This window comes from Acomys minous (assembly GCF_964271855.1).
Source record: "Acomys minous genome assembly, chromosome: 1".
Lineage (NCBI taxonomy): Eukaryota > Metazoa > Chordata > Mammalia > Rodentia > Muridae > Acomys > Acomys minous.
Window position 1 is genome coordinate 124,846,857 of NC_140483.1, and position 121,896 is coordinate 124,968,752.

Consider the following 121,896-nt stretch of genomic DNA (forward strand, 5'->3'; position numbering starts at 1 on the left):
GTGGATAGATCCATAGGATGTCTACCACTAAATAAATGTTAAAGGAGCAGTGGAGAACAATGGTAAAGCTGTTTTCTGATTAAATCCCATACAGTTTGGTTATTCAACGTCTCGGTTAATATATTGTTTGTAATGTCAACAATAGTGAAAATACGATGCCTTCATTTATTTAAGACTTTCTATATGTTTGTGGCACATACCTTACCTATTCTTCACTCTAATCCTATTAGCTTAGTAACATAATTTCCACTTAATGAGCAGTGTCCAGGGTTAAGCAATTAGCCTCTGCTCCTCAGGAAAATACAACAAATAACCCCTCCCCCAAGAACAAACAATGTATGTCCAGGAAGGGAATTTCAAAGTGATATATTTCATTTAATTATATCACAGTAGATTGATGACCAATTTCAGAATTTATTTCATCCAACAGGCACTAAGGTGAGAGTACAGATATAACAGAAAAAGAATGAGTAGAGAAAGATAGTGCCCTGAGCAGGACAGCCTTGGATTGTCACTCTCCAGCATACTCCACTGACAATCATGATGTAGCAACAGACAAGGAGTTGGTCGCTATTGATTCCTGGCCACACAGTGAGCTAGCTTTAGAAGAAACACCTCTGACTCTACTTAGAAAGTGCATACCATGAGCAGGAACATGGCAAAGTTCTCCCATCACTAGCTATCTTCATTTAGAAAACAAGCCTACAAGGCAGTCTACAGAAAGCCAAGACCAAATTTAAGGGCACTGGTCCCCATCTTTCCTCTTTTTTCTTCACTCTTTTTTCCTTTCAAATTCTTTTCAAGGACACCAGAACTGTATGCTAATGACAGCAATAACTACCTTTGCCAGTCATTTGAAGTAATGCAGGTATTCAAAATTTGATCTATGACTACTCAGGATCCAGTAACCATGCAAAGATTCAGAACCAGATATCAGCTATAAAGATTTTCAATATGTCCCTATTTACCAAGATTAGACATCTGCACCAAAATACAGAAAAAGTAGACATTTTAGGTTGAGATATTTTAACTATGATATATTTTAAATACATCACAGATCGTTAAAATAAATTTTCACTCTTTTAAAATTTTCCCAGTCCATTTTAAATCACTACTGGAAAAGTATGTAGCTAAGAGTTTTAGGTCCTATTTTATATTTCTCATATTGCTCACTCACAATGACCCCAATCAAAGGTTCATAATGCAAGTTCTACAGTGGTTACTGTTGCCCCTCACCAGAGACATGCCTGTGATAGTGACATTGTGGCAGTAAACTGGGTATCTGAAATGTTTCTTATTCAACAACCCTGTTACTAGACAAGTAGTCATAGGTATTTCAAGGACAATAAAAAAGAACTATGGGAGGGACAAGATAGCATCACACAGTATATACTGTGTCTAGAGAGCAGAGGAGCAGAGACAGAGAAACAGACTGAAAGGAACAACCCAGGAGTACCAGGCTTCTCACTCATTGCAGATGGACCACTTCCGGTTCAGAAGGCACAAACTTCATGCACCATGCATGCCACTGAATATGGAACCACAGAGGTTCAGTGGTAGTGGCAGTGTGGCACAGCAAAGCAGGTGAGTGAACAGACTACTAATCCAAAACACAGTCTTGGGGACTTCTTGGACTGAATACTTGGGAGGATAAGAAGAAGCCCTCACCTCCACTCCAATCCTCACCAAGGCTGGACTTCCCCCAAGGTTGGGAATCACAAGCTCCAAGTACCTGGCACACTTTGTTTAATTAATTAAACATCTTTTATTTTTCATATATACATTTATACTATTACACATATATACAATAAACTACCTATAGCAAGAGCAACCATGACACAGTCAGAAATTATATAAATGTTACATTCTTAGTGTTTTGCCTATTTGTATTTGACAGCCTCGAAGAAAACATCTTTCCTATCTTGGTGCATCTAAAGTTCTGAATGTAAATCAATCTCCATCACATCTTGTTACCATCAACTTAAAACATCTATCTAGACCTAAAAACATCTTAACCCCTAAACAACTAAGCTTCATTGTAAAACTAAGCTACCTGGTCTTCAACCCCATCAGAGACTTGAGAAGGACTAAATTACCTGAGTCTGCCAGGAGTACAGGTTAGTAGCTTTCCAAATGAGAAGATGACAGAGATAGTTTTCTATCTGAATAGTGACCCAAAACTCTCTATAACATTGGAGTATCATCTTCAGCCTTCTGTCCCAGTGTATCTGATAGACATATTTGTGAGGCAGGAACTGTTGAGGCTTGCTTATCCTGTGTTGGTAGAGTTTGGCTATCAACTCTGCCTACATCCAAGCTTGCCCTTTTTTTAGGCAGATTTCTGTCTATGGTAGAAACAAGGACGTTTTGCCCAGTGGTTTTTTTGTCACATTTGAAGTCATCTCCATAAGGAGGTTCTTTGATGCTCATCATCCTCATTGAGGTAGGCTGGGTATTGCCAGGAGTTAACCTGTCTCATTGTCTTTAAAATAATAAAAAACATTTTAAATGCTATATTCTGCATGTCTCTGAGATTTTTTGAAGACCTTATCTAACTATCCTACCTTATCTTTCTATAGAATCATATCTATCTGTTACACCTAAGATGTATATTCTTGTGATAAAAGTAGACTAGTAATTGATATTACCATGATTTGGTCAACTAACAATTAACTTGTGTAACTTATTTATCTTAAGCAGCCTGCAATAGCACTTTCAAAGTGTTGGAAGTAAACCTTGTACTATAATTGAGTTATATGGGTACAATACCTCATATTAGAGTAGAAATATAATGTGTGTGAAGAATAATCTTACATTTGAACTCTATACCACTGTATCTAGAATTAAATTTACTTTGCATCTATATACAAAGTTGTATACCATTGAATTAAAAATAACCTTGTGAGTAACAATTGAGGCATTAAGTTGAGGAGTAGATTAACTAATCTAATTTTTGTTCTCTCTTCCATATATATTTCTATATTCCCCTTTCTTTCTTTCAGCACCTATCTCCAAACCTAACAATGTAAGATAAAGGAAAAGAGAGACATCACTGTGTCTAACCTTGTTTTCTCTCTGAATAAGAAAAATAATAACTTATAGCCAACTCCCATTGAAAATAACCCTCTATAGCCCAAGAAAGCAACCAAAACCCCACTTGACTCCCTTAAAGAAATGGGGAAAACCACATGATTATATCTTTTTTTTTATTGATTTGTTCATATTACATCTTGATTGTTAGTCCTTCCCCTGTTTCCTCCCATTCTTTCCTCCCTCCCACTTCCCCCCTTCTCCCCTCCCCTATGTCTGTGATTGAGGGAGACCTCCTCCCCCTATATATGCTCTAAGATTATTGAGTCTCTTCTTGGGAACTTGCTATCCTTTCTCTGAGTGTCGCCAGGCCTCCCCATCCAGGGGACATGGTCAGAAAAGGGGCACCAGAGTTCGTGTGAGAGTCAGACCTCACTCTCCACTCAACAGTGGAGAATATCATGTTCGTCGGCTAAGTCTTGGTAGAAGTTCGAAGTTTACTGCCTATTTCTTCTTGGCTGGTGCCTTAGTTTGAGGAGGACCCCAGGACCCAGATCTGCCTGTCATAAAGTTCTTCTTGTAGGTTTCCAGGACCCTGTGGGTCCTACTATTTCCCCATTCTTCCATGCTACTCTCGCCTAAAGTCTCAATAGGATGTCCTCTCCTCTGACCCACTTTCTTGGTAAGTAAAGTTTTTCATGGGATGTATCCCTTGGACTAGTGTTTTGATATAAGTGAGTATATACCATTTGTCTCTTTTTGCTTCTGGGTGAACTCACTCATTATGATAATTTCTAGGTCAATCCATTTGTCCACAAATTTCGGGAATTCCTTGTTTTTTATAGCTGAGTAGTACTCCATAGTGTAAATGTACCACAGTTTCTTAGTCCATTCTTCTACTGAGGGACACTTAGGCTGTTTCCATGTTCTGGCTATTATGTGTAAAGCAGCTATGAACATGGTTGAGCATATGTCCCTGTTGTGTGTTAGGGCATTTTCTGGGTATATTCCAAGGAGTGGGATAGCTGGGTCTTGAGGAAGCCCTATTCCCATTTTTCTGAGAAAACACCAGATAGCTTTGATCCTCCGGAGGAATTTCCATACCTGATCTCAAGCTGTACTACAGAGCAACAGTAATTAAAACAGCATGGTACTGGCAAAGCAATAGGCTGGTGGATCAATGGAATCGAATTGAAGACCCAGAGATGAATCCACACACATTTGCTCACTTGATTTTTGACAAAGAAGCCAAATCTATTCAATGGAAAAAGGATAGCATCTTCAACAAATGGTGCTGGTCTAACTGGATGTCTACGTGTAGAAAAATGCAATTGGACCCTTATTTGTCACCATGCACAAAACTCAAGTCCAAGTGGATTAACAACCTCAACTTAAAACCAGAGACATTAATTCAGTTAGAGGAAAAAGTGGGGAAGAGCCTGGGACACATAGGCACAGGAAACAACTTCCTGAACAATACACCAACAGCCCAGGCCTTAATGTCAACAATTAATAAATGGGATCTCATGAAGCTGAGAAGCTTCTGTAAGGCAGGAGACACTGTCAAGAGAACAAAGCGACAGCCTACAGACTGGGAAAAGATCTTCACCAACCCTTTATCTGACAAAGGTTTAATATCCAAAATATATAAAGAACTCAAGAAATTAAACACCACCAAACCAAACAACCCAATTGTGAAATGGGGCTTGGAACTAAACAGAGAATTTTCAACAGAGGAATATCAAATGGCCGAGAAATACTTAAAGAAATGCTCATCCTCGTTAGTCATCAGAGAAATGCAAATCAAAACGACACTGAGATTCCACCTTACCACCATCAGAATAGCTAAGATCAAAAACTCAAATGACACCACATGTTGGCAAGGATGTGGAGAGAGAGGAACACTCCTTCATTGCTGGTGAGAATGCAAACTAGCACATGATTATATCTTTAAATATTGAGAAAGCATTTGACAAAATCCAACATCCATTCATGTTAAAAGTCTTAGATATATCAGGGATACAAGGCACATGCCTAAACATAGTAAAGGCCATACACAGCAAGCCTATATCCAACATCAAACTAAATGGCGAGAAACATAAATCAATTCCACTGAAATTGGGAACATGACAAGGCTGTTCAGTCTCTGGTCCTCTTCAATATAGTACTTGCAGTTCTAGTTAGAGCAACAAGACAGCTAGAGGAGATCAAGGGGATATAAATAAGAAAGGAAGAAGTTAAAATTTCACTGTTTGCAGATGTTATTATAGTATAAAAATGACCCCAAAAATTCTACTAAGGAACTTCTATAGCTGATAAACACATTCAGCAAAGTGGCTGGAAACAAAATCAAAGTCAGTAGCCCTCATGTGTACTAATGACAAACAGGCTGAGAAAGAATTTAGGGAAGCCACATCCTTCACAATAGTCACAAAAAATATACAGTATTTTGGTGTAACTCTAACCAAGCAAGTGAAAGACTTATATGAAAAAAGCTTCAAGTATCTGAAGAAGGAAATTGAAGAAGATATCAGAAAATGTAAAGATCTCATGCTCATGGATAAGGAGAATCAACATAGTAAAAATGACCATCTTACTAAAAGAAATATATAGATTCAAGGCAATGCCTATGAAAATACCTACATAATATTTTACAGAACTGGAAAAATCAGTTCTTAGCTTCATATGGAAAAAAACAGAATAGCTAAAAAACAGTCCTGTGCAATAAAAGGTCTTCTGGAGGAATCTCTGCTGCTGATTTTAAGTTGTAATATAGAGCAACAGTAATAAAAATGGTATGGTACTGGCATAGAAATAGGCCAGTTGATCAATGGAATCTAATTGAAGACCCAGAAATAAATCCACACAGCTATGGTCATTTGATTTTTGACAAAGACGCCAATAGAAATGGAAAAAAAGACATCATTTCAATAAATAGTGCTGGTCTAACTGGATATCTACTTTTTAAAAATGCAAATAGGTCCATGTTTATGACCCTGTACAAAACTAAAGTCCAAGTATAAATGAACCACAGTTTCTTTATCCATTCTTTGGTTGAGGGACATCTAGGTTGTTTCCAGATTCTGGCTATTACAAAGCTGCTATGAACATAGTTGAGCAAATGTCCTTGGTGGAGCATCTTTCAAGTATATGCCCAAGAGTGATATAGCTGGGTCTTGACTTAGAACTATTCCCACTTTTTCTGAGAAAGCGCCAGATTGATTTCCAAACTGATTGCACAAGTTTGCACTCCCACCAGCACATCCTCACCAGAGTGTACTGTCACTTGAGTTTTTGATCTTCACCATTTGGATAGGTATAAGATAGAATCTCAGAGTTGTTTTGAGTTGCATTTCCCTGTTAACTAAGGATGTTGAGCATTTTAAAAAGTGTTTCCCAGCTATTCAATATTCCTCTGCTGAGAATTTAGTTCTATACACCAATTTTAATTGAGTTATTTAGTTTGGTGGTATTTAATTTCTTGAGTTCTTTGTATATTTTAAATATTAGCCATTTGTTGTATGTAGGGTTGGTAAAGATCTTTACACAATCTGTAGGCTATCACTTTGTTCTGTTGACAGGGTCCTTTGCCTTACAGAAACTTTTCAGTTTCATGAGGTCCCATTTATTAATTGTTGATCTTAGAGCCTGAGCTGTTGGTATTTTGTTTAGGAACTTCTCTCCTGTGCCAATGAGCTTATATTGCTAATACCACTACATGGGAATAGCTCTGAGACTGGCTGAGACATGAATGTCAATGCATAAGCAATGCTTCTTGTTGGTTACAGTATCTCCATGTCTTATTATTAGATGCCATTCTTCCTATAGCATCAATGAAGATTTTCAGATGTCTTTCTTCTGCTCATACAAAGAGCAGAACTAGCCTTAATTGCTCTGGGCATCCCACACATTTCATATATTTATGATTTTATGACTGTATAATGCCTGTGAGAAATTATGTGATTTCAGAACAAAAAAACCAGACACTGATGCTGGATCAGATCTGACAGGATTCATTCCTCTCTGCATGCTGGACACTGACATCCTGCATCCTTCATGTTCCTGCACCATGTACTTCAATTGCTTCTCCTCATCAGAACAGGACAGCTCCCAGGAGAATTTGGAAGAATGCTTCCAATCCCAATTTTTTTCCAGCATTTCACTAGGCCTGGAATTTCTCAACATTTAGAAACAGGACAACAAACACTATTCCTAACTTGTTTAACCATTTTGCCCTATTTTATTTGGGCCCGTACAAATAGTATTCATCCTAAATCAGCCAGAAGAAACCTTAAGAGAACAAAGCTCCATTTCCCTTAAGGGGCATTGGGTAGGTTTTTTGGTTGCCTCCTTGAGCTATATATATATTTATTTTCATTGCAAGTTGGTTGTAAATTACTATTGGTCTTATTCAGAGAGAAAATGAGATTGGACTCAGGCATGTCTCTTTTCTACTTTATTGTTCTTTCTTAGCTTTAGAGATAAGGGCTGAAAAGAAAGAAGAGGGAATACAGAAATATATAGGGATGATAGGACACAAAGTAGATTATTGACTCCTTAACTTACGGCCTTAATTGTGCTCACAAGGTTATTTGTAATTCATTGCTATAGAAATTTGTACATCGATGCAAAACAAGTTTAATTTGATGCATTGGTATAAAATTCAAATTTAAGATTATCCTTCACACACATTATATATATATATATATTTCTACTCAAATATGAGGTATTGTACCCATACCACTCAAGTAGAATACAAGGTTTACATCCAATGCTTTGAAAGTATTGATTTGAAAGTCAATTGATTAAATCATGGTCAGGTCAATTAGTAGTCTATTTTTATCACAAGAATATACACCCTAGGGGTAACAGAGAGGTGTGGTTCTATAGAACAATAAATAGTTCTATAGAAAGTAAAATAGTTGACCATCTTCAAAACCCTCAGAGTCTTACAAAATATGGCATTTAATTGACAATAAGACAGGTTAACTCCTGACAACACCTAGCCTACCTCAAAGAAGATGCTGAACATCAAAGAACCTCCTAATGGAAATGGCTTCAAATGTAGCAAATCAGCCACTGAGCAAAATGCCCTTGTTTCAACCACTGACAAAATTCTGCCTAAAAATAGGCAAGGTTGTATACAGGTAGAGACAGCAATATTTTGCCAAGATAAATAAGTCCACAATAGTTCCTGCCTCACAAAAATGTATGTCAGATACACTGGGCCAGAAGGCTGAAGATAATGCCCCAACATTATAGAGGTTTTGGTGACTGCTCAGACAGCAAACCATCTCTGTCATTTTTTTTTTTCACTTCGAAAGCTGCTAACCTGCACTTCCTATTTACTCAGGTAATTAATTTTATTCCTTCTCAAGTCTCTGATGGGGTTGAAGACCAAATAAGTTAGTTTCACAATTAAGCTTAGTTGTTTAGGGGGTAAGATGTTTTTAAGTCTAGATAGATGTTTTAAGTTGATAGAGATGAGATATAATAGACAGTCAGAATTTTAGACTCTCCAAGATAGGAAAATGTTTTTTTCAAGGTTGCCAAATACAAATAGCCAAAACATTATGAGTGTAACATTTATATCAATCCTGATTGTTTCATGGTTCTTCTTGATGTATGTAATTTATTTTATATATGTATAATAATATAAATTTTATATGTAAAAAATATTAAAAATTACAGGCTAAACAAGTACAAGACAAATGGAAGTTTTGTGTTCGAGTTGAGACAAATCATGATCCCATAATGAACAGACATGGATCTGCAGGCAGAAGACACCCTGAGAGCCACAATTCCTGAGAAACAACTCAGGTTCAAAAGACAAGCCCACTTTGTCAAAAGCTATGGACCTCATGGACTCAAGCAGTTATCTTCCAGGAGTCCGAGCATGCTGTAACTCAGGGGAAAGGAACAAAACATGGACGGGGGTCTATCTCTGCATCTGGAAGGAGAAAGCAGGGAAATCCAGGAGGCAGGAGGGTCTGCTGAGCTGGAGGCTGGGGAAGGGCTGTGGCACCCTCCCTTCTGCCAGGAGCCCTTTGTGATGAGGAGGCCACAGCTGTGTGATGTGGCCTGAGCCCTCTCGACAAGTCTCACACTGCTCTCCCAGGACTCAGTGACCTGAGCGCTTCACTGCGATTAAAAAGATAGAGAATTCTCTCCTTCTGCTGAGAAGCATTAGTGACTCGTGGATGAGCCCCAGCTCCGTGTTCATAACAATGGACATGACCTTCGGCATTATGTGAGGAGTGGGGCCCTTCTTCCTACTTGTCCCATTCCTGAAGAAGTGCCCAGTGTCACCACTACCTGGGAGCAAAAAGGAACTTCCCAAAGGTGGTGAAGAGGGAGCCAGAGGAAGACCAGGAAGGTTGTAAAAGCTTGTCATAATGACAGAAAGAGACTGGAGGATACACAGAACACACCACCATCTGAGGAAATCCACACAGAACATCCTTTACTGGACTCCAGGCTACACCTCTTTCAGAATTCTAATGAGAAACTGGATCAGCTTCCCCACTCTCATCTGCTTACTGTAAAGTACTGCAGGATCTTTTTTTTTTATTCTTGTTACATCTCAATGGTTATCCCATCCCTTGTATCCTCCCCCTTCTTCTCTCCCTCCCATTTCCCCTTATTCCCCTCCCCTATGGCTGTTCCTGAGGGGGATTACCTCCCCCTGTATATGCTCATAGGGTATCAAGTCTCTTCTCGGTAACCTGCTGTCCTTCCTCTGAGTATTGCAGGATCTTAAACAGCAGAAACTTAGCTGACCTTTCTGGGGCAAGTCCTCTGTGCTCTCTGAGTCAGTGGTGACTACAGCCTGGCTTTTCAGGACACCTCCCTCTGCAGGACCTAAGATTGTGAGATTCAGTCATACACATGACCCTCCCTTGGCTCTTCCTCTGGCTCAGGGACCGCCACAGCTTTCCCAGGTCCAGCCATTGCCCCAACCACCTGCGACTTGGTAGGTGTGACAGAGGTCCAGAAACTAGACAGCCTCCCAAGTGCTACATCAAACTTAACACTTTCTTCATCCAAAAGTAGGACCTGTGGAATACCATGTCCCACCACTGACACAAGGATGCGGGCATCCCTCCCAGCTGAAAACCAGCCCTCGCAGCAGGGAGTAAATTGGAAAGAAACTACAGATTCTAGTATCCAAAGCCAGCAAGCAGCCATCAGTCAGCCCACTGACAATTTGCCCAGCTGCACCCATTTCCACTGAAGGTATCAGGTCAGCCTCTAACCTTCCTGAGGAGGGTCAGGTCCTCCAGCCCCAGGAAGAGACACGGGATGAAGACAAGGTGACTAAGATGGGAGAATGAGGAAATTCCATCAGACTCTTCCCATCCACTGAAATAGAGAAGCTGCAGAGTCTGGGGCAAGCACACAGTGCTTGACCACAGAAGAATAGGCCTGACCTCTCCCAACTTGCCCAACTCAACATCCTTGATTCCAAAAGCTGCAAGTTGAGTCAGATGATGTGGTCTGTGTCCTTGGGGATGCCCTTAAAGAAGGGCTCAGCAAATGTAACATATGTGACCCCATCAAGGAGGGCCTTGGTGTTGGGACCAAAGACCTGCCTTCTACTTCAAGCAATACCCCTGAGAAGGACCTGGAACCCAGAAACCCTGCAATGAGAACAGATCAGCTGACCTATGTGAACGCCACCCAACACCTTTCCTTCCTTGACCCAAAGACTCAGATGAAGCTGGAATCAAATATTAAGCAGCTTCCTGAGTCAATGAATTTCACCCCTCCCCGGCTTCCACCCACACCCCTTTACCCAGCCTGTGTTTCCCTCCTCACACACCTGTGCTTCCAAGGCTGAATACTACTCCAAGACTGCCATGATTCTGGAAATTTTACATCACAGAGATCCAGGAGGGACAAGGGTAGAAACTGTATCAGTGGCCAGGCTGTAGAACCCTCTGTCTGCACGTGTACATTCAGAGGTTCAGGAGACCTCTGGAGCTTCTCCACATGCTGCCAGCTATGGCCCCCTAAAGGCCCATCCAGCTGTATGGCAGAGATACCTGAGTGCTCAGACCCAGGCAAACTCACAGCAGAGTGGGACTATCTGAGGGACTGAAAGAGGCAGCCTGGAACCCACTACCAGCCCAAGAATTCTCAAGCATGCGTCATGGAAGTGGTTTGAGAATAGGACCTCAGGGCATCCCTACGGGAGTGGGACAGTGATTGCCCATCAAAAAAAGGGACCCACCTTCAGTAGCCAACCAAACTAGCAGATCAGATATGGAAGAAAAGCCACATCCTGTGTGGAAAGTGAGTCAGGATCCAGGGAGATTCCCAGTGACCATGCCATCAGTATCAATGTCAGAGAATTTGAGGATGTAGAGGCCAACACAAGTCCAGACCATTTCCAAGCACTTAGTCAATAGCACTCAAGAGGTGCAGCTCTAAAACCACAGGTGCTTACTGAGGGTGATTTCAAATCAAAGGCGCAGCCAAAGCCATGCCCTGCTGGGCTCCTTCTAGAGGATCAACATCCTATGCATCCTGCCACAGTCATCTTGCCTTTGCAGAACTCACTACCCAGATCCCAGAATAGATCCCAAAATTCCAAGACTTCCCAGGGCCTAGGTGATGTGCTCATGGGAAGAGATTACAACCACAAGACTTGGGAGCACAGTGTCCCCAACGACAAGATTAAGACTCCCAAGGTATTTCATCCATATGAAGACAGGAGAGAATTTATGAGCTCCAGAGCAAAAAGCCAGGGAGAAAGGCTTGGGGGAGTGCAGTCCTCCCCAGTCTGGGCCCTCAATACCTCCAGCCATCTCAAGGATTAAGCCAGCTCTGAGAGTCAGTCCTTCCTTGATAGGCCAGGAAAGGGACAGGCTCTGCCAAAAAGCTGTCTGAAAGAATTCACTAAGAATATTCTAAAATATCTAAGCCTCAGCACAAAAGACAAGGAGCGGGGGGATTCTCTGAAGAATGAAAGCCCACACACACACCATCGAATGTGCAGACACAGGAGGCAGTCACAAGAGAAAACCTCCTCTGCACTATGGTACCTGAATTACAATACCTCATGAATGTATGAATGTTGTGGTACAGACCCCGGTGAGATGGCGAGACCTTAATGTAGAGGACCCAGCAAAGGTACAACAGTGTAACGTGGAACCACTGGCATGCCAACTGCGTGACTCTTCCCACTCCTCTGAGGGTAGCTATGACCCAAAGGATAGCAGACCAGAAGAAAGAATGAGCTGTGATCCTACCAGCCCCCAGGGGTACAACCATCCATTCTTGTCCTGGGGAAATCAAAGACAAACATCAGTCAGGTGTTGGTGCCCAGACAGCCTGTGGTCAACACCAGAACAGAGTGCAGAGAGGGATAGTCTCTGACCAACCAAGCAAGTATAGGCGCCTGGGAGAGGCATGCTACTCAAACAGTCTGTGACCCAGAACTTAATAGAGTGAGGTATCCAGTGGACTGTGGTCCCCCTACCATCCCAAAGAGACACAATTATCCATTTATATACAAAGAGACTGGGGACAAACAGCAGTCAGGTGTTGCTGCCCAGAGAGGCAGGAACCCCAGATTGACTTATCAGCATAGGTCAAGGAGCAAGTGCCACCTGTGCCTTTGCCCACCAGGAATTTTTCCAAAAGATATCCAATCGAGCCAGAAATTGTTTCCTCTATGTTCCTGGTAATAAATGTTGACCTATTTTCCTAAAGAAAAAACTATGATTTGTTTTAAAAAGTTATTATATTTTGCCTCTTATAAGTCTCTTACAACCATGTGCATTGTCAAGGCAACCTCAAGAAAATTTAGTAAACTGAGCATTGTTCCCATGTAGTTTTCTAGAACAATCTAGCATCCCATAATTTAAAAAAAAAAAAAACAGCATTGTCTGCCTATAGACAACCAAGACAGCAGTGACCCTAGTTCACTGGAGAAATAATTTAGTCTTCAAGAGAAAGCTCCAGGAGCATCAAGCTCAAGGTGAAGATGAAACAACCGTGTCACATTGAAACTGAAGCCGCATTGATTGGTATCTGCCAACTTGCAGGTACGTGTTCCACTGAGGGCGAGGATCTGCCTCCTGGCTCGTTTTACCTCTTGGAAGCAGTATAAGAACATTGCACCCAAGTGTGCTTTAGTTTATTGGAAATCTGAGTAAACACAAAAGATGAACTCCTGAGAGTCTTATCTTTTACTACTAAAGAAGTATAATACATTTGAAAAATTCTTCATGGAATCTTGGGAAAAGGAAACCAAAAAAGCATAAATGCTTTCCTCTGTCTTCCTTATCGCATAAGTGGGATAAATTCTATGATGTACATTAGAAAATGGGGGGGGGGGTGAGAACATCACTTGTGGTCATCTTCTTGGAATTACTCAGCAAACAATAAAAGATAAAGTGTTCTTGCTGGCAACCAAAAATGGAGAAGAGAAAATAGCAATCAAGTAGATGCTGTAATTGCTGGGGGTTTGCACTGGCTGGTTTCTGCATATTGGTTAACTATCACAGCAACATAAAAGTCTAGTTTTTTTCATGCTCAATATTTGTATCAGGAGAACTATCAAACTTCTTCACTAGAAAACTATAATATTATTATGAAAGTAATTTCTGCCCATAATTAAATCTTTCTCACTTATACAATGAAAAGGGTAACTAATCTTGTGTAGATCAGGTGGATGTGATAAAGAGGATTCAAGTTTAATAATTCATAAGACTTTCTGGATAGATGATTTTTATAGGTGCAAACATGAGTGGAGAATACAAAAATAAACCATAAGTTATTTGACACCAAATTTGGTATTTGATTTGTCCCAACACCATTGCTTTAAACATATATGTAGTCTCAGAGTTTTTTCTGCGTCATCTTACCCATAGTCTGTGTTGTTTTCCCATTTCAGATCAATGAAATTCTCTTCCCACTCCAGAGTACACGGCAAATGTGATCATATCTACCTGACTTAGGAACTTTAAGAGACCAGATCATTGGAACATTGATCTCTTACTCAGTTATAAAATATCATTTCTAAGCAGCACCATGTTTTTGGTTTCTGATTATACAAGCCATGATCTAAGTTAAAAGTCTTTTCTAAGCAAATACATTTCCTGAGTAACAATAAGCTTGTTCCTCTATTGGTTGCCTAGACTCTCCAGTTTGCCTCCTAAACTATTATCTGCCATAATTTAGAAGGAAGGAGTGAATTACAAACCATGTAAATCAATATTTTTGCTTCACTTGTGGTTATATACTGCCTTAAATATGTATTAGGAACGTCTGTTATTTTAAGAAAATCAGTATTTCAGTATGTTTTCCATTTGCTTTAGATGCAAAGTGATAATTGATACAAATATTTTCTAAATGTCATAGTCACCAATAATGACACTGTAATACAAAGCCACTTTGTGAACCTAACAAATTTTGCTCCATAGTTTGAGCATATTGGATACCCAGGCAATGAATACACCATAGGCAGCTCTCATTTGGTGACATCACAGGAAAGGACAGCACAAGTTCAGGAAGCACTGGGGAGAGCAGCCTCCATCAAAACTTCCAAGCAGGAGACATGACTGTTAAGAAATGCCAGAAAACACCCTCAGTGGATAGACACCATTACACACACACACACACACACACACACACACACACACACACACACACACCAACTATACAATTCTGTTCTATTTGAACCAAGAAAGAGTCACATGAATATGAATAGGCTGGGAATAAACAACCAACCTTCCAGTTAGAGCAATTTTTCAAAATAATAACTTTTACTACAAATCAGCAGTGTTCATGAGTACAGCTAGAAAACTGTCGACATTTTCACTGTTTTTTCTGGCACTGAGCATACATAACAATGTTTGGTTTTGGGGGGATTTTTGTTTGTTTTGTTTTGCCAGGGGTGGGTGGGAGGGAGTTCTTGGTTTTTAGAGAAACGGTTTCTCTGTGTAGCCTTAGCTGTCCTGGACTAACGTTGTAGACAAGGCTGCAATCCGCCTGCCTCTGTCTCCCAAGTGTTGGGATTAAAGACGAGCACCACCACGCCCAGCTATAACAAAGCTTTTTTAATCTGTGTATGGATAGATAGTAGAAATAATATCATTAGAGAGAAAAGGAGCAATTAGGCCAGTCAAGTGGCTCAGTGGGTAAAACACTTGCTCAGCAAGTCTAATCAACTCAGTTCAATATTGGGGTTCATGGGGAAACAGGGAAACCTGAAAACTGCCTCCGTCTGCCAACACACAACCCATGACATGTATTCATCCACAGCCACGCATACTCACCATATGCACACATATCGTATGCACACAATAACAATAAAATAAAAATAATCATTTGTAAAATAATGAATAATCATTTGATTGTTACTGTTAGTTAGATAAAAGCAAGTCTCAAGTCATATAATTAAATCATGGTAAATTAATTCAGTAATGTCAACCCCCAATTGAGTGCAGAGAGCATAATTAAATGTTTTTAAATAATGACAACTCCTTAATAGTTAAATATTGTGTAGGGTATGTCATTGTGGAGATGACAAAAGCTCATTGCAAGCACCAGTTATTTAGACATGAGCATCTTGATTCACATGCAGTAGTCATTACTCTAATTGTTTGCCTATCTATGGCTGCTCAGCAAATTATATTGCCCATTAACTTAGTGGCTTAAAACATTACATTTCATCATTTAGCAAGCAAATTGCTTTGTAGGTTTCTTGTGTTGCTGCCATGAGATGTTTGCTGGGGATGGGGGGGTCAGTGGAAAAAGACTTCCACTAGAGCATCTATGTGCAGTTGACTGCCTGAAGGATGACACTTGTGTAACCAGCAGAGCATCTCTGCCGCCCCTCCCCCCTTCTCTACTCTCCCCACCCTCCTTCAACCACCTCTCTCTGCTGCTGTTTTCCTCCCTCATGTCCCCTTTCGTCCTTTCCTTCCTCCAGGTAACTTATGTACATGACAGCTGAGAATCATCCCAACGTCATGATCTTTGACTGGTAGATTTCTTAGGTAGTAGAAGGCTTTCCCTAAAACGTGAAAGATATACATGGATGATCTTGCTCATAAGCTGTGTAGTCACACTACCTTGGTCACATGGGCAGTATTTATGTACAAGGTAGAGGGCTTCAAATGATGTGAGTTCACTGAGAAGCCATCTGAAGGGACTAGTCACCACAATAACTAAAAGGAGACATTATATTGATGAAAATGTTTATTGTTTTTGCTATCAGTAGTAAATAGTGCAGTTATTAGTTATTATATATAATATAATTATTAATATATCCCTTAAAAATGGTCAAGTAGTATAGAAAACTAAAAGCTGGTTAAATGCTTTCCATTCCTGTAACAAAAAGCCAGAGGGAAAACTGGAAACAATGAGCTCTGAAGCTTGAATAAGCTGACTTCCCTACTAATTTTTATTGTCATTTTGGGTGACAAAGTTCATAACTCTTAAGGTATCATTGTCTAATGATGGCACTACCTTCAAATACAGAGAAATATCAACATCGCTTCCAAGAACGGTAGAGTCTAGTACACTATATTTAAACAGCATGAAATTTTGGAATACTTAGTGTTAGGGTTTTTTTTTTTTGAAGGAAGTATGAAAATCCTTTGTTCCAATTCCATTGGGAACAGTGTTTAAAGAAATTATGTTGAATTAATTAGATATTTGCATAGAAAAAAATGTTTTTTAAATCTCACAACATCACAAAAATCTTGAAAGTATAAGAAGGACAGCAGGTTACCAAGAAGAGACTTGATACCCTATGAGCATATACAGGGGGAGGTAATCACCCTCAAGAACAGTCATAGGGGAAGGGAATAAGGGGAAAATGGGAGGGAGGGAAGAATGGGAGGATACAAGGGATGGGATAACCACTGAGATGTAACAAGAATAAATTAATAAAAAAAGGGAAAAAAAAGAACAACACTCCAAAAGACAGACAAATCAAAAACATAAACAATACACACAGCAATAGGCACAGGTGTTATGTAATCTGTGTCTCATGCCGAGGATCAAAATGCTCACACTGGACTTGGGGAAAATGTAATAGCGCATTAAATCAAGTTTGAGAAGATCTGAACACTACATATCCAGATAAAAACTCTAAATTATCTAGTGAAAATATTTTGGTCAAGAGATGGCCATAATTGATGTTTAAATGCAGACCATCAACAAAGAATAGAAATTATTTTTTAAAGAGCCAAAGGTGAACACTCAGACTGAAAATGCAATACATTAAATTAGGCACATACTGGAAGGACACAGGATTGAACTGGGGACAGCAGAAAAGCTCATGAAACTTACACGTGAGTATAATTATCCAAGCTGGAAGAAATATGTGAAACAGAAGTTAGAAACTATGCTGTCTCTCATAGATATCAAGACAATTTTTTTCCCCTGGGAGACGAGGTTTCTCTATGTAGCCTTAGCTGTCCTGGACTTGCTTTGTAGATTAGGCTGGCCTTGAACCTACAGAGATCCACCTACCTTTGCCTCCCTGAGTGCTGGGATTACAGGAAGGCACCATTGTTCTTAGCTGAGATGATTCTTAAAATTCACATAGAAGCACAAAAACTTTAGAAAACCAAAGCAATACTTAGCAAGAATGATAGCAATGAAAGCTTTACCGTACTTACCTCAAATCATACTACAGAGCCACAGCAATAAAAATAGCACAGCAAGCCAGGTGTGGTGGCGGTGCACGCCTTTAATCCCGGAACTTGGGAGGCAGAAGCAGGCGAATCGCTGTGAGTTCGAGGCCAGCCTGGTCTACAAAGTGAGTCCAGGACAGCCAAGGCTACACAGAGACCCTGTCTTGAAAAACTAAAAAAATAAAAAATAAAAAGCACAACATTGAAACAGAAACAGACATGTAGATCAATGCAATAGAAGAAGCTATAATTTTCTCACTTTTTGTTGTTCCAGAAGAGATAACAAATCTCAACTTATTGCTCTGTTTTGACTAAAGTCATAAATGCTTTATTATATGTTAAGCTAATTAATGTCTGTGTGAAAAAATATTCATATGCAAACTTTTAAATGGAAAATTAGTGAACATGATTATAAAATTGATTTTAGAAGAACTGAAAAATTAACTTGAGTAATATTTGAAGAAAATATTATAATACAGAGATGGTTTGAAGACTTCCAAACTTTGACAGAATTTTCTTTTTTTTCTTTCTGTCTTTCTTCTCTCTCTCCCTCTCTCTCTCTCACTTTCTCTCTCTCATTCTCTCACTCTCCTTCTTCCTTTTCTCCTCCTATTCCTCACCCTTCTTTTTTGTTAGTTTTTTCACTTCTTTTCCTTTTTCCCCCTTTTATTGAAAATGGATTCTTTTCTCACACAATATATCCTAAGTACAGTTTCCCCTTTCCGTACTCCTCCCAGGGCCTCCCATCCAAATTCACTCCTTTTCTGTCTCTCATTAGAACAGACCTCTAAGAGATAATAACAAAACATAAATATAATAAGATAATACAAATAACAAAAAACAAAAGATTAGACAAAAACTATCACATTGCTCTGGACAAGGTAACTCAACAGAAAAGTCCCCAGTATAAGCCACAAGAATCAAAGGCCCACTTGTTCACATATTCAGGAATCCCAGAAATCTCTAACCTGAAAGTCATAATATATCCAGAGAGGATCTGATACAGACCCGTGTTGGGCCTTTGTGTGCTTCTTCAGTCTCCGTGAGTTTGCCTGAGCTTTGTTTAGTTGATTCAGAGCGCCTTGTTTTCCTGGTGTGCCCCATTCCCTCTGGCTCTTACACTGCTTTTTCCTCCTCTTCTGTGGGGTTCCATAATCTCTGAGGGGATGGATTTTATAAAGACATCCCATCTACAGCTGTGTTTCCAAGGCTTCATACTCTCCATGTAATGTATGGCTCTGGGTCTCTACATCTGTTCCACAGAAGCATTTTCCAAAAACATGCATCTCCCTACCTCAGAATTGCATCTCTAATTTACTCATCGAAGGAAACGAACTCATACTCAGAGATTTGTTCAGTGATAGACCTGGGCCTGGCAACCCTGAGGCCCTGGGTCCTCCCTTCAACATTGCAAGCTAGTGAAAAGAAAATCCCTCAGGAGAGCAGAGCATACGTTGTAAGCATGAGAAATGCCTTAATTGCTAACAGGCTATAAATATGTAGAGGTTAAAACTGGTAAGAATGTTTACCAATAGGAAAATGTATTCTTTCACCCCACTGGCTTGAATGCAGTGATTAGTTAGTTAAGAAGACTAATGTCCTTTTCTTGGAAGTGATTTTTTTTCCCTTCATTTCTATCTTGAGTTTACATGATATCTTGGATTTGTGTGAGTTTAACCTTCCTGCTAAGCGATGAACCAACACAAGACACTCACTGGGAGCCAAGATGTTAGCACTATGATCCAAGAACCATGAGCCAAAATAAGCCTGATACCTTTTATTCTTCCATTGTTCAAGGTGTGTGTGTGTATATACCCGCTTGTGTGTATATATGCATGTTTTTGCATGTGTGCAGGTACACATGTATGAAGTAGGCATGTACATGTGTATGTGCAGTAGTCTTGCTAGCCAGCATGCTCTGGGTGTTCCCCATCTCCACCTTCTGACACTGAAATTATGGTGGCCACCATGCCCACCCTGTATTGTGACCCTTGCTCTTTATAAATCACCCATTCTCAGGTACTCTTCCATGGCATTAGGAAAGAAAACATGATTTATCCCAAGAAACATGGCCTACAAAACACGTTTGTCACACTATTTGTCTAAAAGTTAATAGTTTCTTCTTTCCCTAAAGTATCTTCTCATGTTCACTTGTAAGACTCTGGTGATCATGTCTCATCTTTAGTGTGGTCACTTGCTTCCTCCTCAGCCTCCATGCTACCCCAGCCTTACTCAAATGTTCCACCTGCCCATCTTCCTGAAGCTCTACCTTCATTGCTCCCCTTTACTGTCACCACCAAAGTCCTGTCAGTTGTCCTCTGTCATGTGAGAAGTAAACTCTGTGGACCCACAGTTATAGAACAGTGCTTTAAGTGTTGGGGCCCGAGGAGGTCAGAGACATAAGCAAACAGTTGAGGCTAATTTCTATACTGCTGTAATTAACCCTCATGGAAAATGAATTACTTAAATTTTTAAAAGCCCTTCACTATGTTGCTTATCAAAGTCTGAAATGCAGCATCTTTATGTTTAAAAAAAATAGACACCTTCCAAATAAGAACTATGTAATTCTTAGAGTGACCATAAATAGCTATGTCAACAGCATGCATCATTAAACTGCCTTTTTTTTCTTGAATGTATAAAACTAAAGCAACTAAGGAGCTAAATCAATGATAAGAGTTCACATGTGGATAGGAAAATAGAAATACAACAAAAAACATGTGCCCCCCCACAGAAACTTCATATTACACAAATGCTATTATTTTCACATTTGAAATTTAACTTTTCAACGGCATAAAAGTATTCATTACTGAGGGAACCTAGCTAAAGTATACACTTTTTCAATATTTTATAGACAAAAAAATGTAATCACAAAAGCAGAAGAAGAGGGAAAAAAAGAACCCATCAAACTATTATAGTGGCCCATTCATGCCTATTCTTAGAAAATAAACTTTTAAGCATGATGAGTTAAAATTTTTTAAATGGGGAAAAACATGAAGTTTTATCGTGACACAAATAAAATTTAAAATATTCATAAGTAGCAAACTACACGGAGAACCGTCTGATAGTTATCATTCCATGGGAATGCAGTTTCTTCCCTCCCCGCCCGCCCCCCCCCCCCCCGCCACCCCACAGCCAAGGACTTGCTCCCTCATAAGAGCAACCGCCATGAGGGACCGACTTCTGTCTTACTTTTACCTCACTGGCAACTGCGTCCTCAGGAATCCGCAACTCAGCTTCCCAAGAACCTGACAGTGCATACACATTACTTAGGGGACTTAATTTCACTATCGGCCAACCTATCAAGCAGCTCTCGCAAGATAGCGATGCCCAAATTACAGAGAGTGGAAGGTGCACGTTTCTGAGTTATCACAAGCATCAGCTGCAGCTCCGGTTACAGGATCTGCTCCAGCTTGCTGATACAGTACAGGGCTGCAGTATACAATAGCTCCTGTACGGTCTCTGTGGGAGCCATAGGGCGGAAGCATTCTCCTAGGTAGGGCAGAGCCTTCTAGGTACAGAGCATGAGGCTCTGTGTGAGGGCTCTGAGTGTTACACTTGTATCCTTTAAAAGCAAACTCAGTGCGCCTCCAGAATTCAGTAAAACATTAACCCTTCATGAGACTTAGAAGAACTTGGGAACTGCCTGTCTGTAGTAGCAACTACATCACTGCAAGAAAAGTCTATTCGGAAACTCCCGTGTCAATTGACTATTTACACTTCAGGCAAGACGAAGAAAGAGACAACAGATGACACTTCCCAGCATGTTCATGTTTGCTGATGGGTTTAACACTACATGATGTCTCTCTCCCTCCCTCCCTCCTCTCTCTCTCTCTCTCTCTCTCTCTCTCTCTCTCTCTCTCTCTCTCTCTCTCTCTCTCTCTCTTTCATAAGCACTGGGATTGAGAGTCACGGTGAAATCAAGACCTAGGATTGGGTCTTGAGCTTCAATTTTTGTTTCAAGTCTGCCTCTCTCATTGAATTAGTCAGCTTCTCATTCATGTAAAGAGATTCCTAACACAGGCAATTTAGGAAGTGAAAAAAATTACTCAGCTTGTAGTTTTGTACGCCGAAGGCCAGACACCATAGCTCAGGCTTGGCAAGGGCTGCCTTTGGCTGCAGCAGCACATGACGCAGTCAGCACTGGCAGAGAGGATGAGATGAGCCAGACTGCCTCCTATATCAGTGATCTTCTCAAGCGAGCTCAGTTACATCAGGACTACATGTATTTCAGACCAATTTTTTTAAATAAATCTTTCTTATTTTCGACAACTGTCTACATGGATATAATGAAAAGTGATCATATCTACCCCCCCATTTCTCCCTCTAACTCCCCCCATGTCACCACCACCCCAAGTAAACCTCCCTCTCAACTTCACAGCCTTTTGTTGATAACCTAGGAAGTCTGACCTCTGCTGCCCGTATGTGTAAGCCATGTACTAGAGCAGGGTAACATACCAGTGTAGACCCCACTTCTTAATGTCCTGTGGCACATCCCAATCCCACCACCCTTGGTACGAAATTTTCAACCACATGAACCTTGATGCAATATACAAGTGAATTGGAGCCAACCAAAAATAGTTGCCTTATTTAACTTTTACTTTACAGGTGAACCAGGTGTTGCATTGCTGCACTCATGGCTACAAAACCTTTGAAGTGTTTGTTTTGTGCTATTTTTAAATGATCCCAAAACCTCTTATTTGATTTTGTCTCTATAAGGAATTCTCTAATAAAACAGTGTGTGGCTCCATTTCTCATCTTCTTGCTTTGAGCATGTGTATTTCTCATTTGCCCTAAATTTATCTCTGAGAAAAATCAAAACAGCAAGACTCTCTCAAAGCAAATAAGATGATGGGAGTGTGTTGTCATGGGCAACATGTTACTTGTAATTTTTTATTTATGACCCTGATTATATGAGAAGCAGAACTGAAGACTTGTCAGGAACATTAACACTTTTGATCAAAGGAAAAGGTTACTTGTTTAGTATGCAGACCGTTAAACAATTGTTAAGACAATAAATGATCGAAGAAGCAAAAAATATTTTTTAGTTTTGTAACACATGGAAAAGACCTTAGCAAAACTATAGCTATGGGGGAATGGCATTGTGTGGTCAGAACGATCAACTTCGCCTTCAACTAAGTCAGATATTATTATTATTGTGGATGATAATTAACTTTAATAACACTTTACTAACATAAAACTCTGCAGTTATGTGTTCTTTTTCAAGAATTTGAAGTTGTAATCTATACCTTGGACCATGTTTTATTGTGTGTCAAATTCATCCGGGAAGAAGCTTAAAGATTACTCATCATACAACTTATGTATCTTTGCTCATTTCCCTTTTGTTTGACTTCCCAAGGGAAGAGTGCATCACAGGGCTTTGCCAGCATCACTGTGACTCTCAGTATTCTGGTACTCATCACCTTTACAATGTCTTCTTCAACAGAGAGAACTGCCTGTATCCTGATGGGTATTTCCTCCTTCTAAAGAAGATAATATAAACTTATGGGCTCCGTTATGATATGTTTATGTGTCTTTATACTTTGTTCTTTTCATAATTATGTCCTTTTTGACATCTACCCTAACCCTGTTCTTCCAGGGTATTTTCTATCTCGATGGCATCACCACTTAACTATATGTCCAAGCTAGAGATCATAAAATTATTTTAATTCCTCTTTTTTTCTCTTCTTCCATAAATAGGACATTTCTCACATCGTATGTCCATTCAGTTTCTGGTGTATCTTCTAAGCAGAACCTTTCCTCTGAACTCCTCCTGCCTTAAAGCCAACCATTGTCATGTCTCATCTTCCTCACCAAGTGGTTGAAGAAATGAGGGACGATTAATTGAGTCTTGAGTACTTCTAATCACAACACTTGAGCACTTAGAAGTCTAAGGAATGAAGACTAAGAGTTTGAGGCCAGCATGGATTACATAGTAAATCCTTGGCCAGCCTAGGCAAAAGTGAGATGCTGACTTAAATTTTTAAAAGGCTGAGTCAATGTGTACTTCATGTCTTGTGCCTGTAATCCCAATGCTCAAAAGGCTGAGGCAAGAGGATAGTATGTTAAAGGTCAACTTGAACTGTATAGCAAATTTCAGACCAATCTAGGATGCGTAACAAAACCTTGCACTAAAATAAGCAAATCTAGCCATGTGTGGTGGCACATGCCTGTAATTCCAGCACTCAAGGAGGCAGAGACATGAGGATATCTATGAGTTTGAGACCAGCCTGTTCTACAAAGCGATTTCAGGACAGCCAAGGCTACATAGAGAAACTCTCTCCTGGAAAAAATAGAAAAAAGAAAACTTATAAAAAGAAATGAAGAAACATGCTTTAATTTCCTTGACTTTTGCACTGAGTGCCTAAGTTAACATTTAAAAAATACTTTCCTGTAAAATACAGGTAATCCCCTACGTCCTCCAGGATAAAGAGCTCATTTAGAGCGCTTATTACATGAATACATCCCAAGGTGTCCATATACAGATGTAAAAAGGTGGAATCTTTTACCCTCAAGGACATCTAATGGGGAAAAAGTAGTATACCACAGTGGTGTAAGAAGTGCTGTAATATCATAGTATGCAATAGGGCAGTGGTAGTGCAGTGTGCAAAAGGGAGAGTGGCTAATTCTACGTGGTGGCACTGAAAAAGAATAGACACTTTTTGACTATTTTTTGTGGACTTGATATGCTTTGTCCAGGTTAAAAAAGAAATGAGAGAAGACTTTCCAGGTCATTACAAATTGTGTAAAAATCAATGCTTGAGTAAAGTATTGCTTCTGTAGAAACGTTAACTTATTGAACACTCACTAGGGACATATAAAAGTATTAGATGATACATACATCAGTTATTCTCAAACTTAACACACCTTTACTTCTCAACAAACATTTGTTAGGCAAATGATTCTGTTCTTTATTTACATCCAAAGGGTTATAAATCGTATTGGAGAGTATGGAAATAGGTATGAAAAGCATTGTGTGTGTGTGTGTCTGTGTGTCTGTGTGTGTGTGTGTGTGTGTGTGTGTGTGTGTGTGTACAGTCACTGGAGAAAACACCACACTGTTACTATGGAAACAGACATGCTCTGCTCCTAAAAGCACATGTGCATGCACTCAAGAGATTCTCATTAGAAGTAGGATTCTCAGAACCTGCCATGCCATCATGTAAACATGCGAAGTTGGGACAGTGGCATTATCTCACTGGATGGCAGAAGCATCTCTTTAAGAAAGGAAAGCCCTCACTTACCAGGAGATTGGGATAGATGTGAGAACATCCTAATGCGACTCTACATGAGAGAAGTATGGGAGGATGAGGAAATAGAAGGATCCAGAGGGTCCTAGAACCCTACAAGAAGAACATCAGGATGGGTAGATCTGGGCCCAGGGATTCTGTTCAAACTACTGCACCAACCAAGGACAGTACATGCACTAAAGATCGAAGCCCTACCCTTCTACCCAATGGACAGGGCATTCTCCACAGTTGAGTGGAGAGCAGGAACTGACTCTGCCACGAACTCTGGTGCCCCATATTTGACCACTTTCCCTTGGCGGGGAGGCCTGGTGGCATTCAGAGAAAGGATAAGCAGGCTACCAAGATGAGCACATGATAGCCTATGAGCATAGGGTGGGGGAGGAAGTTCCCCGTAGTTACAGACATAGGGGAGGAGAAAAGGGTGAAAGCAGGATGGAGGGAGGAGTGGGAGGATACAAGGGATGGGATAACAACTGAGATGTAATCTGAATAAATTAACTAAATAAAAAAAGAAGAACAAGAAAGAAATATCATGTAATTGTCAGTGTCTTCTGTTTCTACAATATTTACAAATAAACACTTTTGGATTTCTATTACTTAAAAAAGGGGGAAAGCCCTAGGTAAGTCAATGCAAAACTATCTAAGTCTAGGAATATGTGACTCTACACTTTAAAAAGAGGGACCAAGGTCTCAAGACCATCACCATTGGGAAGCATAACACAGTTCTCCATGACAGAATAAGCAAAGTGATTAATAACTGGAAATACATTTGAGAGGCTCTAATTTATGAGTAGAAAATGGTCATCCCTGAAATGAAAACAGCAATAGCTACCAGAATTCCACCCTGGCCTGAGGTATGGCCATTCTGTAATAGGATCTACAACATTGTTTCAAAGCTCTTTTGCTCATGTGGTGCTGTCAGTCAATGGTGCTCAAAGCACACTTCAGGCTATAGACAAAGATAAATTGGTAGAGTGCTTACCACATAGGCATCAAGACCCAAGATCAATTCCTACAACCTACCCCTATCTTCTCAGTGCTGGGGAAGTAGAAATAGGCAAGTGGCTTAGGGCCCTTGACCAGTCAGCCTAGCCTATGCAGCAAGTTCCACTCAGAGGACCCTGTCTCAATAAATAAGATAGTTGGCTCCTATGGAAAATAACATTGAAGGCTGACCGTTGACTACTTTACATACATGCAGCGCATATATATATATATATATATATATATATATATATATATATGTGCCTACATACACACATGAACAGATGCACATGTGCACACACATGCATGCACATGCATGCATGCATGCATGATAAATATAAATTAAATAAAGAACATTTTATTACTTTGTGAATTTCTAGGGGATCCTAGCAGCCTACCTGTAGTAGTCCTAGAAAATAAGATTATTTTCATTTATAGTATCTAACAACTATTGTAGAATCTATATCAAAGAATTTTAGTTAACAGTTACTAGTTTACATATCACATTATGACAATGATACTTATATTCATCAAACATTATATTTGCTCATCCACACTACACACCTCTTTGCACCTAGGAAAAAACTAATTCTGGCTAGGAAAATGAATTCAGAAAATTCTATGAATGATCATCCAGTCTCTCTGACACTAAGTGTGAATGGGCACCCCCATTCTAGATAGTATGGCTATGAAATGTGAACCCTCCATCAACCCAGGTCATAGCCTTATTAATGCTGATCACATGAGGAAAGAGTAAGAAACAAACTGTGGGTTTAAGATCACTATGTTTTGCTGGGCCGTGGTGGTGCATGCCTTTAATCCCAGCACTTGGGAGGCAGAGGCAGGGAGATCACTGTAAATTCGAGGTGAACCTTGTCTACAAAGCAAATCCAGGACAGTCAAGGCTACACAGAGAAACCCTCTCATGAAAAAAAAAAGATGAATATGTTTTTCCAACAACACAACTACTCTAGCCTGATTACTACACATTACTCAATTATTGGGTTTTGTTTCAAGTTCTTCTTAAAATATTATCTGAAAAGACACTTATTGAGTAGCTACACTCCACTTAGTGTAGTGAATAACTCATTTATAGCAGATCCCCTAATGGAGTTCATAACAAAATTAAGAAAATCATAATAATTGTCAATAATAATGACCATGAAGTACAATCAACTTTGACAAATATAACAGAGATCACCATGACAATTTAAGAACATTGTTTCTTGTATACAAAGTTTTCTGAACAACAAGATTGAAATATGTTTACCTTAGTTAGGAATAAATGATTTATTTACATTTGACTCTTCTTGCTTCCAGTTACTTAAAATGTGCAGCATTGTGGAAAAGAACACCAACAGTTTTATCAGTTCTAAGGAAATATGAGTAAAGCAGTAAACAGTGACATCCCAGCCAATGGCCACTGTCATGGCAAATACAGTAATCAGGCCATGCCCATCCAGAGAAATCAGTCAGCATCAGCTTCTGGTCATTATTTTATAGGCATTTAGAGGGCAAAGCCAAATTGCTTCTTGTCATTTTCTCAGGCAAAACACTGAGGTAAGAGTTTCTAATTCAATTCATCATTCAGGAAGGCCATAAGAAAGTAAGAAAACTAGGTGCTGAAAAAAATCAACTGTTCAAGACACACAATAATGAAACTTAATTAGTTAAAAATACTTCCTTGTTTTGTAAGCTTCCAGAAGAGCCTAATGCATGACTTGGCAGCCTGCCTATGGTACTCCTGCAGAATAAGGTTGCTTTCATATATGAAAACTTGTATAAAAGATCCCACAACAAATTTTAATTCCTATTGTATATACCTCAAATAATCATGCAAACACATCTTACAGGGAAAAGCATAACTTAAAATGTACATTTAACATATATGCATTAATATGATGATTATATGTTAATATGATAAACATATTAAAATTAGAAGTCATTAATTATTACTCTTTTCTTTTATACCCAGATGTTCTTGTCTTACTGTATATTTTATCTTGATCATGCACTATAGAATTCAGTGTTATAGTCTTCATTGAAATTTGTATTAACTTTTATTCTTTCATAAACAAAAATATATTTCAAATATGTCTGAAATTTTTGCCCAATGTTTATTATACCATTAAGAACATAACTAGGTAGGATTCAGGATTCCCACAGCAGTTTTTATCAACATATGCCACCAGATCTTCCCTGCTCACATGATTTTAATTGGGGAGCTTAATTTTGTTAAAACAACATCAAGTCATTTTTACAAACTTTAAAAATCACAGAGCATTCTCTTAAATTGCCACAACTCCAGTTTTCATAGTGTACAGTGTAAGTTATAGCTGTCACTTCTAGAAGCCATTTCCAACAGAGGAATGCAAGAAAAACCTCTTTGTCAGATGAGTTTCTCAGAGTTATGTTTTTTGCCTGTAACGGTATATTCAATTACTTGTAACCATTTGTGCAAGTCTTTTCACAGTTTGTAGGTCAATTTTAACATCAACCAGAAAACTCAAGATTTATGATCCATTAGTCTCTCGGGAGCTAAAAGGCCTTTTCCTCCCTAAGGCAGCATAAAAGGGTTATTTTTTTACATACACACACACACACACACACACACACACACACACACACACACACATCCTCTAGCATCTATGTCACACAAACACTGAACTGCCCCTCCAGTGGTTCAGGCAAAACACTGATGTGCAAGTCACAGGATCACTTTCAGCTTGAAGCTTTACTTACACCAAGACAGAAACCATCTTTGTTAACTACTTGGTACAAATGAGTAGGTGACAAATGACAGTTTGTCCCTACAGATTTCACCACTTAAGATGTCACAAGCAGTTTGATGTTAACATGTACTTCCATGCCACATCCTAATATTGCCTGAAAGTATTCCTCCAGTACCTCAAGGCTCCTCAACACAGATAGTTTGTCTTCTGGTGTTGTACCTCCTACAAGCTCTATGCCCAAAACTTCTTCAATAATGTTGATATTACTTATATTGCACATAGATGTAGCTGGCCCTGTGGTATTTGTTATGTATGGGTTTTCATCATCTACAACAGATGCTGACCCAAATACTTTAAGTCCCTTATCAAATTATGCATGCAATCCTTAGCTACTTATTCAATATTCTTAACTAGTATGGCTGGTTGAAATTAAACTTGCCAATTTATTATTTCCTGATAGGACATACAGTTCTTTCTGTCTTTAATAAAAGTATTTTTACACATTCCTCATCTATTTGTTCTTAATGTTTCTAGAGCAAGATGTGATAGTTTATGCATTTGAGTGCTCCAGAGATCAAGGGAAGTGGATTGCACAATTCCTCCTTGGATACACAGTGAGACAGCCAAGGCCATTAAAAGGAATAACAAGAGGTCATCTCTCAAAAAAATGAACAAAAATCATTTCTAATACCAATGTAATATTTGCAGATATTACTTAACTGAATCTCACAGTGATATTACCCAGATTTTTTAATTCAAAGAGTAGGAATCAGTCTTCTCAAAGATGGATCTTTTTCTCAGATTCTTAAGTTTCTCATTGGACAAGTTTTCCAATTACTAATCATATTTATTAATATAATTGTTTATATAATGGTATTTTTAAGTTGCTGTCTGAGAGCAGAAGAATGTTTTACATATACATAAGAATAACCTTCAGGTTTAGGAAGAAACATGTTCTTTCCCATATGCTGTGCTCTCAGTTTATCACTGTTTTCTTTGTTTGATAAGATGTATCAGAAATTGTCCATCTTCATCTGTGTGAAAGAAAACAACAAGCACAATAATGTGTGCTGCTGAAATACAGATTGTTAAGGCCTAGAGATATGAGAATTCTAATTTCCCAAATGGGAAGCAAACTTCTGGATATTCTGTGGAACTCTTCAATTTTTTATATGCTTAAGAATTCAAGCTATATTTAAATGCCATTCCGTCAAAATAAAGCAAGTCAAGACAACATTTATCTCATGACTGACTTGCAATGACTTGGGTTTTCATCTCAAAGTTATTAAGATCATTGTTTAATTGTCCTAAATCTAACTAACTTCAGATTTGGCTACAGAACCTGACCTAATAAAGTTTCACATAAGTCAATTATGCATGACCATTATTCAACAATAACATTAGTTGTCATTCAAAGAAATAGTGAACCAATAATTCATCTAGTAGCACCAACAATACATTAATACACCATCATCAGTTGCCAGTGAAGTGTTTTAACATGTGTAGAGGAATTTTAATCCAGTAATATGTATGCTTTGATCACATTAAAAGACCTTCTAGTTCTGTGTTATCCAGCCAGAATACAGACAAGTGCTTAGTACACACCTTTAATCCCAAACAATAAAAGTAAAGATAGTTTGTAGATGGAAGCATCCATGTCTGAAAGTGATATATAATTGAGAGGCAGATAAAGTTACAAATCAGAGAAATATTTGACAAAACAAGATATGCCCAACTCTCACAAGAAGAGAGAAGAAAGAGAAATGACTGAAAATAGAGAGAGAAGGAAGAGGAAGCAGTTTTACTGGGACAGTTTTATAGAGACAGGTTGTAGAGAGAACAAGCCAAATACAGGTAAAGACAGATAAGCCAGAGAACAAGGAGTCAGAAGATTAGAATAGATTGCTAGAGTTAGTTTGAGGCCAAGTAGAACAATCCAGTCGGAAGGTATGAGAAGCCAGTTTGAATTAGTGAGCTTGGAAAAAGAATTTTGAGTCTGAACAGCTGAGTTGAATCAGCCAGACAGAGCTCAGAAAAAAAAACTAGAAAGGGTGAGCTTTTTAGTAGTTAAGTCTCAGAGGCTGAAAACATTCTAGGCCTTGATTAGGTGGTATGGGGGCTAGAAGGTTCTAGGACTAGGCCTAAGTTAGCAGACAAAGGCAGTAAGTCTCAGTGATGATAATTATATCAGGTGAATAAAGATACCTTTACAAATGCACTAAAGAACTTTTAATAAGAAATTTTAACATTTCAATTGTGTTCTTTATAACATGCTTCATCACTGGATACAGTAATGATCAACATGTTCTTCTTCCATTTATTTTTCATCACATCTTATGATGAACATCGGCTTCAAGAATGCTAAATTATAGGTCCCATCCAATAGATTTTATGAACTCAGATCTATAGGCAAAGAAAGTTGACATTTCTGGTCCATAAAAATTAGTGTATAAAGACGTATCCCTTTGAAATTATTCTCTAGTCACTCAAATTAACAAATTATTGAGTCATAATGAGCTATATGTGAAGCCATCAAACTCATTTGAATTTAACATAGAAGTATATTGAGATAGTATGACTCAGAGAATAAAACTCAAAATAAAGACCACATAATGAAGTCTATGGAGAATTAAGGAGAGAAAGCTACAGTGTATAAACTAGAATAACTATTTCAGAAAAACAGATCAGATTGCATGATACACACACACACACACACACACACACACACACACACACACACACATGCACTAACGCATCTTAGGAAGTCATATTTTCTCTTAGCTAACAAGAGCATCTCTTAAGTTCATCACACATCATACATCATTAAACTCAAGTCTCAAGCATAGGATTATGGAAAACTGATAGATCAAATGTCTTCTAATACAATGTTATCTTGAGTTCAACTGACAGGTATCAAAGAAAGACTTGGAGCCTCCTTAAATTAATACAAAAATTTTTGCAGTGTAACTTTTTCTAAGGTCAAACTCATAATTTCCACAATATCTGATTAGTTTAAAATTATTTCAGTGCTAAAAGATGGAATAAAAAGTGAACTTGGGGCTGGAGAGGTAGCTCAGTTGATAAAGTACTTTCCTTGTATGTGGGAATCCCCATGTTCCATCCCTAGCACCATATAAAACAAGTGTGGTGGAAGATATCTATAATCTCAGCATCTGAGAGGTTACAGCAGAAGAATAAGAATTTAAAGGTCATTGTGGGCTACATAATGAATTTGAAGTTAACCTCCACTAGATGTGAGAGATAGGAGAAAGAAGGGGAAGGGGGGGAAAGGAAGAAAGAGAAAGAGGAAGGAAGGAAGTAACAAATGAATCTGATTAGTATTTCTGACTGAAAATCAAAAATAACAAGACATTATTAAAAGTAATTATTTTCAAGAAAGCCCTTAGTAATTGTTTTGCTAGGTTCTCATCAAGTATGCAATAATAAATTACAGCTAATCAATGAAGTCATTACAAAAGTTACTGTAATATTGTAGGAAAACTCATGGATTTAGGAACCAGACAGATCTATGTTTTCTAAGTCCTGTGGTTAATTAAACACATAGAAAGAACAAAGTAAACTTTCTAGCTCTTTTCTCCTCGAGTGCCAGAGGTATTCAACAGTTCAGAGATCACAGTGCTGTCTTTTAAAGTTTCAGAGATCATCAGACAAGCCAGCCATGCCTGACACCTAGTACACACTCAGTGAGTTTCCTTCCTCCTTCTCTACTGAATAAACATTCCTCTAAGAGCCAAAAATGTCCATTCTGTTCCTTCCTGGGAACTTCAAAGACCAAAGGCAGGTTATCTATAAGAGGGCTTAGGGATATAAGAGATGTCTCACAAATAAATGATAAAATAAGAAGATCCCTGAGTTCTTCCAACTGTGCTTAAGACAAGTAAAAGGTCCCCCTTTATGTGGTCAATGTAAAATGTATTTTAAAAGGAAATAAACATCTAACTAAACCTCAGAAGTCAAATTGTTTTCTGAATAGACCTATAACCCTTAAGGAAATAGAAGGAAACAAATATAAGAAAATTGAAATAACCCCTATAATTTATCAGTCAACCATGGACAACAACAGAAATAACAGAAAATCTTTTAAAAATTAAAATCTCCATAAAAGGCACTAAAAATCTCTCAACTAGAAACAGGTCAGGGCCAGATGGTTTTAATGCGGAAGTCTATCAGACTTTCAAGAAGAGCTAATACCAATACTACTCAAACTATTCCACAAAACAGAAACAGAAGGAACATTATGAAACTCATTTTATGAAGCCACAGTCACCCTGATACCTAAACAACACAAAGAAAGAACTTCAGAACATTAAAATACTCAATAAAATACTTGTAACCTGAATCCAAGAACACATCAAAAATATCCATCAAGCATGCTTCCCATAAATTTAGGAATATGGTTCAACATATGAAAATCAGTCAGTGTAACCCACCATATAAACAAACTGAAAAAAAAAATCCATGACCATCTCATTAGATACTGAAAAGGCCCTTGACAAAATCCAACAGCACTTGTGACAAGTCTTGGAAAGATCAGGGATACAAGGCCCGTACCTAAATATAACAAAAACCAATATACAGCAAGTAGATAGCCAACATGAAATTAAATGGAGAGAAACCTAAAGCAATCCCACTAAAATCAGGGACAAGAGTCTATTCATTCTTTCTATATATATTTATTCAATATAGTACTTGAAGTTTTAGCTAGAGCAATAAGGTAACTAAAGTGGATCAAGAGAATACAAGTCAGAAAGGAAGAAGTAAAAGTACTGGTATTTGCAGATGATATGATGGTATACATAAGTGACCCAAAAATTCTACCAAGGAACTCATATAGCTGATAAATACCTTTAGCAAAGTGGCTGGATACAAAATTAACTCAAAAATATATATAAATGATAAATGGGCTGAGAAAGAAATCATGAAAACAACATCCTCACAATAGCCACAAATAATATAAAAATATCTTGGTGCTAACTCTAACCAAGCAAATGAAAGACTTGTATGACAAAAACTTCATGTCACCTCTACCTCTTGCTACTTATGGCAGGCAGAAGATCTGGCCCGAGGTCATGAGATGGGGATAACAAGTCCTGCCTTTCACCCCCTCACCAGATGCAGCACTCAGGAAACTGGCTTTGCACCTTGCCTGGGCCCTGGTTGAGGGGGGGTACAGGTGAGTCAGTTCTGAGGACATGAGCAGGAGAGAGCTGGCCCTGCCACTTGTCTGCCATGCTGTGAGGCAGAGATGTCCTCCCCCCACCTCACCCCTTACTACATGCAGTAGTACGTACTACATGTGGAAGAGCTGGCCCAGGGGTCATGAGAACTAGAGAACCGGTTCTGCCCCTCATCAGTTGCAGCACTAGGGAAGGCAGACCCTGCCACTTCACCTAAGCAGCACAATAGCCATGGCCCTCCTGCTGTGGGTGCCAGTGACAGTCCTGAAGTTATAAGAGCAGGAGAGGAGGCTCTGTCCCTTGTTGAATGAGGTTTTGGGTGTGCTAGCTAAGGCAGTACTAAACATGATAAAGAGTGCTCAACATAGTGGTGTGGGTGCTGGAGAGATGGAGAGCTGACCAGCTCAGATACCACCCAGGCTCAGATCCATGACTTTGAGTTCCCTCACCCCCAACATCTACCCCAACTATGAACTGCTGGAGCACATGAGAGGTCCAGTCCTACAGATCCACCACTGCAGATATCAGTGACACAAGGCAACAACAGGATATACAAGAGGAGTCCTGCTGAGGATCCAGTAACGACAGTGTAACAGAAGCAGAGGTCTTGAACCAGACCAATGCCTTCTTGCAATAAACACCTGCAAGTAGAAAAGTATGGAGAAAAGGGTATACTGTGGGACATACTGTGACACACTACAGCTTCCACGACAAGATTTTTTTTCTCTAGGGGGAACATTTACAAAGGCAGAGGGCAGGTAAAAAGAGACTGAGAGATGAGTGGGATTGAGGGGCATGGTGTGAAATTCACATCCTATTTTGAGAATGGGGTACAGAACTAAACAGAGATTTCTCAACTGAGGAATCTCTAACGGCCGAGAAGAACTTAAAGAAATGTTCAACATCCATAGCTATCAGGGAAATGCTAATCAAACTGACTCTGAGAGTCCATCTTACACCCGTCAAAATGGCTAAGAGCAAAGACACAGGTGACAGCTCATGCTGGTGAGGATGTAGAGTAAGGCAAACACTCTTCCATTGCTGGTGGGAGTGCAAACTTATATAGCCACAATGTAAATCTATATGGTGATTTCTCAGAAATTTGGGAACTGATCCACTTCAGCATCCAATTATACCACTCCTGAGCATATACCCGAAAGATGTTCCACCGTACAGGACATTTTTTTTTAACTACATTCATCGCAGCTTTATTCATAATAGCCAGAATCTGGAAAACAACCTAGATGTCCTTCAACCACAAAATGAATTTTTTAAGTGTAGTACATTTACACAATGGCGTATTACTTAGCTATTGAAAGCAATGACAGCATGAAATTTGCAGGCAAAGGGATGGAATTAGAATAGATCATCCCAAGTGAGGTAAACCAGACCCAGAAAGGCTAACATGGTATGTATTCACTTATAAGTGGATGTTAACTATAAAATAAAGGATGACCATGCTACATTCCAAAACCCCAAATAAGCTAAGTAAGGATAAGGGCTCACGGTGGTCTGGGGATAGGGAGATGGACGGGTAGGGAGAAGCATGACATGTGAATCTCACTGAGATGGGGAAACAGAATAGAAATGGCAGGTGGGAGGGGACAGGGGACTAAATGGGGTGGGAGATGGGTATGGAAACAGGAGGAACCAGGTGGAGTAGGATTGAGGGAGGGAGTACTTGGACAGACAACTGGAATAGGAAGCATCTCTGGAAAGAGCTAGAAACCTAGGGCAATAGAACCTCCCAGGAACTGATGAAGGTGACCCTAGCAAAGACTCCCAGTAATGTGGGATATGATGCCTGAACTGGCCATCACCTATAACCACACAAGACTTCCAGTGGAGGGACTGGGACACCAAGATAACCACAAACCCTTTGTCCTGCCATCACAGTGTTCTGGGACCAGAACCTAGCATAACCATCATCACAGAGACCACCGAAACTTTATCCAAGAAATGATGGGAGCAGATGCCACAGCCAAATATTAGGCAGAACTTGGGAATGTGGCAGAGAAGGAGAGAAAGAACGGGAGAAACCAGAGGGGTCAGGGATACCACAAGAACAGGGCCTGCAGAATCAACTGACTGACCATGACTCCTGGGGCCTCACAGACATAATGGAGCCTATAAGGGATCTGATGTAGGTCCTTGGCATATATGTTATGGCTGAGTAGCTTGGTGTTCCTGTGGGATTCCTAATGGGGGGGGAGGGCAGGAGCTATCTCTGACTCTTTTGCCTGCTTGTGGGACTCATTCATCCTACTGGGTTGCCTTGTCCAGCCTTGAAGTGATGATATGTGCCTGGTCTATTGTAGTTCAGTATGCTGTGTTAAGTGGATGTCCCTGGAAGGTGTGATGAGAAGGGGAGGTGGTAAAGAGGAGGTGGGAGGAGAAGAGACTAAAGGCTGGGAGAAAGAAGAAACTGCAGTTGAGATGTAGTACATAAGAGAAGAATGAAAAAAAAAACCCGAAATTCCAAGATCTAATGTACAGGATGGGATAGTTTTTGTAGAAGCTATAGTAATACAAATTCATTTTTCATGATAAACAAGTTGTATAAGCAAATTATTAGTTTATGCCCTTCCTCTGTTTAGTAAACTAATTTGGGGAAGTAACCCAAAGTTTTAATAAAGTTTTAAAGCAATATTTCAAACACCTACCTCTACAGCACAACCAAAGGGCCTATTTATCATTTTGATTTAATAGTGAAGCAGCAGCCAACTGGATGAAACTGGAGGTTAAACAGTTATTTGATTATAAAAGCAAAAGCAATCAAGCCCCTGAATGTATTTTCACTGTCCAGTCTCTTTCGCTTTGGTTAAGTGTCTAATTATTTCACAGGGCACAGTTGTATTGGGTGTGTTGAGTGGCGCGGCATAGGACTAGATTGCCCAGCAAATGGTAGGTTAGTCATTAATGACAAAGGTGACAGGAGGACCAGAAAAGACTGTCATCTGAAGCACATGCTCCTTCCAATTTAATTGACACCAGACTTGGTTTCTCATGAGAAAGAGTTGTGTGCAGTTTCTTCTTTCTCCCAGCCTTTAGTCTCTTCTCCTCCCACCTCCTCTTTACCACCTCCCCTTCTCATCACACCTCCCAGGGACATCAACTTAACACAGCATACTGAACTACAAGAAGACCAGCACGGGATAGTTTTTGTAGAAGCTATAGTAATACAAATTCATTTTTCATGGAAAAACAAGTTGTATAAGCAAATTATTAGTCACACCAAATAATCTTTTTCTCAATAGCTACTAAGCTCGGATTATTTTTTGCTCTAAGTTGTACCACAATATTGAAATAGCACCAAGTGTTGGTAAAACCTTCAAAATTTTGATCTTTTCTATGCACTAAGGTGAAGGCTTCAATTTTTGCAGTAGAAAAACAAATCTGTGTGTTTCTTCTCTCTAGTGGAGCAGGAACAGGCAGAAAGAAGCTTAGATTCTATTTACAAGGAAAACTTCAGCTTAAATGAATGTCATTATGTGCTAGAATAAGGATAAAGGTCAAAAAAAGAACAAAGCTGGGCTTCATGTAGAAAACAGAATTTCTGTCTCCTGGAAAGATTGAGTTAACATACAAGGACATAAACTCCTATACATCTGAAAGTTTTTAGTCTACATTAAGATGCTAAAACACAGGCCACTTCTCCCTACAAGCAAGGAAAACAAGATGGCAGAGTAAAATAACTGTTTTAGACCATACCATGAATTTGGGTGTCATGGAAATAAAAACTCAGGCATCAGATCTAAATTTTTCCGCCTCAGAAACAGTCTTCGCTAAAATGACTTACAAAAATGCAAGAGAAATGAGTAAGCAGATAAAACAACATGGTGCTTTTAGCTTAAGAGGCCTGAGTGGGAGAGGAAAGCTGATGCTGTTGAATTCTCACTGCAGTGCAATTCTAGAAAGCATCGAATCTGCATCTCTGTTTCACCCCCTCTCATATCTCCAATATCACTCCTCTGGCAGTGTTTTGTATTTATTTTTATTTTTACACATACATTTATATTATTACGAATATATAAAATAAACTACCTACGGTAAGAAGAACAATCAGGAATTATATAAATGTTACATTCATAGTGTTTTGGCTATTTGTATTTGGCAGCCTTGGAGAAAACATCTTTCCACCTTGGTGCGTCTAAAATTCTGAACGTAAATCAACATCTATCATAGCTCATCATTATCAACTTAAAGCATCTATCTAGACCTAAAAACATCTTAACTCCTAAACAACTAAGCCTCATTGTAAAACTAGACTATCTGGTCTTCAACCCTATCAGAGACTTGAGAAGGAATAAAATTAATTACCTGAGTTCACAGGGGGTGCAGGTTAGCAGCTTCCCAAATGAGAAGGTGACAGAGACAGTTCTCTGGCAGTGTTTTAAAACAAAGCCCCCTCTTCTCTGTGTGCTCTGATCACCCCCCTAGCTAGCAGCAGATCTTTCTCAGAATCCAGATCTGATACATGGAAGGAACTTAAGCTCAAGGTTTAAAGAAACACACGTATCAAATTTGTACACCAAGTTTACGCCAAAAGAGTTCATTTTGTCTCAGATTTCATACAAATCAAACCTGTGGGATGATCTACACTCTAACCTCCAGGAAGGTGTCTATAGGTTTAATCTTGTCTCATTAGCCAGCAGACTTCCCGACCACACTGACACAAGTCATTTCACTGTCGTCTGCATGAATTATCACTAGTAAAAACTACATGTCTCAACTTGAATGTAAATATTGAAAGGTCTAGTCTTTGGCCATTAAACCAGAAGCAAAACTCTGCTCAGGAATAATATGCTGCACGTCCTTGAAGGTGGAGAAATACTCCTGCTTCACAGGTCCCTCAGTTTGCGCTTTCTGGAACACTGCAAAGGAAAGTGACCTCCCCATCACTGTTTACAGCTCACGCCCACTAATGTTAATGAAAACAGTGCTTGGGAACAAACATTAAATTGGTCTTTGTTGTTGCTGGAACCCCCAGTGGGACTGGCCAAGAACATGAGTAGTAGATAAAGACGTAATGAATACATTTCATCTAAGCGATCCCCCACTGAGTAACAAGTTAATACCAGAAACTTCCAGTTATGCTCCCGCTGTTTCCTCATCAGTCACTCCCTGCAGCAAGTTCACGGAGATCACTGGATGAACCAGTTAACCTTCCCAGGCTGTGCCTTTTGGTACGATGTTCTCCACATAAAACTTTATTGAGATGAACCTCCTAAAATGTATTCGCTTTTGAGTCTAATGCCATTGGCCTATCTCTATAATAAAACCATGTAGAATTATACATTTTGTAATTTCCAGGACTCGCTTCAGAGCCGCTGCTGCTTATTAAGGCTCTCCCCAGCCCCAATGTGTTTCTAAAATGAATGTTTTTCTCAAGGAATAATTATGACTTCTCATTATATAGACAAGTGCACAGTGGAGTTAGATTAAATACATGTGGGAAATTTTTTGTTATTTCATTACTTGAGGTTCAAATTGTTCTTAACATTCTAAAAAAGAGAAGAGCATGTAAGCTTATGGCAAGAAAGGAGAAGAGGGAGCTATCTGCAGGGGAAAGGGGGAGTAGCCAGAGGAGTGGTGGGGAGGGCAGTGGGGGGAGGAAGAAGTAAGAACAGCAGATACTGGTGTATATTACAGGAAATGTCAAAACAAAACCCATTCCTTTCTATGCTAACCTGAAATTTAATTTTAAAAATTCTATTATAAATGCCTTATGTTATAATTTAGCAGGCCCACGAATCTTACCTAAATAAAGGCAATGCCTTCTTTCTCCTGAGAACTTTCCAAACTATACAAAAAATTGTTTGAGCAAAATATTCAAGCATTCTCATGTATAGCTGATGCTGGAGTTCCCACAACGCTGAGCCCAATATGGGGCCTAAGCTACTTCAGTATTATATGGTCTGTGTCTACAGTTAATGATCTCTTCATATGCTCTCCGACCTGCACACACACACACACACACACACACACACACACACACACACACACACTTATACACACACACACACACACACACTTATACACACACACACACAGACACACACAGAGACACACACTTATACACACACAGACACACAGACACATACACACACATACACACACTTACACACACACATACACACATACACACACACACACACACACACACACACACACACACCTCCTTTCTTAGGGGGGACTAGCAGACAGGAAGATAGCATGCAGCAGCAGAGCCCTAAGACTGATGCTGGAGCTTGCTGTGCTTCGGGCCCACAGTGCTCTTCCCTGGAGAAGGCATTCGGAGGCAGCTGGTTTCAGAATGTTCTAATAACTTCACAGTCTGAGGAGCAATGTACGTCTGTAACCCCAGCACTCAGCAGGCTGACGTAGGAGAACTGTAAGTGTGGCTGACGCCTGGCTCAGAACCCTCAGTGTTGGAGGAGGCCTTAAACCTGGGCCCTGTCCCCCTTCATGGGTCTTGAACTTTGTCAGCAGCAGTCAGTTGACAGGACAAGCTAACTACTAAGAATACACTTGTGGGCTGTTCTAACTACTGGTATTTTTTTCTCAAATTTTGAAATTGAAAACTGCATGTCCTACCTGTTGGCTTTCTAGGTAACCTTTCCATGAAAGGTTAAAAGAAATGTAGAGTGTGACATTTAAAGCACCAAGGCAACAAGAAAGTCCTATCTCTAGCCAAAGGCCCCTCCTCCCCTCCCCCAGTAGTTTCCTAACAAAAAAAAAAAAAGGCTCCAATCACACATAGCAGAGAAAACTATGGCTGCACACAAACCTCCCAGCAAAGGTGAAGAGGCAAATAGAATATGCTTTCACCAGGTCTGCCTTCGGCTGGAATATCAGAGCATATGGCACAGGAAGGTAGGATTCCCACCTCTACCTGACAGTAACAGCCATCCACAGTAGTGTCTGTGGAGCACACACGGGAGCAGAGAGATGCCCCTGCCCCCACCCTGAGTGGTATCAGAGCAGGGTAACGGGAAGTCTGAATTCCAGTGCACACACAGTAATAACAAGACCTTCTACCACTCTCCAGTTTCCATGGAGCTGAGTGAAGGCCCCTACTTCCCCTTCCCCTACTAGAACAATAATAAGGCTGTAGGCGCCTTTGTTCTCTGCCACTGTGCCATGGGAGTCCCGCTACATTACAGGATTTAAACAAAACCCGTAGTCTCATTAAGCTCCAGAGCCAGTTCATGGGTATCCAAAGGTTTTTAGCATGAAGTCAGACATTGTGGAGGATTTACAGCAGACAAATGAGAAAGCACTACAAAATAGAGCATTTCATTCATGCATGGAGCAATTTACAAAGTATCACCAAACACCAATTCCCCAAGTCATAGATTTATTCATGTTTTGACTTCTGCCACATATCTCACCATCGTCTCTTAATGGTGTGACATTTAAATCTTTAAGGAATGCTTAAAGTGTGCGGGTCTCTGAGTATACTATGTTCTTCTCATGCCTCTGTGCTTGTGTGTGTGTGTGTGTGTGTGTGTGTGTGTGTGTGTTGTCTCCTCGAAGGCCATGGACACCTCCAACTTCACTGCTTCCGCCATCATCCTTGAACTTCCCAGCATCTTCAGATCTGCTTTTATGTCTTTGCACACTCTTTAGTATTTACATTACCTTTTAATGGCACGTGTTGCATTGTTCTGAAATTCCTTGTCTACTGAGTCTGTAGCCGAGAATTCATAACCGAGAGTTCCTTAACCCTTCCCCATTAGAAATCCCTTTTCCCAGCTCGTAAAACAGATGCACAAATTAAGCACTAATCAGAAATCATAAATAAATTTATTTCCAAACATATCTTTGGTGTGTGTATAGTTTGCTCATTCATTAAAAGTAACAGAAATTCATATAGTAATGAGATAGATGTGCCTATTGATTTTTACATAAAGATTAGTTCTTGGCTAAATATTTAATACAAAGATATAGAACATCTTCATAGTTTCCCTGAGTGGGATGATACTTTAACTTTTGAACCATCAATGCTGAGGGTACTGCTTTGTACATATATATATATATATATATATATATATATATATGTATATATACACACATACACATGCACACACATAGTACAAATGGCAGAAGTGTGTTTAGGTCCATGTCAAAATTTGCCTAAAATTGTCATAATCCAAAGATAAACTCACTTAATGTTTTCTTTTTTATGAAACTCAATTCAGGCGTTCCAATAAATTTTAAAGTCAAACATCCTATTATGGTACCTACTGCTTTGATAGTCGTTTCTCCCATAATTAAACCATTTTGTTTCTTTAGGAACACAAAATGGTATACACAGTGAAACCAGACTATACCATGGTCTCAAGTCTGAGCTGAGTCACTTCGAGCAGTGCCTGTTAGCGTTGTGTAGCAAGACACATAGTGCAAAGGGCACACATTGTGTGCTCAGAACCAAGGCTGAGTTGAAGTCATGAGATGCCACTCAGGTACAGGCTGTCAGAAACTCTTCAGATTCATTACATAATTGGAATTAATTCTCTGTCATTACATATTCAGAAACTTTTTATAGTTGAAACTTCCTCATAACCTCCACGTTCAGTTATGTTGCCCCCAAAATGGGATCACAAGTCACAGTTTAGAAGATATGCCATGGGAAAAGACTGTATGAGGAATTGAAGACCAGGTAGCTTAGTTTTACAATGAAGCTTAGTTGTTTAGGGGTTATGATGTTTTTCGGTCCAGATAGATGTTTTAAGTTGATAATGGCAAGCTGTGATGGAGACTAATTTACATTCAGAATGTTAGATGCACCAAGATAGGAAAGATGTTTTCTTCAAGGCTGTCAAATACAAATAGACAAAACACTAAGAATGTAACATTTACATAATTCCTAATTGTCTCATGGTTCTTCTTGCTATAGGTACTTTATTATATATGTATGTGTGATAATATAAATGTATATGTAAAAATAAAAAAGTTTAATTAATTAAAAAACCAGAAAAAGAAAAAGAAGAAAAGAACTGTGTCCTTACTTTACATTCACTGAGTAGCACAAGGACCCTTGATCTTGTTGAGTAGAAACATGCCTAATTATTTAAGTGCAATAAGTCAGAAAATATGAGTCACAGCAAAGTCAGTTTATTTGCAACTTCATTAGTATAAATGTGTTTCATAAAGTAAAAATGACTCTGACTACATATATGTTTGTATACGTGCATATACTTTTAAAACATTAAGTAAATCTCAGCCTACTAAAGAGCAAATAATTGTTAAACAGTAATCATCATTATTAACATTATGACTATTATGTTTTTGTTGATTTAAATTCTTGTGGCACCTGATGTGTGGAATTCAGTACCGAATTATAATTGATTCACATTATCCCATGAGGTAGTTGCTTTGTGTTCACCTTTCATCTCCATAGGCACATTAGCTTAAAGAGAAAAGAAATTTAAAGAGTGCCATTTCCTTAGAATTAAAGGTATATTGTTAAATCTTTCACCCTGATTCACCTCTGAATATACAGAATCTTCATTATTCCAAAACAAAACAGAGAATAATCCAATATTCAAATCTTCCCTGATGGGCAGAAGATATTCTTTTCTATTATTATTATTAATTTTCTTGTTGTTCGTGAGTGAGAGTGTATGTGGGGAGAGAGAGAGAGAGAGAGAGAGAGAGAGAGAGAGAGAGATGTCTCTTGGAACTGAAGAGAGAGGTGGTTGTGAGCCATCCAAAATAGGTGCTGGGAACTGGACTCAGGTTCTCTGCAAGACAATACATGCTTTTCACCACACATCCATCTCTCTAGCCCAAGAGAACGCATTCTTAATGTTTCTGCAGCACTGTACTCATGTGCCCCAGGAAGATAACAGCCAACACCCTGCATATACACCAGTGGTCCCACTAGATGACATTGTCCAATGAAGTAGTAGCCATCTTAGTTCAGGCAAGCTCATTCCACAGTATTCAAACTAATGTAATTACCGAAGGGTGCTTCTCTCAGACACAATGAAGGGATACAGGACTGCGCCTCAAAGAAGTGGAAGGATCTTATCGTGATCAACAGATTGCACCTTACTATATTCTGGCGTTTTTGTGTGTGATGTAGATGCCAAAGGTGCATTCAGGTAAGTACTTCTGGTTAATGAATCATAAGAAACCATGAAGTTAATGAATCATAACAAACCGTGAATGAAAATTAACATTACATAATAACCAACACCAATAAAATCACCACGGAATTTTGCTATTATACCAAGCATGGGAATCATTTGGGCAGTCACTTTCAGTTCAGGCTTATATACATCATAAGATACTTACATCTAAATTTGAGCTGTAATATGTGAACCTTAATCGATGCTTATTATCACTAACCACTTGACCTGCCTACCATGCAGCCAAGCATGGTATGTCTGGTTAGCTCCCTCATTAACCCTTGTTAAGCTTTACTGTACTATGAGGTCGATGTCACCATTTTGCAGATGACAAAACTGTTCTTTGTCAGATTAGAAAGCAGCAAAATGAAGGTATTTTAAATCTGTCACTATAACCACCAAGCTCATGCTTTTCCTCAAGACAAGTACATAATCAGGGATATCTGTTGTAACTGAATGCATAACAGAGTAACATTAAAAGTTGCCAAATCTTTTATAATTCACCACTCAAAGAGAGAAAATAAGAGCATGAAATCAGGTGGGTAGGGAAGTAGGGAGGATCTGAGGGGAAAAAAAGAGAGAATATGACCAGAATACATTAAATAAAAAATTTTAAATAAAAATAATCACCACTCGAAAAAAATATGTCCTTTGAAATGTTCATGAATCTTATTCACTAATATTGTCTTAGCTTATTTCCTGTATGCTCAACCTCAAAACCTGCCTTCTTTACCACTATATAAAACACAACTAAATACATCCATAGTCTACTCTTTCTTTTGTCCCCATAAAGCACTAGACAAAAGTGAAACTAAGGGAATATACAAAACATCATTTAGATTTTGATCTCTTTACTTTCTTCCTTTATTTTTTTTTTCCACCACTACCGGCGATCTCTTTACTTTCTCATGTACCGGAAAGGCTCATGGCAGACCACTCTACCCTGAGTGAACATTAGCAGAAAATTAAAAAATAAATAAATAAAAATGAAGCAGATAGATTTCTGCTCATATAACATGAAGGCAACGTGCTTGTTCCTTTTTCTTCTATTGACATACACATGACCTCTTGTTTCTTACAGAGTTGCTTAGGAAGCTAGATGTGAACACCATTTAAGATGGAAGCCAAAAGCATGCCGGCATACGCCAGCAGCATTACATTGTTATGTAAGATTGTCTGCCGAAGGACCCTTGGTGAATTGGTCCTAAAGCCATTTCTGAATGACAAGAACAGTGCTTGGGAACAGCACAGTGCAGGTGGTTGGGATCCCCAACAGAATGCCCCCAAAAAGAGCGCCAATGCCCTCCTTTTCTGAAATCCTACTGGTGGTTGTCTAAAGAAGCTTTAAGATTGTCACTCTAACTTAACAGTAAGTAAAAGGTTAATTTGGCTGAAAAAAAAACCAGCGGTTCTTCTCGATTTGTACAGCAGGTATAGTCATAGGACAAACCACTCCCTGATGCTTGGAGAGACAGACAAATAAATGGAGACATCACAAAATTACCTGGGCAGAACCACAAGCAGAAGCCTCTGCGGGAAGCAGCAGCAGGGTAGAAATATTTGAATTGTAATTGACAGCTTCCTGGAGGCTCCATGCAAGTAAATCTGAGACTCCAGAACTACCCAACAGACAAAGGACAGTATGTGGAGGCATGGATGTGGAGAAAAGGAACCTTTCACGCTCTTGGTAGGAATGTAAATTAGTGGTAAGAAGAATAAGTGATAAAATAAAAGTGTCAAAATTATCTGAATAAAAAAAATCTAACTAGGACAGAAGTAAAATCATCCTCGTTTGTACACAGCAAGACTCTTTATATAGAAAATCCTAAAATCATTACAAACAAAAAACCATGTTAGAGCCAACAAATTTAGTAAAGTTGCAGGATGCATAATCAATATTTAAAAAAAAAAACACTTGAATTTCTTTCCAACAAAATGACCAAAGCAAAAAGGGAAAGAATACTACTCATAACATCCTCAAAACTAATAAAAATCCTTAAGAATAAATTAAATCAGAGAGATAAGGATTTGCACACTGAAAATTGTAAAGCATTGATGAAAGTCACAACAGAATGGAAAGGCATTCCAGGCTAGTGAATAGAAAGAAGTAGCATTGCTTAAATGTCAAAACCACCTAAAGAAAATTCAAGTATTATCAAATCCAATGGTATTTTTCACAGGTATAGAAAACACAACCTATACCTAACTTCTCACAGACCCACAGAAAATCCTAATTAGCCAAAGGCATTTTGATAAAAAAAACAGATGAAATCATCATATTTCCTGCTTTCAAATTATTCAAAGCTATAGAATTTAAACAGGGTAGTACTGGCATAAAATAGACACACAGACCACTAGAGTAGAATACACAGAGCTCAAAATAAACTCAAGTATATGTTATCAGCTAGTTTTCAGTAAGGAAAGAATGCTGATACATGCTACAATATGGACACACCTTAACAACAGATTACATGTTGCCTGACTCCACTTCTACAAAGTATCCAGAAAACTGAATTTGACAGAGACCAAAAGATGTCAATAGAGTCTGGGATGAGAAGAGTCCAGTCTGCTCTACACAGAAACTTCCAGGGCTTCCTAGTTAGACTGTGGTACAAACACACAAAGCTTAAATGAATGACAATCAAAATAGACAAAACAAAAACTAGTAAATTAGAAGTATTGTTCAACTTGGTTTACATATTTAAATCATCATGGTAAGCTTTTAAATATATTCCTGTCTGGGGAATGTTCTTTGAGATGCTGATTTAATTTTCTTAGTGTTGGGGCACCAAAGAATTCTTGGAGCTTTGTGATTAATTCTAATGTGCAGCTATGATGTCAGGGCCCTGTAGCAGCACATGCCCTTCTGCAAAGCCCTGCTGACATGGAGCACTAGGCTCACCACCCCAGCTCTACTCATCTATTAGGCAAGTAACAGAACACTCACTGCATCCCCAACACCATGAGAAGACAACATGTTAGAGATCTCATTTCTGTTCTCATGAACAGAGGAACAGGGAGAAGTGCAATCCGAGGATCGTAACCATGTATTTAATGGAAGCAAATACAAACTTGGTGTGAATACAAAAAAAAAAAAAAAAAAAGGACAGATCCATCAGAGCAAAAAAAGAAAGGTCAAGGAAAGCTTAAGACATGGTGGTTCTTAATCCTGCAAGAAATACTCAGAATTGAAAATGCTTGGGTAAAGCAAATAACCCAGTACAGCTGAAAAATTGGGTAAAAAAAATTAAAATAAAAATATTTTAAAAAGCATTGTGGGGCTGGGGAGTTGCCTGGGAGGCTAAGAGCACTGGCTACTGTTCTAGAGGATTCGAGTTAGACTCTCAGCTCCCAAAGGATAGATCATGATCACCGGAAACGCCGGTTCCCAAAACCCAACCATGTCTTCTGGCCTTTGTGGGCACCAGGCGCACATGTGGCTCACAGACATACATGCAGGCACAACACACCTACACACAAAATAAAATATTTTAAAAAATAAAGCAAAACAAAAACATTAGGAGATTGGAGGCTAGCTCAGTGGTAGAGCACTTGCCCAGAAGACAGAACTCCTGGGTTCAGTCCCCAACTCTAAGGGTGAAAAAATTGAGGAAACGTGACTGCAAAAGTAAACTTGCAAAGAACTCCAAATGTCATGGTTGGGAGCCATGGCGTGGTAAGGACACAGCCGTATGCTTCCTTTTAAAAGAACACAGATAACATTTAAAGGAATAATTAGGAGAAATCGTCTACGGGATGAGAATGTAAGAGAAAATCTTAATGACATTCCATTAAGCAAAGATTTCTTAAATACCAAACACCACAAATGTAATTCTCAAAAGAAAAACATTGATGAAGTAGGCTTCATTAGGATTTTAAAGTATAAGGCAGGAAAAAATACTTGTGGACTGTATATCCAACACAGAGCATGCAGTCAGAATACTGGTTAAAGAAAATGACGTACTACTAATAAGACACATACTTCACCAAAGGAGAAACACAAAGGGGAAGAAGGTGCACAGAGTGGAGCTGGGGTTCAGTGGTAGAGCACTTTGTCAGGCATGCACTAGACAGACCACTAGATTATGACTTCCATCTCCCACACCGCCACCACCACCACCCCCCCCACTGCTGCCACTGCTACCACCACCACTGCCACAACAACAACGAAAGTAGCAACAGCAACAGACACTCGAAAGAGAAAAACAGCATGTAGAAAGATGATCATTGGAGAAATTAAAACTGTAGTCTAACAACTGACAGCACAATCTCAAGGTCAGATCTGTAAAGACTGGTTTTCCAAGAGTTGTTGACAATAGGGAGGTATTAAAATATCATGCCTTGCTTGTGGCTACATAAAATGGTCCAACTTTGTAAAGTAATCTGACAATTTCTTACTGTATTTCCTTTATTTGAGGTAGCCAGCCTATATCTAAACACATTCTGAAGATATGTGAAATCATGCACTTAATTTTTAAGCTAATTTATTATTTGATGATGCCCACATATGTATTTATTGCATTTGGTTTACTCTGACTCCTCCATCCCCCCTTACCTTTGTCCTACTCCTGCTAAACCCATTCTTTCTATATAGGTAGGTCCTCTCCCATGCTCTTGACCTTTTTATTTGTTCTGTGCCTTACTGAGTTTAACAAATGTTCTGTGTGTGACCACCACTGTGGCACTATCCAGTGGAGCTTAGTGAGCTCGCCAGTGGGTACACTTCTAAAGATAATGACTGCACCTCCTCTAGAATCCTTTGATAACCAGTAGTTCAGCAGGGAGAGTTAGGGCACCATAAAACCCACTCGTTCATAGATGTCCATACAAACTTTATTCGTAACAACCAAGAAATCAAGTGAGCATCAGTAGGCAGACAGATAAACAAACGTTGTGTGTCTATGCATGTATATGAACTCATGGAGACTGTGGGATCATGTACAGGCCAGCACAGGTCTAAGCCAGATGGGGTCCCAGCACTGAGAGGGGAAGTAGACACAAGCCCCCATACCTAGCCCAGAGCTGTCTTCAATTAATAACTATTCACAAAGGAAAACTCAGTTTTCTTCAATGGAGTCTTACTGGGTCCACAAACCACATTCAAGGGCAGGCCCCATGCCCAGCAGTAGACAGCTAACAGGTCTTTTACTTATATATTATGGTTTCCGAATTTGTGTGTTTATGGGATTTCTGTGTGTGTCTCTGTGTCTATGTGTGTTTGTTGTCCTGTTGGGCCCCATGGCCAAATCTGTCAGCCCTCTGAGGCCTTGAGGACAAAACTAAGCCTGGCTCAAGTTTCAGCAACAGTCTCTGGTAAATACTTCCGCATAGGAATGACTCAGCATGGTCCATCCGGACACATCCTGGTGCAAACCCTGCCTACCAATAGCCACACAACACAAACCAATTGGTCCCACAGTATCAGACCACTTTACATCCTGGGAGACCTCATATCTCCTGACACCTGATGCCCCGCCCACTCCCTATACTCTATATAAGAGAAACTCACCATAATGAAATTGAGATCTTGCTCGAATGAGACTTCTGACTCAGTGTATTTTATCTCCTCAGGGGCATCATGGGAGGAGGCTGGGTCGCTGACACTCACCATCTCGCTCAGCCCACAGGGAGAGGAAATGGTCGGCCTAAGTCCCCTCCCATTCCAGCCCTACCTGCTGGCCTAAAAGACCTGGCACTGTCCTTTTTCTTTGGATTTTTTTCCCTTAATTTATTCATTTTACATCCCAATTGTAGCTCCCTCCCTCATCTTCTCCTGGTCCTACCTTCCCTCCCGCTTCCCCGCCTCCATGACCCTCCCCTAATCCACAGAGGCAGGAAGACCTCCTCCTCTACCAACTGACCAACTGAGTCTATGGGTCTCATCAGGACTGCTTCCATAGTCTTCCTCTGTGGCCTGGCAAGGTGCCCCGGCAAGGGGAAGTCATCAAAGAGCAGGCAACAGAGTACATGGCACAGATAGCCCTTGCTCCTCTTGCTAGAAAACTCATGTGGAGACTGAGCTGCCTATGGGCTACATCTGAGCAGGAGGCCTAGGTCCTCTCCATGCATGGTCCTTGTCTGGTGCATCAGTCTCTGCAGGGCCCCCTCTTTTGAGCTTCTGTCCTCTCCCAGTCCTTCTATCCCCTCGTTCTTCCACAGGACCCCCTGCTCTCTGCCCCAAGTTTAGCTGTGAGATTTGGTTTCTGCTTCAATCTCTTATATTAGGGTACTGTCCTGTTCTCTCTTTTCAGCCACATTTCAATGTCTATTCTATTTGTCCTTCTGAATGAGAATTAAGCATCCTCCCTAGTGTCCTCCTTGTTACTTAGATTCTTTAAGTCTGTGGATTGTAATATGGTTATCCTGTATATTATATGTTGTTGTTGTTGTTGTTGTTGTTGTTGTTGTTGTTGTTACCATTATTATTATTCACTTTACATCCTGGTCCTAGCCTCAGTCCTCCTCAACTCCAAGTCCCATCCTCACTTCCTCTCCCCCACCCCCCATCCACTATTCCTCAGAAAAGAGGAGACCCCCCTTCCCATTCACCTCATCAAGTCATATAAGGACTGAACTCACCTTCTTCCTTTGTGGCCTGGCAAAGCAGTCCCACCAGGGGGAAGTGATCAAAAGGCTGACAACAAAGTCCATGTCAGGGTAGCTCCCGCTCCCCTTACTAGAGGACTCACATGAAGCCTGAACTCTCCATCTTCTACATCTTTGTAGGGAGCCTAGGTCCAGTCCATGCAAGGTTCTTGGTTGGTCCTTCACTTTCAGCAAGCCACTCTGGGCCATGGCTAGTTGGCTCTGTGGGTCTTGTGAGCTCCTGTCACCTTCATGTCGTTTTCTCCTTCCTTGAACTTTTCTACAAGACTCCCTATGCATAGCCCAATGTTTGGCTGTGAGTCTCAGCATCTGTTTTGAAGCATTGTAGGGTGGAGCCTCTCAGAGGACAACTCAGCTAGGATCCTATCTGCAAGCATAGCATAGGATCATTAACAGTGTCAGAGGATGGCTCTCTCTCATTGGGTGGGTCTCAGGTTGGGCCAGACATTGGTTGGACATTCCCTTGGATTTCTCTCTCTCTCTCTCTCTCTCTCTCTCTCTCTCTCTCTCTCTCTCTCTCTCTCTCTCTGTTTCGTAATGAAAGAAAGCAAAAAAAAAATGTAGCTTTGGGTGGGTGGAGGGATGAAGAAGATATGGAAGGAGTTTGGGGAGAGGAAACCATAATCAGAAGATGTTGTATGGAAAAATCTATTTTCAATAAAAATAATAATAATGCTGCTCAGCAATTTTACAAGTAACAATTGGTCAGGTTGGAGAGATGAATCATTCATTAAGAGAACTTACGTTCTCCCAGAGGACCCAGGTTCCATGCCCAGCATTCAGATAGTCTCTTACAAGCACTCACCTCTTACCCCACTTCCAGTGGTCACTGCCCTCTTCTGGCCTCCAACACTCCTGCACACATGTGGTGTCCTACACTCACTCAGGCACATACACACAAATAATATATACATAAATCTTTTTTGTAAATCAATGATCAACACACATAACAATATGAATCTCAATACTTAATAGAAGAAGCCAGACACCCCACACACACAAAAAGGTACTATATAATCTCACTTACATAATGTCCTAGAAAATACAAACTGATTGTTAATGAAAGTAACTAAAGGCTCAGTATCTACTGGAAGCTGAGAAGAGGTGGGTAACCAAGCAAAGGGAGGGATAAGGACAGACAGGTGGGAACGAAAACATCCTGGGTGGTAGGTAGGCTTACTTGTCCACTGTATTGACTGAAGTCATGGTTTTACAATAGTAATTCATTCATCAAAACATGACAATATATATATACTTTATATATGCAATATTTGTTGTATGATAATTATACCTCTATAAAATTTCAGGAAAAAATGACCCAGAGAAAGCATTCAGAGAAAGGCTTGAAATTTTTGAAAAATACATGTTTATACTCCTTGTGTATTCTCAATTCCAAGTCTATGTTTAAAGGACTAGTTCGGGGGTTGGGACTTGTTGCCCAGTGGTGGGACACTTGTTTAGTGTGCACAAGGCCCTGGCTCTATCTCAGTATCACAGAAACAAAAACAAAAGGCTAACATTTCTAATCATCTCATTTGTACTTATTAAAAAATACATCTATAAGTTCGAAGATATTAACATGTAGTAAAATTCTTCTGGTCAAGTATTAACTTATAATCAGATTAAAAACAAACTGTAATAAACTCTCCACCAATTATTAGCTGAATTTAATTCATGAACTTAATTGTTTTCAGTTTAGTTCTTTAAATCACTTAGTAAATAAATGGACATTCCATTTGAGGGGTCAGAAAGGCAGCTAGCAAGAAGGTAGTTAAAGTTATACCAATACAGAAATATTGTTTTAGTAAAAACCTAGAGAGAACCTGTGAGTATTGTGCTAACAAGGAGATGCCAAAGGAGGGACCACCAGACAACTCAAAGAAGATATCGTGATAAAATATATATATGATGACTTTGTTGTTAGATATTATGGGACAGTGCTGGAAATAATGCCAAAATATATGTATGTTTGAATTTTAGGCTTAAGGATTTAAATTTTATTGCTCAAGCAAATGAACGACCACTAAAAGTTGTTAGATTTTTACTTATTGTTTTATAAGTATCAGTAGTTTACTCCTTACATCTTCAAGTGAGTTCGGGGTGTCAAATTCAGGCCATCAGGCTTGTACAGCAGGTATGCTACCTGTGGAGGACCATCTCACCGACCCCATGCAGACGGTTCTTAAAGGGAGTTAACAGTTTTCTTCATGTTTAAAATACAGCTAATTATCACATATTGACATGACAATTATAGAACAATACCTGTTAGATTCATCATTTCAGAAATATTAAAATGTCAAAAAAGAGAGCAGAAATGATGAACATTTGTATAATTTGCAAAAGCCTAGTGACTTTAGATATGACTATAGAAAATATATGACAGCAAGCCTCTCATTTTTAAGACTTTTCTCTTAAATAAAAAAGAAATTCTGTGTCTTTTTTTAAAAGTGGGAAAACCATTAAGGTAATTTAAAATACGTGGGTTTGGGGCCAGACTTTGTGGTGCACATCTTTAATCTCAGAACTCAGGAGGCAGAGAGGAAGGTAAATCACAGCCGGCTTGGTCTACACAGTAGGCTCCAGGACATCCAGGGCTATGTAGAGAAACCATATGTAGAGAAATGCATTTCCATGGGAAAGAAAGATGTTAAAGGCATGTACTTTATTATAGAGGAGTGAAGTTTGGTGTCCACCGCCCATGTCAGATGTATCACAACCACCGTTAATTCCATTGCCGAAGGATCAACACCTTTTCCTTGCCACTATGGACAATGCACTCATGTGCACAAATACACACACACACACACACACACACACACACACACACACACACACACACTTGAAAATAAAAACAAAATCTTTTTTAAAAATTACTTCTCAAGACCATGAGCTACACTTCTTACTAGAAATCTCTTGTCCAAATTATTATCTATCCCAGAATGGACCAGAACAAGCAGTCACAAAATTATAGTATTAAGGAAGTAGAAAGGATCACAGAAGCTATAACATCAAGCTGGTATTGTTTTCATAGCTCTTGCCCACAGCTAGCCATGTAGACTCCATTACTACATTATTTCTGCTAAGCTTCAAGCCAATAAGAACAGAAATACTCTGGCTCACCCACCATTGTAGCCCCCTTGATGATATCTTGTGATCAATAAACGTGCTTGAATGAATGAGTGTCTCTGAAAATCTGTGGGGAATATACAACACTTAAACACAAGTGTCCATCTTCGTGAAGAGCTACAAAGTTGAGAGGTCTGTTCAGGCAGCCATAAAGGATGCCTCCAGTGAGTAAAGGCTGCCTTCCAATAAAGACTGCTCCTCCTCTTTGGGTAAGCTTTGCAGATACATAAAGGCTGCTCCTCAAAGTTAGATAGCCAAACTTCGCTATCTATTTTTTTAATTTTATTTTATTAATTTATTCTTATTACATCTCAATGGTTATCCCATCCCTTGTATCCTCCTATTCCTCCCTCCCTCCCATTTTCCCCTTACTCCCCTCCCCTATGACTGTTCCTGGGGGGGACTTCCTCCCCCTTTATATGCTCATACGGTATCAAGTCTCTTCTTGGTAGCCTGCTATCCTTCCTCTGAGTGCCACCAGGTCTCCCCCTCCAGGGGACATGGTCAAATATGAGGCACCAGAGTACGTGTGAAAGTCAGACCCCACTCTCCACTCAACTGTGGAGAATGTCCTGTCCATTGACTAGATCTGGGTAGGGGTTTGAAGTTTACAGCCTGTATTGTCCTTGGCTGGAGCCATAGTTTGAGCGGGACTCCTGGGCCCAAATCTGCCTATCATAATGTTCTTCTTGTAGGTTTCTAGGACCCTCTGGATCATTCTACTTTGCTATTCTCCCATGCTTCTTTCATCTAGAGTCCCAATAGGATGTCCTCCCCTCTGTCCTAGTTTCCTGGTAAGTGAAGATTTTCATGGGACATGACCCTTGGGCTAGTATGCAGATATAAGTAAGTATATACCATTTGAGTCTTTCTGCTTCTGGGTTAACTCACTCATTATGATCATTTCTAGTTCAATCCATTTGTCCACAAATTTTGAGAATTCCTTGTTTTTAATAGCTAAATAGTATTCCATAGCGTATATGTACCACAGTTTCTTTATCCATTCTTCTACTGAGGGACACTTAGGCTGTTTCCATGATCTGGCTATTATGAATGGTTGCTATAAACATGGTTGAGCAAATTTTCTTGTTGTGTGCTGGAGCATCTTCTGGGTATATTCCAAGGAGTGGAATAGCTGGGTCTTGAGGAAGCCTTATTCCCAGTTTTCTGAGATAGCACCAGATAGACTTCCAAAGTGGCTGTACTAGTTTGCATTCCCATCAGCAATAAATGAGTGTTCCTCTCTCTCCACATCCTCGCCAGCATGTGGTGTCACTTGAATTTTTGATCTTAGCCATTCTGATGGGTATAAGATGGAATCTCAGAGTTGTTTTTATTTGCATTTCCCTGATGACTAAGGAGGTTGAGCATTTCTTTAAGTGTTTAAGTGTTAATAGCCATTTGGTATTCCTCTGTTGGGAATTCTCTGTTTAGTTCCAAGCTCCATTTCTCAATTGGGTTATTTGGTTGGGTGGTGTTTAATTTCTTGAGTGCTTTATATATTTTGGATATTAGACCTTTTTCAGATGTAGGGTTGGTGAAGATTTTTTCCCAGTCTGTAGACTGTCGCTTTGTTCTCTTGACAGTGTCTCCTGCCTTACAGAAGCTTCTCAGCCTCATGAGGTCCCATTTATTAATTGTTGACATTAAACTTTGCTATCTAAATCCACAAGTCCCCAAATAATTGTGCCCAAGTATTTTCACTCTACTCTGAATACCCTACATTTGGTCATGTCTTTAGACAAGGTAGTACTCCAGATGAAACATACTTCCCATGGTACCTAGCTAGCCCAGGGAATAGAGTCCTTTTACCAAAACATCTACACAAACCTCTCAACTGTTAGGAAGGGGAAATGGAGGACCTTTCAGGAATCACTAGCTGTAACACCATGAATCAATCCCTGGGAAGGCTTGATTCATCTATTAAAATCCCTATGAGTGGACAGGCTCATAAGAGAGTGTGATAGAATTCTCCACGCACGTGACCCCATAGCAAAATATCCAAGGGTTTCTTTTCTGCTTGAAGGCTAGGAAAACGTTCACTCAACCTGAAAGGTTCTGAGTCTCCCATGCGAAGTGATTTGAACGGCCAATAAGGGCCTGAGTCTGAACGGAGAGGCCATAATTCAGTAACATGAAGTAGGGAAGAGTTTAACAGAGCTGGAGAAATTTTTTTCTACTTTTATGACATGCGGGATCATGAACCCGCTCACCTTAATGCTGGGTAATGACACCTATCAAGCAAGTCATAAAAGTGCTTTGCGATGCTTTTGGAAAGTTTAATCTTATGGAACAATCTCATTATTCAAAGCTTGTGTACTTCTCCCAGAATCCTAGAAAGTGAGAGGTTCTTGAACATTTGAGAAGTGACACCCTCCCGACCTTGATTAATGAACTGAAAAGTTCAGCGGGCAGAAGGCAGAAACAGTTTCTGTGTTCCTTCAGATCTGTAGAGCTGAAACATACACTTCTTTAGTGTCTTTAAGCTGAAAGCTCAAAAAATGTCTAAAAAGAGAGACTTGTTTGAGATGAGAGTCTAAGTCCAATAGTACTTTTTTAAAAAAAAACATATTTTGCAAAGTTACACTTCTTCTGCTAGAAATTCCAAGGGGAAATACTACATTAGAAAATCAAAATGTAAATTTAAGGAATTGAAGACAGTAACAGTCAAAGATGTTGAGATTGCCATACCCACTGTTTGTCAATTAGTGTTGATACAAACTGGAAGAATTAACCTGGAAAAAGTTTGTTAAAAATTAAATTTTAAATTATGTATGCTTGTGAGTTGACATTAGTAGCTCAATAACCAGAAAACATGTCTATCTGAAATAAATGCCTGAAGGCGTTTGTTGCAGCTTTTTGTCACCATGGGACACTAGGAGAGATGTAACATCTGCAACTAAGATTAATCAATAAAATATTAGCCAATGCCTTAAAAGTATAATGCTGGCATGACCTTTTGTTAGTATTTAAACAGAGGATAATATACAAAATACAGACCCTTTTCTGTAGAAACACGTAACTGAAAGATCATGACTGTAATCATGGAGCTTTTAATCCTGATTATTCAGGGCAGCACAAAGCAGTAACTTTGAGGGGACTTGAGATCTTCACAGTCTATGTAAGTGTCCTCAGAAATGGCTCAACATAAAAGAGAATGAATGTACTTCCTCATAGCACAACTCCAAGCAGATTGTGTATTTCTTTCCCACCCTCTCCTCAGCAAACGACAGTACCTAAGCACTAAGACGGAAATTCTGAAATCTCCTAGTAGAAGACAAGTTTTTAAAATGCTTTTCATATAATAAGAGTTCACAGAAGTGATTTTTATCTAATATTTTAATTTCTTAAGATCATCTTTAAAAACTTAGAATTTAAGATAAAATTATGTTTTAAACTTAAATAGTTAAAAACTTAAATGAACGTCCACTATGGCCTGTGAGTGGGTTTTTTGTTTTGTTTTGTTTTTTATTTTGGTTTTTAAGTAAAATATTAGTTATGATTATGAAAATAATACAAACATTAGTTCTCCTCTCATTTGTTTATCCAGGCCTTGTTCGTTTAGTTTGTGACATTTCTCATTGTTCTAAAACGTACCTGAAGTCTAGACCTTGTCATCTGTGTCAGAATAAGAAACAGTCAGAATGACTCTTCTCATTCCACAGACACTGTGACTTTTTTTTTTCTGTGATCTTCAAAGTTTATCTTCCTGCATTAGCCCAAGTTTATAAAGAATCTGCTGTTCTCAAATATAAATACAAATGGGGATGTCTTAGTAATTAACTTTCTAAGAACAAGAATAAACTTATTGAAAATACTGGTGTTTCATTCTCATGACTCTTTCTCCTTAGACCTCAAAGTGTCTGCTACAGAACAGGCTTTTCTGCCTCAGGATGTGGCCAGGGTAAACTGAGCTTCAGTTCTCCCTGGAAACTAGGAGATATGCACACAAAAGTAACTTATGTGTGCTGTATCAAAACACCCTGTAGCTTTTGGTCATGTGGCTGCTTCCCCATACACCTAAGCCTCAAGAAGGGGGATGATGCTTTTTATTTCATTACTGGACGTGGCAAATGTTAATAAGTGTTCGGTGAATGAATGAAAATATAAACAACTGGGCATGTATATAACCTTTTTAAATAAAAGAATTATAAAGTTATTAACCTCTTGGGTATTATAAGCCTGACATTGGTGTGAAAATCAGAATATGTGATGAAAGTGAAAATAACTTATGCTCATAAGAGCTGTAGAATATCATGGCCATGAGAGCCACATGGAGAAGACAATTGAAATGCTTCTGGCCTGGAAATGATGGTTTTGAGTGATTTCATAAAGTCTCAAGATCCCATTGCTGAGCCAGGCATGGTGGCGCACACCTTTAATCCCAGCACTTGGGAGGCAGAGGCAGGCAGATCACTGTGAGTTCGAGGCCAGCCTGGTCTGCAAAGTGAATCCAGGACAGCCAAGGCTACACAGAGAAACCCTGTCTCAAAACAAAACAAAACAAAACAAAACAAAATAAACAAAACAAAAAACAAAGATCCCACGGCTAGAAACATGAACATCTCAGAAATGCAAATGTGGAAGGTTTCATACTCTATTACACGGATGAAAAATGAGGAGCTTGGCAAGCTCATTTTGCAAGTTTATACCACACCTCCGAGCTTTTGTGTTGTAAGCAGGCATTTAAGACACATTTTCAGCAGACAATAAGGTCACACAGGATTGGTAGCTAGATGACAGAAATACTTATATAAATGATAACCCAAATAAGCCTTTTGTTATCTTAAAATACCAATTGTAAAATGTAACTGAGTAGTTTCTCTACCTTTAGTGATTTCCAGGTTCTGAAAATACCTCACCCAGAAGTAGGAGAGTCACAGCTGCTTAAAGTCAATGAATGAGGCTGTTACTGAATCACCTGGTGACCACGCGTTACATTCCCTTCAGTTTATACTTTGTAATGGAATCGCTAACATCCCTTCGTTCCTAACATCTCAAATTTTTATGAGTTAATTCTATTGCATTCCAGTAACCCCACTTCAAGCTGAAAAGGCAACAACAGCCCCATAATCCTGCATTTCCCTGTCTGTAAGGACACCTCATAGCTTAAACAGCCACGGAAACGCTCTTCCTTAGCACAGAACGAAACACTGTTGAGATTAACCAACCCATCGTATACATGAATCAAATTGAACTAATATCTGACAGTCTGAATTTGTTCAAACTCTTTGGATAAATATAAGCAGACAAAATCACCACAAACGTGGTTTACCCTCTGCCAAAGTTCCCTTCCATCTGAAAATTAAATCGTTCCAGGTGTGTTGCTTTACTATAACACTCGGGAGCGAGAGAGCCTCCATGGGCACCGGGAACGTGAGAAGAAAGGATGACGATCAAGGATCCCCACCACCTGCTGCTTCCTAGACTCCTGAAACTCCAGTGCCAGCTATTTCCAGGGAAAAGAGAAATCTGGAGGGGAGGGGAAGAAGGTTGGCGAGAGCAAGAGGCGGGAGCTGGGAAAGGGAGGCAGGAGGAGGCGTGGCCCGGCCTGGGGCCGGCGGGATAAATACTGAGAACTGGGTGCGGGGTGCGGAGAACTCCGGAGGACGCCCGAACGGAGCAGCACCGCGGACAGCGCCCGGCCGCGCCGCGCCCAGCTCAGCCTGCGCAGCCCTCTCGCCCCGAGGTTCGCGCTCAGCGCTCTCTGCTACTTGCCGCTGCACCATGGCAGAATCCCACCTGCAGTCATCCCTGATCACAGCCTCACAGTTTTTCGAGATCTGGCTTCATTTCGACGCTGACGGTGATTATTTTCTCTTTTAACCCTTTCAAGACCCGTTCCCTTTCCTTCCTGCCCTTTCTCTACATTGAGACTGTTCACCTCAACCATCCTTTTTCTGTTTTGTTTTGTTTTGTTTTGTTTCTTCATCCTGCCTAATCTTGGCTTCCCCCCTGCCTATCGACCCATCATCCTGGAAGTTTGCAATGCTAGTATGGCATCCCCACGCTGAAAGCGGTTTCCTTTCTAGGAACGGTTAATGGTAGGACAGAAGGAAAGATTCGGAAACCCTGTCTCCCAAAAGTTTCAAAGACTGTCCCCAGCACCCCCACTCTCCTTTGCCCTGGGTGCTGTTGAAGTTCGACACCGGGGAAGGAGAGCGCAGCATAACCTGTACCCGCTGCTGATTAATCTCGGTGCTAAGGCGACACAGCCTCCCAGGACGGCTGTCCTAGAAAGAACAGAGAAGAAACTTAGAAAGAGACATCTGACACCTGGGTGCCTCTTTGTCTTTGCAGGAAGTGGTTACCTGGAAGGAAAGGAGCTACAGAACTTGATCCAGGAGCTTCTGCAGGCGCGAAAGAAGGCTGGATTGGTAGGCTTGGGTTTCTGCAGGACCCTTCAACCCTAAAACATACCTGTTCTTACGTTTCATAAAAGAGGTTTCATGGGCGAAAGTAAAAGCTTACTTACTAAGAAAGGCGAGAAAGAACGTCTTTCCAATGGTCGGGGGGAAATCGGGGAGGAGGGCTAAAGTAAAAAAAGCCCTGTTGTATTAAATAGGACATACATATTCTATACGTGTCCTTTCCATAGTAGGCCTTAAAAGGAAACGTTGATGCGTGAGCCCCGTCAACAAACCCCCCACCTCTACCACTGAGCTGGCTGGGTGATTCCTAACTTCTCTTTTCCAGACAATAAGGTAGGGGTAGAAATACATTTCTGCCCCTTGGTGGCCAGGAACAGATCTGCAGATTCTCATGCCAATTTTTGCTGCGATGTCGGTGTAGCTGGGGGGATGGGGCATGAGAAAGCAGCTTGCCTTCACAGCCCTGAGAAAAGGTGACCAACTTGTAACATAAGTGTGAGTGAAAATTTAGCAATAAACGCCTTTCTTTTTTTGTTGGAGAGAAACCCAAAAGTTAAGAAAGCAATAAAAAAAAGCATTTTAAGAATTTCACATATTGTACAAAGAAAAAATTCTGATGAAAAACTAGTAGTGATGATTGTTAAATAAGCTATGGGTTTTGACTTTACCCTTCGGTTAAATAAATCATAATTATTGGTTATAAATTATTTCCTTTGGGCCAAATTTATTTGTTGGGAAATGATGACGGCAAATAAAATGTACCCAGCCAGCTTTTAAACATATGAGATGTTTGTATAAAGGAGAATGGGTTGTCACTTTTACAGGTTTGATGGCCTTTACATAAGACTGCCTTTCAGAAAGCAATGTTAGATTTGGAGTAGTTAAATGTTAATGGTCTCTGGTGTTGAGGGTTACAATTACAAAAAAACATATTTGCATAAAGGTGATATACCGTCCCTAGATATTACATAGCATGCCACCATTTCTAGTGCTGTGTGTGTGTGTGTGTGTGTGTGTGTGAGAGAGAGAGAGAGAGAGAGAGAGAGAGAGAGAGAGAGAGAGAGAGAGAGAGAGAGATGTATTAATAGGGCTAGGTTTTTTTGGTTTTGTTGTTGTTCTATGGTGAAATTGTATAGTAGGTATCCCTATATAGCATATTAAAAAAGAATCCTATAGGGCTATAAACACACTCTGACATATTACAGACAGACTATCAAGTTTCTAAAACCATGCCAAACCAGATCGTGCTCTAGGGATTCTTTTACCCAGATTTAATATAGTGTAATCTAAAAGTGCAATAGAATGAGTTCAAATAAAAATGTCTTCTATGGACTTTGCCCTCTTTTCCCGTTATGCATTAGCATGCAAATGAATTTGTGTAATGCTATCACTACAGTTCTATGGATCTTTAGCTAATAAGACAAAAGGCATTTTCTTCTTCACTTAAAATATATTAAATGTATGCATAAAGTCTTGTTTTACATAGAAATTGTAATTACAAGCTTGGGTGGTGCCTCTAGCAGCTAAATGATCATATTTTAATCTTCCAGAAGCAACTTTAATATTGCAATTTAGTTCAATTCTATAAATACAAATATTCATGAGATCTGTATTTTTCAGAGCTTTTTCCTCTTCTCATTTTAATACTTTTACTTTTCTAGTTTAAAAAAAAGCTCAGATGAAAGTTATAGAGTTTAGAGCTTACTTTTTCTGCTGTGTAGAACCTAAATTTGGTCCATAAGAAGCTCTAATTCGATTACAATTTGATAAAACTAATCTTTCACACAGCATACAGTCATATAAAATTGCTTAGTACCTTGATACCTGAGTATTTTTCCTGTATTACATAATAGGCTTTGGTTGGATAACTACAAATCTAAATTAAGATCTAGATTAAGAATTCATATATAGTAGACACATTTCATTTAAACTGGTGATCTACAGCCATAAACTTACTTTTATGTATTTTTTTCTCTTTAAAAAACACACACGCTGACCTGGTAAACTAGACATCTTCTCCTTTCTTGACGTAGAAGAGTAGGGAGAAATGTTTATTTGGCTCATCATATTAATAATGTTAAATTTTTCACATTTTCACCAAATGAATATGATAGCCCAGTGAAGTATTTCCAAACACAGTACTCCTCTGCACTAAACAATGTCTCATTAGTACATTTATCCTCATCTTTGTAAGTCTACAATTGATGATGATGATGATGATTGCATGTCCCTCATCATTTAAAACATAGATTGCAGCACAGTTACTACCCAGCAACTTCCCAAGGCAAATATCAAGTCTTCTACTTGAACTAGCAATATTACATAATTTTAACATTTAAAAATGAAGATTTTTCTGTTCACTTAGAGATACGTGTGATAACTCTAGGACTGATGCTCCCATGCTTGACACTGTTGAGCTATACACCTTCATTTTCTTATCATTGTTTCTGTAACAAAATTTAACAACTGCAGATTGAAAATTACCCATAGCAAAAAGGCTGTTTTAGGACCTCAGTATAATTAAATTGATTTATGGTGCTTTCTTCATTAGTTCTACTACATATTTACAATGAGTTCAAAAGGGAAAATGTTGGTTGGCACATTAATGCATTAAGAGTTTCAGTGTGGCCCTTACATTATATTAAAACAGCTATCTACCCCTACGGTAAACTTATGTGGTTGGCACTGCCATCTTGTTCATTATGGTGAAAATCAAGACCTTAATTTGCTTTCGCAGGGAGGTAGAATAGGGTATTAATAAGAACTGACCTATTTTAAATAGACCAGCTCATGTAACAGAGATATTTTAAGTGGGCTTTGCTTGAGACCCACTTAAAATAGCTTAGAGTTCATAACTCTCTAGTATTTTAATAGGAAACATGACTATAAAAAGGAATTGGGGGTGAGGAAAGTCAAATCAAAAAATAACATTTACTTAGTCTCTCCAAAGCACTATTTATTATACAAATGCATGGGAAAATAATATCTTGAAGAAAATGGAAGCAAAGGAAACTTGGGAAATTGTTTCTCATGTTCCAAAGAGGCAGCAACCAGACACAATCAGTGGCCTAAAATATGGTCTTCAGTATTGTCAGTTCCTAGTGAAAACGCAAATCTGTCAAGTCATTTTCTTCTCTCACACTTTTCTCCCAACATTTAATTTAATTTAATGAACATGCACCTGCTTCTAGCCAGAAACATTCACTGTTTACACACTGGACTACTCTTTTACATACACATATTTTGCTTGCTGGAGCCAAATACCTACTCCTACCGCCCATAGATAAGACATTATGTTAAAAATAAGAGAATGTTATAAGACAAAATAAAATAACCTTCCACAAGGCAAACATTTTTAAAGTGTATTAACAGCTACTCTATTTCATATTTCTTTGCAGCAATTTATTAACATCCTTACAAAAACTTTTCTTCACAAACAACTTACCCGATTGTTTATAATTTTAGGAGTTATCACCTGAGATGAAAACCTTTGTGGATCAGTATGGGCAGAGAGATGATGGGAAAATAGGAATTGTGGAGGTAAGGAACCTGTGCATTTGTCTGATTTAATGAATGAACGTCAACTTTGACATTTATCAGGTCATTTTCAGTCGAGCATAACTCACTCATAGAGGGCATTAAATGTCAGTAATGTAGCATCTTCTCTTTCAACACATCAAATTCAAAATGGTGGAAACTTAGTTTATTGTATGTATGTGTAATCGTATAAATGTATATGTAAAAAATAAAATAATAGGAAAAAAAATTTTTTAATGCTAGAAACTTAAAAGAGTCTGAGCCCAGTGTGGTGACACATACCTGTAATCCCAGTACTCAGAGAGGCCGAGGCAGGCAGATCTCTGTGAGTCTGGGGCCAGCCTAGTCTACAAATCGAGTCCTATAAAGATGTCATGACAAAAACCTGCACCCTGGTGTCTGAAATCCTATTTCAGATTGAAAGATGGCCATAGCAAAGACACAATAATTTTCCTACACTGAGTGAACACTTCTCAGTCTAGTATAGGTTACACCCTGGAATCTCTACAAGTTAAAATGATGAGTGTCAGCTCCACATGGTGGCACATGCCTATAACCCCAGCACTCAGGGATGCAGAGGCAGGCAGATCTCTGTGAGTTCAAGGCCAGCCTGGTGTAGAACATGAACCCAGGACAGCCAAGAATATACCAAAAACCCTGTCTTGAAAATTCCAAAAAAAAAAAAAAATAGAAAAGTGAGCATTAAATCATGCCTTTTGACAATGACTTTTCCTCTTTTTTTCTTAAATAAATTTTTTTATTAATTTATTCTTGTTACATCTCAATGGTTATCCCATCCCTTGTATCCTCCCATTCTTCCCTCCTTCCCATTTTCCCCTTATTCCCCTCCCCTATGACTGTCCCTGGGGGGCATTACCTCCCCGCTCAAACTAAGACTTTTCCTCTTAAAGAGATCTTATTATGCCTATATAGCAAGGAAAAGAAATCCATCCATCTGTACTATACATCCATCTATACACTCAATTTGCAAAATAGTTGCTGCTTCCCTTATTCCTACACTGATATCTCAGCTGTGTTTAGCTCAAGAACCCATTAAAAAATGGATAGACAGACCTAGGGGAGGGGAATAGGATGAAAGAGGGAGGGAGGGGGGAACAAAAAGATACAAGTGATAGGAAAGCAATTGAGATGTAATCTGAATAAATTACTTACACAAAATTTTTTTAAAAACGGATAGAACACTTTATCTAGAAGAACTAATAGGGTCATATTTTGAAATATGACAAATCATAATTATGTTCATAAGAAATTCTCAAGCTCTTCAGTTTTGAAGTGCAGCAGCCTTAAAAATTAGTTATAATTTACTTCTGATTCTGAGACTTAACCTGGTTTTTAAAGAATAGATCTTATTAGGACACATAATGGACCAGTGTGAAATATACATATTTTTAAGCACCTACTACAAATAGAGTGAAGGGAGGACATACTATTATTATCTGTGTAATTAAGATTTCTCCCTGGAGCATACACTTTCCCCTTTTGCCACTGTGCAACTCATTACTGTATGAATAGATAATAGTTACTGAACTTACAGTTGCTACAGAGGCCAACTAATCAAGACAAGAATAATAAAATTATGTTTCTTAACATAAAAGAAATGAAATAAATAATTACTCAAAACTACCTTGAAAATCCATTATCAGTTATTTTCTAAACTGGCTTTTTCATAGTTTGAACTGCTTTATAGTTCTAGGTAAAGGACAACTATTATCTTGTATTTAGCAATTTTACCTTGAACACTCTGGTGGACTCAGTTACTTACTATGTCACTTATTTGGTGATATGGAGTTATGGAATAGAAACAACAAAAAGGTTATTCACAAGGTGTTAAATTTTTAAGTAGGTTAAGTTAGTCGATCCAGGTTATGCTCTTTGAGATAGAATCTAGACATTCTGGACTTCTCATTTGAACTTTAATGTCAATGAGAAGCTAGCAACCAGCAAGCACGTTGTCTTAAGATGTGGTGAAACACAGGTTGAAGGTGAGAAGCATTAGAGGGAAGGAAAGGGTTTCTTTGTGAGTAAAGAGAAATGGAAGTAAGAGAAGATGGAATAGAGATAGAATAGCAAACCTGCCAAACAGCAGAGTCTAATGACACCGTGCACTGTACAGCGGTACAGCCTCGTGACAGTTACTAATGACACTGTGCACTGTACAGTGGTACGGCCTCGTGACAGTTACTAATGACACTGTGCACTGTACAGTGGTACGGCCTCGTGACAGTTACTAATGACACTGTGCACTGTACAGTGGTACGGCCTCGTGACAGTTACTAATGACACTGTGCACTGTACAGTGGTACGGCCTCGTGACAGTTACTAATGACACTGTGCACTGTACAGTGGTAAGGCCTCATGACAGTTATTAATGACACCGTGCACCGTACAGCGGTATGGCCTCGTGACAGTTACTAATGACAACGTGCACTGTACAGTGGTACGGCCTCGTGACAGTTACTAATGACACCGTGCACTGTACAGCGGTATGGCCCCGTGACAGTTACTAATGACAACGTGCACTGTACAGTGGTACGGCCTCGTGACAGTTACTAATGACAACGTGCACTGTACAGTGGTACGGCCTCGTGACAGTTACTAATGACACTGTGCACTGTACAGTGGTATGGCCTCGTGACAGTTACTAGCCAAGATTTTGGAGATGATAGCAGAAAGAAATTCTCTAAAGAGAAGAGAGCTTTAAAACGGAAGAACAGGAAGAAGACTGCTGTGGTGGTTCATAACGTATGTCCACGGTAGCTAATTAAGAGCTGAGAAAATATAAGACCTGATACATCCCTGGGAACAGAAGTAAAATGGAACAGGAAACATGCAGAAAAAAAGGAGACTGTGGGGATGTGCAAACTCACAGTTCACCTTCTGGTTTCACCAGAAAGTTGTGCTAAATGAAGTTCATCCTGTGTCCAATTTGATATGCACTATTACTTGCTTGGAAGTCCTGCATATAATGAGGCATTCCAATATAAAAATCCTAGCTAGCTGTTTAAAACACACACACACACACACACACACACACACACACACACACACACACACACACACACACACAAAACCCCAAATTTCCTGAATATACTATAATCACCTTCCTCCTAGCAAGTACACTATGTCTTAGTGTTCAAAGAAGGGGTTGAACTAGCTTGTATGTAATGCTCACTTAATTCAGACTCTAGAACTCATGGAAGCCTAATCAAAGTAAACTAACGTGCATGCAGTATCCTGCTTCCCTGGGGGACTCCCTCAATAGAATTTTAAAAAAGACAAGCATGATGTTTAATTTTCAGTGTTCTGACCTGATACAGTAGATTTACACTTTCCATAACATGCATTTTTACCTAAACATAGTAAAAAGAAAGAAATGTTGATGTGTCTAATATTCTGAATTTGGTAATTAGATGACTTTAATAGATTTTAAAAATCACATGAAGATGGTTCGGTAATAACAGGATTGTTAATATAAATTCAAAAGAGGAGCATTGAAAATCTGAGATAATTTAATGAATGCTGTGGCAGTCAGAAATGTTCTAAATTTATTCAGATGAATATAGTTCTGTTGTAAAGAAGGTCCATTAAAATAATTAAGTAGGAAGACTGAATGATTTAGCAGGTCATGGAATTCTTTTCTCTAGGTCTCACATGAAGTGCACATAGATATTTTCGTTTGCTAGATGTCAAATCTTTAAGCTTTCCCTGTGTTCCCTTGGGCAGTGTGTAGGATCCTATCAACCTCTCTAGACTTAGTGTTTCTATCTGTCCAGGTCACTGCATACACTGAAAAAAACTAGATCTAAAAGTTATTTTAACCTAAAAACTGTAACAACCATCAAAGAGAAGTAGATACTTCTCCAGCCATTTCCTCCTCTTTTCCAAGGTAGGATTGAAGTGTGCACACTTAGGCAAGGGGAAAGCTATTTTTCTTGTTCGACTATCTACTTTAGACTTGGGGAAACTGATGAATGGTGAAATCAGGAATGAAAACTTTTTCTGTGTGGACTTTTGAAAATGATTTATTAGAAGCACTTTTGTGTGTGTAAAGGGTGCTGGTGGGGGGGGGATAAATGTCTCAAAATTAAAAAATGTTAGGACATCTGACTTCAGAACTGCTTTAAACTACAAGTTATGTAAAAATAGTCTCAGAACATCTGTTTCCTGGACTATGGGCAAGTATGACTATACACTAACTTTACACGTCTGCTATGAGCCCTGCATCACATGAGATAATTCATGTCAAACAAACAGAAGGATGTAAAAGCCTAGGATGCACATTTGGCATTACTAAATACAGAAATACCTACTCTATTGTTCCAAATGCCAACATTTCTTTCTCCTTCTCGCATAATTTATTAAATTCAAGTTATTAAACTCAAATACTTTTAAGTTCATGACTATTTACCTTCCACACTCCCTGGATTCACTCCTCATTGGTGGGAAAGACGCTCTTGGCTTCTCAAATGTGAAAACGAATCCTTGCTTAGTGTGCTCAGGAAGGGCGATGTGTTCCATAGCTGCCTTTAAACATGATGAGTTCTGCTTTTGTGCATGAGGATGTGCCTGTCTTGGCACTTTGTCTCTCTATGAAGTCACCCTCACTGGTACTCCTCCAACATGGCGCATTTTGCTTTATTTTTACACCTATGTCTTGCTTAGAAATTGTTAGGGAAAGGGGGTTTTGAAATCATCTGTCTTCCTTTAAGAGTCCTAGTAGGGCTGACTATGAATCACCAGCAATCAATATGGTGGCCTAGAATTCAGCAGCCACACAAGGCATGGCTAGAGTTTCAACCTTCTCTAAAGGCTAAGGCAGGAACTCCATATTATGCTACAGAATGGAGGGAGATGGCAAAGAGTGTAAGTGGAAATCCTGTTAGGGATGAGTTCCCCGGAAGCATAGCTGAGAGGAAACGGTACAAAGGGGATTGCCAGGAAGTATGTGGGCATCATTTCCTACAGAAGCAGAGCAAAGACAGCAGGCCTGGATCCTGAGTGATGCTGAGCTCTCACAAAGCTTTAATGGAGATTTCCTCTATAATGAGCTCTGAAGTGGGGGGTTGAATAAGAGGGTAGGACTTTTACACTGCTGTGTAGACTAACCATGAGATACAGGCTCCTTGGAACTTCAGATATCTTCAGCCCAGGCACTTCCTTAATGGAACAGCTGAGCACACAGTAATACTCCTGAACAAGAAACAGATCAGGGCGGCATCTACCAATATCCACATTAACCCCTATCCGCAGCCCAGTAATAAATTGAATTCTGTTCAAGAAAAGTTTACTTCCATGTGTTTACACTTGGCTCTAGACAAAGTTACCATTATTCGTTGCATCAGTGAAATATTTATTGATGCAGCTGCTAGGCAAAGAATTAGTAGAGAAAACATAGCTGGTACCGTCAAGAAGATGCAGGCAACTAGAAAGAAGTTTGTTTCTACACCTTCAGAGCCAAGAGACTAATTCTATAAGTAACAAATTAAGAGATTTCATCTGTATGTATTCCATTTGTCTTGCCTTCCGTCCATCCCCCTGGTTCACTCCACTGTTTTATATAACTAACACTAAAGGTTGGGGAGTCCATAGAGGGAAAGCAGATAGCCCAGTAACTAATGAATTTCCAACAGTCTTGAAACCCTGCAAGGACTGGGGACTTCTGTGGACATGGTGACATTAAAAATCAGAAAATAGTCATAGAGGAGGGAAGTAAGGGGGAAATGGGAGGGAGAGAGGAATGGGAGGATACAAGGGATGGGATAACAATTGAGATGTAATGAGAATAAATTAATAAAATATATTTTTTAAAAAATCAGAGAATAAAGCAACCCTACCTAGCATCTGCTGTGATGGACCTTTGGCACATCCTAGGCCTTGTGCTACAGATCTCCATGGCATTGTCTGAAATTTGAATAGTGATCTGTACATATTAACAAAAGGAACAACAGAAAACACAGGACCATGACACTGTAGAATTCATCTTGAAAGGGAAGTCTTTCTATTCACCCCAGGCACATTTCACCCATACACACCCTCTGCTTTTTAAATGGCTATTTTGTCTTACAATGATATGAGTAAAATAGTACTATAATGAGTAACATTAACAGTTTAACGAGATTTTTAAAAGAACATTTTGCATATAGAGATAGTCAGTATTTTTATAATTAAGATCAGAGCAGCATGCGCACACACACAAATGCATCTATACTATACCTAAAGAACAGCAGGTGCGGTGGCACACACCTTTAATCACAGCACTCTAGAGGCAGAGGCAGGCGGATCTCTGAGTTTACGGTCAGCCTGGTCTACAGAGTGAATCCTGGGACAGCCAGGGCTGCACAAAGAAACCTTGTCTAGAAAACCAAAAAGCAGAAGGAGGTGAGAGAAGAAAAAATAAGCAGGAGGAGACTATGACTCTAGGTATATTTGACATTCTAGAAATCGCTCTCTCTCTCAATCTCTCTCTCTCTCTCTCTCTCTCTCTCTCGGTTTTCTGGTTTGTTTTTTTTTGTTTGTTTGTTTGTTTTTGGGTTTTTTTGCTTTTCCAGACAGGGTTTCTCTGTGTAGCCTTGGCTGTCCTAGACTCACTTTGTAGACCAGGCTGGCCTCGAACTTACAGACATCTACCTGCCTCTGCCTCCCGAGTGCTTATCTTTATGTGAGTTACAAAAACTTTACAAAACAAAGATGGGTACATTTCCCTAACCTTACATCTAATCATTGCTGACTAATATATTCTTTCACTTTTTCTATGTTTAAATGGTTGCTATACTTTTTAAGAGAAATCACTCACTATTTTTTAGTTTAAAGCAACATATAGTTGATAAAATTCAAGTAATACAGAAAATAATGTTAGTAAAGTTTGTTAACTCTATATTATGTCAATGAAATATTTGTAATTAAAAAACAAATCAAGAAAATCGCAAGCATGGATGATAGGCACCTGGTATGCTGGGCTCCATTGACTCTAGTGGGCATATGATGCAGACAAGAAACACTCTCTGAGCTTTTGAAATGGCCTGGTAAAGAACTGTTTAAAACATTAAAAGTTACACACCAATCAAGGAAGAGCTGAGATTGGCTATTTCCAGTTGCCTAAGTGAGTGCTTATGCTAATTACAGTAGTGACATAATAGGAAGAGAGTTCCAGCATCACATAGAAACACTTAGCATCAAGTTCTGTTGGTCAACTTGTCTTGTCACTGACCTATTTCCTCATTCTTTAAGACCTAAGATTTCTATTTTGTTACGTCTTTGTCCTCACTCCTCTCCTGACTGAATCTTTACTCCTTCCTTGTGTCCTTTGAAGTTCTAAAAGAAGCATTCTCCAGAGTGCAGTCAGCATTCTGCACCAGGGGGAGTGATTGCTTTTCCTCTCTTTGAAGACCCTCTCTGTGCTTACAGTTCTCCCTCTCTCCTTTTTCCCCCTGAGCTTCAGTGGAGACCTGCTTTCTGGGCCTAACTTATGCTTCTTTAATAATAGAAATCATTTATAGCAGCTTTCTATTAGTGGCCCAGATACTGATACAGAGGAAAGAAAAACTCAGAAGGATGAGTTCTAGATTTCAGTGAGTGGAAAAAGCACAGCTTCTCATAGCCCTGGTAGCAATCACCAACAAATGCTTCCTTTGCATTCTAAGAGTGAAGGAGCAACCAACTCATCCTACAGCTATAATCAAGGAGCATGCTGTGGACTTAGTTTATTAACAGTCATAAAGCTTACCTGAGTTTCAGAGTCCACAAGTCACTAGGTCAGATCACTCAACCTGTCTCTCAGTGTTCTTAACTCAAAAATTCCTTTTGTTTGTTTAGTTGGTTGGTTGGTTAGTTGGTTTTTGGTTTTTCAAGACAGAGTTTCTCTGCATAGCCCTGACTGTCCTAGGCTCACTTTGTAACCAGGCTAGCCTCAAACTCACAGACATCTGCTTGCCTCTGCCTCCCCAAGTGCTGGGATTAAAAGCATGTGCCACCATACCTGGCTTAAATTTCGGCTTTGAATTATATTGAACTGTATTATTTCTGAGGGGTAGAATTTTATGGGTAAAGAAGTCAACTATACAGACAAGACTTGAATGTAGCACAAAAATAACTGAAAGAATAATATAATATTAAATATTACTATGTATAAATATAATATTATTTATTATATGTATATATAATCACACAATACAGTGATAAATATAATTCTGGAACAAAATCTGATTTAATTTCTAAAATTGCTGTCCAATCCCAAAGCCTCATTTCCATCCTTTAGATCTATTAGCATCTACCCACTCTAGTGGTCTTTGTTTCTAGTTTAGGTATTTTCTGACTGGATCATGCTAAATATTCTAACAAGATTTGTTTATATTGTTTTAACCTTACTCTAAGCCATATATATATAAACTATGAACAGAATTATAATTTGAGCAATTTTTCAAAGATCTAAAAGCAAGATAATTTAAAGAATATATTACCCAACTGTAAGGGAGATGAGATTGCACATAATGTGAAAGGATGTTTTACATTAAACCTCAAACCTTAAAGAACCAAAAACATTGGAAAAATTTTAAGTGGACACGAAAATATTTCATGTTTATGTTGATGACATCTTCCGGTCTTAATGTTAATTTCAACCCCAGCTTCTTAAACTGGGAACAGTGACTCACATGGGATCACAAACAATTTGGTAACAGTGAAAGTTTTCTGAATGCACAAAAATCAAATGTTAATTCAAAATTAAAAGTGTAATGAATTCAAAGTGTTCCTGGCAGCACTTGCCTTGGTGCTGAGCACACATGTTCACCTGTCACGGCACAAGCATCTTGCCATGCAACACCAGCAAGCACTGCCTGGAACACCCCAACTAAGACTGCATTGGGTGCTGTGACTTGCAGTCTTCTTACTGTACACATGAAGTTTTTTTGCTCTTAAAGAAGCATAATAGTTTAATTATGGAAAACAAAGATTTTGAATATTTTCCTGCTGTCATTCCCCAGTATACCTCAAATTATTATGTCTTTTTATTGTAGTACAATGTTTGATTTTAAAATGTTCTGTCAGAGTTGTTGAATTGAGTTCCACAAAAATTTGGTCAATTAATTCTGGCTTCGGATTAGGACAGAATTTTCAACAGTTTCGGTAATGGTGCAAAAACATGGCTGTACCAATTTAAACCACATATTTGTGTGAAATAGTGTTCACATCAGTGACAATTTTATAGTACTTCAGGGAATTGTCACAGACAAATCAATTCTAAAGGACTGAAGATGTTCTGTGTCCTGAAGTATCAAGCATCCAGCCAAGATTCAATCTTTATATAAAAACAATTTAATTTCATCTTTAATCGCCTATAAAATTATAGAAAAGAATTATTTTAAACTAAATTGTTATGGTTTATTACCCATAACTGTTTTGCTTGGATATTTACATTATACACGCCACGTAAAACTTTCTCAAGAGAAAAGAGGCTATGAGTGGGAGAAATTTAAGTGTCTCTGATGTAGACAGATTTAAAGTGTATGTACAAAGGGTAAGGGCTTGTGTCTGTACTTCAGGGAATTCAGCCACGTTAGAAATTAGTCAAATGTAGCATGCGAAGATCCATTCTTTAATGATGAAGAGTCAGTAAGTCCAATAGCACGTATACTGAGCCTGGGACATTCATTTCTCCTTCACCTCCTTTTTCTGGAGATGAAGGTACCAAGGGCCAGTGCAGCACGGGAAATGGCCAGGGACCACAGCTCATTAGCAACAGAGCCAGAAATAGAAGGCACATCAGCAGTGCAGCCATCAATCCAGCTCCCTCCTTCTCCATATGCAATAGATTATACTGGTCTTAAAATGGCATCTGTGGCTCTTTATTCCTCAAGAGAGAGAGAGAGAGAGAGAGAGAGAGGGAGAGGAATGAAGAAAGAAGGGGGAGGAAGGGAGGGGGGGAGAGAGAAACATTGAAACTATGGAATGAGATCTAAGAGAAAATGTCAAAGAGTCATGCAGTGAACATCAAAAGTTAACCTACGCCCTCAATTCAAGCAGTGGATGTCCTCTCGGCAGAGACGACAGTTTAAGAGCGTTCCCTGTTACTACCCAGTCTCCCGTGTTTATGATGCTGTGTCCTTTTGCCTCTTTCTACTCTTTTACAGTTGTCTTCGGTCCATCTCTGTCGTGTCTCTCTCCAAAATTAAACATATATATTATTTTTCTTCCTTCCTTTCGCCTATATGCATAGCCCTCACAATTTCTCACTGCACGTGAAATTTATAGCCATGTTGTGGGCTAACCCCGCGCACTCCAAAAGAACCGAGACGTGATCAGTGCCATGGAGCTTGTGCAACATGCATCTGTATGTATGTGCAGCAGATGAAATGTGGTCCACTACAGCCATCTTTTCTGCTAGACAGCCGGGCCCTCAGAGGCATACGTTTTGGAATGCACCTCAATACTCTGCGGAAGCAAAGCACCGGAAAGGGAAAGGCAACTGTGTGTGTTCTCGCCTACCCTATTAGTCAGCTGATGTTTATGTGCTCCTATTTTCTCGGTCGATACAGCTGCTCACAGAGCATGTTGAAGCAAAACTGAAGCAGCGGGTGATGGCATGGGCTTCTTTCCAAGCTCCTCATTTCTGGTTTTCCATCTTTTCCAGTTGGCTCACGTCTTGCCCACAGAAGAGAATTTCCTGCTGCTCTTTCGATGCCAGCAACTGAAGTCTTGTGAGGAGTTCATGAAGGTAAAAAAATCATCCTCCCTTTAAGAAAGGTGCTGGAAGTGAGGAAACTGTTGGATTATTTTATTGATTTGTTTATGTAAACATGCTTTCTGCCTCCCAATGTCTTGCAGACTTGGAGGAAGTATGATACTGACCACAGTGGCTTCATAGAAACCGAGGAACTGAAGGTGAGTGAGTCAGAGCTGAGGCTAAGCATGCTCCTTCGAGGTGCAGCCATGAACTGCTGAGGGATTCATAGCTTTTTAAAAAAAAAAAAAAAAAACCTCCCACCAAAGAAACTTATGTTGAGCAGTGCCACGTTTGCACCCACTCTTCACATCATTAATGAAGCAAACACCAGATCGGGAGACAGACTTCAAGTGCTTCTGGAGTTTTTGCTCATCTGTGCAGGAAATTAGCATTTTCTGTGGTATACCTAAGTTGTTACATAAGGTAAATGGGTAATAGTCATGCACACAGAGAGACAGATGTAGCTAACTATGCCAACTAAGTAGGCTACCACTCTTGGGTGAAATTTTAAATTTTATTTTATAAATTGAACACCTAAATAGATTTCTCATTTAAAACAAAAAACAAAAAAATGACAGATATGTGTTGTACCTTATGCATATTTATGTCATCTTTGCATATATTATATAAGATAAGCATTATTCTGGTGAACAAAAGCCTGCAAAAAAAAAGAGACCTATTGAAGGCTTCACAGAAATAAGACACAGGGATGTAATGTTTAATCCTAGACTTATCCACTTCAAAGACCTTAGATACAGCACATAACCTGCTGCCCCTCAACAACATAAATTATACAAAGTGCGGAAAACTAGATTTTGAAAATAAATCTATCAGCTTATATCTCACAAATGTGATGAGGTCTTGTGGGAGAGGGACATAAGGAAAAGAAATTTGAATCAATTATAGCCTCAGAACAAGTCTCTGTGTGATTCTTCTACTTTTCATCTTTAAAGCAGGGCTAATGATGATACCATGGTGCCAGATGTACTATGGAGTCCAAGTAAGATGCTGCACACTGTCCTGTGAAACACAAAGCCTAACAAATGACATGACACTCAATTCAGGATTGGGAACAAATCTTCCAGTTCATTTCCTCCAGTCATCCAGAAGACTTGTTGGTCAGAAAGACCCTGTTTTCTCTAACCTCAGAATGCAGAATGAATAAAGGAAGCAAGAGCTAGTGAGATGGCTCAGTGGCTTAAGGCGCCCACTAACAAGTCTGACAAGTTGAGTTTGATGTCCTGGGCCCCACATGGTAGAAGGAGAATTATTCTCTGAAATGCACATATGTGCCATAGCATCTATGTACCCTCACACAGATACATACACATACAACAAAATATTCTTTTTAATTTTTAAAGGGAAACTAGCTAGTATTTTTTGGAGTACCTGAATATGTGCCTTCTGTGCCACAGACTTAGTACTGTATTTGAAATGTTTCTCAGCATTTATTCTTCAGAAAATTTGCAAGGCAGTGTCCTATGACTCCCAATATATGCAGAGACAGAAGTTCACCATGGCCGGGGGATTTCTCAATATTACACAGCTGCCTAGGCTGTGCCCTAGAGTGTCCGCTAATGTCAGTGGTGCTTCATGCCTCACGCTTCCCTCACTGTGAGCTGCTGCTCCTGCCACTGATCTGTGAGGAGATGAGTGCATCATTTTCCTAATTATACTTCAAGATGGTTTTCAAAGGTTAGAAATTTAGAGATTGGACTTGCACATTTGTACCACTGTGATGCAGCCTCTTTAAAGTAGCAACACTTTTCATATAAAGCTCCTGAAAACAACGCCTTTTAGACATACCACCCTGCAACTAGATTCCACAAAGTGACAGGGAAGCTATTATGGTTTTATTCTTTTAGACTAAAAGATTTATTTTTAAAAAATCATTGCAGTACATGATGAAAACCTTAGCTCACTTCAATACTGACCTCTAAATATTCCCAAAGTTCCTTTCTTTGTTCTAAATTTTATTCTCCAAAAGGAAACTCTAAAGAGAAGTCCTTCTCCCTGGAGAATTTTAAGGATACTTTGGCATTCTTTTTTAATGGATTCTTCAAGAAAGCTAATTTTAAGGAAAGAAAGCTAATTTTAAGATCCATAATAGAGTAAAAAATTCACTTCTTCTCAGACATGACTTTGAATCCTAGTGTCCCAGGTTTCTCCAAGGCTATTTTTGTGACCACCATTTCAGTGTCTGATGAGGCTTTTTAACCCAATTAATCTCTGACAAAAAAAAAAAAAACTCAGAAGGCTCAAAAATAAAACTCACCCCCACCAGATAACTTTGAATTTTATATGCTTCACTTTGGACCCGAAGCAGAATGTTCAAAGGGAAAAATAAATGTATCAGACCAAGAAACAGCCTTTCCTTGAAAAAAGTGGAGTCAATCTCGCAGAGCTTGTTCTCCTTAATGAGTAAGATGGAGAACTGTCAAAATGCCAAAGAGCCACAGCCCTCCAGGACTCTCTGGGCTCACGTCTGCTCAGTTTCCATAGCTGCGTTAATTCATTTTCTGAGGAAACGAAATCGTTGCAAATGAACATCAGCGAAGAAAATGAAAGGCTATTACATCCCTCCGAATTCACAAACCTTTGTAAACCTTTTATTTAATTCTTACCTCTGTAAAACAAAAATTAATTGTGCTCCCAAGTTTCAACTGTTGAGTTAATAATCATCATTTTCACCCTTCCCACATTAATCTCTGTTTAAATATGATTCATATGTCCCTCAATGATTTGATGTTAGCAACTGTTGTAGTTTGCAGAGTTGGAGGAAACATTTGAACAAAGATTCTGTCGATCCTGTGATGCCTAAAAACTAACCACCACACCATCTGGAGGATGGGCTTCTCCTTATCTGCAAACTAATAGGAAAATATGTCCAGAGGTGCGGCAGGAAACACATTTTAAATTAGAAGCACATTTCCATCCAGCTTGCTGATCATTTTTTTTCACACAGGTTAGAGAGGTACAGGGAAGGGGAACTTATGCTTCTAACAGGAAGATCACTAAAATACCGGTGAAGAGAAGCATCCACTGGGCTGATGTTTTAACTTTTAATTCAAATCCGTTTACATTACACAATCCACTTACTCCTTTAACTGCTCTCATAACAGGGCAACACAACTCCGACTGTCACAAACTGGGTGTTAATTAAGAGTCAGGTTCTCTGCCTTTCCCAGGTAGTTTCATCTTGAGGTGCCGCAGGACCACATGACTTCCAAAGTCCTCTCCTCACCTGGTTCTACCATAGAGGTTTTCTTTGCATTCATCCAGGTATATTCTGTTGCAAACTGCATATTATCAATGACATAAAATTTTCTGAATGCTCTTTTTTCTCGACAGAACTTTCTAAAAGACCTACTAGAAAAAGCAAATAAGACCGTGGATGATACAAAACTAGCCGAGTACACAGACCTCATGGTAAGACTAAACTGGAAAAGGTTTAGCCAAGAACCGTTAAACATGCTGCCTGTGATTTTGCTACATCCCAAGGCTACCTAGGATGGGATAAATAAACCACAGCTTGCATATCACACAGCCACAGATGAGCATTTCTGATAAACCCTCGTCACATTTACCTCGCAGATGACTTTTCTTTAAAAGCCAGAGTAATTGTATCACTAATTTATATAGCTTATACATGTTATGTTTGTACATAGAGTTTATGTGACAACACCTTTTCCTCATAGAAATTCTGAACTTTTTTTTATCATAGTTTAGAAAAGCAGGCTATTCTAGAGTTCATGAAGTGCTATTAGTTACTTTATTCATTAAATTACCTAAAGTGAGTTTTTCCTTTGATTTTTATTATTTTGCATATTATATCAGTGCTATAAATGAGATGATTCAAACTTTGAACGTGATGTTCTGATAATCATATAAACAAATATTGCTATAGAACATGAATAATATAGACACAAAACTTCTTTAAGCGAAGATGCCTAATGGAAATAAATGAACTAGGTTCTAGATAAAATAAACATTCATGAAGTTATTTGTCTCAGGTAGGTGGTTTACTCATCTTAGCTCATAGGATTAGCATTTGCAAACAATATATGTTTTCTCTATAAGCTGTAAAGCTATTATGATTCTTACCCCGTGAATTAGGCAAATAAGGCATAAAGTATTCCCTCTATGCTATGTTAGATTTTGAGGAGCAACCTTCTAGAGGTTTCTGATCCCTTCAGTGCCACTGAGGATTCTAACTCATCAATACAGGTTCATCCGCTGCTGCAGCAGCACACAAGTGGAGTCATCCTTGCTCTGTCATGAAGGCAAGACCTTCCTTTGGGAAGGGGCAAATAACCTACATTTATCCATTTTCTAGTTTGTCTCAATCTTAAGGGAGTCTATTTAAAGTAAAGTTGCCTTTCCATGTAGGAATTTGAAGCTGCCTTTCAAAAGTGACTCAGATGGGAGCTTCCCCTGTTGGACTGGCCCAGTAGGTCTGATTAAATGTCATAAACCAGTTCCAATCCAGGAAGCAATTAATCAGGAACTAATTAAAATTTAAATATATAAGTGAGGAAACATTTCCCTATGGGCACTAAACTCTGTGATCTAGTTGTGCAGTATCTTGGTAGACAGTACAACAATATTAGAATTTATCGTCAATGGATTGTAAAATACTGTGTCAGTACAGAACTCTGAAGGAAAAAAAAAAGACGTGCTTCCGAAAAAGAATTCTTAGACCATCTCAAACCTCCTATTTCCTTGGGAATGACCTCTCTAAACCTCTATGCACTGTATTCACCATAGCATTTTCTTTTCTCACATATATAAAAAATGTTACATTTGGCATATTTAGCATTAGCATTACTTTCATCATGGCAATATTTACTGATTTTTTTTCATGTGAATGCTTACTAAATGAGTATATTTGTGTCTGAGTGCATCTCAGTATGTGATATGTAAGTACAATAGTGAGTTAGGAAGTATTGTTAGGTTTCTAGTACCCAGTGGGAAATTACATAATTTGAAATTTTTCAAAATAACTTAGTCTTGTTATCCACTTACTGCTTTTATTGAATTTTGTGCTTTAAAAAAAAAACAGGCTGGGGGTGCAGCTCAGTATTAGAGCACTTGCATTGCAGGCGCTCAAGATGTTTGCAGTTTGAATGTTTGTCTCCTCCACTCAATAACTCCTAACTCAATGGTCCAAACAATGATAATGTCTTTCAGCTGAAACTATTTGATTCTAATAACGATGGGAAGCTGGAACTGACAGAGATGGCCAGGTAAGCTTCCGACTGGTACAGGTGTCACTAGAATAAGCTGGACATCCTCTGCCACTCCAACCTATTGACATAATGTTTTTCTCTCGAAAGGTTACTACCAGTGCAAGAAAATTTCCTTCTGAAATTCCAGGTAGTTGACTTTTCTCTACAGTAAATAATGTTTCCCACAAAAAGTCAATAGGTGGGAGATGCGTCATGAGACGCAAGCTGAAATGCACATCCTGTTTTAACTGAAGCTCTCTGCTGTCTCCTAGGGAGTCAAAATGTGCGGGAAAGAGTTCAACAAGGCCTTTGAGTTATATGATCAGGTAAATGGATTTTTTTCCCTTCTTCCTTTAAAAAAAAATCTTATGGATGGCACATGCCCATAATCTCAGCACTCAAGGAGGCAGAGGCAGGCAGATCTCTGTGAGTTTGAGGCTAGCCTGTCTACAAAGCGAGTCCAAGACAGCCCAGGCCACACAAGGCTAAAACTCTGTCTCAGAAAAAAATATTATGAAAATAATTTAACATGAAATCTAACCTCTTGTGATTTTAAGCATAAAATATAATATTAATTAACTATGGAAGCAAGACTGCATAGCAGTTCCTTAGAACTGATTTACCTTACACAATTGAGACTTCACAAGTTTCACTATTTTACTAATGTTGCATAAGTGGATCATTAACTACCTTTCTCTGACAAGCTTATTTCACCTTGTGAATTCTCAAGGCTCAGCTATATTTTAATTTGTTACATATACAGTATTAATGATCTCTTCATTTATTTACTCATCAATAGACATTAGATTGTCCCCATATCTTAGCTATTGTGAAAATACTGCAATGAGCATAGAATGTTAAAATCTCTTCGAGACCCTGTTCTATTGGGTAAAAACACAGAACTGTAATGTTTTATACTATGTTAGTTCACATGCAAAGCAAAACACATGCCGTGTACACTGCTTTGGTGTGCCATCAAACTATCTTGCTGTAACATTTTGATTTTCCATTAATGGTGCACAAATGTTTCCAGTGTCTTCACATCCTCACAACACGTATTTCCTTTGTTTATATGGAGTTGCCATTCTTGCCTCTGTGAAATGATGCCTCATTTGTTTTAATTTGCATTTCTGTGATGACCTGTAATGTTGATCATCTTTCCATAAACTGATTAGCCATTTACATCTTCCTTCTAAAAGTACCTATTCACATTTTAGACCATTTTAAAATCAGATTAGTTTTATGTTAGTGAGTGGTTGTTATTCATTATACATTTTAATATTACATTCCCTTTAGGTAAGGAATTAGTGCAAATATCTTCTCTCATCTTTAGGCTGCCTTTCACTCTGGATGTTTCTTGGCAGCTTCTATGCTGAGCTCCACTGTCTTCCTGTTGTCTATGCTCTGACCTCTTAACCCACAACTCACTCTTAAAACCTGTGTCATGAAGATTTTTACCTATTTTATATGTTTATGTTGTCTGGTTTTGACACAGGGTCCAGTGCTGGATGGAGTGGAACTCACTGTATTAAACCAGGCTGGCCTGGCCATTGCTTCTGCCTCCTAAAGAGCTAAAATTAAAAAATGCATATCACCATACTTGGTTCTAGGAGTTTTATGTCTTCGTGATTTAAATATTTGCATTGGATTAATTTTGCTGAGATGAAAAACAGAGGTCCAGGGTTTATTTTGCCCCTTTGCATGTGGATACACTGCTTTCCCCACACTTTTTCTTGAAGAGAATACCGTTGCCCTTGTACTCAGCCTCCTAGTGAAAGATCAGTTGGTTCTATGCATGTGGACAAATTCCTGAGCTATCTATTCTATTTTATTCTGTTCTGTTCTGTTCATCTATGTATCACTCCCTAAATAGTTACCATACTGTTTTAGTTACTGTAACTGAATACTATATTTTGAAATCACAAACTGTTGGTGTTTCTGTTTTCATATCTGTTTGTTTGTCTGTAGGAGGGGAAGCACGGCACAGACTCAGCCCCTGAACCATCTTACCAGCCTGACACTTCCATTTTCATCCTTTTTTTCCCTCTAAACTACTTCAGCTTTGGGTCTTTTGTGGTTATGTGTGATTTTTAGTTGTATCTTTTATATTTTTTTTCTTAAAATACCATTGGAGTTTGGAATGTGATTACACTGATCTTTAGAGTTAAATGGGGTGAACACTTTAACAGTATTAGGTTTTCCAGGCCATAAGCACAGGTGCTCCTCCACTGGCTGGTGTCTGGTTTCCTTCATCAGAGCGTTACAGCTGTCCATGTGTGTGGGTTTTACTTCTATTCCTAAGTTTGCTCTTAAGCATTTATTCTACTGTTAACACTACTGAAAAATGGATTTTAATTTCTTTTCATATAGTTTATTGTTAATGTATAGAAACAACTGATTTTTAGAGGTAGAATTTTATATTTTACAACTTTACTAAATTTACTTATCAATGTCCACGTGTTTTATCTTCAGGGTTTTCTATGTTTAAAAATCATATTATTATTTCTTTCTCAAATTTGTCTTGTCTACAATTTCACCCTTAAGGAGAACCTGGAACATACTCAACAAAAGAAAATAAAAGTCTTAAAGTAAAAATTCACAGTTTTTAAAAAGTATGGGCAACTGACATTATCCAACCAAGTTGTTCATTCTGCAGAAATCTCACTATAGTGTATCTCATGTTGTGCATCCTTATTCAGATGCTAGCCTGAGGTATTCCACCATGAGAATCTGAATGTAGAACCTAAATCTTCTGAGCCACAGATTTGTCTGCAAATAATGATATTCTCTGGCAGAGATGAATAGAAATTAAGCTAAGGGAAACAGTCCACAGAAGGTTCCCACATTGAGAGAGAGAGAGAGAGAGAGAGAGAGAGAGAGAGAGAGAGAGAGAGAGAGAGAGAGAGAGAGACAGAGAGACAGAGAGAGACAGACAGAGACAGACAGAGAGAGAGAGAGAGAACGAACCTCATGTGTGAGGAAAAGTTGGGTGTGAGTCTGGTAGGTCATGACTTTGCCTTCTAATTTCTCTATTCCTGGACCTAAAGTCTAAATAACTACTGCCTGCTGGTGTGACTTTAAGCAGCCACAGCTTCCCAAGCCATGCTGTTCTCCTTTGTCGTGGGAATATACTTAGTTTTAATTTCTTAATTATCCCAACTGAAGATACTTCTAACATAAAATGAAATATTAAGTGTGAAAGTGCCTTGAGAATTTCAGTCTATTTCACAAACCTAAGTGCTCACCTATTCTGCACCTGTGGTAGATGTGGGTTAAGGACACTATGCTAACCCAGAGGGCCGGAATCCTGCCAAGAGGGATTTTCTGAGGATTGCAGTTACCTCCAATGTGTACTGTTTCATTTCTCCTCCCCCAGGATGGCAATGGCTACATAGACGAGAATGAGCTGGATGCTTTACTGAAAGATCTGTGTGAGAAGAACAAGCAGGTAATTCCGTTGTCCTGCCAGTTGCTTCCTAATCAGACTCTAGCGAGTGGCCCAGAAACAACCACATATCTGCTGTGGGAATCTACTCAGAGAATTTGCAGAGGACAGGAGCAGATTGTAATTCTTAACTCAAACTGAGTCTGGCACAAGTCAGTAAACTGTGACATACAGATTTGGTTTAGAAACAACCTAGTGATTATTCACATGTATAAAAGATCCTTTCTTTATAGATTGAGACAACAAATAGTTTCTCAAGTTTTATCACTGGCCAGTGGTTAATTAATGTCCATATTTAATTGGATTACAATGCTATCTATGTCCTATACAGGAGTTGGATATTAACAATATTACTACATACAAGAAGAACATAATGGCCTTGTCGGATGGAGGGAAGCTGTACCGAACAGATCTTGCTCTTATTCTCTCTGCTGGGGACAACTAGAGTTGGTGGCCACAACCACTTGCTAGTGATACATTGTATCTAAAAACATAACTGTGCGCTTAAAAGAGTAGGCTGTATTTTCTTTTATATCTGTAAATTCTACTGCATATAGAGAACTATTCAGGATGTGTGGCACATTCTTTTCTGCTTGTTTCTATACTGTTTGTAATGTACAGTTTTTGTAACCATATAATTGAAAAGAAGAAAGTCTATGCTTAGGCCAGTCAGTAAAATCAATTTACAAAAATAAATCTAATATGGTTTTGCTTTCATAAGTATAGCTAAACACTTGGATTTCCCTAAAAATTCTACCAGGATTCATCTAAAAAAATTTTAAGTGTCAGATGTGTAAATGCACATGTGTCACTGAGCTTATGAAACAAACAAACTCATGACAAGCCAAGCATTTTTACTTTAGACAATCATAGGACTGCCCCCACAAAATATTTCTATGCTATTTCCATCTAGCGGAAGGGATGTGCTTCTGTGTCTGAAGCACCCAAATATCAATAGTTAGTCCGTTAAGACTTTATTATAAAACAGTCTCCCTAGAGATTTAGCTTACTGATCAGTGACATGTCTACTGCCTGAAGAGATACTATACTATTGACTCAAGTTGGCTTGGTGACAAGGAAGGCAGCTGGATGGCACATACACCTGTCTGATTCTATGCCTATATTTCCAAGAAGTCTACTGTCAGAGAGTATGACCTTAGCCCATTTTCTAAATTATTTTCATGTGTTCCAGATGACAGTTATTCTAGTAAGCTGCTGTTTTATGTCATATCCTGTGTGTACTCTCTGATTAAATTCAATGTACTGAGTATCCTGGTGTCTAGTTTGCATACTTCCTGGACTTTCTAGGTAGAACTGTTCATTTCCACCAAGATATCTGCTGCCTCTGAAAGTATTTTTTTCTAGCTATAACTACTCTATTTTTTACTATGTAATTGAATTTTAATGTAAGACTCACAGCAACCTGATTATTGAATGTTATTCCATCAAAACCTGTGTATTCTGTGGATTCTATATTTCATATTGAGATCACCATTCAAAATAGCTTTATTTCTATCTGCAAGGTTTCAGATGAGTGGAAGATAGAATCAGAAGAGAAATAGTATTGTACTCATTTATCTAATCAAGCAAATGATATTCTAGAACCTTCACTGGCCCACAAGTAACTCAATTTAATGTATATTTTAGCTAGCCTAGCCTATATTGTTTATTGGTGACAGATTATTAATGGCCTTAGCTATTTTTATTGTGAAACAAGGAACAATGACAGAGTCTGTGAAATTTGTAGTTATCAATAAAGAGTTAATGGAAGTCTAGGTCAGCTTTAATATTCCCATTAAGCACTCCCCCGCCCCCAACTCATAAACAACTCATCATGTAGAGTATATTGGCCTTGAACTCTTAACCATCTTGCCTTCCCACCCTAGTGAAAGAGTTACAGATGTGTGCCGCAATACCCAGCACTGCTAGTGGCATCTAAAAGACCCCTGCAGTGATGACAACAACAATAGTCATAACTTGAGTAGCAGAATTATTATCATCACGGTATCCTGAACACTCTCAAAATTCTTACACTGTAGTAAGTCAACAGATCCTCTTCTTGGGCAGAGAACAGAAAGAACAATAAAAAGAATATAAATCTAGAACAGGGAATATAAATGTAAGACCACTGGTAAAACGTCTGCCTCAAAACCTTAAACAAAATGCTTTCCAAGTTTAGTTCCAGCCTAAATATAAATTGTATGCAGATAATAATGAGGATGTCTCTAATAGTTTTTAGCCATTTAGGGGAAAAATTGGAAAACCATACATCTATAAATAAGTTAAGAGCATCTGTAGACAGACAGACAGACACACACACACACACACACACACACACACACACACACACACACACACCACTAAGAGTGAAAAGAATTGTAACACAAGTAACTGACAAAAGCAGATAACCAAAATACACGTTATTTATGAATATCAACTTTAAAACATAACACAGTTAGAAATATGTAAGAAAGCGGAGTTTGTATCCCACAAGAGGACCTTTCATAATCCAGTAAACATAAAAAATAACCAATTTTTTTGTTAATCATAAGAAACACAAACTTTAAAAATGGAATCCTGCCATTTGCTCCTAAGAAGGTTGATGGGGCTGTAATATGGTGGAAATTTCCCCCATGATGTAATAGAAGCATAAAGTATAAGCACTTTGGAAAACCATTTGGCAGTGTCAACTAGATTTGAACATACCCCACTAAATTTCCATTCCATACAGCTGGAGCAACTTCACACCAACATAGTATCCACCTACTGGACAAACATATATATTGTCACCTGGCAAGCATGTTCACAACAGCACTGCATTGAGGTGGGACTGAAACTAGGAGCACCTGAGACATCCAACAGCAGAACTGACAAAGTGTGATTCATACACACTCCATACACTCAGAGGAATGTTATAGACCAACTGAGGCCATAAAAGGCTTCTACACAGGGAAAAGGGCCAGAAACAGCAGCACAAATGGAGTTGTATGTTTCAAAGGCAGCTTAAAGATTGTATTAAATCTCAAGATAGTGGTTAGTCCCAAAGAGGAGGTCACAATTACTGATGAGGGATAGGGGTGTGGTTTCCGGATTCTTGGCAACATTCTATTGCAGAATATTATGTGCGTGTTGATTTTGTGATGATTCCTTGTTTATATTCTTCTTAAATTAAAACATTTATAAAAATGGGCTTTTTCCACTTTAAGAATTTTATAAGTATAGCTTAGACCCTGTCATTATCTTTAAGTTATGAACTCATGAGGTATCTACCTGGATCATAGGCGTGACCTTGACTGTGTGACCTGGTACGACCCATGTAACTCCCCTGGGCCTTTGGCGGTAGCATCCTCTGTAGAGCAAAGAGCCTAAGGGTATTGTCTAAGACTTCTCCTGCTGCACAGTTCTATTACTCAAAGTCACTTATGCTCTCTCTACGTCAGGTTCCACAAAAAACAATGTGGAAACAATGACTGTCACTCTATTGTGAGACACAAAGATTTTCACATGGCAATTATGAGTGACACTGCTACCAATAATCCCACTTTACTGGACAGCATTAATGTTTCCATCGGTGCAGTACAGGGATTTGTACCACAAGTGCCAATGAGAGTGGCTGTAATAATTCTTAAGGCAACACACTGATGTAGTTATAGCCCAAGGGTGGCCAGTCTGAGCAGATAGTTTTCTCTCTTTCATACTCAGAGACATCATAGCAGGGGGAATCCCCATGATCTCTTTGGATTTCTTCTGCAATGCTTTGTACCTTTGTCCATCTCTCATAATAACATGCAATAATTAGAAAACTGTGATTAAAAAAGAAGTGTACAAGATCATACAAATCACATTTTTTAAATACCTCACTATGGACAAGTAGACCACAACATTCTCAGGAATAGAAATTTAATCAAACTCTTATGCTAGCCAAGAACTCTATCACTGAGCCAAACCACTAAACACATTTTAAATGAACTATGATTTGTTTCTTTTATTTATTTTTTATTTATTTATTTATTTATTGAGTATACAGTGTTTTGCTTGCTTGTGTGCCTGCACACGAGAAGAGGGCACCAGATGGTCATGAGCCACCATGTGGTTGCTGGGAATTGAACTCAAGACCTTTGGAAGAGCAAGTAGTGCTCTTAACCTGTGAGCCATCTCTTATCAAGTAGGTAAATCCTTTTGGTGGATAATGGACATTTCACTGCTCTGGGGTAATTAATCTAATCTATGCACATGTTTTGGAACAAATGTGTGGAATTGTTTCATTATGCTAAAGCTTCCTAACCTTTGATCAATACGGAGAGGCTGAAGAGGCAGTGCAGATGGTAAAATAATTACCACAGAATCAAAAGGACCTGAGGTCTATCTCCAGCCCCTACATAACAAGCAAAGTTTGATGCTGTGCCCCTGTAATCTAGCATGGAGAGGCAGAGACAGGCAGGGCCCTGCCCTTGCTGCACAGACAGCCTAGATTAAAAGGAACACCAGGTCCAGGTGAGAGACTCTGTCCCCAAACCAAGGTGGATGACTCCTAAGGAATAATGATATTTGAGGCTGCCCTGTGACCTCCAAAACCACACATGCATAAGAGCACATGATCACACATACACCATGAGGAACATATGCCATGAGGAACACGTCAAATTCTGCAAAGAATTTATCTATTAAAAAGGTTCGGTTTTATTTATAATAGTAGAAAAGAGGGGTTGTTACATGATCACAGTTATATGTGTAATACAACAGGTGAACACAGAGTAATTGGTGGTTTTCAGACACTGGAACAGGGTGCAAAGAGATAGGGAGCTGATCATAGGATTTCATATGGACAGGGACAATATTTTAAGATCTACTGCACAACAAAATGACTACTGTCAATGGTAACTGATAGTTCACTTTAAAATCGAAAAGTAAAAGTCAAAAGTCTTACCATAAATATTAGTAATCCAGACAACAGATGTTTGTTTGCTGGGTTTAAATAATTTCACACTGTACAAATATATCAAGATATCAAATTATTGGCCAGGCTGCGGTGGCACACATGTTTAATCCCAGCAGTCAGGAGGCAAACGCAAGCTGATCCCTATGAAATCAAGACCAGCTTGGTCTACAGAGCAAGTTTGAGAACAGCCAGGGCTACAGAGAGAAACCCTATCTCAGAAAATAAAGGTATCAAATTATCTCCCATAAATATATCCTATTAAGATTTATCAATCAAAATATTAATTATTTAAAAGCCCATTACCTAAGGGAGAACCATCAAGCATCCTGAGTGAAAAATCATTTTAATTACAAAAGAAACTAGTGCTAAGAATTAATAAATTAATACAGTTAAACCACAGAATACGTATCATATTTATATAAAAAAAAAAAAGAATCTGAAAAAAAACCACACAATCTGATTATTACGCTGTCACTGGCTGGATTTAACACCTTGCCACTCAGAAAGCCTAAAGAGTTGGGAATCCCAGAAATCTAAGCCAACATGGTCATCATATCTAGTTCCAAGACAGCCCGAGCTACATAGTAAAAGCCTGTCTGAAAAAAAAAAGCAAAATAACAACAAAAGATGGCAAAGACTTGAGAACAAGTTGTTGGGATACAGGAGAAAGAATGATCTCAGGACTGGAAATATGGTAAAGGGTTTGTGTAACAGGCTGGAAGCCCTTGGTTCGATCCCAGCCTGGTAAACACTGAGCATGGTGTGCCTCCCTGTACTATGGAGGTGGACATAGGAAGATCAGGTTTGAGGTCTTCCTTGGCTACATAGCAAGCTGAGGTTTCAAGCTCTTTTTCCCTACACAAATGGCCGAGGGCAGGCTTACGTTAGGGAAGAACTAATGGTGCTCTGGAACGAGAACCACGGAACCTAACAGCTGGCTATCTGTCGATCATGATATCCCTCTAAATCCTAAACATACCTTATTATCATTTTGGTGTCTTCAGTTTTGGTGAAAGGTAAGAATTAGGTCACTCTGGAGGAAGCCACTCTCTTATTAATGTCTCAGACAAAATTTCATAAATAAGTAACAGGACTACCTACAGAATTGAGTGGAAGTATTACCCAAAGGTTAAGTTAGAAACAGGCTGATTCTCAAGGTTGGTGATTGTTGTGTGTGCATCTATATGTGTATGCAAATGTATACGTGTGCTTGTGTATGTGAAAGGCCAAAGTCAATGTTGGGTGTTTTCTTCAGTTGCTCTTAACCCTGTTTTCTGAGATAGGGTCTCTCATTGAGCCTAGAGCTCACCAAATGTCTAGTCTGGCTGGCCAGCAAAATCCAGGCATCCTCCAGTCTCCACCATCCCAGTGCTGGGATTATAGACCCATGCTGTTATATTTAGCTTTTGGGGGTAGAGGTGGGGGCACCGGAGGGCCAAACTCATGTTCTCACAGTTGCATGCCAGACACTTTACAAACTAACCCATCTCACTAGGCCCCTTTTCAGAGATTTTTAAAGTCAAAAGAAGCCAAGTAATACTATAGAGTTTACATTTTTCCTAGGTAATAATAAAACCTGAAGGGTTTTTTTTTAAAGTAAGGTAATTAAGAAAACATTGGGGAAATATTTTGTAAATCATAAAAAGGAAAATACAACATCCATTTAACAAAAATGGGGATAAAAATATATTGATAGAATTAATGGGAAGAGTGAGCTTTGACTATGTGTATTTGGTTAATGATGGGAGGAAGAAAGAGGGTGTGGAATAGACTGAAGATAAATAATCATTTGCAGAAGTTCAACATGTTTGGAATATGTTTTTTAAAAAGTGTATTCTAGGGGGAAAGAGATCATTGTTACGGGAAGTTAGCTATAGAGTAGGAGTCGAAGTAGACTTTTGGGTAAATTACATGGTTTTATAAAAACTAACTAAAAAGGAAAAGGCCAAGAGCAAACATTCTCAAGCATTAACAAGATTTCTTTTTCTATTCATAAGTGTTCTTACTCTTTCTATGATAATCATGTCTTTAGAACAAACAAGTACCATCTTGTATCAGAGATACTGGACAGTAGGGGTGAAGGCTCTCCGTAGGCACCTGCTCAACATGTCCATCATCAATGAGTTGCGTAGGTGATGTCATAAGGAATGGGGCTGTCAGTTTCTGGAAAATAATATATAGTCTTGGCAACAGCCTCAGTTGTTTGGGGATCCCCTTGGCACCCTGTGGCCAACAACTCTATGAGATATAAGCCAATCTCAGTACTGGAAGCTTTGTTTAGTGACAAGAGACAGCCAGTTGTGACTCTGTCTCCCTATCTAACTTTAAGTTCTTCCTCAAAGAACTTATTTGGTGATTTCATTCAGATAGAACTCTCAAAGGAGAAACCTAAACACCAAGCCAGCCACAAACCCTTTATTTACAATGGTATACCGCCTACAAGATATGCTGAGTAATGATGCCAAAAAGCTTGTGGGGGTAACCAACCAATAACTCATTTGACTTAAGGGTCACTCAGCAAGCTAGAACCCATACCTGGCACTGCTTGGATGATAAGAATCTGAGATTAGATAGCCCAGGGACCAAGGGTAAAACCAAATAATACTGGTGTAAATACAACAAAAATGTAGTGATAAAATGGTTCTCAATGATAATTCAGCTATACTCATAAGTCAGTTCCTTGTTCAGCTATCATTAGAGAAGCCTCCTTCTGCAGCAGATGGGAACAAATGAGATGCACATCCACACATCACACAGAGAGACCTTGAAACACATAATCTCAAATATAATGTGTCCATAAAATCCTTTCATCAGAGCTCAAAGAACACCAACCAAGAAGAGGTGGATAAAGGATAAGAGCTACAGGGAATGGAGGACACCAGGAAAACAAGGCCTTCTAAATCAACGTGAGCAAAGCTCATATGAACTCGGAGACTGAAACAGCATGCACAGGCCTACACCAGGTCCTTTGCTTAAACATTATGGCTTCCGAAAGCTTAGTGTTTTTACATGATTCCTAAGAGAGCAAAAGAATCTTGTGCCTTGTCTTGGGCTCTTCTCCTTCAGTTGGCTTATCTTGTTCAACATCAATGTGATAATTGTTTCATCTAGGTGTATTTTATTGTTATGTATTTCTTAAAAGAATCAGTCAGTGAGTGAGTTGTTGAGGGAATGCAAACCTAGCCACTAGAGAAATAGTTAGCAACTCTCCCTGTTGGGAGAGGGAGAATTAGTTTTCTCCAGTAGACATTGGGTACACCCACCACTCCAGGGCAAGCCTCATTCGTGTTTGGTAGTTTACCAACATAAAATGAACTCTACAGTCTCTTGCTTTGTTTTTTGAACTCCACAGTTTTTTCAGTGTGTGGTTTTGTTTTGTTTTTGTTTTTGCTTTTTTTTTTTTTTTTTTTTTTTGGTGTATTTTTTTTCTTTTGGGCCATCGATTAATTTCTTTTTCTTGGCTTTGGGGGGGTTTTGTTGTATTGGGTTTTTGTTTATTTTTTATTTTTTTGAGAAAGAACTTAATGTTGGAGAGGTAGGGAGAGGATTTAGAAGAATTTAGAGGAGAAGCATATGATGAAAATATATTTAAAGTTAAACATGTTTTAAATAATAAAAATAAGATTAAAAATTAAAAAGAAAAAATAAAAGAAAATGGAAGTGAAACAAAAAGAAAATCGTGAGGCCAAATTCTTATCCATGTGTTTTGCTATGAAAGCAAATGTACTGTCTAATAACACAGGTTCAAAACTCTAAGTCTCCAGGCTTAAAGCTGTGGATTTACTTTCATCTGACGTTCAAGATTACAAGATTATAGCCCAAATTTTAAAAGTATATATATACTTCATAGCCTTCATTACTCTTTACTTTTGCTTTGAATCTCTGAATGCAACCTCATATTACTACATATGCTAACTTTACAAGCAAATGAATTCTTCCCCCCCACATCCCCTGTGATGACTCAGACACTTATTTTAGAGCTCCATCATTCTGGCTAGCTAGTTGCAAGAGCCAAGGACTATTTGTTATTTTTTTTATCAACTACAATACAATATCTGGTATAATACACAGTCTCCTAGGGTTGAATTAATACAGAACTATGAAGAAGACAATGCACAAGTCTAAGTGGAAATGGCACATACTGAGAAGGCAGGTTCTGTGAGTCAGTGTGGCTCCTCTCCTCTCTAGGCCTCAATGCCACAGGCCCAGTGTAAGGTATGTCCCACAGGCTACCTCCAGTGTTGCGTCTTCTGCCTCACCAGATCACAGAAGCCTTTTTCCATCCTCTGCATTTCTACACACATTCCAGTACTATCCTAGCATACAACATACCCCACCCAGGGAGCTAAAGGCAGCGAATGGTTGCTGGGGGATGTGCTCATATTCCTCAGTGCTACAGCCATTGGGAAGGGTCTGTTACTGAAGCAAATAACCTCCCACCCACTCCAAAGAAAGCAACCCTGAAATTATGAGTAGACTGGTGGGGAGAAAGGGTTCAATGGGAGAGTATGAATATAATTAAGCCATTTATATATGGATGAAGTTATGAAAAATAATTTGTATTATATGTACACACACACACACACACACGGCACACACTGGGGGAGGTGTGCACATGTGATAGTGTGTGTGCAACAATCACAGGACAACTTTGGAGAGTTGGTTCCATCCTACAGTGGGGGCCTTGAGATTGAACTCATGTCACCAGGCTTAGCAGCAAGCACGTTTACCTGCTGAGCCATCTCACTAACACAAGAATAATTTTTTTAAAAATCTCGACCTCTTTTTGTTTTTTACTCATGCTTTAAAGAAAAGATATCCTGGTCAATTTATCCTTCACTACCCAGTGGCCATCCCTGACCTGGTGCATTGTACACACTCTATGAACATAAACCATCTGTTAGGGCTGAGTTGCATCTCAGAGGTAGTACACGACCACACCAGGCACCCCAGGTTTGATCCCTGGAACTACAGAAATCATCAAAGCAAAGCAATTTATTAACCCTGCAAACAAGCAGAAGACCACAGTCCATCTGTATTGTCTCTAGCCTCGAAGTTTAGTTTGTCCCAGATGAAGATGCAACCATCTCAGGAGCCTTTTGTCTTCCTGATAAGTCCTTCCATTATGTCCCACTCCTCCTTGGTGATCTGACAGAAGGAAATGATGTCAATTTAATTGGGTCTGCACTTGGTTTAAATAAGCCCACTCCCCTACCCTGTAATAGTACATGAACCAAATGGCATTACCTTCTGTAGAGAGTTGAATTCACCTGACAAAAATACTTCCTCTCCACCGTCAAATCTAATGACCTGAAAAAGATACCACAAACCCTTTCACTTCTTCTGAGAGGTCTTTTAACCATTATCCATCTTCAGAGCCTAACTGAATGTAATCTCCTTGATGGTTTCAATCAAGCTCAAATTCCAAAAGATAAAACTGAGACATAATCTAAATTTACTTGTTCTAGCTCTTTCAGACAAAATTCTACTCAATTTAAAGATCATCTTTAAACAATGTCTACCAAGGCAACCTAAACTTAGAACGAAGTTATCAAGGAATAAATGTTTAGGATGAATAATGTGTAAATACTTTGTATTGCATATAGCTAGCTAACTATTTTTAAATCATATTTATGGTCAGCATTATTAGGACTGATTCCAAAATAGAGCTCGCTCCACCCCTCAAAAGTGAAGACACACAGCAATGCTTACCGCCCCATTAATCCAAGAGGCATAATCACTGCAAAGGAAAGTGGCTAGATTTGCAATTTCCTCCACAGTCCCCAGCCGGCCACAGGGAATTCTCTGAATCATTTCTTTCTCAAATCTTCCAGTTGGATCCAAACGGCTAAAGGCGCCCTTACCAATGAAAAAAGAAACGTTAAGTTAGTGTGTAACTACGGGTGTGTAATCATGCGTGGGGAAATGTGTTTTATTTCTCAATTTTACATAAAATACAACTTGTACTATAGCATGCTGTTCACACAATAGACCTTGTAAAAAGAATGTCACTACAGTTTTTTTCACATTCATTGTCAGGCAAAACAAGTCATTTTACCTCAATCTACCCTTTAAAAGGAAAAAAAAATCTATCAACAATGTAAACTGTTACCTTAGTTTTAAATTTCTCCTACACCAGCAAGTCATTACAAAAATCAACAAATAAACAATACACCCAAAAGAGCTCTGAGATTACACTGTATCAATGACACAACGGGATTGTTATTTCATACAGTAAACACAGAAAAGTGACACAAACATGAGATGTTTAGGACAAGTTATTTTCTTCAAAAGTAAAAAAGAAAAGATAAAGCAGAAGTTATTAAGTCCAAGTCCACATGAGAAGGAGGGACCAATGATGACCATGATGGGTCTCTGCTTGTGTCTGTGATGTGCAGACACAGGAAGGTGTGGTCAATGCTTACAGACTCACAAAAATGATCGTCCCTCCTCTTGTAGACCTCTGAGTCCAGGGGGTGGATTTTCTCCTAAGAGGTGTGAGGCTCACCCTGGAGGTGCCAGGTGAGCCTGCAGTTCACCCAAGGCAGGTACAAGGCAGCAGAGATTCATAGCACCAGCTAGGGCAACCTTCATCCTGCCAGGAATATTCTGGGCTTCTGCTTCGTTTCTCTTTTTAAAATGAAATATCTACTACGTGGAAACAACCCCTGTCTGCACTTCTCCACTACAAGCACCTTCTTAGGAGGCTCTCTGACACAAATGCTCTTATGTCTTTCCGAATATGTTTGTATACAGTGGGCACTCAAAAAATTCAATGTAGGGGCTGAAGAGATGGCGCAGCAGTTACGCGCACTTGATGCTCTTGCAGAAGACCCAGTTCAATTCCCAGCATGGTGATTTACAGCCATCCCTAACTCTGGCTCCAGGGGATTCACTGCACTCTTCTAACTTCTGTGGTGCCAAGCATTCACATGGTACACAGATATGCATGAAGACAAAACAGACATAAAATAAGAAAGAATTTTTAAAAAGGTAAAGAGGGGCTGGAGAGATGGCTCAGTGGTTAAGTGCACTGTCTGCTCCTCCAAAGGACCAGGGTTCGATTCCCAGCACCCACATGGCAGCTCACAACTCTCTGTAACTCCAGTTCCAAGGGATCTGATACCCTCACTCCAACCAATGCACATAAAGTAAAAAATGTTTTAAAAGGTAAAGAAACACAAGCCAAATAAATTCATAAAGAGGATGATCTCTTCTAGTCACCAGAGTCCAGGAAAGAAGTTTCTGCAATTCTTCTTCTTCTGGGACAGAGTCCAGCAGAGGAAACTCAATTTATGTGCTTTGGCTTTCAGTTATTTTGCCATTAGTTTTATTAGACTTTGATTACTAAGTGTGTGTGTGTGTGTGTGTGTGTGTGTGTGTGTGTGTGTCTTCATTCAATTTTCATTCACTCTGGCACCTTGTCTTTGCATTTTCTATTAGATTAATAAACTAATGGTGCAATTTCCACGGTAAAATTTAACACTACCTACTACTCAATGAATATACCTTAGTACAGCTTTTATGTAATTTGCTGGGTTTCCAAAGTTGTATTTCCAGAATCATACATTCTGGCTTCCCGTGCAAATAAAAGATATTTAAGAGTGAAGTCATCAGGAGATAGTGTTGAGAGCAGAAACGTGTGCACATTCTAAACCCTGTCCCTGAGAGTGAGACCGGGGCTGTAATGACCGTCTGGAGCGTTAGTAGGAATGGTGAGATGCACTCCCGCCGAGGGACTTCCACTCGGGCGGAAAGTCAGCGGCAAGCATGGCAGTGAAAAGGCATAGGAATGAGCCAAAGAAAAGGCTCCCAAAAGCCTTCCTCCCAGATTTCTAGACGTGCTTATAAGCTACAGACACACTGACGTTTTTCACAACATAAAAATAAAAGACTATGGAAGCAATGGAACGTTAGAAATGAGCAAATATTGGGCTGGAAAGGTAGCTCAGTGGTTAGGAGCACTGGCGGCTGCTCCTCCCAGCACCCACGTGGCAGCTCACAGCCACCTGTAACTCCAGTGCCCGGGGATTCAGCCCTCTTCTGGCCTCCGCTCCACTGCATACAAGTGGTACACAGCCAAATATGCAGGCAATACACCTATACACATAAAATATACATTTTTAAAATAGGCAATAAATTAAGAAACGCAGGCAAATACCATACTTATGGTGACAGAAACTAATAATCAAAGTGGAAAAATTTGCTGGCATAACTATCCTGGAGTTTGAAGTCCTGGCACTGGCCCTAGCCGCATTCCCATTATTTATACTGGAACCAATGCTCTCTGCCTACAACAAGGGTTTCAGATCCAGAATTCCCTGGAAAGTCCCACCCAGCAATCAGAATTTATCCATCACCGTTTCATTCTTTAATCACTCACAGTGTTATAGTATGTCAAATAAAACTTGCCTTGGTTTTAATAGGCCCTGGCTGAATTATGTTGAAACGCATTCCATATCTACCCCATTCAGCCGCAAGAGACCTAAGCATTAAAGGAGACAAAAATAGAAAATTAAAGTACACAAAGTGCATTCTAAAAGACTGTACTGTATGTTCAAGCATGAAGAAGCAGGCCTCAGTGCACATCTGTGGCTTGCCAGGAATCACCGACAACAGGTAAGTGCTATTATTACTCTCTGTGTTACAAATCAGCAGATAACGGAGGCACAGAAGATTAAAACATTTTCTTAAGTTCCTGTTGCTAATCTGCCAACCCCTGGGAGCCTAGGCATGGTTACTTCCTCTACTACAAAACTTAACATTCATGTTTTAGTGTCCTTAGTGGTACCTACATTTGACAACAAGAAAGCTAATACACCAGGCATAGTGACACATACCTTTACTCCCAGCACTTAGGAGACACAGGTAGATGGATTTCTACGAGTTTAAAGCCAGCCAGCTTTACATGAGAGCTTTGGGCTCATCCCCACTGCCCTCTGTAGCTCAAGACTACATTAACAAAGGTCAATACTTTTCCTTCTAGCCTATACTCTGATCACAATGTCTGTAGATAACATCACAAGTATATCAACTGAACCAGAGATGGATTACACAGTTAATTAAAATAGTAGCATAGACTTGTTTAACTAGGATTTAACATAACTGTTGAACTGAGTTTCAAAGGAAACAAGACTAAAAGTCTTGAACGTCCTAAACTAAAGTACACTCCTGAGAGTGAACAGGAAACCGTGTAGTAGCCTGTTTAGAGACACACTTGATGGTCTACTTTTCATCAGGCTCACATTTTACAGATTGTACCCGCATGTTTCTTGTGTGTGTGTGTGTGTGTGTACTTAATATAGTTGCAAAAGAAGTTAAATTACCTTAAAAGATGCAAGTAAGGAACATAAGACAGGGAAGAAAGAAGCAGGGAAGGGCCAAGGCAGACAGGGAAACACAACGGAGACAAAGGCAATGCATTGAGATGTTTTGGGTATGAGGCCTGGAGAGATGGTTCAGTGGCTAAGAGCACTTGCCACTCTTCTGAAGGTGCTGAGTTCAATTCCCAGCACCCACATGGCAGCTCACAACTGTCTGATGCTGTCTTCTGGTATGCAGATGTATATGCAGACAAAGTACACAAATACATAAATAAATCTTTTTTTTTTTTTAAGTTTTATGTAGCAGGGAATGGTGACAAACGGCTTTACACCCTGCACTCAGAAGGCAGAGGCAAGTGGATCTTTGTGAGTTTGGGGCCAGCCTGGTCTACACAGTGAGTTCCAGAACAGCCAAGGGCTATGTAAAGAATTCCAGTTTCAATACCCGCTCCCCCCAAAAGAAGTATTTCATGTAATGTCAAATGTGCATCCACTTACTATGACTCAGTGAATATGCTAAGCCTAGGCAGTCATGGAGTTTGCAGTACCTGTGAGAAACAGCACTTTCTCAGCAATTTGCTCAGGAAAACATTCCCTCCTGGGAAGTTTATAAAAGGAAAAGGAAAAGGTTTTAACATAATGATGACCTTAAGATGCTGTAACTTTGCAACAGATAAAATTCAGTAAAGTCCATAAAACTGCATGGTTCCTATGAAGAAACCTGAGAGTGTCGATCAAAGCCAGTCCTACGGCTTAGGAGGGAACATGTGATCAAACACAGCCCTGTTCCACATCCGTCTCTTTTTTTTTTTTTTTTTTTTAAATCTTTCTCTGGATGGAGACCAGAGAACTTTACCTATTTTCAGCAACATAATTAAATTTGTAGTGCTCACTTATTCATGGCTTCCACGCCTGATTTGGCTGAGGAACTTGGCATGACAAAGCCTGATCCAGTCTCAGCGTAGACAGTGGTGATAGCAAGAAATGCGGCTCCTGCAAAGTGAAAGGATGTGGATATCAGCAAGGCAGCTCCATCAGCTCACATCAGAGAAACAGGACCGACAAGAATGAGGTCCGGGACAAAAAGGAATCACAAGTCTAGAAGGCTTATTCTGGTTTTTAAGTTTAGTAGCCTTCATCACTGAAAGAGTAATGTGAGAAAGGTGTGACATCCTGTCAGTCTGCAGTGTCTGCAGTTCTGTGCCTGGTGTGTCAATACAAAGACCCAAATCTAAGAGACCGCATCCTGTAGCCAAGCACTACTTCAATACAACGAAATTAGGATTTGCCAGGTGTGGTAGTGCATACCTTTCATCCCAGCACTCAGGGAGGCAAAGGTAGTCTGTGAGTTCGAGGCCAGCCAGGTCTACAAAAAGCAAGTTCAGGACAGCCAAGGTTACATAGAGAAACCCTGTCTCAAAAAGCAAAATGAAACAAAAAAGAAGAAAGAAAGAAACCAGAATTAAATTATCAAGGACTTCTAATTACTAGCCATAAAGAATTCATAAACATCATTTAAAAATGTACATGAGACCTGATACCAATACTGTCATTGGCAGACAGATTACAGCAGGTGGAGGACTGTCATCCCAATATGATAAGCCTAGCATCTTCTTAGAATCTCAGGGAGAAGAAACTCTGAGAAGGAATGTGCACAGGACTCAGCTACTTTTCATAGCAGCTCCCTGAGTCTGTACCTGAGGGTAAGCGTCCATGAATTCTAGCAAAGAGCAATTGTCTGTTGTAGCTTTGAGCTCCAGGGTGTCTGTAGACCTCTCACAAAAGGCTGGGAGACATGGGGTGATAGCAACCTAATGAACATCAAAAACTCTGTAGCCAGCTCACAAGAATCGTCCTTAAGGGCTAAATTAGCCCCAGAGGGAAAGCTACTCTACCCACCTAAGCAAACTTTAAAAATGAGCTGTAAAATGACCATGGACCCAGAGAAAACTGCTTCCTAAAGGAAGATTCAAGACACTTCAAAGAAAAACTCAAAACACAGGTTTTGTATTCACACTGAGTTAGAAACGTGAGGAAAAGCAATTTATAGAAAGAGTCTAAAACTGACCAGAAGATATAGTTAGTATGCAACAACCTTTATAATAGTATTATTAACTTGATAAAGGATTTCACCGAAAACATGTTAAAAGGGTTCACAGAAGGCTAAATATGTGACTCTGGGTAAAGGAGCCTGTTGCCAACTTGATAACCTGAGTTCAGCCTCCAGGACCCACACAGTGGAAAGAGAGAAAGTTGTCCGTTGACCCCATGTGTTCACAGCAGAATATGTCTACACATACGTGCACACATGTGCATACCCAAAAACAAATAAATAAATGAAACAAAAATTTATAAACAGAATCAAAGAGCATCTATGGCAGAAAATGTAATATCTGAAAATCTAATATTAAATGAACGAGCTTAGCTGTAGACGATCTTCAGTGAGGACATAGTAAAAACTGTCTAATACTGTTCCTGAGGGGGATTTCCTCCCCCTGTATATGCTCATAGGGTATCAAGTCTCTTCTCGGTAACCTGCTGTTCTTCCTCTGAGTGCCACCAGGTCTCCCCCTCCAGGGGACATGGTCAAATGTGAGGCACCAGAGTACATGAGAAAGTAATATCCCACTCTCCACTCAACTGTGGAGAATGTTCTGACCAGGGGAATAAGGGGAAAATAGGAGGGAGAGAAGAATGGGAGGATACAAGGGATGGGATAACCATTGAGATGTAACAAGAATAAATTAATAAAAAATAATAATAATAAAATAAAAAATAAAATAAATAAAATTTAAATTTAAAAAATTAAAAAAAAAACTGTCTAACACAAAGGTCATAGGAGAGACAGTTACAAACAAAAAACCAGAACATCAAGTGCCTGTGGAATAGTCTAACAGAATATATGTGTAACTGGAGATCTGGAAGGGAGAGATACAGACTGAAAAAAATCAAATTTGGTAAGAACTATACATTACATTTGCTAGGAGGCAAATAAATGTCAAGAGAGATGAACAGAAGGCAGAAACAGAAAGAAGACAACAAGGCACTAGGAGAGGCAGGATGAGGGATCACAGGTAACTAGCCTCCCCCAAACCCCGTCAGGGGCCACATGGAAGACAGTGACACCTTGAAGAGTCTGAAACAAAAATCTTGTCAACTTCGCATTCCATAACAAACAATAACAAAAAAGTCCTTGAACTGAAGGTGTGTTATCTTGATACATCAAGGCAGAGAGTTGACAGACCCTAGCCTCATCAGAAGGAATTTAAATTAAAGATAGCCTTGAGGCTAAACAAAATCAGTATTAAACAGAGATTCAGATGGACCGTATCACAAATGGTAAGTATGTAGGTAAATAGAGAGCCTGTCTTCTATTTTTTTAACGCCTTAAATTGACTATATAAAGTTATGACACTATACACATGAGCCTAGTACATAACAGTGTCTTAGTAAACTGAATGAATCAGAAGTTGGAAGAAAACTCTAGGTTATGAGAATATAGATTTTTCTACTTCTCAGATATAACACTAGATATAAAAAACTGTGATATTGTAAAAGCATAATAAAATATACTCAAAAGTTTTACAAAGCATACATTTATTACTCTATATTTGAAAGTGGGGTATGGTGGCACACACCTGTAATCCCCACACGTTCAAGGCTGAGGCCTGGGTTGAAGGACAGCCTGGACTACATAATGAGACCTTGCCTCAAAATAATGGGAGGAAAATGGGAGGAAGTGGTTTAAAGTTTAAGGGCCACAAAGAAAAGCATCCTGAAGCACACTTCTGCAAGTTTTTTGTGCCCTCCACACACTTAAGTCTCTTTCTACGGATCATATTTCGGAACAGAAACAAGCTCAGTCCAAGAGTGTGGGGTTGAGGAGGGCTCTGGAGTGCTCTTTAAGGATATGCGGATAAGCATGGCTATGTTAGCCATTCTCACAACTCCTCCATGCCAGACACAGCCTTTCAGATCTCGGAAAACAGGTTTGCCTGAAAAATCCCCTTGGGTGAAGGACAAGGGATGTGGCAATTTAGTGGCTCCAGTACAATGCAGAGACAAGTGATGCCAGGCTCACTTCTTTTTGACTTCTTCATAGCTGTTAACTTTGCATCATGGCCAGCTGTGCCTCTAACTATAAAGCTACTCTGCCCTTGACCCACAACCCCCTGCTGTGTCATCCTCTGCCCCCTAAGAAGCAGCAGTGCCCTTGAAGTTGATACCCTTATCTTCACTAGACATCTACCCCATGGCATTTTGAGACTGACCTCCTTAGTATTGGATGCCTACAAATTTTTGGTGAAGGATTGCAGGCATTGCTGTCCCTGAACCAGCATCCAGGCTTACCCACACTGGCATGCATGCTCATGCGGTACCAGCTTAGTTAGACACAGTCTGCAGCCCAGGACACAGAGTGTCAGGTGACAGCCTCAACAGACAGGAAACGTGGAAGAATAGAAATGGGCTTCCATCTTTTAAAGAGTCTTGCCTGATTCATTTATAATGAAGCCCATAGAATTTTAATCCAGTGTGATGAGCAAAAATAGATCAAAGTCTGTGTTAAAATGAAAGACAATAATGAGAAGTGAGTCAGTCAGAAAACTAAGGATCCCAAGGATGAGCAAAGGAAGAAATAAGAGATAATGAAACAAGGAGGAGACAGGATGAAACAGAGAACCAAAAATGAAGAGCCTACAAAGGAAGCAGAGAGTGAGAAAGAAATAGAGACAGGATCAGAAGGAGAAGAAAGAAGAAGAAGAAGAAGAAGAAGAAGAAGAAGAAGAAGAAGAAGAAGAAGAAGAAGAAGAAGAAGAAGAAGAAGAAGAAGAAGAAGAAGAAGAAAGACATGAAGTAACCACAAGCAAGCAGAGTCAGCCCACCATGCCATCTTCCTTCACCAGAGCATCATCTATCAGGAAAAATTAAGCCAGTGAGCAAAATAATAGTAGCACAAAGTCCTCATCCAAATCGCATCCTCCTTGCTTAGTGAAAATGGGTAATGAGGATTATGCTGAGTGCTGGGGAAAGGAGGGAAAATATTAGCATCTTTTACAAAGCTGTATTCTTCAATAATGCTTTTCACCATTCCATTTTTTTTTTTTAATTTTCCCTTCTCAAGTCAGTTTGTGAATTATCCACATTGGGGAGAGGAGACTAAGGTCAGATGTGCATCCTCCATCCCTCACCCCGGCCCTGAGAGTCCTTGGCCTTGTTTGGTAATTCTCTCTCTACTCTGAGAAAACGCCCTAAGGTTCAAGTCCTGACCTCAAATTGTTGAGTGGCACAAACTTGTCCTTTCTGCTCCAGAAGACACACAGCACAAGGTCTATCACATAATGTCAGTAGTTAGAGTCTAGTAAACAGAGCACTCTAGCTGTAGCATCCCTCTCCCTGACCACGCCCACCCCCCTCCTGCCTCCTTCTCTCAGTCTGGTCTCTCTTACCTCTTTCTTTGTTCATCCCTCCCTTCTTCCTTACCCCCCCCCCCCCGCCCATGCCTGTCTCTCTGTCCCACCCCCTACCCCTACCTCCCCATCTGTCTCTCTGTGTCCCCTCCCTCCCTCCCTCCACACCCCCCTGTATGTGTATGTGTGTTTGAGTATAAATGTTCTAGTAGCATCCACTTAAATCTGGTCTCTTCGTGGTGTTTTCATTCTCTCCAGTGTTTGCAGTCCCAAAGACGTCACTTTCAAACTTACTATTCCCCCAGCTAAAACACAGTCCTCCAGTAAGTTCTGCTGCTGTCAGCTTTGAAACTTCTCCCACCTAACCACCCATGTCATCCCCTCCAAACGCCGAAAAGAAAACCACCACAGCTCCCAGCATCGCACTGTCATCAGTGATGTCTTACACCAAACCACTGCTCTTCACACGACAACTGGCACTTTCCCAGCTACACATTAAGCCACCTCCCTACAGCTGTTTCCTGCTTCCTCTCTCCCCTTCCCTACCCACACAGAGTTCTTTACTGCTCTCTTAACACATCTGCCCTTCCCCTCCACCAGGCCTCTATCCAGGTAAAAATAGACTGAAGTCTGTGTTAAAATGAAAGGCAATCATGAGGAGTGAGTCAGCCACGGGAAGAGGTGTCATTCCCGGCTCTGGGCTTCCAAATGTCCTTGAAGATGTGTTTACTAAGAGGGTGACCATAGCCTCCGGGAAGATGTGAGATGTGCAAGTGCAGACTGTCTCATTTCCATTGAAGTATGCCTGGACTTAGCACAGACTCAGCTAAGAAAGCGCCCAGCAAACATAGGAGGAATGAACGGACATACCTTTCTGTGCTTTGATTAGCTGCTTCCCGATTTCTAGAGTCACATAGGCTGTGCCATTGAGGACTATGTCCGTTATGGTCTTCCAAGCATTGGGAGACAGTCTTTCACTGGGAGAAATGAAGTTCCCTGCTGCGTTGTTTATCACCACCTGGAATTAATATGGCGAGGTGTCAGGAAGTGCATCCCAAAAGCACACCTAGCTACAAAGCAATGCTGCGGCACTCGCTTGACTTTTACGTTTCTGAAGTCTGGAAAATCCTCCTGTGTGTGTTATTTCCAACAGTCAGAATTCCCAGGCCTGTCTGTAAATGAGTGTAGACTATAGAGACAACAAATGTAGGTAAGCTAATGTCCCATGTAACTGCGCTTTACTCTGAATAATCCTAAAATGCCTTTGGACCAGCTGTGGTAGTGCTGGCACAAAAGCAGAGGCAAGAGAACTGAGAATTGAAAGCTAGCCTGGGGTACCTAAGGAGTTCAGGCCAGCTTGTGCTACGTGGACAGGGAATCCTTGTCTCACCCTCCACCCAAAGGCACAAATCACCAAGGGAAAAAAATGCCTTTTAAATTGTGCTGTCCTTTAATTTTAAGTAATGAACTCACTGGTGGCCATCTCCTCACTTCCAGTAAAGGATCTGTTAGGTTTTCCTTAGCTTAAGCAGTAAGGTCTGTCTGAAATAACTTCTAACAGAAAAAAAGTGTTCTCTCTGAGTCTATTGGAAGAAACGCTTTTCTCTAATAAATGAGCCACCGAACACTGAAGTCCTCACTACCTCTCAGGTCTAGGCAGCAGAAATGTGGCATTTCTGATAGTTTTCCTGGTTTGTGCCATTCCCCTCCACTCAGAGACACTGACAGTTGCCAGGAAAAGGTAACCCGAGCAATCACCTAAACAAGCTACGGTGCTCTTGGGTAACTGCTCTCGCTATTGTATAATCTCATGATGTCCCTGTAGGGAAATGGCATAGCAGTTCACCTAATCTTCTCTCTGCTTTAAGCAGAGCTGGCATTTCCCAACCCTGGCTCTTGCTCACGCCAAGAGCTCACTCCCTCTGTGTCCTGGTGGCAGTCTTAGAATGAAAGCCTTGTGCTTTGAAAGGCTTCAGCCCCATGACTCTTACATCAGGGTGCCCCGCAACTTTGATCAGCTCCAGCACCGTGTTATGGACCATATCGGGATCCCGCACATCACACCGAATTGCATGAACCTGCAAAAAGAAAAAGAACAAAGAACTCAGCATTTCCAGGCTTCCTAAGCCAAGACCACAAACACACTATATAAATGTATGATAATCCTCATATCAGCCTTTAAGGGCTGCTGCTCAATATACCTTGTTTCCAGTTTTAGAAGAAATCTCTTCTGCAGTAGCTTTCAAAACATCAAGATTTCTAGAAATGAACACAGGGAACTTCACATGAGCCCTAAAATGCTCTTGTGTTACACTTTTCTTTTTAACTCCCTAAGCCAAAGAACAAAGACAGTTTAAAGAAAAGCATTTCTGTGAAAGTATGAAATTTATACTTACATCAACATCAAGTTGATTGATTTCAATTGTTTAAAAATTAAATTGAAATAATGTTTATATATCTGAAACTAATTCACAGAATTAGTCACTTTTATGAGTAGCTATAGCATTACCTACATACCACATTATTTAAGGGGGTTTTGTTTTGGAAACAGGAACTCATGTAGTCAATGTTGGTCTCCAACTCTCTATTATATTTTAGACAGTGACCTCGAATTCATCCTCCTGCTGCTACCTCCCACGTGCTAGGGTTACAGACTTACTTATTAACTTAAGTTATTTCCTTGCTTAGAATCATTCTGTTCATTCTTCAACCAAAGAAATATATTCCCACTATAATACACATGGGTTTCAGATTAAATTTATGAATTTGGATAACCCTATGTGTGCAGTCTTACATCCTAAGAAATCAAATCACAAACCATGAATGTCAACTGTACAACACTAAAGTGAAAATAATATTTTTAAATTCTTAAAAATGCTGCAGCATTAAGAACAAAATAAAATAAATGTTCTGGCCAATTTGCATTTATAAATGTCATAGTAACTGTCACTGAGGTGACTACCTGGGTGAAATTTTTACCAAGAATCTAAAGATCCAGATTTCACAGTTAGATGGGACCTCCATAAGAACTTCTGCCTCTGGCGCTTTAGATCCACCACAGTATGTATTGTGAAATTCTTGTCCACCTTAAAGCAACCATAAGGTTTGCATCCATTACAGTGGTATGAGGTTAACTACCAATTGAATTAGGAAAAAGCATAAGGGCTCCAACAAAAGTCAAAACCACCTCAATGTAGTTCTTTTAAAATCTACCTTTATCTTCAAACCCTGCTGCAAACACCAACAGTTTTGTAATATTACTATGTTTACATCTTAAACTGCAACTAAATTTTTCCAAGGAGATTTATGTTTTATATAAGATGCAATCAAATAGCCCTGATAAACTGTTTTTAATACTGTGACACAGCTAGTTCCTTCAGACTCCCAAGCAACACGTACCTGCTGGCTATCACACACTGGGCACCCAGGCTGGACAGGAAAGTTGTCATTGCCTTGCCAAGGCCAGTACCTCCTCCAGTAATGAAAGCCACCTTTCCTTGGAAAGTGTTAGCTGGCAGCATAGGCTTTAAAAGGGGCGGGAAGAATTTGGACTGTGGAGCATCGATGCTTTGATACAGTGTTTTTGTTCCATTACTGAAAAACTAAAAGAAAAAAAATGAATTGAGACTTGCACACCTGCGTATTAACAAAAGAAATGAAATCTTCTAACTACTCACCATCATTGCATTTAAGCAAATTTTTCTGAATGATTAAATATATGAAGCGAATAAGTACTATAATGAGGTGGTTTAAAAAGCACGGGCTCCAGGGCTTAGAAAACATAAGAAATTCCTCAACAGTCTGGTAAGCATAAACAAGTCCTTCAATTTCTTTGGGCCTCAGTTTCCTCATCCATAAAATGAGATCAGCAAAAGCATCTTCATGGGACACATAGGGATTTCACGAGGTGTAAGTAAAATAACTACAGGAATACTTAGCACAAGGAAACAGCACACAGCACATGGTACTATGGTGTAAATGGTGGCACTTACCATTTCCAGGTGTTACGTTTATGTTCAAGTTTTAAAAGTTATACAGCTTGCTGGGCGGCGCTGGTGCACGCCTTTAAGCTCAGCACTTCAGAGGCAGAGAGAGGCGGATCTCAGAGTTCGAGGCCAGCCTGGTCTACAGAGCAAGTTCCAGCACAACCAGGGGTACAGAGAAACCCTGTCTCAAACAAACAAACAAAAAGAAAACAAAAACCCAAACAAAAGTAGTACAGCTGGGGAGGGGAGGGCAGAAGGATGAGGAACACAAGGTCGGAGCAAGCTTGAGCCACAAAGGCCATATGAGACTCTTTCTCAACCCTCAACTCACAAAAAAACATAAAGCTCTTTTGTTTTCTGCCTTTTAAAAGAATATTTGAATTGTGCAGTAATGGCACCTGCCTTTCGTCCCAGCATGCACTCAGGAAGCAGAGAGGCAGATATCTGAGAGTTTGAGGTGTTGTGACCTGCTTAAACTCTGTGGCCCCTCCACTGAGACCTGCTTTAGCTCTTAGCGTAACTGTAGCTCCTCACGGTAAGAGGAACCATTTTGTTTTTAAGTTTCCACTCTGATCATAAGGTGAAACTAAGTTCCCGTTCTCAGCTCTGCCTGCCTGGGACCTTGAATAGCCTTTTACTTACAATTCAATACTTGTTGAATGTTCTGCTTGAATTAATGATTTAAGTTCTACTCAAACAAAACCACAATATGTTCCCTTCTCCCGGAACGTGGGGAACTAGAAAGGCCCCTAGCCTATATCCTAGCCAATCAGCTTAAAATGCTTTGTCTAGCCACCTGGTTACAATGTAGTTGGAACAAAATCAATTCTTCTTGTGTTTAGCTAATCAAAATGATGTAATGCTGCCCTTCCCTTCCTTGCTACCTGGCTACCTGGCTGTTACCTGGTCCTTTTTTTGTTTTGTTTTGTTTTTTTGGTTTTTCAAGACAGGGTTTCTCTGCGTAGCCTTGGTTGTCCTGGACTCGCTTTGTAGACCAAGCTGGCCTCGAACTCACAGAGATCCGCCTGCCTCTGCCTCCCGAGTGCTGGGATTAAAGGCCTGTATCACCACACCCGGCATGGTTCTTCTTATAAAAGGCCTGCCTTAGAAACAGGTAGGTGTCACAGTTAGTCTCCCGAGTCCTTTCTGTGGCCCATTGCAACTAGCCTTGTCTTGGGGTGTTCCTTCACTGAGATTGGTCTTCAAGTGGTTTGTGTTACAACTCTTGTACTACAACAGAGGCCAATTTGGCCTAACACAACCATTAGCAAAAGAAAAAGAATAATTCAGATGAAAACCACATTCTGTCTTTGAATTACTGAAGCTAATTGTGGTGGTGTGAGTGAAACCCACCACCTCGGCTCATAGGGAGTGGCACTACTAGGAGGTGTAGTCTTGTTGGAGTAGGTGTGGCCTTGTTGAATAAACTGTGTCACAGGGGGTGGGCTTTGAGGTCTCAGATACTCAAGCCAGGCCCAGTGTCTCATTGTCTCTTCCTGCTGCCTGTAGAACCAAATGTAGCCTCTCAGCTACCTCTCCAACACCACATATCTACCTACATACTGCCATGATTTCCACCATGATTAAACCTTTGATGGACTAAACCATTAAGCTTATTAAGCCAATCTCAATTAAATGTTTTTCCTCATAAGAGGTACTGTCGTCATGGTGTCTCTTCACAACACTAGAAACTCTGACTAAGACAATTATTTTTAAATTCTTTATAAAGTTTACCAATTGCCTTTTCTTATGCTTTCTTCTGGCCAAAAAAAAAAAAAAAAAATTTAGAGCAGGCAAAATATTCCTGCTATATTTAAAATGAAGGGTAAATAATTCAAATTAACTTAAACATATTTCCTTTGCTTGGCATTATATATCAGTTTAAAAATCAGCTACTTTTGAAATGTCCTGCTGTTCTCAAACATTTTAATTATAAAAGCTAATTCTAAGTGTGGAACAAAACCCACAGTAAAAACTAACATTTGTTTAGTGTTTCTTATGGGCTAGGATTAGATAACAAACCATGTGTTCACCACAGCCACGTGAAATAGGTACTACTTTGACCTCATTGCCTAGCAGAGGCTCAGAGGAGTTCTGAACAAGGACAAAGTTGCAGGACCAAATTCAAACTTAGGCTGTCAAACTCTGGAGCCTGCTCTTATCACACCTTGGCACACTGCAGCTGGCCTTCCTCTTAAATTTCTCTTAAGCCTCATTAATACACCAGAGAGTGATGTGACATTACCCCCCAAAGGTAGGCCATGGTTGCAAGATCAAAGTTACAGACCTTTCTTTGCCCTCTAGAGTTTTTCTGTATGCTACATAGCCATCATCAGTTGATCCATGGTATCTACAAATTTACCCCCAAAGAAATCATTAGAATTGTGAGTAAAGACTTAAAAAAAAAAATGTCTATCCAACTGGACAGCCGTTATGATGTGATGTCAATATATATAACAGGTTCTTAATTACAAATTTTCAAAAAACAGTGTTTCATGGTGAGGATTAGCTCAGTTGGCAGAGTAATGCTAGCATGCATTCAAGACAATCAAGGCCTGGATTCAATGGCAGCACTGTACAGAAAAGGAGGCTTAGTAGTGCACACTTGTAATCACTACACCACATAGGTGTAGGGGGTGAAAAGTTCAGGGTCTTCTTCAAATACATAGCAAGTCTAAGGCTGCCAGGTCTCCACAAAGACAGGAAGAAAATAACACTAAGTAGTGAACTATGTGCTACCTGACCATGTAACCAGCAGCTATAGTGTAAATTCTGTTGTCACGCTCATTTTGCAGATTAGGAAACTGAAATTCTAAAAAGCCAAATAATCTACTTTTAAAGGGAATAGTTAAGGGAGCTGGAGAGATGCCCAGAGATCTGAGTTCATCTCCCAGCACCCACCACTGGGCTCATAACCGCCTGTAACTCCAGCTCTGGGCAGTCTGGCACCTTCCTCTGGCACCCTGAGCATCCCAACCATATGGTATACACTCACACAGATGCATAAATAAAAATGTTAAAAGTAGTATGTCTATAATAAATAACGGTAAGAAGTGAGGAATTGACTCCACTCCAAGATGTGTCTGGCTCCATAGTGTCTCCTATACTTGGTTACTATCTCTAAGTGACAGGTTATGGGTATTCTTTTTTTCTTTTCCATCAGTTTTAAGTGTTTTTAAAATCTACTGAGAGAGTATGATCTTATCTCCTAATCAGGAAAAATCATCACCAAAGGTCAGGTTTTGCAAATCTGGTTATGTCTCATCTTCATCATAATTCCATCATCATGTTGACGGTGCTTTCTTTTTTCTTTCCTCTATACCCTTTTGCCATAAAACAATAATCCAAGCATCCTACAAGCATCTTCTTCTTCATAAATGGCAGATTTGCTTAAGACTTTCACCCACCTCCACACCGACTCCACTAAGATGATGAATCAGGAAATGTGTGCAAGTGGGCTGGTAAATTTGTCACTATCTGGGAATAATGTAAAAATGTTCTTCATGTTCAAAAGCCTCTGCCGTGAATTTGTATTTATTTGGGGTTAATTTGTGTAGGAAATTTGAAGCTTTGTAGAGAATAATTGGTTATTTAAATAAGAACATTTCAAATATATTTAAAAGCATTTTACCAGCCTTCTAATTGGCAGAGGAAAAACAAGGGTAACAATATTATATTTGATAATAGACATCCCTACTGTATAAATGAAGCATCATTACTTGTCTTAGTAAGTTCACATAACCCAATAATAATCTCATGAATTCCTTCCCTGCCACTAAAAGGGAAAACACTGACTTGCTATTTTAATTGGCGTCATTCTCTGACGATTAACAGCAGACGTGTGAGCATGTACTCAGCCATCTCTTTGCCTAATCCCAAGCTGTCTGTTAAGACTCACAAAAACGACTAGATCTCACAAGATTGGGTTGTGATTGTGCCTCTTTTTACAAGGCAATATCCTGAATAACCCAAAACTGCATCTGGCCACTTCCTTCTGAATTAGGAGAAGCCGATGCAACATAAACGGACCTTGAGTGACCTTCAAATCTTGCACTGTGGCTTTCTACACATGGCTTTTGTAGGCGTGAGTTGGGTTTGTCTGTTTAATTAGAAATAATACCTTTCTTACCAGCATCGAATTCCTGGTAGAACTTTGGTGTCCCGAACTTTTACAAAGTTTCTAAAACCTTCTGATTTTGGAAATGCCAACTTATTACGTGGTGAGCTCTAAACGTGCCTTAGGAAGGTTGGCTCTCCCCCCACCCCCTTCTGCCCCCATACTTGTCAGCCTCCTTCAGCACATCCTGCATGTACACCAGGGTGATCACACTTTTATCCTCAAAATGGCAACGCTGAAAAAGTATTCTCTTTGTCCTTTCTCTAAGGGAGTAAAAACCATAGATGAGATTCATACCTGAATGATTTAAGGGCTTTTGCTAGCCTAAAATAAGTAGAGTAACTAAAAATACACATACACATTGGTAATCTTAGGCCACATGCGCATTATGAAGCGAGCAAATTCTTGAAACTTTGACTCAACATTAAGATGTTGGGACAACTCACAGAGAACTCGGAATTCATAAGGCCACATAAGAACAATCCTGAACCACGCCCACCTGAGGTAAGTTCTGCTGCCTGCTCAGCCTCCACCACAGAGGTTAAATGTGTCCCTTCCACTGAATGGCTTCTTTCATTTGCAGGGCCTTCAGGGACCTGGGGCATTTGAGACCTGTGTCTAAGCAAAACCAAAGCATCAGGACAAAAAGAGGTGGGACAAGTTTGGGATTTTTGTAGAGGACGCTGTTTGTGCTGTTTTGCTTCTTCTGCACCACAAATAAGCTTCTCACGCGCCACATGAAATAAGTATCTTTTAAAATAGTATTTAAACATGCTAGATTTTGTTTTTTTGAAAACTAAGTTTCAAATCTGTAAAATTCATTGAGCAATAGATTTTCACAGGGATCAATATTTAATAACTATTGGCTCAGCTATTTCAACAGCAACATTATCACTATCGATCAGGCCTCCACAATCAAAGTACATACCTCAAAAACAAGGATACAAAAAAACAAAAAAACAAACAAACAAACCAAAAAAAAAAAAAAAAACAAACCCAAGGATACATCCAGAATTAAAAAGACAAAACCACACACTTCAATTTTCTCTCTCTCCCTCTTTCTGTTTTTCTCTATGTCTCTGTCTGTTTCTGTTTCTCTGCCTCTGTCTGTCTCTTTGTCTGTTTCTTTCCTCTTTCCCTCTGTGTTTGTATGTATTTGAGAGGCAGGGAGAAGGGGGGAGAGGGAGGGAGGGGATTAAAGCACATGTGCACCAGAGACCAACATCGAATATCACTCATCAGCAATTGTCCCCTGTAGTTTTTGGAACTTGGTCTGTCATTGGCCTGGGAATTGCTGATTAGGCTACACTGGCTGCCTAGCATGGCCCACAAGTCCTCCAACCTCTGCCTCCCAAGCACTGGGGTTGTAAGTATATACTACCTGACCCACTTTTGTTTGCTTGTTTGTTTTGTTTTAGTTTTCAAGACATGGTTTCCCTGTGTAGCCTTGGCTGCCCAGCCTCCCGAGTGCTGGGATTAAAGGCATGAGCCACCACCACCCGGACCTGACCCACTTTTACATGGATTCTGGGGATGTGCTCAGGTCTTCAAAGCCACCCGTCTACTGTGACACAGCTTGCTTTTCTAAAACTACTCAATACCAGTTCCAACAATAAACTCTGCAGTTGGTATTGCTACAGCATTCCTAAAGCTTGCCAGGAACTTTCACCTTGTAACCTTTGCTCTATTTTTCTCTATAGCCTGAACTACTCTTTCCCAACTTTGCAGAATCATGGGTCAACCAGACAAAAGTGTCAGCATTTCCCCTCCCATTTGCTGATTTCTTCTCTGAGGGCCAATTTCGTAACACTGACCAAATATTACATACAACACCCTTTGATCCAGTCACTCCACCTTCAAAAATGTATCCACTCATTAGGGAGTTGGTGGAGAAGGGATATTCTGTTCAAGAATATGTGTTAAAGGGCAAGAGGTCAGCTCAGTGGTTGAGCATTTGCCTAGCATGCACAAATTTGCCGGCATTAAAAATAAATTAAATCAGCCTGGCATAGTGGCACACGCCTTTAATCCCAGCACTCGGGAGGCAGAGGCAGGCGGACGGCAATGAGTTCGAGGCCAGCCTGGTCTACAAAACGAGTCTAGGACAGTCAAGATAACAGAGAAACCCTGTCTCGAAAAACCAAAAATAAATAAAAATAATAAAATCCTTATCAAAAGCTTTCTACAAAAGTTGATGAGACTATCCTAAAATTGATATGGAACTGCAAAACAGGCTTGAAATAGCCAAAACGACTCATAAAGTGTGGTCCTATTACCGGTTAAAAGGTCACAACTCAATGCCGAAGGTAAATATTGCCACAGTTTCTCCAATTGCTCAGCATTGGATGTGAATAACAATAATGTGAACCATCATTTGCTACAAGAAAGATGCAAAGAAAGTGGTGTGTATAATCTCCTGTATGTTTTTAGAAGAGGCTGCCCTCTTATATGTGCTGACACAAACACAAACAAACCAGGGAAACCAGTCCTTGTAGTGAATGACCAGACAGACGAGGGCTTACAAGATAGACACAGCACACTGCTTGAGTATTCAACACGTTCACTAGATAATATTTCCCTTGAAATATCCAACACAAATTGAATCACGTGTGCAAGCACACAATACAGGAAGGCTTGAGATGGAAACAGCAGTACAGAAACAGCTCGTAAGGACAGCACGTTACTAAGTACCACTGCAGACAATGAATTCCATTCCATCGTTCTTTCAGGGAGAGGGGCAGGGGCCTTGTGTCTTTTGATTTATGTCAGGTGAATAGTTTTAGATCAAACTTTCTCCAATTCAGATTCACGCAAAAGCAGGAGTTTGTGCAGATCACTCTTTAACGATCATGTAACATCAATTTGGTAAAAACTGGCCAAGTGTATATTTCAAAGCATATTTTTCGAAAAACGTAAATCTTTATACTCCCAAACCACTCCCTGTGTTGCCTACATATAATAAGCCTTTGTTGCTGCTTGCAATTTTTGTCCAGGTGCTAAAATGTACTTTTCAGTGCCAGCCACATGTTCTTTTTAGTGTCCAGACACTGCCTTTTCACACAGCACCTACGGTTCATAGCAGGAGGCACGTGGTAACAGGGACGGCTCTTCTGCACATTCCAGTGTAGAAAGCAAGGTTCTTAGAGACCAGCAGCCTGAACGTCAAAAACCCTGTCACCCCCTGCCTCTTCATAGGCAATGTTAAGTTCATCTCTAACTCGGTGCACCACCTGAGCGTGTCCACTAACTCTGCAACATACAACAGACCACTGTGCAGAGTACAGAGTACTGGAATGCAGAGTTTCTGAGGAGCTCAGATCTTGTTGCCACAGCAACTAGACTGAATGTAAAAAGAAATCCATGGCTGTGCTTCAAGCTCCAAAGGCTAGGCGGAATCATGCAGTTGCCAAGAGAGAGGCAAAAGTTACATTTCTAAGTAATGACACGCCCCATAGCAAGGAACCAAAGTCCTTGAAAAGTCACTACTCTGTGCTACCGCATGTAACTTCCCTTTGTTACTACAGTTCTTATCTGTCTGTGGACCAAGATATTTTTAAATCCTGCACAATAAACAAGGATGAGATTGGTCACGAGTTAGGAAGCAGTCTAAGGTATGCTACTGGAGTCTTCACTGCTGTCTGCCTTCGAGACGTCTTTTACTGGCTCCCTATTACTGAAGCCAAGAGTAACATTGTCTTTCATCATCGAACCAAAAATCAGAACCCTTCTCTTACAAAAGGATTGTTTGGCTTTGGTAATTTGCTTAGATGGGAAATTGTTAGACAGAAAACAGACATAAAAGTTCATCCACTTATTTTTTTTAGCACATTTTAATTAAGCATCTATTATGCCCCAAGCACTATTCTAGAGAATGACAATACAGCAGTGGACAGAAAAACAAAACAAAACAAAACAAAAAACCATACACTATTCTACCTTTGGTGAGATTAGATTTTGGAGAAGGGGATAAACAAATTAAGTGAAATATACAGTATATTACAGAACGGTGCATGTTACAGGGTGATGTAGAATGGAGGTGGAATATGGTTACAGGAAAAACGAGTGCACAGGAAGTTATCACCCCACCAGAGCACCCCAATTTTTCTTCCTTACCCCCATCTCCCATCTTCACCATTCACCTAGGCCTCTCAGCATACCTCCTAAACCCCATCCCACTCCTAGCTTCTCCATTCCCTCCACCCATTACCTGAAGCCACACCATCTTCCCCTCGGAAGGTTAGCCAGGGCTGACAATTTGCCTCCACGCCACTGGCTTTGGGAGAAATTCTAAGTCCTCCCTTGGGGGAGCCCACCTTGCCCAGTATCTAACTACCACCACCTGCTGCTTCATGCTACACCAATCACCTAGACTCTGGATGGAAACATAGGCCACTTTCTTTAGGGCAGCTCAGGGGCTGCTCTGAAACTCCAGCCCTTTCTGCTTTTCGACATGGTGTTTCTGCAGAGCTGCTTCATCTGTCTGGTAAACTGCAGAAATAACCAGTGGGCAAAAAATTTCCAAGACCTACCTCCTCTTGGGACCTAGGTGCAACACTGGACCCACTCTGAGGTGGTAGGTATACCCGGTTCAGAAAGGCCAGTGACGGACACAGCTGGATCTTAGAACAAACCCTAAGCTAAAAACAGAGGAACGTACAGATAGGAGATGCATGTGACTATAACCCCAGAACTCTGGAGTTTGAGGCAGGAAAATCACCATGAATCTGAGGCTACCCCAGGCAAAAGCTTGACCCTGAAACATTTTTTTTTTTAAATGGAGGCTAAAGAGATGGCTCAGCAACAAAGACACCATCCTGCTCTTCAAGAAGACCTGGGTTCGGTCTCCAGAGCCTGAATGGTGACTGAAACCATCTATATAGGGAAACTGATGGCCTCTTCCGGCCTCTGCAGGAACCAGGAATGCATTTGGGGCACAGACACACATGAAGCCAAAACATTCATGCACATGAAATGAAAATAAATACTTTCAAAATCAATAAATAAAAATAAAAACAGTGATCTCCTCAGACTGAGATCAAGAATCTTGTGTATTTTTTTTATGCGCCCTAAGGCATAAACTCCACTACATCAAATCATACAGACTTTTAGGAATCGTCAACGACCTTTCACTTGCTGATGCATGTTATTATTCAAATTGAAATCACTTTTTTTATATATGTAGGTATGTATATATATATATATATGTAAATATATGTGTATGTTTGTAAGGACACATGTGTACAAGTGCGGTGGAGGTTTGAATGAGAACAGCCCCTAAAGGCTCATATATTTGAATGCTTAGTCATTGGGAGTGGCACTATTTGAAAGGGTTACAAGGATTAGGAGGTGTGGCCTTGTTGGAGCAAGTGTATTACTAGAGTGGGCTTTGATGTTTCAAAAGTCCATGTCAAAAAAAAAAAAAAAAGCCTATGTCAATCCCAGAGTCTCTGTCTCTGTCTCTGTGTGTGTCTCTCTCTCTTTGCTTTTGGATTCAGATATAGAACACTCAGGTACCTACAGCTCCAGCACATGCTCCCTGCCACAATGATAGTGGCCTAACCTCTGAAACTGTAAGCAAGCCCCCAGTTAAAGGCTTCCTTCTTTGAGTTGCCTTGGTCATGCTGTCTGTCTCTTCACAATCAATCACAATCAAACAATGGCCAAGGCAGGCGCCCAGCAAGGACGCAAGCCCCCAGTTAAAGGCTTCCTTCTTTGAGTTGCCGTGGTCATGCTGTCTATCTCTTCACAATCAAACAATAGCCAAGGCAGGCGCCCAGCAAGGACAGAAGTGGGCGTCAGAGCGCCTGGAGCTGTACTTACAGGTGCTTGTGACTACCTAACATGAGTGCTGGAAAACAAACATCAGTGCTAGGCCCCACCTCCTCTAGCTCCTGAGTCTTTCTGCCTCTCCGTGCGTGTAGTTTTGCCCTTCTATGCATTATAGCACACCATGTCCTCTGTCTGTTGGAGTTGGTGCTAACTCATTAAACTATCATTTTTCACACATTGTTCTATGTGTGGGAAATAGTGATGTACATTCTCCAACTCCACAACATGGTGTGTACAGTCACTCACATAACACTCTTTTTCCACCTTGACTCTGTGCCAGGCCCTGTGCTAGGAACAAGCAGTGAGCTAACCAGAGGTAACAAAATTACAGATGGAATAATAGAGTTTTAAGTACGATAAAGGAAAACTTTATTTTTCTACAGAATAGTGTTACTCTGTACTTTATTTAACTACAGTGTTTATATTACCACTGAAGAGGAATCACTTATAAAAATAAAAATATAGTGATTACTCTAGATAAAAAAACAAAAGGTCATGCAGTGAGGACTGGGCAGCAAGTCTACAGACAGGGCATATTTAAGGAATTTTACCCTTACTACAAGACACAATGGCATTGTCTTTGCCTTGGTAGTCTAATTCTTTGCTACACCTATTTCTGTTACACTAAATGCATGTCAAATCCCAATCATGAGTTATTAACCACACTCCAGAAGCATAAATGAAACTGTATCCACACTGAAAGCTGGCTCGCCTTTTCAGCCAGGAGGGTCTCTCTCTCTAAAGAAAGCTCAACAATTACATTTCATGACAAGCAACTGATTAAATTAAATGTTTCCTCAGGAGACTGAAGCACAAAGTAAGGGCCAGCGCTTTTTTTTTAATCTCCAAGACACAGCACTTGCCAAGAAGAGGGAGTCTTAGATGTTTAATGGACTGAACTGAGGTCTGCCTAGGTCAAGGGTCAATCTAAACTAGGATTCACAGGGAGGGCCGATGCCAGTTGAAGCATTTCTCTCACGTGCACGGTTTTAACTACAGTGTTTTGTATTTGCTCTCAAAAACATGATGTTCCTCGACAGCTCCCAATTCACTAATGTTCCTTTCCCCATAGGATTCAAACTTGGGGCTTCATGTGTCAAGGAGACAAGCACCTCTACCACCTCTAAACTAACTTTTTTTTTTTGAACCAGGGTCTCTCTACAAACCCCTAGCTATCCTGAAACTCATTGTGTAGACCAGGATAGTTAGTTTTAAATTCCCAGAGATGCACCTGTCTCTGCCTCCCAGGTGCTGGGATGAAAGGTGTGAGCCACTCTACCTGATCGCTAACACTTTTCTTAAGCAAGCCAATTTCAAAATGTCAGGTTGCAACTTTTTTATATTTTCTTTTTCGAAATGCACTGTCCCATGGTCTCAGAAGACTGGTGGGGGGTCTAAGCTGGGGCTCTGTCGGTGCAATCCTCACAGCATCTGTAGGGCACTTTTCCATGTGTTGCAGGCTTGGAAAAGGTCCGGTCCTCGGAAAAGGAACACAGGGGTTTTTTGTCTGTCTTTACAATGCTGCGGTATCTTTACAGGGAAAAGGGTCTTTCAACACAACTCCAGCAGCAGACAGAACACTTCCCAGTAGGCTCTCTTGACTTGAAGGACCTACCACACTGCTTCCTGCGGGCTCTCCCTCCTGTGCTTCTCTGTACCCCTAGGATCCCGGCCTCACACCTCGCTGCCCTCCGGTACCCTGCTCTCTCACACCCACATTTTCCTCAAGTGAACACTGCAGGGCCAGTCTATCAAACGAAAAGGGGGTGGGGGGGTAACAATTGTTGAATCGTAGGCTTTGACTTTTTCAAACTATTTCACATTTATTTCCAAATACTTCGAATTTATTACACTGTGCTTATTTACTTGGGGGTCAGGGAGGCCTGAGAGCTGGATCCTGGGGTCAGATGGTAGAAGGTGAGACCAAACTTCCACAAAGTCTTGACTTTTCGTTTATTTCATTTTAATGCGCCATTTCTTTCATGAAAATTCATTTTACAAAATGAAGTCAGCCCTGTCATGTCCCACAAAAACAAGGCGCTGAGGGGGGAGGGGGAGCTGGGGTGGAGGTAGTGGGGGGGGTGCTGATGAAAGGGTAACATTTGCTCAGGGAAAGCTTCTTCAGAAACCTAATCAATCTACTAACCTACTCTTTCTCTTTCCTACCCATAGAGCTGACCACTGCGCCCTCCTGGCTAACTTTGACTAAGGCCTTGGCACTGCTAAAAGTGGGTAAAAGGTCCATGGGTTTCTTCCAAAACAGCCTTTGATTTCCCCATCCTAACAAAACCTCTTTGTTCGCTTGACAGACCAGAGTTCACCCAGTCTGCTACACATCTGTCCCATTCTTTGATTACCCTGTTGTTTCACAAATTAAAGTTCCTTTGTTGGAGAGGCGGGGTTCATGTCTCTCTCCGCCCCCTCCCCGCGCCCCGACCCCCGCCTCCCCCTGGCCCTACACACACTTTCTAGTCGTCCAGAGCCCCGAGACCTCCGGCTTCTCCAAATTAGCCAGGCCTCTCTCTCCCCTCACATCCATCCAAGTCCTAGAACCCTTGTCTCTTCGCACCTCCCCTTGCACATTCTGCTCCCTGGGACACCTGGCATCTCCTGCCTCCCTGCACCCCAAGGCCTCAGCCCTGTTTTCCTCCGCCTGCCAGACTTTCCCACTTCCTGTCGTGGAGTAGCCTTGTTGTTTCACATGTTGTCGTCCACCCCCCCACCCTCCCCCCCAAGGAACCCCGCTCTTCTCTCCCCTCCACCCTGTCCCGCCTCCCTGCCGGAGCGAGCCGAGCCTGCTCCTCACCCACCCAGCGCTGCCTTACCCTCGGAGCAGCGGGAGAGCAGGGTAGGCGGGTCACCCGAAGAAGCAGCGCACGGCCCAGCAGCGCCATGCCTCCAGCAGAACTCTGTCCTTAGTGCCAGGGCCCGCCCCCGTCCGGAAGTCTCGGTTCAAGGGCGGATGGAAGGGCTGGGCCAGGCTGTGACCGCGAGCAACGCAGCCTCCAGAGGGGGTAGATCCTCCGGGCGTTTAGGCTGCTGCTCCTTGTAGTTCCCGCCTTTCCCCGACAGGAGAATCTCGTCCTAGGGGGAAAGAGTTCAGGACCAGTCTCTGCTCAATAAAAAAGTTTCCTGAAACCCACGACCTGCTCAGTTAGTGCAACTACTGCCTTTTGGTCATTTGCGTTTATTCTTCAAGTATGTAAATCCATCCTCGCAAAATTCCATCACGTACTATCAGAATAATATTTTGTACTTAAAACCATGGCCTCTTTTCTAAAGACAAGCGACCATAAATGTTAGAGGGCACACCACTGCCCTATCACAGGGAGATTGGCTCTGACCACTAAGCCCTTACTTTTCTCTTCAAGGAACTAGTGCACACTTAAAAAGCAAACACTCCTTTAATCCCAGCACTCAAGAGGCAGAGGCAGGTGGATCACTGTGAGTTCAAGGCCAGCCTGGTCTACAAAGAGAGTCTAGGACAGCCAAGGCTACACATAGAAACCCTGTCTTGATAAACAAACAAACAAACAAAAAAGTAAACACACAATTATAGTATAAATGACTTAGAACACCAGGGTTTGAAATGAGCTGGGCACTACAAAAGGTTACAGTTTTTCAGACTTGAAAAATTGAAAGAAAGAAAAAAAAAGTCAGCCTGTCCTTATCAGCTGAAAAGGTATGTGTCTTGTTTGTTTTCCTGTAAAATACTCTGATCCTGACTGGGGACTCTGAAGTAACTCAAGTGAGTTCCATCCCTAGGGCCCACAGGAGAAGGAGAGAACCAACTCCAGCCCGTTGTCCTCTGAATCTGCACAAGTTCACACACACACACACACACACACACACACTAAATATATATATATATATATATATATATATATATATATATTAATATAAACACTGAAAGTAGAAGAGAGCACGCTGTCTTCTGAATCTGCACAAGTACATACACACAGACACACACAAATAAATAAATAAATCTATTTTAAAAGGTTTAAACACTTTGGGGAAAAAAAGAGGAGAAAATGTTTGTTTTAGCTCAAAGCTCAGGATCCACCCGGATGAAAGGTCAAAAACAGCAGGGCGTGAATCCGTGGCCACACTATGTTAAAAGACAAGAGAAAGCAATGGCTGTCTCTGTGAGTAATCAGGCCTCTTTTTCCATCCCCTGCCCAAGGAATACTCCCACCCAAACTGAAGATGGCTCTTTCCACATCAATTAACACAATCAAGATAACTGGCAGGCTTCAAAGACTGATCTGCCATGTGATCTTTTCAAGTTCATGATTAACAATAATCCCTCCCTCCCTCCTCTCCCCTCCTTCCCTCTTTCCTCCCCTCTCCCTCTCTCACTCCTTCCTGTGCTTTCTCTTCCTGCCACCTTGCCAGTCCTTTACACCATCCTAAACACTCTAGCCTTCTGAAACCATAAGCTAAAATAAACTCTTTCTTCCCTACATTAGTTTTGGTCATGGAATTTATCACAGCAAAAGGAAAGTAGCTCTTACATTAGTTGCCTCTCCAGAGGCTTGAAACAAATCTCTCAGGTTCTAAGGGCGTGGGTAGAATAAGCCCATATTCCTGACCAAAAATATCAGATGAATGTCCCTTCTCCGGTTTCTTATGGTGTCACTGTTCACCTCTGAAATCTCATGAGCTGGCCTCCACTACGCACATTTCTCTCAACATTCTGATGGGATCTTGGCAGACAAGAATGTTGAGAGAAATGTGGGTAGTGGGTGCCAGCTCAAGAGATTCCCATCACAATGATCGATTGAGATTAAAGCATTCAAACTTTTTTCTAACCACAAATTGTAAATTCTCCCACATTTCAGCCACAGAACAATTCTAATAGCCACATAGTCAGGTTTATTTCATTGAGCCTGCTTGTTACCAATTGCTGTCTTCGCTTTTTTTTTTTTTTTTTTTTGAAGAAAACACTCTCATGGGTCAAAATATACAATGATAAAAAGACCACTATGTTGCCATACATTTTTAGGTAGGCTATATTCTACTTTATAAGGTCTCTAAACAGCCAGCTTTCAGGGAGGAAGGCAGCACTGACCAGGTGATTGAAAGTCCAATTTAACATTATACTTAATGGCGTGGATAGTTGTCCATCTTTATTTTTTTGCCTGAAATTCTCAGTTAAATGATAGTTTCTGTTGTTTTAATTAAAAAATCCCAAACATTCTATTTTACCAATAAAGACTCAGGAACCAGATGTTTGGGTGAAAACCTGCTAGCTCA

General features: G+C 39.8%; 2 protein-coding genes across 2 annotated transcripts; one reads left to right on the forward strand and one right to left on the reverse strand.

Annotated features, from left to right (window-relative positions):
* Window positions 1-59,297: 59,297 nt before the first annotated feature.
* On the forward strand, window positions 59,298-84,308 carry CALB1 (calbindin 1). The gene is made up of 11 exons (XM_084775478.1): window positions 59,298-59,525; window positions 60,020-60,096; window positions 63,556-63,630; window positions 74,273-74,356; window positions 74,467-74,523; window positions 77,717-77,794; window positions 79,556-79,611; window positions 79,702-79,741; window positions 79,866-79,919; window positions 82,970-83,041; window positions 83,370-84,308. Exons 1-11 carry the CDS (start codon window positions 59,447-59,449, stop codon window positions 83,481-83,483), a joined length of 786 nt encoding a protein of 261 aa, XP_084631604.1. The 5' UTR covers window positions 59,298-59,446; the 3' UTR covers window positions 83,484-84,308.
* An 8,649-nt stretch (window positions 84,309-92,957) lies between these two features.
* On the reverse strand, window positions 92,958-119,619 carry DECR1 (2,4-dienoyl-CoA reductase 1). Its single transcript, XM_084775417.1, has 10 exons — window positions 119,466-119,619; window positions 106,108-106,310; window positions 104,910-104,967; window positions 104,700-104,786; window positions 103,579-103,726; window positions 98,194-98,293; window positions 96,390-96,462; window positions 93,690-93,836; window positions 93,225-93,287; window positions 92,958-93,125 (listed from the first exon to the last, which is right to left on the reverse strand). Exons 1-10 carry the CDS (start codon window positions 119,532-119,534, stop codon window positions 93,066-93,068), a joined length of 1,008 nt encoding a protein of 335 aa, XP_084631543.1. The 5' UTR covers window positions 119,535-119,619; the 3' UTR covers window positions 92,958-93,065.
* Between the last annotated feature and the right edge of the window lie 2,277 nt (window positions 119,620-121,896).

Bases quoted from the DNA above. Each gene is read 5' to 3' on its own strand.
- CALB1 (XM_084775478.1), top strand. From the start codon at position 59,447: ATGGCAGAATCCCACCTGCAGTCATCCCTGATCACAGCCTCACAGTTT. The intron at 79,920-82,969 runs GTAAATGGATTT...CTCCTCCCCCAG, and splicing joins CCTTTGAGTTATATGATCAG to GATGGCAATGGCTACATAGA. The intron at 83,042-83,369 runs GTAATTCCGTTG...TGTCCTATACAG, and splicing joins TGTGTGAGAAGAACAAGCAG to GAGTTGGATATTAACAATAT.
- DECR1 (XM_084775417.1), bottom strand. From the start codon at position 119,534: ATGGCGCTGCTGGGCCGTGCGCTGCTTCTTCGGGTGACCCGCCTACCC. The intron at 103,727-104,699 runs GTAAGAGTCATG...TATTAATTCCAG, and splicing joins AAGTTGCGGGGCACCCTGAT to GTGGTGATAAACAACGCAGC. The intron at 93,288-93,689 runs GTAAGCATTGCT...TATCTTTTTCAG, and splicing joins CCTCTTGGATTAATGGGGCG to GTCATTAGATTTGACGGTGG.